General features: G+C 43.4%; 2 protein-coding genes across 2 annotated transcripts in view; both read left to right on the top strand.

Moving 5' to 3' along the window:
• The first annotated feature begins 24511 nt into the window (after nt 1-24511).
• On the top strand, nt 24512-90242 carry sipa1l1 (signal-induced proliferation-associated 1 like 1). The gene is made up of 25 exons (XM_030109590.1): nt 24512-24647; nt 49662-49728; nt 61239-61362; nt 61564-63150; nt 63268-63490; nt 63813-63943; nt 66271-66459; nt 67111-67285; nt 68602-68705; nt 68815-68972; nt 75919-76498; nt 79414-79512; nt 79774-79949; nt 80113-80400; nt 80619-80768; nt 81264-81397; nt 83452-83549; nt 83717-84204; nt 85153-85344; nt 85968-86136; nt 86424-86658; nt 86744-86914; nt 87007-87118; nt 87479-87557; nt 88538-90242. The coding sequence occupies exons 4-25, from the start codon at nt 61699-61701 to the stop codon at nt 88679-88681; spliced, it is 5547 nt and encodes a 1848-aa protein (XP_029965450.1). The 5' UTR covers nt 24512-24647; nt 49662-49728; nt 61239-61362; nt 61564-61698; the 3' UTR covers nt 88682-90242.
• Nucleotides 90243-118619: 28377 nt separating this feature from the next.
• The window catches only part of LOC115401453 (regulator of G-protein signaling 6-like), a 100328-nt gene continuing 74768 nt past the window's right edge, over nt 118620-144179 (top strand). Inside the window, exon 1 of the mRNA XM_030109645.1 lies at nt 118620-118853. Coding sequence (XP_029965505.1) covers nt 118620-118853 — 234 coding nt within the window. The remainder of the gene's footprint in view (nt 118854-144179) is intronic.

The raw sequence follows: 144179 nt of genomic DNA, 5'->3' as shown, positions 1-144179 counted from the left end.
TTCAATTGATTGAGGTGGGTGCATGAGTGGGTCCATTGATTCCTCGGGACCTTGTTGACACTAGTCATCCAGTGCTTGAAGCACCGCCTCTGGCGGTCAGGAGGGATGAAATAGAACGAAAGTTACGTATGTAACTACGGTTCTATGAATCCCGGATGACCGCCAGAGCGTTCAGTCCCTCGGAATCCTCGTGCTGCGCGAGAAGGTTCTTGGGACTGAGTCTCCGGTGTCACGTGACTTTATAGACTCACGTAGGTCACCGGAGGTCACCAGGTGACGTTGTTGTTATTTATTCTCGACATGTGCATACGCAAGAATGATCATTCAGTGCTTGAAGCACCGCCTCTGGCGGTCATCCGGGATTCATAGAACCGTAGTTACATACGTAACTTTCGTTTTTCGACAGTGATGTATGTTGTGATACATCTTGTGTATTTGTTCACTTCTGTGTATATCTGGTGTGTTTCAGTTTACAGTGTCTTCAGGAGAAAGTAATAAAAGCTCAGACCAGCTGAAATCTCCTGCTTTCTTTCTGAAGAACTGTTCTCCACAGGCCAATCTGAACCCAACATTCACGGAGGCTGAATTGTTAATGTTCATGAAGCTGAACAGAACTTGAATTTGATGGTTATAAAGTTATTTACATGATTATCTTTGAGGTTCTTAATTGTAGCTTATTGTTGCTTTTTTTGAGAAAGAGAGTATATTTTTATTTAATACTGCAGTAATATTTCTTTTAATCTTAAATCACGTGAAATATTATCTCTGTTGTGAGTTTTTGAGTTTAAATAATTGTACAAAAATAAGTTCTCTCATGAGTAACCTTATTGTCTTCAACATATTTTTATTTTCACAAAATGATATTTGAAAAATAGGGGTCGTGTTATATTCAGAGTCGTCTTATATTCGGGCCAATACGGTATTGATTTCACGTTTAATGATAGGATGATCAACATTCTGAAACAGGTACCAGCTGAAATGACTGGATCAGACTGTAACTGGGTTTTTATTTCAAGGTAGAAAAAAACACAAATGCAGAGATTTAAATTTAAGACATGAACTCTGGTGGATTAACTTAAACTTTTCTATTTCTCACACATTTTTGTGGTAAAGGTGTGTAAATTTGTGTGGTTTTTGCAATGATTAAAGTTGCTGAACACATTAAATACATTCCCTTTCACATCTATGTCTTCTTCTGCAGAGAAGCGTCCAACAGGATCCTATTCTGTGAACTCCACTGACGCTGTTTTGTAGTTTTATATCACTTTATCTTATAATTCCATGAAACAGCAAATCACATTTCACTGGTCAAGCTGCTACGAATTTCTCCTGTATTTTAAATGTTTTGTATTCAGTCTCTTTGTTACCTAAAAAACATTTTATTGCCTTCCTGATAAACGGTTTACTTCTTCTTGTAGTCCTCCTCCAGTTTCAGCTTCTCTGTGTTGTTGCTGACGAACCGTGTCGTTGCTCGCCTGCACTTTGTGGAAGAACTTGAAGTCGGCCACGTAGCGGCCGCTGGGCGTGCTGAACAGCACCGGCTTGAACTCGTAGCCGCACATGTTGGCCACCCTCAGCATCAGGCACAGCTGGCCCCGGCGCCGGCACACCGCCGCCGACTGGCTGAACTTGATGGTCTCCGCCCGCTTCTTGGGCCGCGCCAGCTTGGCCAGGAAGGCACCGGTGACGAAGACCTCAGCCAGGCCGGTGATGACGAGCTGGGCCACCAGGGTGAAGATGGCCAGCGGGCACTCCTCGGAGATGCAGCGGAAGCCGTAGCCGATGGCGGTCTGAGACTCCAGCGAGAAGAGGAAGGCCCCCGTCAGCGTCTCCGCGTTCATCCATTAAAATGGATCACGATTGGTTCGTGATCCATATGAATTCATTTGGATCAAGTAAAAGCTGAGCGGCTTGCAGCTTTGCAACTAACATGAGGACATTAAACGTGCGGTACACATTTACTGGATGCAGACGAGACCCGAGGGGAGGGGGAGAGAAGCGAGCAAGAGCCTCGATGAAGAGAGGAAAATGACAGGTTAAGGCTCCGATCAGCATGGACTAACACAGGATGGACAATTGAGAATGCATTAATCAATCAATCAATCTCTTTATTTGAGCAACAATAATAGCATCAATTGTCCATTTATAGTAGTAGTAGTTCAGTAATATTTCAACTGTGCTCAAAAAGGAGCAGGGAGAAGTTCGAAGAACTTATTAAATCTACCCCTTCACATTTAAGATTTGCACAAATTGAATCCCACATCCATTAGAAAAAAAAAAGAAAAAAAGACGACAAGGAAAGAAAAAGCAAAAAAAAAAAAAAAACAAAGCAAAAAAAACTTACAAACCTAATGAAGTTCATCAGCCACCTGGGGTTTGGATCACACATATTTCTGAAGTAATTCTGCTTTTGGTTTCTTTTTAAATACATGTAGACTTGTGGATTCTTGGATGGATTTATCAAGCTCATTCCAGATTTCAGGACCCTTACATGTAACACTGAAGCTGGTACACTTCAGCTTTCGCCTTTTCCTTTTTGTCAGTTTTCATCGTATTATTGAAATCAATTAATTTCTGTCTTTTTTTGTGATGTTCTGCTGCATCTGAATGGTGATAATGAGGCTTTTCCTTGATTGATCTCTTGCAGAATCAAGAGTTTCCCAGGCCGCCGGCCCCAAACCAGACCCTTTGGATGAAGACATCCACCTGTGCCCTCAGGGTCTGGAGTTCTGGGCTCAGGGATGTCGTGGATGGTCTGTAGCTGGCGACTCTGGTAAGGTCTCCTCCTGAGCTCAGGAAACTCATCATGGAAGAAAAACCTTTTTTTTTCTCTCAAATTGTGTGCAAAATTTATTTCTTTATGGTTTCTCTCTTTTGTTGAATCAGAACACGTGCAGAGATGAAGGGAGGCCAGAGCGACAGCAGCGACAGAGCGACACAGGGTGGAGCCAGGTGAGCTGACGGTGTTCATACCAAACCTCCATGACGCGTTTTAAATTGATTGTTTCCTCAAAATCAGAGGAGATCCGAGCAGCTTGATTTGCTGATTTTTTATTTCAAACAGTATATAAAAACCCCTCAAACTCACTACTGTTACTCTACGTTTGGGCGGAGATGATAACGGTTAGCCACGTCGTTTTCAGCGTTTCCGTGTCAACATCAAACTTTCCTGAAACAAATAAGCTAAAACTTTGCGTTTTCACCTGAATCGTCGTCGTGTAAACGGGATCTTCCTCTCTTGGTTCTCAGAAATGGACAGTCTGTCAATCAAAAGACGTTTCCTGATTCGTGGCTCCTGGCTGAAGGTGTTTTCGTCTCGTCAGATCAGACTGAACATTTCGGATTCTGGTTCTGTCTCCGTCTCTTCGTGCTGGTTTGTGCTTGAACGGTGACCGAGATGCTGCTCCCAGCGTGTGTGTGTGTGTGTGTGTGTGTGTGTGTGTGTGTGTGTGTGTGTGTGTGTGTGTGTGTGTGTGTGAATTGTCTGGGTGTGTTTGGCCGCCTCCCCCCCTCGCCGTGTCTTTTCAGTGGACTGTACATAATGCTGCAAACTGCCTGGTTCTCCAGAACCCCGGGAGAACCCATGCAACGACCTTTAGGGAGACCGGCGAGCTGGCATGTAGTCCTGAATCTATGGGAGAAAAGTGAGTTTCATTTGTTTACATTACGTTTACAATGACACAGTTTCATTTGTTTTGTGTTCTCACATTTGGAATATAATGTTACGGTCCTCACCTGTATTACTATGTGGATGATTTTTGGTAAAATAGTTGATCATTTTTATGACTACTAAGTGACTGTTTTCTGTGCCTTTTTATGCTTAGAATGCATGGTTAACCACTTATTACGATTTGTTACTGAGATGTGTATTTTTGTATTCTGAATAAATAAATGGGTCAGCTTTTGGAGGTGCCTCAAAAAAAGGCTCCCGATTCATATCTCTCTTCTTCAATAAAACCAAATACAAGCCGAGTGTTTCAGACTCCTTCCGTCCATCTTCAAGGCGTTTAGCAGGAGCAGCAGTCAAATGTTTGAGCAGCAGTGGAAACGATTTAGTAGTTACTGGATGTAACTCCAGTTCTACGAGTAAGTGCGTGCCCGCCTACGGGCTTCGCTAGTGGCACACCTCCAATCTCTGTCCAATCCACTGAGACTATACAAAGCTCGACGCACCAATCCCCCGCACGCGATGGCGCAGCGCCACGCCCCACACCGAGGGTACATAACCTCGGATGGCGCTAAGCAAACCCTTCTTCTGACGTAGCAAAAACAAGGGAAGCAGACAGCTGGGCCAGCAGGTAGGCGGGCACGCACTTACTCGTAGAACTGGAGTTACATCCAGTAACTACTAATTCTACTTCGTAAGTGCTTAGCCCGCCTACGGGCTTCGCTAGTGGTACTCACCAAGGCGAAGGCCGTAGGTCGATGAATGTACTCCCAGCTGGCCTGCTGACGGGATTGGTGCGTAAGACGGAAGTAAACAAACCGTACGTCCAGAACGGCCGTAGAACTCCCGAAGGACGAGGCGGGCACCTAGCGACGTAGTGCGGCCCACGACGTACAAAGCATCGCCACAGCGACACACACACATGCCGGCCGGGAAACCACAGCGGCAGGCGGTGAAGGGGGGGACCCCTGGCCCGCGTTCCACGCACGGGGAGCGGCAGCGAACCCAAAAACGGCAAGCGGCAGAACTCCTGCCCTTGCAACACCGTAAACAACATCCGCAGACCGCGGCAGAGCCGAGCGGCAGGCGGGGAACCCCTGGTCCGCGAGCCCACCTGGGACGCGGCAGCCAGGCCAGAAGGACCGAAACGGTTAGACGACCGAACTCCTGTTCTCGCCGAAAACCGACATGGCCACAGAGTCAGTGCACATATCCAACAGATACGAACGCACGAAGGTGGACGCAGAGGCCCAGGAGGCAGCCTGGCAGATGTCACTCACCGTGACCCCTCTGCACAGGGCCGCAGAGGCAGCCACACGTCGTGTGGAATGAGCACGAATCACTGCTGGTGGCGAGAGATTCTGTGCCTCGTAGGCAGCTGCAATAGCGCCCCCCACCCAGTGGGCGAGACGCTGAGAGGTCAGCGGGGAACCACGCCCCTGGACTCCAAACCTCACAAACAGCTGGTCCGTGGTGCGAAAGCCAGCTGTGCGCTGGACATAAAGACGCAGAACCCTGACCGGGCACAGTGACCGCAGGCGTGGGTCGTCCCCAGACGAACCAGGCATGGAGTCAAGCGTCCTGATCCGGATCACTCGCGACCGGAAGTCCGAAGTGATCACCTTGGGATGAAAGGCCAGGTTAGGCCAGAGGTGCACGAGTCCCCCATCCTGGCTGAACACCATGCAGGATGGGTGGACTGACAATGCGCAGAGATCCCCAACTCTCTTGGCGGATGCTAGCGCCAACAAGATGGCGGCCTTAAAGGAGAGAAAGCGGTCCTCCGCCTGCTCCAAAGGCTCGAAAGGAGGTCCCTTAAGGCCCTCCAACACCACATGGAGGTCCCATGGAGAGACCACATGCCTGGGGGGCGGTCGCAACCGACACGCCCCGCGCAGAAACCGCTTCACAAGCGGGTGGCTGCATGCAGAAAAGTGGCCGAAACCGCCGTGGCCCGCTGTGATGGCTGATGCAAACACTGCCAGGGTGGATGCAGCGCGACCGCTGTCCAGCAGGGCCTGGAGGAACTCCAAAACTCCACCAATGGTGCAGGAGACCGGGTCCAAGCCCCTCTCCGAGCACCACGACGTGAAGAGCTTCCACCGAGACCTGTAGGCCTTGACAGTAGAGGGGGCCCTGGCACTCTGGATGGTGGACACCACCGCTGGGGGGAGGTCTAGTTCCACCAGCCTCACCCGCTCAGCCTCCAAGGCAGGAGCCTCCCGCCCAGGAAGGGGCGGGACCGAAGGGCGCCTCCTGCCTGCTGCAGTACGTCGGGCCCGTCGGGAATCGGCCACGGGTCCCCGACTGCCAACTGAACCAGGTCCAGGAACCACCGCGCACTCGGGGTGTCCGGAGCCACCACGATCACGTGAAGATTGTGCAACCTCACCCTGCGCAGCAGCGGGGTCAAGAGGTGGACTGGAGGGAACGCGTACAGGATGCCCGACGGCCAGCTCCTGTGTGCGAAGGCGTCTACCCCTAGAGGGGGGGCGTCTGACGACCTGAGCGAGAACCAGAGTGGGCACTGTGCGTTCTCTGCACTGGCGAAAAGGTCTGCCACTGGGCATCCGAACCTGCGCCAGAGTCGGGCTGCGACCCACGGGGACAGGCCCCACTCGTCGTGGAGTGGGCCTCCCCGGGACATTTTGTCTGCACCGACGTTGAGGACTCCGGGCACGTGACGCGCTCTGAGATACGCGAGGTGCCGGTCCGCCCACCGGAGGATCTCCGCCGCTATGCGATGAAGAGGGGGAGACCGGGTCCCCCCCTGCCTGTTCAGGTACGCGACCACCGTAGTGTTGTCCGTCCTGATGAGCACATGGCTGTCCTTCAGCCTGGCTTGGAAATGGAGCAGGACCCTCTGCACCACCGTCATTTCCAGCACATTGATGTGAGTGGGAGTCAAATCCCAAGCACCGCCCACCGCGTGGTGGTCTAGGGTGCCTCCCCATCCCGCGAGAGACGCATCGGTGAACACTTTGACGTGATGCGACACGCAGCCCAGGGGAACTCCTTGCATTAGGAGAGCAGGATCCATCCAATAAAGGAGATCCTGGCGTGCTTGGGGCGGGATCGGGAACCGTTTGCATCCGTCCCACTTCCCCACGCAGCGGAGGCGTGCAAACCACCGTTGCAGCCTGCGCATGTGTAGAAGGCCCAGCCGGACCACTGGGTGGGCCGCGGCCATTAAACCCAGGACGGTCCTGATCAGACAAACCCCGACCAGGGGTGTGGTCACTGCAGACCTCAGGGTCGAGAGAAGGGAGGTCCGTCTCTCCTCGGAGAGGCGGGCAGTCATAGAGAGCGAGTCCAGCTCCAACCCCAGATAAGCCATGCTCTGAGCTGGGGTGAGCGCGCTCTTGTGTCGGTTCACCATGAACCCCAGGAGCTCGATGTGGTGCAGGACCTGGGTCATGTGCAGCACAGTATCCTGATGAGAGGACGCCAGTATGAGCCAGTCGTCGATGTAAGTGAGGATCCTCAGACCATGACGACGGAGGGGCTCCAACGCTGCTTCGACACACTTGGTAAAGGTGCGAGGGGCGAGAGAGTAGCCGAAGGGGAGCCGGTTGTATTGAAAATACCTGGTCCCCACGGCAAAGCGGAGGAAGGCTCTGTGCCTTCTGAGAATGGGGATGTGGAAGTAGGCGTCCGTCAGGTCGATCGAAGTCATCCAGTCCCCAGGTCGAATGCTCTCCAGGAGGTGTTTGACCGTCAGCATGCGGAACCTCCTGGTGGCTATGTGAGAGTTGAGGACCATCAGGTCCAGAATGGGTCTTACACCCCCGCTTTTCTCGGGGACCAAGAAGTAGGGGGAATAAAAACCCCGAGTTCGCCTCTGTTGCGCTCAGCTCCGTGACCGCACCCCGGCGGAGGAGTGAGGCTACTTCTGCCTTGAGAGCGGCCGTCCCCGCAGGGCATGCGAGCCGCGTACGAAGGATGCCGTTGAAGAGAGGCGGACGACACTGCAGGGCATAACCGTTTCTCAGTGTCCTGGACAGCCAGGGAGAAAGCGGGTCCCAACATAACACGCCACGTGTGAAACCGGAGCGTGAGTGGCTGTACCATGGCCAGCGGGGACGGCCCACCCGTCCTCCCGTCCTCGGGAGACGGGGGGGCCCCGGCGAAAGGGCTGTGGAGCAGGCGTCCCCTGAATGAGAGCGGGCGGCCGCCAGGGGGCCGCGGACCGGCGCTTTGCTGGGGACAACCCGAGCAGAGGCAGCGCGATCCCGGAGTTTTCCGGGTCGCTGTCCTCGGTGCTGATGTCGGAGCCTTCCGGATCGCTGGCCGTGATGCTGAAGCCGGAGCCGGGACGCTCAATAGCGGGAGCCCGGGACGGCAGAGCTCCGCTGCTCCGAGGCTCCGCCGTGACAACACACGGGGAAGCCGAGGGAGCGCTGCCGGGAGCAACACCAATAAGGCCGGGATCGGGGCGCTTTACGGCGGACACCCGGGCCGGCGTGAGTCCGCCGCTCGGCGGAGAAACTCCGCTGGGAGCGGCATGAGTGGCGCCGGGGCTGGGGCGCTGCATGTCGGCAGCCCGTTGCGTAACGGCACCGCCGCTCTGACGCCTCGTCATGCTAACACGAGCGGAGGTCGGCGGACAAACGCTGCTGAGAGCGCTATGGGTGCGGCCGGGGCCGGGATATCCCACGGCGGGGATCCGGGCCGGGCCGGAGCCGTCGCTCTGACGCTTCGAAATGCTCACTCGAGCCGAAGCCGGTGGAGAGTGCAGCCTGAAGCGTTTGCGGGGCGCTGAAAAGACATCAGCAGCGCACCGCTTGCGTGACGCACACAGCGGGAAAGCTAGCGGCTCCAGCGCGCTGCTATGCCCCGCGTCCGCAGCCGCATTGCGGCCAGAGCGCGAAGAAAGCGCCGGTGAAGAGGCGGTTCCGTGCGCATTCCGCTCACCATCCTCAGCCGCCTTATCGCGGAGCGGGAGGAGGGAGGGAGAAGGGCCCAGCCGGGTTTTGCACTTTTCGATCATGCTAACACGGGGGAGAGGAGGAACTGCTGCTCTTTGGAAGATGTAACGGGCCTGACGGCCTTTATTTGCATGTTTGCTGGCAGGTGCGTGTCGAGCGGACGGGGCGCTCCGTGTCTCGGGAGCGCGGGACCGTCTGGGCTGATCGGCGCCCCGGGAGGATCGGCGGAAAGACGGTCCGGTCTGTCCAGGTGCCGAGGTGCTCCAAGGAGCGGGACGCCGCTGGTCCGCGGAGCGACGGCGCTGCAGCGGCGGCTCACGGCGGGGCTGGAGGTGCGGGGCGAGCTGCTGCGATCCTCGCGCTGCTGCCTCCAGGCGCTCGATGATCACCTGTATATCGGGCCCAAAAAGAGAAGAGGTGGACAGGGGGAGTCCCAGGACGCCCCGCTGGTCCCGCTCAGATAAAAAAGACAGACCAAGCCACAGGTGCCTCATGGCGAGCTGTGCGTTGGCCATGACGCGGCCTCCACTGACAGCGATGGCTCTGCACATGCGCATCAGGACTTCGGCCGTATTTTGGACTTCCACGATGTCTTCGGGGGAAAGCTGGGACTTCTCGTGGCAGATCTTGTCCACAGAGCCCAGAAGGAAGGTCATGTTATTGGCTAGGGCGAACGTCAGGTTGCCGCTAGCGTAGCCACGATCCAGGAAGCTCGCCATGCGCCTGTCCCTTTCCGACGGCAGCACGGGCTTTCCGCCGGGCCAGGCGGAGGATCGGGGGCGGAGGCACAGCCGAACGGAATCCTCAATGGCAGGCACTCCGGAGACCGGCGGTCAGCCCTCCACACAAGAATACTCTCGGTAGCCCTTCACCGTACCCTTGGCGGCAAGTGGCGTACCCCAGTCCCGCTGCACGTGAGCTTGAAAGGACGGCACGGCGGGACATAGGACCGCAGTCCAGGACCAAGCCCGTGACCGGGTTGCCAGCCCGAGTGCAAAATCACGCTGCACCGGCTCCGGAGGCTGCGGCGGCAGCGCGAGGCCGGTGCGCTCGGCGGCTGAAGTGAAGAGCCCCGCTCGGTGCTCCACAGGCTCACGGGGGAGACGGGATGCGGTGGAGGCGGAGTCGAACAGAATCGAACTCCGTGACACAGACACGCTGCTGCTGCTGCTGCTGACGACGCTGCCGCGGATCTCGGCCCAGTCGCAGGCGGCGGCGGCGGTCTCCTCGGCGTCGTCCTCACCGGCAGGAGCCGGGGAGGTTGCGCCCATGAAGGCTGCTCGCCGCTGGCTCTCTTCGAGCGGCAGCGCGAGGCAGGCCGTGCAGGAGGTCCGCTGGCGGTGATGCTGCCAGCCAAGGCAGAGGAAGCAGAGCTCGTGACAGTCCTGCACGATGAGCGGAATGCCGCAAGAGCGGCAGAGGAACGGCCCGACGCCCGATGGCGACTGGTCCCGGGCCAGCGAATCCATCCTAGTTGAATCTTGATCCGTAGAAAGAGGCTTCTAAATCTCATGGAGATGCTGAGAAAGAAGAAGGGTTTGCTTAGCGCCATCCGAGGTTATGTACCCTCGGTGTGGGGCGTGGCGCTGCGCCATCGCGTGCGGGGGATTGGTGCGTCGAGCTTTGTATAGTCTCAGTGGATTGGACAGAGATTGGAGGTGTGCCACTAGCGAAGCCCGTAGGCGGGCTAAGCACTTACGAAGTAGAACTGGCCTGATGAGAAGAGTTCTATTGGCATGAAGTAAATTCCACTCCCTCCTCCACTCGGCCTCATTAGTCTCCTCCATCACTGTCTCTCCCTGATCCTGCTCCACCCGTCCCTCCACCTCACCGTCAGACGTTGGACAGAATGACCCGGACAGCCGGCTGGACCGGGACGAACCTGTCCCCGATGGTGATGCCCGAGTCCACCACAGCGTTGGCCTGCTCCACCCGGTCCAGGAAGATCACCACGGCGCTGTTCATCCCCGCGGCCGACTTCAGATTATCGTCGCCCACCTTCTCCTCCACAGCCACGTCCTCCATGCCGCAGGGGGCGGGGCCACAACCCGGTCACCGTGTCTGTGGGTGAGCTGTCCGAGGTTGGTCATGGCAGCAGCCAGACCCCCAAATGGACCGCAAAACCCACCAAGAAACCCCCAAAACGATATGAAACAAATAAATGTGCTGTATGATCAATAAACTACAGTGACAGTGAACATTAACAACTTAAACAAACAGAAAAAACAAGCAAAAAGCAACGCCACACACACCACGCTCTCTCACACTCCGACTGCCAATCACTCCGAGCATGCACTGTGAGAGAGAGAGAGAGAGAGAGAGAGAGTTTGAAGATACGGAGGAAGAACAGGGAGTTCAGGAAAAATAAGCAGGTTTTTAACCAAAGAGAAAGGTTTTGATGTGATTGATTCCCTGAGAGGGATTCACTCTGCAAGCTAAAAATTTTAATAATCTAGAAATTATATTGATTTAAAAAATTTAAACCAAAATAAAGCAAAAACAATGAATGTTTTTAAGAAGGGGGAATTCATTTAATAAAAATAAATTCCTGATTATATTAACATTTGGTCACAAGACAAACTGTCTTGGCAGAGTTTTTCCATTGTTCATCTGAGAAAAAGCTTTAAACGGAGTATTGTATCAGACAAATCAAATAAGATGGCTGCTCCTGACAACACAGTAAAACATCCATTGGTTAAAGAAATAATACTCTGAGCAGTTTATCTGGAAACATAGTTTGTACTCCGAAGTATTTTTCTGACACCAGTACTTTTACGTGTAATTGAGCATTAATCAGTGTAGCAGTATTTGTACTTCACTACTAAATTTTCAGAACTCTCTCCACCTCTGGAAGTTTGTCAAACTAAATGTCTATTTTTCCATCTTCAGTAGTTGAGCAGTGGGCAGAAGATCCACCTGTCAACTGTTTCCTGGATAATGCTGCAATGATGTGATTCAGGCCTGTGTGAGAAACCCAGACAGAACACACACGTCTCAGTATACGGCGCAGTAGTTCCCCAATAGAGATAAAAGCCTTGTTTCCACTTGTTACTCTTTGAAATTGTACAGCGGCTACTGTCACCATGAGGCCAGCTCAAAAGAAGAATTGGTTGATGACAGGATTGTTTTATAAGGCTATTTGGTGACAGTTGTATAAAGATATAATGGGGCAAGATTACATCAATACTGAATTCTCGAGAAGTAGGGATCCCTACATGTAACTGACACTGCACCACACCTTACCTTTCACTCTTCAGCAGCAGTGTGTTTCCATAATGGACCCCGTTACTGAAACATGTTCCAGACATATGAACTGTCACAGTGCAGAATTATCTGGATTAAAGTTCATGATAATGACCATGTAAAATATTCAAAACACACCACATACTACTTTTGCAAATGAAGTTATTTCATCTCCATTTAGCACCACATAGAAAGAAATGCCAAATGCAAAAGAATTGCTGTGCTTGTGTTGAGCAAGACCCAGTAAATTCAGACACGTGTGTGTGTGTTTGTGTGTGTGTGAAAACTGTTTTTATTGGAAAGAATTAGCCCGTGTTAACTTGTGACCAATAATGACTGAAACATCTAGTCGTTCTGGCGAACGTCGGTTATCGACAGTTACAGTGAGTGTATACGTTTAAAGTCTTTTGTGAGTCTTACTTTAACAACTGCTGTAATCAGCGTGTGTTTACACAGACCTCCGCTGTCATTCGTTAACACGGGTACCAGTTAATCCATAACACCAGCCGGCGATCGCTCGTATTCTGCTATGGAGCTCTTTATACAACTCGCTGTTGCGCGATTTGGTTCCATCTCGCCTCTCCAATGTTTTTTATGTCGGGGTTTTGTATTAGAAAAGTGTTTTTCCACCACCGTGGCGTTCTCTGCTGGTTTTTTGACTGTGCTGCTTCCCGTTTACTGGCACGTCACACGTCACGCCTTATGAGGGAACGCAGGCGGAACAAATACTCTCCCGTTTAATCTGCTCCGCCACACGCTGCAGCTCTCATTCCGCTTGTACTTTCTTCTTTGATTGTTCATGTTTGGACCTGCTTGTTTTACTTCTTCTTCTTCTGTGATAATGGTGGTTGCCGGCAGCTTTTAGGCTCATTACCGCCATCTAAGGTTGGAATTTTTTTTTTTTTTTACTCACTGGTGTATTCGTCGTGTGATTGTGTGTGCCGAACCGTGACCCCCGTACCGTGACGGTACGGGACGAATACAAATACCGTTACACTCCTAGAATGCAGTCTTAAAAATGTCAACAAACAGCCATTTTTGACTGTTTTTTTGGCAGTTTCCTTAATTTGATGCATGAATTCCTCATATTGGTAATCTTTTATTCAAATTATTATAAATAGAGGCATTTATTTGAATGAAATTGACATATAGTAGTGGTAAATAATCCCTCTCATGTGCCAGTGACAACATTGTGTTCAGAGGCAAAGAAATCACAATAATCCTGCTTGTGTCCGTTACATAAGAGAGTGTAACAGTTAGCTGAATAAGCCTGCGATTTACTGTCCAGCAGAATGCCGTCCTAACACCATATTAATCAGATGTCTCACTGCTGAAAATGATCGGTGCCATAAAACCAGCGCCAGTCACAACAAACCACATCAAGCGAGTTCTATTGAGATGACCACATCGTGCATTTAGAGGCACAGCGGGCACAATCGAGCGTTCGCAGCAGCCACGATTACTCATGACAGGATGACTCCATGCAAAGGCGACCAGGGGCCCTCTCAACACACCCACTCCCGATCCTGAAATACCTGCCCACCAGCTTTAATTAACTGCTGTAGCACCCCGCCAGGCCAGACTCAGACCCCCCCTCCCTCCCTCCCTCCCTCCCGTTCGCTCGCTGCTTCCCAGCATCCTCGCCAGGGCCTCCGTTCCAAATAGAGCTGTAAGCTTTATGGTCACAGTGAGCCAGAAAATCAGAGGAGAAAATAGACTCCAAATCACACATCCAAGATGCAGCAGTGTAGGTGGAAGGTTCCTTGTACCCGCCGGAGTTTGCGTCGAATCATTTCATCCTCCATTTTCTCATACCACCTGTGATTGCACGGTGCTCTTTGAGAGCCCCCTCCATTTGCCCTTTTTAAACAATAGTGGGGAAGTCCAGTGTGCTGCAGAGTCCAAGCAAACAACAACAAAGGAGAAAACATGCTTCGATTGTTGAAACATAATCTTTGTGTGAACTTTAAGAACATATTTTGACGTATTTTTAATAAAATAAGAGCATTTCTGATGCGGGAGCTGATAAGAAAAGCAGATATAAATGATGTAGCTGTGTGTACAGGAGGAAATAAAGTGTCTAATAAGTGTTTCATTGTTCTCTTTTCACAGTTTTACACTTGATGCAATGTTTAGCAGCAGTATTTAGTACTGCAACAACCGATGAAAACACTATTTGCATTATTGTAGGTGTCCCTTGTAGTAACAGAAAGGGCCTATCGATATAGTAGACAGACAAAACTATTTACCATTTATTTTTCTCAGGACTCAGTGGAGTGAAAACCTTTACACTTAGGACATCAGACCCCTGACCAGCGATCAATAACAATCGTAAATCAATGTGCGTCTGTCTTTGTAAATGTGCCCCTCTAATTATTGCCCCTGTAATCCAAGAGGAAATAAACAGAGAGAGAACAGTCGGGGCCCCAAAAGTGAACCTTGTGGAACACCGCAAGAGATGGAATCAGGTTGACAGAGTAAAAATTTCCAGTCTTTTTTCATCACAGAGCAGCAAATTTCTTTTTATGACAAATAATTTCAGTCATTCAAATCCCATAGATGTAAAGAAGAAAAGTGACTGAAGTGGGAACAAGCCCTGATGTTTCAGAGCGCAGTGTGACAGCGGACATTCAGCGGAAATGTGAGGACAATGCAGAGGTCTCAAATACACCAATGTAATAAAAAAAATGTGTACTGGATATTTGTTGAGAGAAATATGTCATGGGATTGTAGCAGTGGCCTCAATTTTCTCTGCCTGTGCTTCTGAAACAGTTTGCAGGTTTTGCTTTATTAGATTTAACATGCTTATAACAGACGGAAATTTCAACTGCATTATCTCAACTGTCAAGAGTACTAAGAAATCTAGTTTTGAAAACTATATTGAACTTTAAAATCTCCAGAAAATTGACTACCCTGAGTTGAGATTGTTTATCAAAAAGCCTCATATACTGAATGTATGCATGTTTGAGCCTGTGTGGTTTTTGTAATACCTTTCATAAACGACCCAGAGCTTGATGGACACATGATGAGCTTCATGAATCACTGCTTCAGTGGCTTGTCTCCCAGATCCGTCTCCATTTGGCAGACTCCACAGACAACGCAACAGAGAGGTATGGTGGCTCTGAAGGTCAAACCACGACAACAAACTGCAAAGCACACAGAATAAAAAAACACACACACACACACAAAAGAAAAAGAAAGTGGAACAGAAGGTTTGAACAAGAAAGGTATGGAAGAAGAAGAAAAAGAAGAAGGGTTTCTCTTCAACAATTAATCACACATGCTTTCTTCTTATGCCATCGTGAGAGGAACTGGAGCTTCCACAACAGGGCAAAGTGAACATATGCTTTTCTAAATGCAGATGCACATATACACAACAAACAGAAGAGACCTTGAATTGGTTCCATTTCCTTTCTAATAGAGCTATTTTTCCTCCGTCTTGGCCCCTAAAATCCTCTCAGTGTATCTGTGTCCTGGCCAACCACCAGCTCGCCTCTGCCCACGCCCCCCCCACCACCATGAGAAGATGGAAATCAAAAACAGAACAACTCCAATGTCTCTTCAGGACAAGCGGCTTTATTTCGGGTGAGGAAATGTTCTATGTGTATTTGTATGCACGTGCAGCGTGGGCGGCCGGTGCGAGCGGAGGAGGGCTTTGTGTGCCTCTCTATGTATAGGTGTTTGCGTACGTGCCCTTGTGCGCGCACTTGAAAGGAGTCCAAGTTGGAGGCACTTGTTCTTCTGCAGGGTGTCGTGATGTCATCCTCCCACCGCTCCACTGTGTTTTCACAGCAGCGTGACTCACCCAGCTCCAGCTCCAGCTCCAGCTCTCTCTGCAGGGCACAGAAAACCGCCACACAAATAGGTACGCTCGAAAATCAAGCGACCCCTAGTGGCCATGCACATAACTTCACATAGCCTATGCTTTTATTTATTTATTTATTTTTTTGCTAGTTTTGTTTCACTACAAATACGATTCTCTGCATTGAGTATTTATTTCTTTTGGATTTTCAAAGCATAACTAAGGGCTCTATTTTTGGAGACCAGGCGCGTTTTGTAGTTTTCGTGCACGGCGCAGTCCGGCGTGGCTCATCGTGGGCTTTCAGCGTACCTTCCGCGCAGTGTTCTGGCACAAAAAGTGTCTCTGTGCCAAGCTAAATCTGTTCACGCCCATCTCGGTGCAGCCCGGTCCACCAAATTACCAGTTTGTCTTCACCAGACAAAATTACCAGTGCAGGGGTTGCACCGTGCTCCACCACCCTGCGTTGTGCTGCAAAATTCGAGCTCAAAACTACACATACACACATACATACTGGGATATATGTATGCAGAAAGTGCCAAACAGGAGGAATTTGGGACTGGAATTCTGTGCATGCCTTTAGTTTTTCAAACATATCTTGCAAGCGCCCTCTGTAAGCACCTGCACTCCACAAAGGCAGCCCTGGATCGCATAGATCACAGCGCCGTGCAGCTTTTGACAGGCAACTCGGATGGTAATTCTCTGAGAAACCACCTGCTTCTTCGCCACACGTAGCGATAGAGAACACTATGAGTCTCTTCATAAGTCATAGCGCTCTTAGACTGGTAATGGGGTTTGCACGGTGCACGCTCGATCATGGCCAGAATCCCCATGGAATACTCCTGTGGAGACAGAAACAGATGTGAAGAATCCCAGACCGAGACAAAGATTTCAACACCTTCTAGCTGTACATGAAAGCTTCAGCTCCTAGATAAATAAATAAGTATATTTAAAAGTGTTTTTGGATGCAGTACAGAAGCTGCTCCAGAAAAGCTGATGGCAAAATGATGTGAGATGTATGCTACTCTGAAAAGTTCATCTTTAAAAAAGGTGAGTAGCTGCAAAAAAGAGAAGAAAAATGTATGATCCAATTGAGATGCTCTACTTGAGTGATGATTTGCAGGTAAACAACTTTGTTTGAATAATTAAAGATGTTTATATTGCATTTCTTTGACTCAAATAGCGTATTTTCGTGATCTAAGATACTTGTTGTCAAAAACCTCTGACCAAACCTCCCCATACTATAAGCAGTGTGTTCATCGTGTGTGTGTGTGTGTGTGTGTGTGTGTGTGTGTGTGGGAGTGGGATCAGCCAGGCAGGTGTGGGACAGCTGCAGTGGATTACAATCAAGTTTTATACACTTCGCTCGGACTCACCACATTGTAGAATCATGTTTACAGTCAGTCTGACGTTTTGTATTTTTTAATCTTGAAAACCATTCTCACCATTTCCGCCCCATCTGCTGGCAAACACGGCCCAGCACCTGCCATTTTTTGTACTTTACTTGTCATCACTGAAACCAGGACTTCGACGTGGCCCTGCACCCAACTTTTTCCGAGTAGCATACTTGAAGCTTCCATCAACAGATGCATCAACTGAACAACATGAACAGAATATAATGCAGATAAAAACTTGAAGTTTATGCTTTCTTATGCTTGTATGCAAATCATTTCAGCACCTGTATATCATTTTTCCCCACTCACTTTATAACTCGCAATGTTTTCTTTTAATTTTATTTTTGTGTTGTTCTTACTATTTCATTGTCTTTATGTACTTTTGTCTTTTTATAACCATGACATTCATCTATGAAGCACTTTCGCTGAACAGCATGAAAGATGCTGTCTAATTAAAGGTTGGCTGGGTGATTGATACTTAAGAGTAGAATTTGTGTAAACAGTGTTAATGCAAAATGTGAAATAAGAGCACCTGGAATCACATCTGATGGTATCGTCAAATAATAAATTCAACAATATATTCATAGAATTGTTGATTGAACACAACATCAGTAAATGCTTGTGTCCTCTTGAATTCAGAAAAACATCTGCCACTCAGGGAAATAAGCCCACCAGTTTGTCCTCACAATAATGCTGGGCGAGCGAACACTAATTGCGCGCACACTTTAATCAAGACTCAGCAGTGTCCACTTATAGAAAACAAGCGCATAAAAATCTATCTATTTTCAGAGCCTGGCTGTCCGTACTACGACCCCCAAGTGGCGCAGACAAAAGAGCCAGTGTGTGAAAAGAGCTTGTCGCCTTTCCTCATGTCAATCTCTATTAGTGTAGGAGCCCAGCCTGAGTGGAACTTTGTGAATGGGGCCCATTCTCTTCGTTCCTCTGCTTCCAGGGGTAACAGAGCCTGGAATTCCACCCCTCTCCCTTTCTGGGTGACCACAATCCTGCATGCAAAAAGGTGGTCTCTCTTTCCCCCCGCATCTGACTTTGCTACTTGACATCTTAATATAGCCCAGACATATAACAGCTGGCTGCAGCAGCGACGCATTGAGATGTGATAACATCACTCAGTGTTGTGAAGGACATGCTGTAAAACATGAGGGGGCAAAGACCGAGCACCACCAACACATTCCCCCTTTTTTTTTTCTTTTGCTGACAGTTCCTACAGCCCATTGGTTCAATTAAATAGATTCAGTGGAAGAAATATGGTTATAAAATGTAATTAAACAGCAACAGTCAAATAAAAAGGAGAAATTAAAAAAATAAATTACTTTGTAATACATTCTCTCAACACTTTGCTCATCGTGTAAAAGTGGATTTGTTACATAAAAAATTAAAAGCATAATTTAAAAGGTAAATACTGGAAAATTCCTCATAAAAAAAATACAAATGTACTTAATTTCTATTTATTACACTATCAGGCAATAAAGCAATGCACAAATGAGGTGAGAAATTGACAAAAAGTCTTGCAGACAGAAAGAAAAAACATAGTTTTATAACTGTACATATTCTAGAAATGCATCTAGTAAACAAATATATGTCAGGATTTATACAACAAATTCATTTCATGCTGAAAAAAATCTCTATTTGAATATTTGCTTTCAACAGTTCTGGTTAATTAAGTTGATCATTTCCTGATGCACATTAGTAGGATCTGAAAGTGAGACACAACTGACTGATTCATTGTTTTCCAACACAAAAAGCAAAGAGATTATCTAGAACATATAATTAGTATGGAAATAGGGCATTCCTTTCTTTTTTGTTTTTTTTTTTTGGTCGACAAAAACGGTGTCCCAATTTCCAATTACATGCAAACCAGCGGTATTTTGTTTATGCAGGAGGAAACAATGAAAAAGTCTGTTTTGTTCTCGAATGAAAATTGATGAACAAAACACAGAAAAGTGGAATCAAAACTTTATTATTGTCTTATGGAACAACACAGTCCAGTACATTGTCGTGAAGTGTTCTCATAGGAGATACGGCATTGATTATTGATCTGTAGAGGCGGTCTAGCCTGAAGGGTAAAGCCACACAGCAAAAAGTCGAGTCCTGAATTAATTCCCACGGAGTTGATTTCAACACTTTTTGTGGGTTTATAAAGGTTCAAACTCTTGAGAGTTAAAGGAACACTTACGAAATAGTTCAGTATTCAACACTGTGCCAGAGTTCCAACATTAACTCTATGAAAAGAGTTAAATCAACACAAAAGAAACACTGCAGAGATACTTTTTTTTTCAGCATATATCCAGGTTATTGTTTGCTTTACTCACTCAAGTGTCACGTTATCTACACAAGGACAAAATGATTGACAAAAACCCAAGTTTTTTCATGTTTAGTTCGAGACCAGAGAAGCACATTTGGGATTGGGAATTCACAGGTTCAAATCCCATGGTAGATGAACCACTCACTGTGACCCCTGACCCCCATCAGCTCCCTGCAGTGCTGTGAAGTGGCTGCCTGACTGGGCACATGCAGAAAAAGACATTTCTCCAAGGGCATTAATAAATTATACTCTCCCTCTTTTCCACCTATTTTATTATTACCCACTTATCTACTACATTTTCAATGCTGAAATCTCCCCAGTGGGAGATAAATAAATTCCACCTTATCTTGATGAAACACACATTATTTGGACTTGATTGATTATGTTTCCACTGCCGTCTGCTCTTTCATTGAAATTAAAAAGAAAATAGACAGTGTATCTCTTTGAGGAGGAGGTTTTTTGGTTTACTTGAATGAATCAACCACACAAATCAATACAAGTTTTGTGGTTGAATTCAAACAGGAATTACGAAATAAATCATGTCAAAAACACAACCTCAATGTATTAACCACTGCGTGGGCAAAACTTTGTCTCACTGTTACCTCCTTTAACAAAAAAAAAACAAAAAAACCAGGATGGATCACAGCTGTCTGTTATGAAGGAACATTACCACGACTAGGCCGATACCATTTTTACATAAACAATACCAATTGGCTCCAACAAGTCTAACAGAGATGAATCAAAATTAGAAAATAACATCTTTTGCAAAAACATATATGGAACAGTTATGTGTAACAACTGCAGACTAGATCTGTATTGCTTGTGGGCCCCAAAATCAACCCAAGATCACACTTGATGAGACAAAATATGTGCAATGGCAGATTTAAAGGATGCTACAAATGTGGAACAGGAAGAATGAGGATTTATCTGATGTGTTTTCCTCTCCACTTTCAGCTGCAGATTCTGAGTTTTGACAGTGAGAAAAGCTGCCAGCTGCTAAAGTGCTTGTTGCACCATCGATCCAAGATCGATTGATCCACTCACTCTCCACCAGGTTTCATCATTTTCAGAGGCTGCAGTGACTTACAATTCGATTTGCAGTGTGCAGACACATTTCATTTTAATTTCTAAGATCGCGTTAAATTGTCCTGAAATGTTGGAGGACATTCTTTCTTCTTCAGCTGAATGAATTCCACATTTCCATGTCCAGATAAATCAGTGTTTTCTGCCGCTCACTGTATTCCTGGCGTAACACGGAGTGAAGTTTTACTGTCAGTGGTTATTGGCGATGCGCCTTTGCAATTTTTTAATCCAAACCGAATTGCTTTCTGTGGCAAACCTAATTATAGAGTACTTGAGCTAATCCTGGGGGAGCAGTTCTTCACCGGAGAACAATACAAACCGCCCACACAAATATCTCCCCATGAAAGAGCGGGGTGGGCGGTGTGGAGACCTGTAGAGCTACAGGAATAGAGCGGCTTTAATGACGGCCATCTCCTTCCCTTTGCCTTTATTAGATTGTTATGTAATTCTGGATGACATTTCAGAGTAATGGATGGAAAGTGGTAATGAAAGGAAGGCAGAGGTAACGGTGGAGAAAATGAACGGCGATAAGAAGATGACATCCTGTCACAGGAAGCAAAAGCGTTCATTAAGGACGTGATTGATGGACTTTGAGGACAGACGAGATAGATGCAAAATGACGTTTCAACTTTTCACAGGTGGCCATGTCAAAGAGTTGAATTCCTCGGACTCCCATGCTGTTCACCCACTCCTGTAGAGCTGCTGTAATTAGGGCAGTGTTCTTCTCTTATCTAATTAAAATTTTATGCTGAAATAATATTAGCCAGGAATGCATGAGGGTGCGATTTGCAATGCATGGACTACGTCATTAAAGCAATAATCCATCCCCGTGCATACATTGAAACTGTGTATTTCACTGTTTATTGCTGTGCTTGGAGTCTGTACGGCTTCATGAAAACTTTAATGTCTTGAGGTCCTTTCAGACCTGGCACATAGGAGAGTGTGATTATCTGTTGTATTGTGACACCATGGAAAACCAACTTTTTTCCATGTTGGACCAAATTATGACAGAAGCACATTGTCCAAAATGCTTCAAAAGTACAATCTTTTCAACTATAATAGAGTCAGAAAAGGAAACTTTAATTGATTCACAGGTTTGAATCTGTTCACAGGTCTCTCCGTCTGCTCCCGCTGTCTCAGTGACGGTGAGCAGACATACATAAGCCATTACTTGCACAGCGTAGTGGAGTTACACAATGGATAACGAGGGCTTCATGCTGTGGCACAGAAGAAGAAAACGTGGACTGAAAAAGATGATATATATATCATTCATAGTTGATGTGAAATTGCTTGAATGGTGCAGGCAGAATTTGCATTCCAGGTCCTTCTGGTTTGTGAGGAGATGCTTTTCGACTTCCAATCGGCCATGGGTGACAGCACGAGCGTGTTTTGCTGTCTCTCTGTGCTGGCTCTGTGATGGAATGGCATCCTCCTTCACTCACAGTCAGCTGGGATCAGTTGGATATGAAGCAGCACAGGAGATGGATGGATGACGATCCCCGGGAGATTTCTTTCATGTAGATAAAAATGAGTCAGTAGTTAATCATAAGTGGTACACTTCCCACTAGATGTGCATGCCTTCACCCACACTCGGCAGATGACAGAGAAAAGAGCAGGTCTGTCTTTTGTTGTGCCACTTTATATCAGTCTGTGCTGACACAAAGATGTGTCAATTAAAATACACGGTATTAAACTTTTCTGTTTTTGTTATTGTAGATAATGTTCAGGAAAAGTCGAGTCATCTTCAGGAAAAAAAAGAAAAACAACCTCAAACTCAGTGTTTACAGTGACTCCAAATTGATACGGGATACATTCCTCTCATTAACATCCATCTTCGATACAGTTCGGGATCAAAAGGTAGTGGACGACCATCAGAGAAATCAGGGTAAAGTCCGTGACAGGAAAACACAGGGACAGACAACCACACACACTCACATTCTTTCATAGTCGCTAATTAAAATCACACGCATGTTTAGAGAGGAATCCTTTGCATAAAAAAGGAGGACATGCAACTTTCCACTGAAATCTCTGGCACTTTATTCGAGGCTTTTGGATTATTTTTAGAACGTCACTTTACTTCTGATAATGGCAGCACCTTGGACAAAAATGAGAAGCTCAGAGAGCAGAATAATCATTGACAGTACAGAAGTCACATGCCTCATCTAAGTGCTTTGGAAAAGTATTTCACCTTTTCTTCATTTCCTTTTTTCCCCTTTGCATATTTGTCACACCTGCATGTTTCAGAGCATCAAATAAATTTTAGCTTGAGACTAATGCAGGTATGCATTTTTAAAATGATGATTGCATAGGGGCAAAAGCTATCCAGAGCAGGCCCATTGTGAAAAAGTAATTGCCCCATAACCTCAATAACTGCTTTATGCCACCCCCGATGACAACAACTGCAATCCAGCCTTTCCAATAACTGGTAATTAGTGTTTCCCATCGCTGTAGAAGAATTCTGGCACACTTTTCCTTGCAGAATTTCTTTAATTCAGCCACACTGGAAGCCGTTTGTGCATGCACCGCCTATTTAAGGCCATGCTGCAGCATCTCAAACTGATTTAAATCAGGACTCCAAAACTTTAATATGGGTTTATTGAAGCTACATGATGGGTGGATTTTCTCCTTCTGAATCTTTTTTTTTTTTCCAATGTGAGAATGGGGGCCTTGAGGTCTTTATGGTCAGCAGTGGTTTTTGCTCTGTAACTCTCCCATGGATGCCATTAATGCCCAGTATCTTTCTTACTGATGAATCATGAACACTGATTTAACTGATGCAAGCGAGCCCTGCCGTGCTTTGGATGTTGCTATGAGATTTTTCATGACCTCCTGGATGAGTTGTTGGTGCACTGTTGGAGTAATTTCAGTAGACAGGCCACTCCTGGGATGATTGACCACTGTTCCAAGTTTTCTCCATTTGTGGAAAATTACTCTCACTGTTGTTGGCTTTGTAACCTTCTCCAGACTGCTGCTTGTTCTTGACTTTCTCATTTCTTCTTGATTGTAGTATGAACTGCAGCTTTTTGAGATCTTTTATCTTCTTCCCTTTGTTAGACAGGTTCTATTTAATAGATTTCTTGATTGGACAGGTTTCGCAGTGATCAGGAGATATGGTTAATAACAGTCAATTCACGATTTAACAACAAGGGGCAATTTTGACACGAGGTCAGGATTATTTGGATATCTTTTTTTTCTTGATAAAAGCAATAATCATCATTAACAACTGTTTTGTATTTACTCAGGTTATCTTTGTCTAATGTTGAAAATGGTCAGTTGATCAGAAAAGTGTAAGTGTGGATAAATATGCAAAAACAAAATATCAGAAAAGGGGTAAAATACAATTTCACAACACTGCAGATAATGCATGTGACTCGTGTATTTGTCTACTCTCTGGGCTTCTCAGTATCTAATACAAGCAGCACAGGAAGAAAATGCAAACTTTGCATTAAAAGGATCACAAGGTTGCTGTGAGGCAAAGCCACAGATAATGAAATACAACTGCTGAATTGCTGTCTCAAATAATTTGAAAATAAAAATATAAGCTTACTTGTGCATTTTCATTTATCTGAAAACATGTCAAATAACTTACATGAGGGCACAGAATTAAAACTGTGCAAGATATTCTATTTTTCTTTGGTAGGGTGGTTCGAATCATAATGTTGCCAATGTCTTACTTGGATGCAAAATCATATTTTGTCAACCAGTGTTCATCAATACCCAAACATGTCACGCAAACACCAGTTGCTGGAGGGGGGAAAAAAGTCCTTCCGATTCCGTTGCCAGAGCAACGCTCCCCATCACCCCCCCCCCCCCCCCCCCCCCCCTTCTCTTTTCAAAAGCAATCTCCCCGTCCACTTCTGAAATATCGCGAGACAACGCAGTATTCTAGGCATATTGGAGGAGAGGTTTGGGAAATCTCGCGAGATTCCGCCACACGGGAGTCGGAGGAGGCGGTGACCTCATCGTCGTGGCGAGGCGGAGCGAGCCGCCGCAACTTTGGATGAACTTCTGATTTTGAACAAACCGAGAAGCGGTCGGCACGGTGCGCGGACAGCAACAGATACGAGGGCGAAGACCGTCCGTACAAACTCCTCCCGGGCAGGTGAATGTCTTCACCGCTGATACTGGCAGGTTGCGGCGGCGGCCGGCCGGTGAAAGCGACGGTTATCTTTCCCTCTTTAACACGGAGACAAGGTGGAAATGTGTAAAGGTGAGTGCGCTCTCTACTCCGTCTGTTCCCCGCACACTCTCTCTCACACACACGCACACACACACTCACACACACTCACAGGCGATGTGCACACCGTTAGTTTCGTGTCGGACTGCTGGTTGTTCATTCAACATCTGTTTGTTTGGTCGCGTGATGCAACAATTCAAGGTCTCGCGACCCGACCGCACAGGAAAGTTGAGCTCGTCCTCAGGTAACGTGCCCGTGTGTGAACTGGAGCCTGGCCGTGCACGGAGTTTGATGCAGATAGCAAGTCGCTGGTTGAATGTTGTTGCTTTTTTTTTCTTCGTGCACTCATCGCTGTGGCTCCAGACTCACCGTTGCTCTTCCAGAAACAGGAAATCTCCACCATCAGATACAGATAAACGTTGTTTGGTTCAGTCTCCGCCTGACGGCTGCATAATTGGGGATGACTTGCTGCAGCTGATTGTTTCCCGTCCATCGTCTCGGTATCTTATCAGAGGAATGTCATATTTCTGACGGAGCCCCTTCTTTTCTTTTTTAATCCTGCTGGCTGATTGTGCAAAGTCATGACTGTTGCAATGCACTGAGTTTGAATATACGTTTGCAGTGAAGCCCTGCAAGGTGTTGATCCACACAGTGAGCAGAAAAAAAGTTACTAACTTGTTTGCCTCTGGGGATGATAAATGTCACGAATCACGTCTTGTCTGTTGCCCTGCGGGAGAGATGCACAATGAGGAGCTTGCATGGAAGCAAACATGAAGTTATTTCTTTGCAGAGCTCTGTCAGGAGCAGCTCATTAATCAAAATGGCCGTCTGATGTGAACAGTGATGTAACAGTGCTACATTTAAGTGATGGAGATGCCACACATGCATTGATCAGCCCACCATTTAACCACACACACACACACACACACACACACACACACACACACACACACACTGGCAAGTGATTTCTGCAACTCATACTGATGTTATATTCAGGCAAATCTGAGCACCTGCCAAAGTTTGGCTGTGTGAAAGTTTTTTTTTTTTTTGTCTTTTATTTGTGGTTTTTTTCTCTTGTCTTAATGACTCTCAGGGAGGGATTTTTCTTCTTAGAGGACCCCTGTGGGTTCTCTGTTCTCTGTTATTGCTGCCATCTCCACCTGTGGAGTCTGCCCTCGGGCTACCAGCTTCGGCCCTCCAGGGGGCTGACACACACACACATACACACACACAAACTCTGCTTCATCCTTTGAAGCATCTTGAACGGACAGCCTGAGAGCCCTCCTCTTTGTTCATCCAGTCGACTCTTTCAGGTCTCGGAACACCAAAGCACCGTTGAAGACGCCGTATTTTTAAGACTGCATCGGAACTGCTCTGTACACTGCAGCTGATGCAGTTCCCCATACAAAAAAAAAAAAACTCATGTTTTAGCACTTGAGCATCTCATGCCATCAGCCCTCCCTCACCGGTGCCTGTGAATGCCAAGGCTGCACAGATCTGGAGGCTGTGTATTAAGTAGGCTATTGAAATTGAGTGTGTAGGCGGAAGCGCACATGTTTTGTCACACATGTAGCTGCCGATTTAAAGGGGAGGTGAAGGGAAGAAAAAAAAAAAAGGGAAAGGGAAGATAAACGTCAGGGCTGATGATGAGCTTTTGAGAAATCTGGCAGGGTGTTGGGATGCAGAGCTGCTAAAACATTCCTAGATGTTCCTGGATTAAGCAGTTTGATATGTCTGAACCTCGTCTTCAAACAAGCCGTCTGCTCTCTTCGCTGTGCCGCTCAGTAGGTGATTTCTTTTGGTGTTTTAAATCACTTCCCAGGAAGTTCAGTGCTTTTCGCCGAAGAACTCTTCGAAGTTGAATTTATTTTTAAATGCTCTGCAACCGGGATGTGGTCGCTCTCTCTCTCTCTCTCAAAAAAAAAAAAAAAAAGCCTTCAGTGTGTAGCCTGGACCAAAATGGGACAGGCAGGCTTTTTGGCAGTGCACAAGGAGAGAAATTTGGCAAGGGCAAACTCAGGAAAGAGAGGATATTTCAGTCTTATCACTGGCCAGTTTACTTTTCATTATCTACACGCAGTACGTGACTGACCAAAGCAGGTATTATTAATGACCTTCAGTTTGCCCCCCTGATCTCCCCTACTGGCTTTTTTCCCCCATTCAATCCCTACCAATGGTTCTACTCTCCTGAGTCCTTTTTTCATTTTTTTTTTTTTTACTTTTTCCAGTGGTAAAAGGTATGCCAGGACTCTGACATTCTCATTATTTCAATCCACATCCGTCACCTTATCTCTCCATCTCGTTATTTCCTCCCTTTTGTCAGATTTGCATATCGTCCTTTTGGAAGGCCAACGTGAATCTTTCCTGCATCGAATCCAATTTAGAATATTTGCTGCTTCTTTTACTCCAATTCTTCCCTTCTGTTGAAAATTTTTTCTCTCCCTTTCTGTCTTATCTCCTCGCTTGCTGGAGATTGGAATGCGAGTTCCCTCTGTTTAAGGTCTTTGGATAGATTGGCTCTTGAGAAATAATGAAGGAAAAAAAAAACCCTTTACTGTTGAATAGATGACACCACGGGGCAGAATAATTTAATAGAAGTGCTTGACCGTTGCAAATCAGTGTTTTTATCCGTATAGGTAATTTAGAAGTGTCTTTGTGCTTCAAAATGCTTGTGCAGATTTTTGCCATTGCCTGAATTTGAGACTAATTTTTTTTTTTGTAGGCAGAGACAAAACATTTCAGAATGATGTTCGACCTCTTTGGTTGACTCTAAATAGGGATTCATTTTTGAACAGAATGCCAGACCTTCCTTTTTTTTTTCTTTTTTTTTTTAGGTTTGACAGTTGACAGAACAAAGAAGAGTTCTAATGATGGAGAGGAACACCAGAATACAATAGATGTTTATGACCACAGTTACAGGGCAGGAAAGGTACATTGGATTTTTTTTGTCAGGACTGAAGTTGAATACCTGCGTAAACCTGAATGGTGACTATTTGTTGTGTGTCTCCGGTCAAACCCAGGTGTTAATGATGTCTTCATTCTGACCATTCATTATTTCACATCATGTGCAGTTTTAAACTCACCACATTTCAAATTAAATGTGAACTTATTAGATTTACATGGAGAAAAGGGATTCTTATTGAGTCAAACAGTATTTTTTTTTTTTTTTAAGAGAAGCTTAATTTCAGAAAAAAAAGTAGCAGGGAGTCATGAATTGAGTCATTTAGTGATTTTCAGATGTTCTCATTTTGAGAGCTGACCCTGGAATTATGGTTTCTTCAGATTACCATAAAATTAACACTATTTGTTTCCTTCCTGCTAAGCAGGCACATTTTACATGAGATTTATTAGAACCGCTCCATAAGAAGTTTTAGGAAATGCCTTATCTGCTGTTTTTCAATGAAATTTTAAATATCTCCGTGAACGGAATTTCGATTTGTGAATTTGAGTAATGACTTGGTTAGTGACTGCGAAGCAAATATCCGCTTGTGAACACTGAGATCACACAATCATCCAACATTAATTATCACTCCTACCTTAAGTGCCAATTGTCATCCAATTTATTCTCATTATCAGATATGGGTCCCTGAACGCAACCCATAACAACTCTGAGTGCTTATTTCGCGACAGGAACTGCACCTGATGAGAAAATGCAAAGATCACACAATTAGTCGTGGAACCCTCGTGAGGAAGCGGCCAAAAGCACACGTCTGCTCATTTTTATTATGATGTGTCCATGTTGGGGGAAACTGCTCAGACAGAAATAATCTTTCAGATGCTTCAGATCATTGAACATTGTTGACAAATTAGCTCTTGCCATCATTGTTTCAATACATGATACACCTCCATTCTCTTCATCCTCCCAGCAGTGAATAAACTACATTAAATTCTTGAAGCTTTTTTTTTAGTTCAGGAACATTTCACTCTGAAAATGATAAAGAAATATAAAGAGTGCTTTGCAGAGTTTTTACAGCAGAGCTTACTTATTATGAAAACAGTGTAGAGGATATCATGGACTTTTTCTTATTTCGTAGTACATACTTTTAACAACATAATTATATAAGCAGATAACAGAATAGAAAGTATTAAACCCAGCTGAGATTCACTGTCCTGTTGACAAATGATTTCAACAGTTGACGAGTACATGAGCAAACATCTTTTGCTCATTGTTGTGCAGCATTTTAAACGGTGAACATAATACCCCTGAAGACCTCCGTGTTTCTGTGAGGCTTTAAGAATGTGTGGTTTTGACGCATTTGAAGGGCAAGCCAGCATTTTGTTTTCGCTCAACAAACAGCCCTCGCCGTGTTTTCTCTGATATGTGAAATACCATATCTCCTTTGATCCGTGGTCTTTTGCACCGGATCAATCTGAAAACCTTGTTGAGGCTTTGTCAGGCCCTTTCAGAACAGCTGAAGAATGGAGAAAAAAAAAAGAGGTCATGGGAGGAAGCGGTTAGCTTTAGATATTTCTACCTGAGGTGAGCATGCTTAAAAGCTCTCCTCTTCTTGTAACGGATCAGTTTCTCTTTCAGCATTTCCTCCTCTGCTTAGTTAAGTAACTTCTTAATTAGGACTGTGAGTGCATTACAGCTCATGAAAGCAGTGTGGATTATTTTTTTTAAAAAAAAAAGAACGCTTTAGATTTCATTTGTGACAGATGAACAAAAGAAAGTGGATGAAAATCTCACGAAACAATGACAAGGCAGACTAATCCATGCAGAAGTAAACAGAAGGAATATACTGTACAGATGGAGAGCCCTGAGCAAGCCAGTGAGTTATTATGGCAATAATGCTCAAATACAAAATACACAATTGCTATAGCAAGGCACGGTGGATCGTTAAAGACTACAGCCGATGACTTTATAAATATAGAGCCGTTTTCTTGTGGATCTTTTGTACAAACAGGCCTGTGAGGAATCAGGCCAACGTCAGTAGGGACTTTTCTCTGCTTCCTGATGCCAAGTCTGTTTTGAAACAGCTGGGTTAGCTACACTTCAATCATCTCGGAATCACACACTGATAACTTTTACATTGTGTTTATGGGGCCGCTCCTTGGTGTAGTGGTTGGCACTGTTGCCTCAAAGTGAGATTGTTGGGTTTGTTCCACTGTCCAAAAGCATGTGATTGATAATAATGTGTGTCTGGCTCTCTGTTTGCCCTGAACTTGCGGCTTGTCCAGGTTGTGTACCTTGGTTTTGCTCACACTGAGCTGGGATTGGTTGTGCTGCCCGGCGGCCATCTGTTGGATAAAAGCGACAGGGGATGGATGGAAGATGTGGGATCCATCCTCTTGTTTTGAAAGTGACTTACCAAACTTGAACTGTACATTTACACCGATACAAACAATAAACTTGGAATAATCTGCTAAAGCCTTTTAGGATTAAGATCTCCCTGCTTGGGTCGGGTGGGGCATCATATTCTGACTCAGTGTCTCAAAGCTTCTTTTCAGTGAACAATAATCAGTGTTGAACTATTCACACCACTTTCAGACTTTCTGTCTGGCTTGATTAAACATGATCCTGGCTAGTGTTCAGTGTTGAAGTGGTAAAATTAAGGTTTGAGTAAAGAAAAATCTCCTAATCACCACATAAATGCTTCAGTTCGGTTGGTAGAGTGGTCATTCTTCATTTGGAATGTTGTAGGTTCGATTCCCAAATGTCCTTGAGCAACACACTGAGTCTCACACTGCTCTCAGTGGATGGCTAGAGCTAAATTTTTTTTTGGATTCAGGAACTTCCCCTGGGATTGATAAAGTATTTTTATTCCCAAAGTAAGTGAGAGTTGCAGAAATTTCTGCCAACTTCTCTGCTGTGTGTTTCCATGCAAACAGAAGCACCAAATGTCTGTCATTGGATGACAAAAAGGATGTTGCTGCTATTAGTGATTCATGATAGAAATGCTTTTCTGACCCAGTTGGAGTTGCTAATCCCTGCTGTAATTCTTCGGATATTTTTAGAAAATTGTTTTTCACTTGCAAACACCTGCAACTTGACGATCATGAAAGTTAAATGACAAGACTATTTCATTACTTACAATATGATTTAATGCATGTCTGTCATAGGTTGATTTAGTAAAGCTTATTAACATTTGTAGGATAGTTTTCAATTTTGTTTCTGCACTTATCAGTGTGACCATACTTTGCTGTTTAAAGAGGCGTTGTTGTCAAGTCTACTGATTTGGAAGACAGAGTTTGTGCTGCAGTGCTTTAGTGTGATCTTATTGATTTGTCAGCTATGCATCAATTAGATCAATCCTGTTAATTGAAACACCAAAGCTAATTGATCGTCACAGAAATGGGAGTCATGTTATGCCATCATGTGTGTCATCCTAACGATGGCATAATTGAAGATAAATGTCATGTTGAATTGTTGTAATTTGCTGAGACAGTGATATAAGTTGACGTACATAAGGTGCGTAACAGGCAGAGCATCAAGAACAATAAACTAATATAGACTGCAAGAGTGAAAGAAAATGTTAGTGTGAACAATAATAGCAGAGAGATGGAAGCGTTCCCTTTTGGAGTCATATATTCATGCATTTTTTTTTTCTTTTAAAGATGAATCTAGTCCAAGTAAACTAATAGGAGAGACAAATGGAGGATATAAAATACTTTGCCCAGTGATAAAGCTGGCAGCAGCACTCCAGACAGCTGTAGTTGAAACCTTGGGTGTAAACAGACGTTTAAAGTGAGTCTCAGGTCAAAGAGAGAGAGACAGTAAAAGCTGAACACAATGCGTTACTATTTACTCAAAACAATCAGTGAAAATATCTCTCTCTGGGTTTTTATAATTAAGGAAACGTGGCTGTGCTTTTCAACCTTCTCTTGTATAGCCAGAAGTTGCCTAGCAACACAGCAAAATGACAAAATGATTATAATATGATTAATCAGGAGGGGGAAAAAAAGATAGTTGGAGTTTGGCTGGATGTGGCATTTCAGAAGCAAGACACCGGTAATAAGTAGGTTTGATACCTGTTGCTGTTCCTGCATCACAAACCTGTTTTGTGCCTTATCATTGCTCTTTCTTTTCCAAGAAATCTGCCCAATATACCAATAATAACTTTAACGGGTGAAGCAGAGACAGTAGTTTGTGAAAAATGAAGACATGAGTCTGACGGATCACATATGCCTTGGATTTGGTTGATTGCATGCACCAATCTGAAAGATATGAATTAATTTGACGATGACCAAAATACTTTCTGGAACATTTTGTGTACCTGAGCGGGTATTCAACATTTTGTCAGATCCATTCTTGATCCAGATCAAGAAGAATCTATCATGGAGGTTTCTTTTTCCTATCTGGTAACTATTAGTCTGGCTCATCGTCACCATTCATGCCGAAGTTGTTGGAGTCGTCATACTTTTCATTTGCAGCATTGCGGAGAAGCCGCCACACAAGCATGGGAAACAGAGGAGTGGGAATGAAAGAGGACGTGTCCCGATCATTGTTCAGCGCAGCAGGATCAAGTTATTTCTTGTATCAAAAGGAACTGTTTTTCAGTCAAACCACCTGTTAGCAGGAGGTTTTTCTTTGTGTTCATCTGTGGTCTGCACTGCATGCAGAGCGTACTGAGCATGCTTGAAACCAGCTGATGGTTTCTATGTGATGAAGACAAAATTATTATTTTTTTTTTTTTTTTGACCGGTCGAGCCGCACGCTGCAGATCTGCCACAGCGTGAGGATGTGGCTCAGAGAGGGGAAAAAAAAGAAGCCTGGCTTTAAAGTCAACAAGCCTTTTGAGTCGTTTCCCAGCCTTGAAATTGATTCATTAACTGTGCCGTAATCGACCTTGGTTGTAATGCACCACTGAGTCTGGAGTAACCAAACAGATTGTCATGTGGCCACGGTGGTCGCTTAAGTTTGGTTATGTTCAGATTGTGGATGTCTTTTTTTTATCCTCCTCCCAGAAATGTAGTTTAATTCAGGAGAAACTGCACCTTGGACCTGAGACAAGAGGTTCTGAAGGCCTCGGCCTCTAAAGGAATGCTCTTAATATGCGAAAACATGTGGAAGTGTTGTATTTTTATCACTTGTAATTGAATAGTAAAATCAAGAAATGGCAAAATGAGCTTAGTTCTTTATGACATTTAATATTTGCAGCTACTTGAAAAGAAATTTATGATGCATCTGGGGTTAAAAAGCTCATTTGCTGAGGGCATTGCAGAGGAAATAGCTTCTGTAACCTTCACTGGTGTATTGAATAGTTTGGCAATTCTTGTTTTGGACGTATACTTGGTCCCTATTTGTGCATGCTGATCGATGAATTATCAGCTGGTATCTGGTACACACAGGCTCAATGTGTTGAAAGAACATCTTGTCCTTGATGTGCCCAGCCAAGCTCTGAGAGAACAACTGCGAGACCGCCGGTGGGATTGATGCAGGCCGTTAACTTCACTGCCATCAGATGCACGCTGTCTCATCTGACAACAGTCATTACGGCTTGTATGAAAGTGTCACAAAGACACAGTAAGAGTTGAATTATAGACCTGAAAATGTTCCAAGACAAGCAGCAGGCTTGCGTGGATTGCAAAGACATAATGAAACATACATGTATGTTGTGAAACACATTTGTCTCTGTAAGAACCGTTGAATGAGGCACCGGCGCTCAGTGGGCCATGTGAGAAAGATCCTCCGAATGAAAGACATCTTGTTTTGGTTTGCGCTCTCCAAAGAGGTCCTAGATTGTGCTCGCCGTGGTAAATACACAAATCCATCTTGATTTAGTGAAAGCGGCAGCAGAAGCAGCTTTTGGCTGAACCCTCCACAGTGTCTCTGCTTTGCAGATCCATGTACAAAGCCAGGGATAAAGCTGAGACGGGTGAATTCCTCACTGTCACTTGTCGGGAAACGAACGTTGTTGTCTCTCTGTTAGTTGTATTTCTGGATGAAATTTAAAATTTTATTTCACTACCTGTCATGAAGTAGGTCATGAGGACTGGGGCGAGTGGTCCTGTTGATATTTCGCCTCTAATGTGGAGAAATGGGGTGCAGTGCCCAGGCCTCCAACATGTGGCCTGCAGGTGCAGGAAGCAGAAACCAAAACAGGAAAGTAGCTTGTCATGATCTGCGGCGTTCAGTCCAACCACCGTGCTCATCCAGGAAGGGGGACTGTTTTGGTTTGTTAAGTGTTGGCCTTGCAAGCAGAGTAAGTTCTTTTGGGCTTTAATGGATTTCAGATTTGTTGCGTTGTATAGAAATAAAGCCCTCTGTGCGTTGCCTTTGTGTGCTTGTGGAGGGTTTGCAATGGTGTGTGTGCGTGCATGGTGCATGTGTGTGTGCGCGTGTGCACAATAGGGATGACATCACCGTCCTCAACTTCATCAAAGCTCAACATCAATAATGAAATCTGTGCACCCTACTATCCTGTTTTTTTTTGTTTTTTTGTTTTTTTTTCTAAACACTATGTATGTGCTCTTATCTTTTCACTGCGCCGGGTGTTTACCTCCCAGTTTACAAAGGTTCTGAAAATATTTACTGAGGGCTGAACCGGTTAATGATTATTTGACAAGCAGGATTGGAAGTGTTGGGCTGCACACAAAGGGGTGCGTTACTGCAGAGAAACCAACTGCAATGGGCTTTGTGCCTGCTGTCAGCCACTGAATACTGTTCTGACCCCGCCGACCCTTTACAAGTTGTGAGTGAAAGTTCAACGGCGCTGGTGAGTCTGTGGAACTCGGAGCAGACGTTGAATAATTCTTGTATCTGAAAGACTGGAATACAGCCCGAGTTAAAAGGCACCATGGTTAAGAGATGTCAAAAAATGGAAAAAAAAAGAATACATAAAATATATAAATACCCAGCAATTTACTGTCACTTGTACCAAAATGTGTTAGAAAAACATTTGAATAAATGAAAATATGCAGCTATTTCCATATTTATGCATATTAAATGTTTTTGCTGCTGGTGAAACAATTGGCCCAGACCATTTATGTTACAGTAAAGTATTCCTTCGTTGTAATAATGCTTATTATTAATAAATTCTTGCGCAGTTGAAAAGCTTGATTATATTTGTATACAACATGCATTTGAAGAATGATGGCTCTCGCAGCTGGGATCGTGCAAGCTTCATCTCCTGTGGATACAGTCGTGGTGTGTCAGGAAGCACGAATGCCAGCAATCAACAGGTTATTCCCTGCACCCCATGTTGAAATTATAAAATTAATTGCCGCATGCAAGCTCAGAATAATTAACCCTGATCTGAAAATGTGTTGATTTCGTGCATAATGTTTAGCATTTTGTATTTAAGCTAAAAGCAGTTTGAACAAATGTTACAGACTTGTGATTGTGGTCGGTGTCCGAAGACGTTGTGGTTGACCGAAAAAGGAACTTTGCCTTGACCTTGTGCTCTAATGTGCTTTAACTGCAGATCAAAAACATCTGAAAGCCCGCTTTTGCTTTTCAAGCCAACCTTTTATTGCCTTTGTGGAACACTTGTCAAATTTGTTCTGCCTTTATTGAGAATACTTGGGCCACAGCAACCTCCTCTAGTCTCTACTAAGATCTGCTCCCCTCCCATCGCCGCCCAATCTCTCCCTGTCACCACAAATGAACGGCGTCTTGTTACCCAGTTGCTCATACTGAAAGCTCCGCTCCATGTTGTTAAAGTGCTTTAAACGGTCACTAGGGGCGATTTGCCACTGCACAATTTATTTAATTCCATTTCCATTCTCACAACTTTCTAAACTAATGCCTCTGCTGGGTCTCACTAGCTTTTAGGCTCAACTTCTCATCGGTGGTTTGCGGACGTTGAAGCCAGTGTTTTTCATTATCTGCCGGGTGGCGGGGAGTGTTGACTGCCTTACTGGGACTTTCAGCTAACACTGGGCAAGTTTAGCAGTCAAGCCATTCATTTGAAGGCTGAGTTCTTCTTTTTATATTGAAAGACCCAATGAAATGTCTGATCACTAGTTCAAAGTAATGTTTTGCAGATTTATTGACCGTTTTGTAGCCATTTTTTGTCCTCTCTGAAATCAGCACTGCTATTGATAAAGAGGAGTGAAATTTGCATTTGTGTCATTCTAATTAGTAAACTCACCGAAGTGCAAAATGAGTTTAAACTGTTTAGTTACATAAAAGGAGGAAATTGGGTGTGGAAAAACACGATTTGACAATTATTTGTAACAAGTTCAAGAGATAACGGCACAAATAATCCACAGACGAGAAAAAATGTTAAATATTTATGTCATGCGGTCTTGATTATCTCTAAAACTTGGCAAGAAAGGAAGTTTGAGTTCTCTCCAGGCTGCCATCCTTATTTTCTAGATCAAATAATCATCACTGACATGTTGACTGGAAGGAAGTGTTTCCTCTGACATGACAGTTTGTGTGGTTTTTGAGTAGATCTTCACAAAATGACAAATGGACTGTGATAGCTGACCTGTCGGGAGATCTTGTCGCATCAAAGCTTCATTTTCAAAGCTCCGTGTCGGACTCATGTCGGCGATTGTGTGAAGTCGTAATCTAATTCACTATCAAATGCTTTAAATAGCATGATTGTAGTTGGACATCACAGCCTGTCCCCGAGATGTGGAAAAAAAAAACTGTATCTAGAGGGTTGTTGCTCAAAGCACCAGTGGTTCTCTTTTCTTCCTGATATGAGATTCAATAAGCTAATGTTGCCAGGCAACGGGTGCATTTCCACTTTTGGCAAGTATTGCTTAGTAACGAAATGTTGTTTCCAAGAAGTAAAGGCAGGATCAGTGATGGATAAAGCACCAGAATCCAATCAAATATTTATACAATTTAAAGCAGGACATGCACTGTCCGATCATCACATTATGACCCACTGGCGATGAAGCGAATACTAGTGATTATCAGTGGGACATTTCAGAGAATTTAAATTAGTTTGACATCATTCAAAGCAAGTGAGGAAAATGTGATGAATAGCTTTTTCTTTCATACCACCTGGATGGATCTGTTGTTGACCTTGAGTTGGGATTTCTCTGCTGACCGATTTTCCCAGTCGACCTAACAGCAGTTCAGACTAGATTAATGGTGCGAAAACCTTCCACATTTCCCACGGTCAAATACTTCTAACCATAGCACATCTTCAGAGCTGTAGTGGAAGCCATCCTTCTCATGGTCAGGGCTGTTTTCTGTGCAAAATTTACATGGCATTTAGTATTCATAATGTTGTGCCTGATAAGTCTATTATTGCCAAATAGTGACAATCTGCAAGCAGCCAAGCATTTTATTCAGCTGAGTGAAGTAGAAAAGCAGAAATAGTAGGGAAAATAAGTGAACAGAGCTCGCTGCTCGTGTCATGTTGTTCCTGGACCGTGTTCTGTCCCATGCAGGTACTTTATCTCCAATTCAGTACGACGAATCCTCCATGAATACCTGCACAAGCTGTGTCAGTGCTGGAACACTCTTTTAGCCCACGGTGCCCCGGAGAGAGAGAGAGAGAGAGAGAGGTGTGTATGATCTGTGTGTGTGTGTGTGTGTGTGTGTGTGCGCGTGCACATGCCGGGTGAGGGGAAGAGGGGGTGTTGGTGGTGTGAACAAGGCCTGCGGGGGTTGGTGCTGGGTTACATAACTTCGGATGAACCCAGCTGTGCTGCATTGTTTAGCCCATGGGTGAAGTAGCGCCGGCCGGGCCGACTGATGCGTCCACCTGCGCTCGGCGGAGCTGCTTCGGGATTAGGGCGCAGGTCAGCGGGCAGATTGACACCGAGCACACGGATCACGTGTAGTGAGAGGCGAGCAGAAATTGTCAAATCACGAAACTGCAGAAGCAACATCCCGCTCTGGGCAGCGCTGCGTTGCCATGGCAGCACAGTTGTTGTGTTGTCAGAAACCTTGGAGGATAATGATGATGCAGGGTTCCAACATCTGTAATTAGAAGGCAATTTCCCGTTTTTCTTTTTTCCTTTTTATGTAGTTATTTAATCAATAAAGCTTCAGCCTCTGTTCAAGAGAGAAATCATTCTTAACAGTGAGGATTGTTTTCAGTACTTGGAAACAATGCATTCCATGTTTCATTTAGTGATAATGCTCCAGATCTTTTGTAACGATTCAGTTACACTTTGTTTCCCCAGCCGACTGGTCTGTTTTCTATCAACAGACTGTGAAAGTAGCATAACGGCTGCATAATATGCCGCAGGTGTCTTCCAGTAAAGCGTATATGTGATTCCTGCATTAAAGCTCATCCTGTTTAAATCCAATATCCTTGCATTTACAGCGAGAGACTTTTGTGATCCTCTTGAACTTGGTCTTGGATAAAACACTCTGTATATCAGCAAACTGCTTGTTTTTTTCTTGCAGGTTGAATCAGTTAAAAGTATTACTTGGAGGAACCACGGTAAAATCCCACACATAAGTCTCACTTCTGACCGACTGTGAGCAACGCTGCCCCTGAAGCCAGTGTGGATCCGGTTTTAATGTGGCACGTTATGACTGGAGTCCGTGAAGACGGTGAATGTAAGAACGTATGAATGTAGCATCACATTAGAGAGTGGTAGACTGCACAAGCAATGATTGACAGCATCCTCTGCTCCACTTTCACCCTGCTGCAGCGCACTTTTCTCCGTCTCCCGTCAGTGATGGTGTCCTTTCACTTTTTCTCAGCTGCAGTAATGTCTGCAAAATAACTTGTTTAAATTTCCCTCAATCCGTCAAAAAGATGTTTGAAGTACAGAAGGCAAATGCTCAACAATGTAATCATCAGAGTAAATACCCAGTGCAATTGCGTCACTTTGCAATTATACCGCCCACCTGCGTTATGGCGCTTCGTTTACGGAGCGATCTGTGAGAATGTGGCGTAGGGCACCGCCACGGGGAACTCACCCAGGCTACAGCGGGATTCAGCTGTGTGAAGTCATATCGAATCTTCCAATTTAAGGAGCGTGGATTTTGTGTTATTTTGTCTTGTTCTGTTTCAAAAATGCAAACACAGTATTATAGTTTCTTCAAACTGGCTGTGGAGGAAATCACAAAGATGAGTTGACATCCTAAAGGGAGTGCCAGCTTTGTAGAACAGACGGTGTTTTGTTACATGTCGTGTCTGTGATGCCTGAAAGCTGGAATGCTATTTAACATCATACATTGAAGTGGAAATATGGCTGCTTTGTTTGGTTTGAAAGCAAGACAGCAAAGCCGGCGTAATAAAGAGTCGCCGTTGCTGCAGTGCTGCGTGATTTCTGTGCAGAAGAGGTAACTGAGAGAAATGCTAGCAGCTCCACTGAATGTGCTTCATGCAGTACAATATGTAGTGTGTTGCTTCGGAAGCTGTCAGAGTAAGTAGATTTGGGCTTCAGCTTTTGATGTTTTGATGTAGAAGTGTGGATCTTTTCATCCTGTTCCTGATGTGATAGGCCCATTTTGGGGGAAAGAAATTGATGTTTGATAATTGTATTACTCTTGGCACATTGACCTACTCCATTTTTCAGACTATAAATCAGACCTTGGTGTAAGTTTTCCAACTAGGAAGGGATCCAGAGGTCCGGGGGAAAACCCACACAGGCACAGGGAGAACATGCAGACAGCCCTGACACAGTGCAGGGCAGGCTAAAGACCTTCCTGTTCAGTGAGAGTATTACCCATTGTTCTACTGTACTGACCATTATTTCTTTAAAAGTAACTTTTTTTTTCATTGAGTAAAGGGATAATGTTTTGAGTCGTGAACACTGTCACATTATTTTCTCTTGTTAGATGCTCTTTACCCCTTTTTCTTAAGGTCCTCACTCCATTTTTCTCTCTCTCTCTCCTGCCTTTCTCTCATTGCGTTGCTGCTTCTTTTCTGCTTTTCTCCGCTTTTTTCATTTTGGTTTTCTCTTGTCAGTCGTGGAAGCGAGCTTATCCAGTTGAGAAGAACCTGAATGTCCTGGTTTGTCTTGTTCTTATCTTCCATACAGAACTCCTCTGCCTCTTTGAATGGTTCCAGCAGCTCCTCTTTGTGCTGAAAAGTCTCTTCTTCGGTACTGATCTCACTCTCCAGCTGGTTCTCCGGAGCGCTACATTCCTTTTGCAATCAGCCTCATTTTCATGCATTTGTGTCTCCATTCTTGTTCTCATAAAGTGACAGTTGTTTTCAGTGGCCGGCTCATCTCTTCCCTTTTTGTGGACGCTGAGCTTTGTTTGGTAGTTCTCATGCAGAGCTCTGATTTCTGCAGCCACCTTCTCTTTTTCGGCATCCATCTCATTGCGCCAGTCGTTGAAGGTGGACTGAGCAGGTTTTGCTTTTTAGCATTTGACGTTCTGCTTGCGTATTTTGTTTGATGTCCTGTTCGATGGCTGCGGCCTCCCTCTGTTTTTCCAGTCTCTCTCAACTTCATGATTTTGAACGTGAGCTGCTGGTTCACACTTCGCTGACGGCTTTCAATCTGAATGTCTCTCTCTGCTCTTCCATTGTTTCATCCAGTGTTTGTTACTGTCAGCAATGGTTTTCTTGTGGCTGATGTTAGTGTCTTTATCAGCGACTTGTGTCTCGAGGTCTGTGACCTCATTGTTTCTGGCCAGTAGGGTCTGTTTTCAGTCTGTTTTGGTGTCACCATCAACCAAGTGCTCCTTGCCATCTTCTCTTACCTGTTGGTCCACCAATTTTGTTTTGGACTCTAGAGCGCTGACCTGGCTTTGCAAAGCCTTATTTTCTTCCAGCAGGTTGTTATAGTTGTCTTGCAAACTGTTTAAGTGTTGAGATAACCGTTTTGATCCACCACCTCTTTTCTGAAGTTGCTACAGTTGTTAGAAGCCTCTTTCAGGGTCTCAGCTTCGGAGGAAGTACTGCTTGTTTGTTGCTGCGTCCTCTACATCTCAAAAGCAAAATACTGCACTCCACACAACAGTGTTTAAACTGTGGAAGTACTCTTGCAGTGTGTTGTCTGTTGTACTTGAGATTGTTGGTCTTGTGATTGCTGGCCTGAGGTGTGGGCTGTGTGACAGTCTGGAAAGATTTCAACTGATGGAGTTTGTTGGTTCATGTTGGAGTTAATGGCAAATGGCACCAACTTGGAGTATTGTATGCTCAATTATGAAAAAAAGATTACATAGTAGAACTTGAAGATTTTCCCCTTCTGTCTGGAACATGGGGCTTCCAGTGTAACATAGCTCCTCTAACATCTTCCTGTCAATATTTTGTACCATTAAAACTTTTGGTATCACACATGTCAGGACATGTCGGCTCCTGCCGTTCACCAGCACGTTGTAATCAATAGCTGTCAGTATTCACGGTGTGGAAGTCTTGACTGTTTTCAGTGGGTACGGACTGGACAGCAGCTTTCGATCTCTCTCGCTGACAGGAACAGGGAACAGCATTGTTTGACCGCACTGCCATCAGTTGGTACATTCAAGTGGTTTCCAGTATTCTTGTGAAGTTCCCAGGCAAACATTTCAGTGTTTTCTGTCGGATTTTTTTTTGTTTTGTTTTTCAGCAGCGTGGGCAGCCTCTCTGGTTAACAGTGGCGACATAAAGCAATGACACTTGGATGCAGAATATAGTTTTAAAACATACTGCTCATGTGGCCAGTTGAAAAAGGCTTTTTAAAGGCTGATTGTTATGTTATAAATATTTAGTTTTTGTCTTACACTATTAGGCCAAGCATAATTGTTAGATAGTTTACACTCATACCACATCTTCACACAAGTTTTACCAAACATCATTTATGAATCAGTATAAGGCTAATGATCACTGATAAGTGTCTTCATCAGTGTCTTTCTCTTCTAAGAGAAATATGTGAGCAAGCTCATCTGAAAATACAGCCAGCAGTTCCATCATGTTGTGTAGATATTGGGTTAATCGCACTAGGCCACAAAGAGAGAATAAAAAGCTTTATTTTGAAAATGTGCATTTAAATTTTCATTAGTCTGCGTTGAGTTTTATTTTGAAAGATGCCCCACTTCATCAGCACTTATTTTTTCCCTGCACCTAATGTGGGAGATATGGACAATTATGAACATTTTCCAAGTTATATCTGTTGCCAATTGTATAGACAGAAAAAAGAACATGGTTCAAATAAGTTACATATTACACAAGGTTCAGAGACTACCCACTTGTATTTTTCGGTGTCCCATTTTATCATTTCTTGAGTTGTTTCGGTAAACATTGTGAGTTACCAACTGCTTTTAAATGCCCCATATTGTAATGTACAAGCTGCCTAGAACGTGACTGTAGTGAACGGCACACTACTTATAGAAGTTTTGCATCCCTCATACACAGAGACACTGCATGAGTTTGCTTTAACCAGGTGCTTCTGAATTCAAAGCAGGTGCTCAGTGTTAAGGAATTACAAAAGATAAAATGTGGTCGTTTCTGTGCTTCATTCACACACACACACACAGGCTTTTTTGCTGTTGTCATTAGTTATTTCGCATTTTAAGTAATTGTACTTCACCTGGATGGAGCTGCAACACGCACCAGCTGAAACACTGGTTCCTGACCTGGGGTGTGGGATCCCTGAGAGAAACACTGAACTTCACAGTTAAGGTTGGTCGTCAAAGTGAGATTTATGAATGTCAATGAAGAAACCAGCAGAGAGAACTAACAGTCTGCCAATAAAAATGTTAATTTCAAGAAGAACTAAATATATTCATTTAACTGAGTATTTTCTGTAGTCATAGCCCTGCAAACTGCCAATGAAGAATGTTTGAGAGCATATTGGTGAAGACTATATGAGTTAAGCAATAGAGTTTGTGGAAAAATGTGTGGGAGAGGTGAATCTCCTGAAGATCCAGCCCCCACATTTAATTGTATTGTCTTGCCAGGAAAAGCCCCAGATGCCTGTAGTCAGGCAACCGCCTGACCCTTTCTTTGGTTTGGAGCTGCGGCACAGAGGGCACCGCAGCGAGAGCTTAGCAGTAGGCCTCTTATTCAAAGGTCTTTTCTCTGTTGTGCTGCTTTGGGAGGTGCACAGCCTCACATCTGTCAAAGTGTCACGGGGCTCGCCGTCTTGAGCCCTAACCTCCTTCCCTCCCTTCCCCTGATTACGATTACCCAGTAACCACTGCACGCTGTTTCTCACGACCATCAAACACGCACATGTCAATCTGCTTTAGTGTCTCGTGACCAGTGGCCTTGTAGCCATTTGGCTCTCAGCTGGAGAGGCATGATCAATATAAGGCTGGCTTTTGTGTGTGATTGAAAGCGGCGGCTTGCCATACATAAATACATTGTTCCTACGATTGAAATCTGACAACTGGCAGTGACAACGTGATATGTCTCAGATCTGACATGTTTTATGTGCACTTGGGAAATAAAGAGTGAAAAACCCTGGTTCGCTGTGATGGACAGGAGACCTGTCCAGAGTGTCCCAGGTCTTCACCAATATTGATCTCGCTCGTGTTGACTGTGGAAACCTTTACAGTTCATCAAGAACTCTCTGCCTTCATTCCAAAAGTTGCTCTGAATTGACTTTCAACCGCTGCTTGTTTTGTCTTTTCTTCCTCTCATATTGTGACGGTCACTTCTGGTTTTGTTTCATTCATACATACAATGTAAAGGGACAAAATAGACACAATGATTTCAGGGGAGAGTTGTTAGTGTACCAAATCCAATTTCTTACAATTGAATACCTGCCGTTGTATGATAAGCCATGTCACATTGTTCTGCTTACATGATCACTTAATATGATGACTAAAAATTGGATAATGACTGATCTTTAACATTCATAAAGTCAGCAATAGGAATAGTTAATTTGTCCAACTCTTCATTTTCTACTCTATACCTGAATTACACTAGTTAGCAGTGACCTGGAATTGATCTCAGTCAACATAACATGAATGCATGAATAGTTTTCATGTGAACATATTAAAATCTGATCATCCATTTGTCAAACAATAGAGGAATTCTTTAGGTGTTTATTCTTTAATTTTTTTTGACACCATTGTCAGTCAGGCATTGCAGTGTTTTCAGATATGCTGATATTTTCTATAAACAATACATTGGAGTAAATAAAGATATACAAGATGTCTCATTCACGAGGAAAACAATGGACCTTCTGGATGTTTTTAAATCTAAATAATTGACTTATTTTTAACAATGTTTTGATTTTAACTACTGAAATGTTAATGCATTGCTGCACACCCAATCAAAAAGCAGTCTTTTTGTTTGTCAACACTGAGATTTGTTTATGCGTTTATTTACCACAGAGTGTTCTCCCCAGTTAAATTTATCAGCAAGTTAAGTTGTCCTCCCACAGAACTTGTCAGACATGTTTTTTCTTTTTTTTTTTTGCATTGCGTGTAATGATGCTACCTGGTTCTTTCAGATTGTTTAGAATGTCAGTGCAACAAAGAGAAACCAGAGCACAAAACTGTGGGCTAATTGCTGTAAGTACTGGGATTTTGCTTTCAGATGTCAAGTGTGAAAGTATTACTTAGCATACACTTTTCCTCTTTCTCTTTTATTTGCGTGGACGTGAGAGCGCAGGCTGTCTTCTCTTAGCTTTGTTTATGTTCTGGCTTGTCTATATTTGGGAGATTAGCACTGCTTTGACTGACAGACTCACGTTTTCAGCGGGTACGTCTTGTGAAATCGCACATCGACTCGGGACAGAGGACACCATCGTCTTCCTGCTCTAGCCTGTCTGCCCACCTAAACCAGGACATTAACACTTTGATTTACTTATTCAATTTTGAATTTCCCCCATTGGATTATTAAAATCTAAGCTAAATCTAGTTATTTACGAAAGATAAGTTGTTCAGGACTGCCAGTTGTACACACATTCATTTGTTACAAAGCACTTTAAAGTGGGTAGTGTTAATAAACAAAGTACGCTACAATCTGTATGTGTTGTTTCACTTTGCGCTTTGAGTGTTGATGTCTACATTATTGAGAAAGATGTGCAATAAAAAAAAAAAAAGAGAAGAAGCTCACTAAAGGTTTTCTCAAGAGGGAAAAGTATAAAATATTGCAGCTCAAAAGAAGGAGTAACGCTCAATATCACCTTGGAGAAGGTGTGAGGAGAAGACCTGAGGGACGAGTCTTTACCGCGACTTGGCTGTTGTTTATCGTGTGAACACAAGTAAATAAATAAAAAGACAGACGGAAATATTGGGGATGAAAAAAAAGAAAGAAAGCGGCTTGTTTTTGGTTGTCAGGACGTTGTGGGCTGGAGTTTTATGAGCTCTGAGGCTTGGGATGTGGTAGCGGTGATTTATAGCTTTCATTATCAAGGTTTTAGCACACGCTTTGTTCCCAGTAGGCCCCGCTGAGACATCCACACACACACACGTGGTAACTGTGCACCTGATTGTAGTTAGAAAACTTCAGTCCTGTGTCCGCGGTGTAGCATTGACCACAAGTATTAAATGTTGATACTTCCCAAGGCCGACCGCAGATGAGTTTTTAGGCTCTGCACACAAACAGTGACAGGCTTTCTTTCCTGGCTACCTGAATCTTTGATATTTGTGCTTTTCCTGTGCTTTCGCCAGAGTGCAGACAGTAACAGACAGTCGACAGGGGAGCAGAGGAGGGAAGGAAAAGGTTTTTCCAGTTGAACTTCTGAACTTAAAGTGAGAACTTAAGACCGTCCTGAACATTTCCTCATCTGTCTCATGTGACCTCTTTATATTCATATCTTTAACACTGCCTTTGGACTTCTCTTTGATTTTGCGTGTTCCTCATAATGCTTTCTTTCTCCTTCTCTTCACTTCACTTCGGGCTTCCTCTGTCTTTGCTTGTGGGCTGCAGCTCTGGTGTGATTTACAGCCCGAGTAGAGGATCTGCTACTTTGGTCATGCTTTTCCCCCTTTGCCACATTTTCTCAATTCTCATCTCTGCAGACGATTCCCAGGCACAATAGCGCAAGCAGACATTTCTGAGTATGATTATTTTGATGAGTCAGATGAGGCTTTCGTGGCTGCTGGGTGACCTCGTCCCAGCTACTACGGTCCTTCACATATATGGTGGGACATCTGTGCAAGCAAATGCTTTAGCCAGGTTTGTTGAATGTTGCCTGCAACAGCGGCTAAAAAGCGAGCTTAATCCGAGCCCTGCTCTGAAGAAGATTTAACCAACCAGTAGATTTGATACACTGACTCAGTCGGCCCGCATCCCTGTTTTCTAAAGGGCTTCATGTTGTTGGAAGAGGACAAACTGTGGCTTATGTCCCCATGACTGAGGAATGTGAAGAGTGGGCAGATGCCACACCAGTGAAGACAGGTTTAGAATGGGCAGAAAGGAAAGCTAGGTGGAAAAAGAACAAAGCTGCGTCTGCTGCCTTGCGGAGGCTTTGAAATGGTTTGGGAGGCAAATCCACTGAGAATTAGATTAACTGTGAGGTTCCACAAGCACTCGGCCCTCCCCAATACACCTTCATGGGGCTTCATGTAATACGCTTCCGCTTTCACTCAGTGTTCCACAGCCTACCCTGAACTTTACTGACTCAGACGCATGATGTGGGGCATTCTACTGGTGTCTTTGGTATTTTTATGGCCGATCATAAAAGGTGTTGATTTTACACAGTGTGGTTTTTCACTTCATCATTGGTATTTGTAACATGTTTCCAGCTGAGGATTAGAGCCCCAGCAAAGGTAGAATGGTTACATAATAGGTATTTAAAAGGTGCTAATTACTCTTCTCGGGGTAAACGCTTCTCCTCAAGTAGAAGGGAAGCGAGAACCTAATGACACATGTGACATCGCTTGAATTTGTAGCTTAATAGGCACAAGTAATGGGCTGCAGAGGGTTACAATGAGGTAACATCCCACATCTTCACTGCAGCAGTTACAGAGTTTAACCAAGGTTCATGACTAAATCAGATAAGAAAATAAATGTGTCATGACATAGATTATTCCCACTCTTTGTCCAAGTCTAGCTGAGAGCTGACCTTGAGTGCATTGCAATTGTGCAATACCAAAGCACAGAATTTTAAGGAAGTGAAAGCCCATACTATCCAATCTCATAACATAGTAAATATTAAGTTATTAAGGGGAGGAAAAAAGTAATAATCCCTCAAATATTTTCAGTGATAGACAGAATAAGAAAGAAGGTTGCATAAATAATGGGCTAATTCAAACCATGAATAGGCCCAAACAGCAGTGCACTTATTGGCATTTCTTATTCTTCTCAAAATGTATTTATTTTTTCCTGAACTAAGAGGACTCATGACAATCAATTGCATGCTCTAAAGAGAACTATTTAAAATCTGCTCTGCATTCTTGCACATTCTGCCAGACATCTGGACGTTGTCTGTTTTTATGACCTGCAACTGGAGCCCGAGCTCTGCCTGAATCCAGGATCCCACACTATGATTTGTTCTGAGAAGCTGTCTCCTCCAGACTCCTAGCCAACATACACATTCTTCTTAATCAGGGACACTTTTTTCTTTTTCTGTCATACTGGGTATTGATTTATGGTAAGAGCTAATTGATGGTCTGCAGCAGGAATGCTGGTTTTGTAAACTTGAATCACCACAAGGCCACATATAATTGCTTTCATTGTTTTACACTTCATTTTTGCTTCATTTAATTAGGCCGACATAATCTCTAAATCCAAGGTTATGTCATAATCAGGCACCCGGATACATTTGATATTATTTTGTAAACCAAAGTTGTGTTTAATTTCAGGGAGATGGGAAGTTTATTCTGCCCACCAACATCTGGAGAAGCTCCTATCTTTGGCTTAAGACTAGGGCTGTCAGAGTTAATCGCATTAATCATGATTGATTAATGTAGGGATGACAAAAGATTAATTTTTTTAAGCACAATTAATCACATGATAAGGCTTAGGGCTTTTTTTTAGTTTGAAAACTGTATTTTTAACAACTGTACTTGCAATGCAACTCTAATAGGTGGTGTTGAACCCACAGGGTTCAGCCACACTTTTAACCAAGTGTGTTAACAGCGCCTTTAAACATTAACCAGTTATATTAACAGAGCAAGGACAGGTTATCTATCGAAGTAGAAAGAATGGAGGAAGTGACTTGTTTGACAAAGTGTTTGTATGCATTGTATATCCCTTTCAAGATTGTCTGCTCTTTACACCTGCATGTCCTATAGTTATCTCAGAAATGTGATAAAGGAGTTAGTCAACCAAACTGATAAATACTGTAAAAAGGCCAGCTTGTATTGACATGCATAGATCCATGACTAAAGTGTGTGTGGTTGTGTGTGAGAGGAAAGGCTGGGTGTGTAGTCGGCCCATATTTGGGATCTGCCTTTCCTTTTGAGGGACCAAACAGGTGTGGAGACTGGTGAAAAGAGTGAGTTTGAGCTGAGCAATGTGCAAACAAGAGCAGGAGGCTTCCCTCAGACGGACATGAGCACCATTAGTGAGCCTCATTACGCTGGACGCCTGCCTGCAGGAACACGCTATGGAGAGGTCCAGGGGTCCAGTTCAGCAGTCTGGACGAATAGTCTGGCGTATGGCGAGATGACAGTGCGGATGACTAGTTTAGGCTATGAATGGGTTTAGAAACGAAATGTATCTAATGTTTGCCGATTGCTTCAGTTCATTTTTGCCCATTATAAATAGATGGTTATTTCTTCACTAAATATTAGAAATGTACTCCGCCATCAACAGATGACTGTCCCTGCCTCCATCAAACCCCATCACAAAAACTCCAGATTCCAGTGTAAAATACAGGTATTATGAAAAGTGTCCTTTAATTCTAACCGAGAAACCTTGATATTATGAAATTGATATTGTCATGATATTATCTTTTAAAAAGAAATATGTTAGACCTGCTAGTTGTGGAAATGAACGAGTCACTTCAGGAGTGTCTTGAAAATACGTCACAGTTGTTTCAACTTGTTGTCCATCTCCTGGATGGATATATTTGCTGACTCTTAATACTCCACCCTTAATCCTGAACTTCTGGAATGGCCTTTTTGTGAGAACCTTTTCAATGCCCTGATCATGTGTGAGTACCTTTTGCCTTCAGTCAACTTCCCATGATGCTATGAGTCACTCTGAACAGCTAGGTCTTATGGTAATCCTCTTCTGTGACTTACAACTCTTTAAGAGGAATATCTCTGAATGTATTCTGGAATTCCATGAATTTTGCAGTCATTCCAGTGATTTATGTAATTTATTAACTTAAAAGATTTGTATAATTTAAACTGGAGAAAGAGTGAGATCTTATATTTTAGAAATCAGTATTTCAGATGGATACAGGAATTTACATTTACCTCCTGAATGACAGTAAAGACAAATCCCTGCATGCTCACAATATTCAAGTTGTCCTTCCCATTGATCGAGTCTTTGGGTGGTCTATGGATAACTTGCATTTTGCTGTCACTGATCTGGGTCGTTTTCCTTAACTAGCGTTTGAGTTTGGAGCAGTGTCTGTTCGATAAGTCCTAAATGCACGTGACATCATGGCCACGGTTTTCATATCAGTCTTGAGTCGGGCCTGATGAGACGAGATGAGTCGCATTCGGTGGCGCATTGTGTGATCAAGTCAGATGAGTTCACTCGACCTCACAGGTGGAACTTATAAAAAGCCTTTCGACAGTGTGTGCAGTGGGTTTCTGCCACTCCCTTGTCTCTCCAGGCGTCACGGCCAGGAAATGAAGTGAATGTGCACGTGTGTGTGTGTGTGTGTGTGTGTGAGAGTGGACATAATGTCCTTGCAATGAACAGCAGACACTTGTCAGCCATTTTCAGATGATTCCTTATTTGTTTGAAGGATTCTGCTCTTTGCTGCCTGTCGATAAGACCTCGCTCTGAGCATTATTACACATGTAGATTGCCTCTGTAATGACTGTAATGGTGTCATTTGTTAGACTGTCTCAATTAAAGCTTGCGCTTCATTACAGGCTCCATGATTTTTAGAGCCTTGTTAGTCTCTCTGATTGTCCTCAAACTTCGATTACAGACAATGATTTTGACCTACTCCATTAAAATGAGCTCTTATTTTGTATAGCTGAAGCTCTTACAGATGATTGTAAGAGACATTTTTATGAATCTAATTTGAAATGTGATGCTATAGTGTCAATGAGGATAATGTTAAGTCTAGAAAATGAAGTTCAGAATTGACAAACGATGAATATGAAAGGATGAACGCTGGGGAAAATTGAACTTTTATTAATCAACTTTTATGAACTAACTGTACTTTATACTCTATTTTATTCACCATGGATTAAAATCTTTTCCTGTTTTTTCTTTCCAGGTTCACCATAAAGCTTTCAGACCGTCTCTGCTGCAGCTCACTGGCCTTGATGGGATACTCGTATCATGTAAGTTTTCCACTAACAGAACCTGGTTCCGTTCATGCCAACTGCTGGTGTGTGTGGCACTGGTTGTAGCACATTGCAAATCTGAGATAATCACTGGAATATTCCACCCATTATCTTTTGAGTTCTTCCAAATGTAAATGACTGGGGAAAAAAAATCATTTGTTTTGCACACTGTCAGCGTAGTGGGACCGTCCCTGCACGAAGAAGTAAAAGCCACCTACTTGAAATCTGGAGTTACTGTGCAGACACTGGACAGATGGCAGGTCTAGCAACTATCATGTAGCTCAGTTGGGCGGTAAAAATGCCAAAGAAAAATGTTCGTGTCGTCCCGGAGTATCAGCGGTAACAGAATTGTATGTAAAACTGAAGCGATAATATAGATTGTAGAAAATGAAATGTAATCTTCCTTGCAATGAGAACTGGCGAGTGGGCGGCCCTTATCTATGGGACTGAAACAGCATGTTTTGTTCCAGTAAATGCTTTTGCTGCTCCGTCTCCCTCTCTGTGTTTCTTTCCTCTCTCTTGCTTCTTTTTCTCTCTCACCTCCTCCCCCAGCCAGCAAAGCAGCTCTCTTCCCCTCCCACACACGCACATACACACAGAGTACATACTGGCACTACTATACTCACACAAGTATGAGGAGGAGAGAGGCAGAAAAGAATGACAAATTGTAGAGAGGTTTAAAGGGAAACACACCAGAATGCAGATAATACAGATTAAACCGGAAGCTTGCGGAGAATGTTATGAGAAACTGTTTCGATTTTCAAAATCACCATTGGTCAGTAAAGCAATCAGGTGGGGATTCGGCCCTGAGGTATTTCATGAACGGCGACATTATCCAAACTGGGGGCCGTTGGGTCCTTTAGCCGATCGAAGCTTCGGGTACAGGCCGGGTACAACCCGGAAACACATTGACACCTACGGGCAATTTAAAGTTATCTTTGTTTTTGTTTGGTTTCAGATAGATCAGATTAGATGTGTTGATGTGGTCAAGGACCATGAAGTCAACGGATTCCACAATCAATTTTAAGCTCATTAGAGCATTTTTCCTTTTTTAAATCCTGTATGTTATATATCTGTAAAAAGAAAAAGCATTTCTCAGGGTCATGCGTCCTCTCAGTCACATTTAAATAAAAATTTTGTTTGTGGTAGCCAAGGGTAGAGGAATGTTTTCGCTGTACAGCTTTGTATCTCCTGGTTACTCTTGGACAAAAGGAAACCTGAAGGTGAGGCAAAACAGTTCTGTTGATATTTCTCACAGGAAGGAAAAGATGAAGGGAAATTTCAAAACCTACTTTTAAACCTGAATAGATAATTGTTGCACTTCAACAGTTCTGTGGGATCATCTGAACAACCTCTTTCACGAAAATTCATAATAGATAAAGTGCACACTAAGTGCATACTGTATTTGTCCATTCTGGTACAATAAACAGCTCTGTCCACATTGACCCATTAAATCTTGCATGAATGGAAACGGGTCCACTTTGATCGGGGCCCTCCCTTCCCGTCATATGTTTGCCTTGGTTTTTCCAGGTTTTGTTCTGCCCCCTAACAAATGCCACACAGCCTTGACAGAGTGACAGTGCTTGTTTTACAGGCTCGGATGTGTTTGCATGCAGTGGGACTGCCCTGAAACCTTATATCTTTGCGGATGGTTCCCCCAGCGCTGCCTCCGCCAGCTGTTGGTCTATGAGTGAGATGGGAGGATGGATGGGTTGAAAGAGAGAGTGAGAGGATAGTTGACTTGATGGACTGACTACTCGCTTACTTTTTTTTTTTTTTGCATCCCTCTCTTTTCCCACTTTGAGTCTCAGCATCTCATCTCCTCCCACATACTCTCACATTAAGTGAGGAATCAATCCTTCTCACTTCCATTATCTCTCTCTATCTATCGCCGTCGCTCTGTCTCCCTCTGCCACTTCATTCTGGCCATTCTGTACCAATCGAATCCGCCTGCTGTGGGCACAAATGAGTCCTGTAGCAATCATATCACATCCTCATTAGGCCAATTGGAGTAGCCCGCCTTATTCTGTGTTATCTCTGTCCCTGTAATTGGGGTAAAACCCTCTACCTATCCGTCAACAGCAGCCCCGGTACGAATGCTGTAATTTGTTAGTGCTATGGGGCGTATCATCGCTGTGTAGGCTGTGACAGTGGTGTCTGAGTAAGTGCGGGTCGTGCCTGGTGTCAGTACTGAGAGAACAGGTGTATCCTGGCAAATCGGGCCTTCCTCAAACATGCACGACTTCTGTCGGCACTACAGTTATCTACAAGGTAGCAGAGGCCAGCTGTGGAAAGTGAACCCCAAGATATATATTGCATAAGAAAAAAAAAGGTAAACATAATTCTTAAACCAAAAAGACAAAACAAAACAACCAATTCCTTAAACCAAACCACTTTGTGTTTCTTATGTATTTCTTGGACAATCGCTCTCACTCAGGCTTAAGTCTTGAAAGTACCTTGCCCGCCTGCTCCCTATCCAGTCCCTCGCTTCCTCAGGGGAAGCAGGAAGTGATGTGTTTCCTGCAGGAACGAGAGACGGCTTCCTTTTGGGGGGGGGAATCTGGCACTAAACCTGATCTGAAAGCAGAAGGAAGAAACAGGATTTCCTCACTGTGTTAGTCACTGTGCAGTATAGCCACCTGTCTACACATTTTACTTGATTCATACAAGCTACTACCTACATCTAGGCTCCGTTACAAATCGTGATGTTTTTACTTTGTTCATTCTTCCAGTAAAAATAGAGCCATTTACTTTCATGCCGTGTTCTGTATTTTGCCGGAATGCATTTCGTCAACTCATTATGTTTAGTTGAGCGAGATCATTCATCCCACATATTGTCTTTGTCTAAATAATAGATATTAAAGTAAACACTGCACTACACAAAATCCATCATATTTCTTAATACTTAAATGAAAAGAATGATTCCAGATGTTCCAGTCTGCAAATCTCCATTTTGTATTTACAGTAATGCAGAGACAACATATCAGATGTTGGAAATAAAGAATTCAGATCCCCATTTATGGGCATTTTCAAGTGAAAATGATGATTTGCACCACTGAAATGCTCCGTCTCCATGTAGACAGAGGAAAACAACTTCTCTGAAACGTTGCTACTGCCCATGCACACCATAGTGAATAGTTCCTTTTGCAAATGCGAGTAAATGAACAACTATCGTGTTTTGGATTTAAACTATCGAGAATCTTGCATTCTAGCCGATATTCTCCTGGAACTTAATTTTAGAGTTGAGCAATTCAGCGTTTGTTCTTCTCTGCACATGGTTTGATGATTAAAAAAAAGAAGAAAAAGCCCCTATTAATGGACCCACATGGAAATTACACATTTTTCATAGTCTACCGTTTCTGTTTAAACTGATATAATTTTCAAAATGATGGGTTTTCACTTGAAACATTGTCATGGGGACCGTTCCATGCTTACCCTCTGCAGCAGTTTGTAAAGGTCTGCAAAGTGAGAAGCCACATGCTAGCATTTTGGGTGGTGGGGGAAAAAAAAAGTTTGTTTTTTTGATGTTGAACTTTCAGTTTGTGTTCCATATTGTGCTTAGTGAACATCTGGTCTGCCACTGGATCACCTCAGCACTTAAACTCTCACTGTGAAGTCGTGTCGTTGTGAAAATTGTCCTATAGAGTCTAACATTGCCTTGCTTAAACAGCCTGAATGAATATATCAGATGTTAAAGCTTTAATGGTTTGCTCATGTGCAGATGCACACAGCGAAGACGACAGTGAAAACGGGCTCGAACCATCAACACTGACATTGGAAGATAACACTTCAGTGTGTTTTCGTCTGCATCTGTTGCATCTCTCACATGCCACACGTCGACCCCGTGTTTCTGTCTGTCCACAGCCCTTTTTTCCTCTCGATGCAGACACTACACATACCCAGTGCTGAGGAGTGAGCTGCTTTCGTTATCAGTCCTGCTCACTCCTCTCCTACCGCACTGCTGCTTCACTCACCCACGCAGAGCTACGCCATTTTGGAAGTCTGGAGCTGTTTTTTCTCATGGCTATAAACCACGGCTTTCTCTTTGTGGCTAAAGAAGTCACCTGTGTCGAGACGGTTCTGTTCGCAGGAAATCGAGATTAGAAGCTCGTATGGAGCAGCTTTAAAGTGTGTCTTTTCTTTAGAAATGCATTGAATCGAGCAAGGTCATGTTGAGATGTTCTCACTGGTAGGAAATGTATAATTACAGTCTCCACCTCTGCTTCCGTCTGTGTTTTCTCCTCTTTTGAACTGTTGTGCATCAGTGTTTTGTGATGCTTCAGTGGATTTTCTTGCTAAACAGCAGCTGAGATTTTGTTTTGAGATACATATTTTTAGCTTTGTTCACATTTGTGTTGATTAGCACATACTTGAGTGGAACAATGTTCCTGTCAGTAACTATGATTGAATTTTCCTTCAAGTTTTAATCGCAGGTTTGCAGTTCATTTTACTGTAACTTTGTTCGACTCTGCCTTGTTTCAATATTTTTTTCCTGTTTTTTTTCTTTTCAAAAACTTCCTTCCTGGAATTCACCACTTGTCAACTCATTCAGTTTTTTTTTTTTTTTTCTCCCTGCACATCTCGTCGTCATCCTCTTTCTCAATGCCTTCACTTCACTCCCCTTCTTTATCTCTCCACAGTACATCAGCCCCCAGCTACCATGTTAATTACACCACAGTCCTTTTTCTCCATTATTCACTACTCTGCTATTTCTGTCATCCTCACTGCTGTGCCTGCTTTTGCGGTGTTGCCAACGTTTTTTGCGAGGGTCTGCAGTGCCTGTTGAAATGAGCGTGTGGGGCGTGCAATGGTGCCCGATTCAACAACAAATGGTTGTTTAGCATCATCTGATTGGCACAGATTAGAGGGCTCTTTGGTGGTGGTGGTGGTGCAGAGGTGGCATTTGCCGAACGCTCCTCTCTCTCTCCCGAGCACTGCAGACTGAACCATTCACCAAGCGTCTCCTTGTATTTTAATGCCCTTGCACACTATTATACATATAATCAAGGGAACAAAGACTTTTAAATGGGTAAGAGCGCTCACATGAGGAAGTTTTGTCTGATTAACGGTTGTATTTTTAACAACTCTGCCTCACTGCTGAGGTCAGACCAACCTACAAACAGACTTGACAGCCAAGACGAGTAGGGGTGCAAAAATGAGCCTAAATGTAATTCTTCACTGAGATGTTCGGCATCGAACGTCATCATTTTGTCAAGTTATTTCAAAGCTTGCATATGTTGGCAGCTACACATTTTGTGAGGAAATTTAAAACGGCATATTCAATAACATCTCTGAAGATTAAGTCAGCACATGCTGGCTGTCATCCATACATTGAAATACATGTCTAGTTTGCTACTCCTATATCCGCCTCTATATGAGATACCTCAGCAGTATCATGGAAACATGATGTGTGCAGCTCGGTTCGTCTCAGCTGTGTATTTTTAGCCTCTCAAGGTTATGGTAAATGGATTGGAACCCCTCGGATGAGGCCTTCATTCAGTCTAAGTTTGCCTGAGTGCATCCATCTATTCTCCTCTGTTTACTTATTTATTGTCTTATGTCGACACCCAAGAGAGAACAAGGTGTGACAGCATGCATTTTGCAGTGAATGTCAGCGCCAAGGAGTTTCCCGAGGAAAAACACCTGCCTGTCAGGCAGTGAAATGAATCTCTGCAGATTATCATATGTTCTCCCATTGGAAAAATTTGCCCTAATTGCGTTTCCTAGTTGAATTTCCTCTTGGTTTCACATATGATCAATGATGGTTGGCCCTATGATCTCGATCATCAAGATGAAAGACGGGAAATGTTTATGATGCAAGGGCAGTGGCGAGTTACTCTGACACTGGGGAAAATTAACTGATGTGATGGTTGCAGATGATCAACTGTCAATTTCATATGTAAGAAAAAATGAGAACTTGGAAAGTTGAATGTTTGTCAGTTGTTTCAGAAGAGGAAAAAAATGTGTATTCCTTGCTCATCAAAGTGTTATAGACAATTTAATTTCCTTGTATTGTTTATTTCAAGTTCAGCTTTTAGACAAAAGCCTGCTTTCACCACCTCTGCTCAGCTGGCATGCCACTGAAGGCCGTCACAGATGATTCATGGAAAGTTGACTGGACAGATTTCAACAGCAGAAGGTTCGGAAGAAGCGGGCAAGATTACAACCAGACGATTGCCAAGGAAAAGCCAGTTCAGTTCCGTTCAGTTTATGACCTGATTCAAGCCTTAATCTACTCTTTATGAAGTACCTTCATGTCCGCGAAGTGTTGAATTCCTAGTGTCAGTCTTGAACCAGTTGCACAGCTTGAGATATCCCACCAGGAGAAGGAGAAAACTGGACCAGGGCTCGATGGCCCAAAGTCCTCATCTAATGATAAACATTGCAGTTCATTTAGAAATCAGTTTCCCAGAGTGTGGAGGAGGAGTAGGATCCAAATCTGAGCTCCTTCAAGCCAAGAAGGAAATGTTCAGTCAATGATTTTGGGTGCCATGTCATCTGCTGCTGTTTGTCCACTGTCAACATGGAAGTCAGCACAGCCGTCTACAAAGAGACCAGCAGAGCGATTCATGCTTGTTTACTGACAAGTAAAGATGCTGTTTTTTCTTCTCAGCAGGACTTTCAGCCTTAATTTGAGCATTTGACGTCAAACCCTTGTGTGGAAAGTGGCTTAAGACAGTCGCAGATTAATATATAGAATGCATGAAGAAGATGAGGCTGCGGTGGATGGATTGATAAGCTTAATTCTTTAATGAAGTACCGCATCTGTTTTGAATACCTGTAAAAATTAAAATAGTCTCATCTCCTCTCACTGCATCTATGGCCATTCTGTAGCAGCTGGAAATGGGGGAAGTTCCACAATTTCAACAGTTTCACACTCGAGAGAGCTACAACGGCAGACTTCAGAGCACTCAAGCATCCCCTTTTACATTTCAGTGAGCCGGAGAGGACACCCCACCCCACGACCAAATGCTGTCGAGAGAGAGGGGGGGGGAGAAAAAAAAACCCCACCACAAACTGTGTTTATCTTTCCACACAATTGCAATTTCACTTTGAACGGCTCTGAGCTGAAACTCCAACACTTTGGACTGCCTGCTGTCTGGCAGCCTTCAAAGAGAATAATGTCTGATTTATTTATTTTTTTCCCCCTTATCTTCCCTCGGTGTCTTGGCCTGCCATTTCCTCATCTATGCTCAGACAAGCTGATATGAAAAGCTGTTTGTATTTTAAATGGCTGTGTAGCATTAAGAACACTCAGTCACAACTGCTGCGTTCTGACACACTGGGTGTTCGATGCACTATACTTTTCAATTTCATAATCTTGTTCGTGTTCTTGTTCGTTCGCAAATTGTTCGTGCAGAACACTTAATTCAAAGCGTCAACTGCGAATCAGAAATACATCAGCACTTCATGCAATGCATGTACTTGATATTTTGAGAAGTTGATAAATGACTGGAGTTTGATGTGATCCCGTCTACACAACGCAAAAAAAAGAAACCAACTGAAAGCCACTAATGTCACCGAGCTTGGGAAAATACTGACACAATGTTTCTCTTTATCTTAATTCTTTGCTCACTAATTCTCATGAGTCATAATCTGGATTTTCAAAATTTTTTCCCCCACCTTGTTTATTGTCAGAGCTCTTTGTACAACCTGTCGTGGTTTCATGCTCCTTTGGAAACATTGGACACTCCTCCACGCTGCTCGGGTTTAGTAACAGGTGTCCAATAAGTCAGACTCTGAGTCAGCTCCTCTCTATCTTGTCATTTACAGCTGGCATTATTTCAAATTAGACTTTTATTTACAATTAACAAGCTTCTTCCAGTTGTCTGTGAAGGCCTCTTGTCTGGTCTTGGTAAACCGCTTGCAGCATGGGCGGGACCTGAAACAGTTTTTGTAGTAAGCTTGTGAAATTCATTGAGACATGGAGACGTAACATAGTAGCTGAGGTGTTGTCAGGATTTTCAGAAACAAGCTGTGACTTGACTCACCAGTCGGGGTTGCACTGATGTCTATCTGGCGAAACAGGTGCACGGTTGTCTAAGATTCAATGTAACACTGTTATCCAACAGGACTGCATTTTGTCTTTCTTGTGTAATTTCTTGAATTTTTTTTTTTTTTAAATCTCCTCCATCCTGGTCTGTCATCTGTGGGATGTGATGAAGACTACCCCAAACTTTTCCTTCACTTCAACACAATACTGCCTGATTAATGAATCCAAACCACTCATTTGTTTTGCAAATACCTAAAGATCCGAGTCTCATGATGATATTCATGCATCGCGACAGAGTATAGAAGAAATGGGGAGGTATATAGTGTTACGTTATTGTAAACACGCAGCACACAGGCACGTGCACTCCTCCTTTGTGCAGCACAAACCTCTGCTCATCTGCTCTGTAATTTTTCAGGTGTGCGTGACTCACTGCACTGGAGCAGAGTCATCGTCGCACAGCGATGGTAACAAGCACACCTCTGTTGCTTAACAACAACCTGAGACACCAGCAGCCAGAAGCATTTGGAAAAATGTTAAGCAGGGCGATAGTTTACATGGCTGTGAATCACCGTACTGACAATAACAACACACTAATGGCGTGGAACTCATTTGTCATTTACACGCTAGATGTTTTTATTCAGTCTAGGTTCTTAGTCATGCTGAGATCTTTCTTTTGTAGAATATAGATTAACTAGTCAAGCTTCCTGTCATAATAAGGTGAAAAAAAATTGCAGGATTCCCTGAAAAGTAGCAGCCTTTTATCATTTATAACTTATTTTAATTCTAATTGGTCAGATATCAGTTCATAGCAATAATCAGTGAGTCATTTGTTTGGTGGATGGCATGTCATCCACATTAGATTGTGGAGTGGTTAGACTTTGAAAGCTTGCAAGACCTGTACAATCTTGGTTATTAAAGGGAAGTCGACCTCTGTATAATTGGGCGTTTAATTGGCAATGACTTTGCACAGTACATTGAAACATCATTCGCTACAGTGCGGTCCTGTGCGACACATGCATCACACGTGATTATCGTGATAAATTGCGCCGCCCTCGGTCACATTGAGATATCTTACCCAGGTTCAGAGAAAGTGTTTTGTGTCATACTCCTGATTAAGACTTTTTGCTGCAAGTTTCCTTGTGGGTATTGATATAAAAAAAGTGGTCTGCATCGGCGTGGGGCGACTGTGGTGACTATGATTCATCCCACTGCTAGAGTTGACACTGCTGATTGCTGATGCGGCTCGCGACTGTCATCCATAAGAAGCAAATGAGTCCCTCTGTTGACCGTTTCCAGTCAGCGGGGCCAGCTGACAACCTCGGCAGCAATTACCTGCATCGAACAGCCATGCTACATATTTACCTCAGGAATCGACCTCATTTAGACACTGCTAAAGGTTGCTGAGTATCTGTCAGTTTAATTGGTCCTCGGCGGCCGCAGAGAGGCATGCAACGCCGCGCTCATCCCTTTCAATTCCCAGTCTCCCTGCCCAGTGTGCGGTTTAGTCCTCCCTCCATTCATTCTGCTTTTCATTTCTTCTTCTCGCTTTCACCCCGTTCCTCTCATTCTCACCAGCCCTCATTAAGAGTACTACTCACTCAGTACTTGCTGGAGGAGGAGAAGGGCACTCTGCAGGTAGTTAGAGGGATTCGCCGAGCCTGATTTCAGAGGCAACTCTGGCTCATCTTACATTGGAGCAGCATGCCGCCTACCATGTGTCGCCACTTCTACATTTATATTTTACTTGGGATGTGCGTTGGATGGAGAGGCCCAAGTTGTGTCAGTTTGTTTTAATTAGTATTAAATTGAGTTAAATATTGATGATTATTGAACATTCTTTGTTGCAGGAGTATGACTGATAGAATAGGAATAGGTTAGAAACGTGTACTGAAAATTACGGCTTTATTGTTGATACATTTATTTCCAGGTAAAGATTTTCTTTATGTTGAATTTAAATGGATATTTCTGACTTTCTACTTTCATCTTAGGTATTTATAAGTGAACAAATTCACTGATGGTCAACTGCAGTGATGCAGGCAACATTACAGGCACTTACATATATGCACATTTTTATGTGAAGTGAATGAGCTGTTCGCAGTTGAACAGATAACAGAAGAAAAACTGACTTTCCTCTTAATTCTGCGACTAATGGGTTCTTATTGTATCTTAAGGAGAACCATAGAGACATCTTTTGTTCGCAGTGGCAGGACCAATAGTTGTCTGGGTGTCTGTCAAAGATGGTAATAATTCAAAGAAGAAGGAAAAAAAATCTTTCCAATTGAAATCAGAGCTTCAATTAAAGCTCTGCATTAAAGAAACTGTGCATTCACATGTTCATGAGCAGCAGCACTGGTGAACGGAGAAAAGCTGCAGATACTGTAGTGTCATGAGGCTGCAGAGCAACAAAACCACTGGAAATATGTTTCACATCAAGTATTTTCGAGCACATATCTAAAACACACCAGTGCCTGACAGTTCGTGTCACTCCTAGTGTTAGAGGTTTCATTTTAAAAAGGCAAAAACAATGTCTGTGCCAAGAACAGTTTCCCAGTTTTTCTGGTTGATCCACAAACTGGGTGGTGGTTCTTCCATTCAGCCAGCTAACAGTCGGCTAACAGCAGGAAGGGAATTGAATCAGCAGTCGTTCTCACTCTCGTTCTCACTCACGCACAGAGGAACATGGACTGTACGAGGCACCACATCACCATGGTGATACAAAGTGTGGTCTGGTAGGGGGAGGCTGTGTATGATCATGAGCAAACACAATGGAGGAGCACATACTCAAACAAAATGAAGTAATGCTCTGCCTTTTTATCAGTGATTATATAACACTATCACTGACACCTTTTTGTTGACTTTGACCTGCTCACATGTAAAAATAGGGATTTCTGCTCGAATCCTATTTCATCAATCTACAAAGAGCTTAAGGGTGAATTCAGATTGTGTGTGGGTTGTGTCAGCTGCTATAAACACTTTGCCGAGGTTGGAATAAGGGAATTACAGCACCTTCAACCTCGACAACATTATTCTACAAAGAAAACAGGACACATTCGGTGATTATGGAAAAATCTAATCTTAGGGCTACGGCAATTCCACTTTCAACTCGAGGTGTCGAGGTGATTCTCAACAAAGAACAAAACTGCAGTAATACTTTCTACCAAAGAGCCCCTCAGAGTCTTGAATTAAGAGCTGTATAAACCTTGAATAGTAATCTGGTCTAGATATGGCTGTGTCATGCGTTTAAAACTGGATGCTTTTGTCAAACCTACAAAACACAAATATTGACAAATTTTCCTTGTTTCTCCTCGTTTCTGTTTTGAGTATCAAATTACAAACCTCATAGTTTTGAAAATCTTCAGAAGTACTGTGAAAGTAGTCCAATTTCCACTCTTGGAGTTGCTAAAACTGTGATTTACTCCTGCAGGTCATGAGTGGTTGTAGTGGATGTAAGCTAATTTCTCTGGTCTCTCCTCTGTTTCTCTGCCTCTCCCCCTCTCTCTGCTCTTGTTTTCAGTTGCAGCGCTTCAAATTGAACAAGCAGAGTTCCCTTCTAGCAATGCAGCCTGCTTTTTAAGGTCCACAGCTGTGAAATTCCGCCATCAACACATTTCTCCTCTACAAGCTTCAGCTCTGTAAAGGTGCAGCATCCTCATTTTTCCTCTCCAAAGCACAACAAGCGCTGTATGATTAGATTCTGGACGCCAGTGGCATTTCTTATATTAATGTACGCTGTATTTCATCTGTTAGAGTTTAATCTATTTTATAAGTTTGAAGCCTTTGCAACTGTTTATAAGTGTCATGTTTGACTGCCGTTCTCTTTCCCTTTTCCTTCCCTTCAGCTCCCAATGTGTCCGTGAGTTCCTCTCATCACTTTACTCAGTGGGCATTATGTTGACCCAAATCTAAGCTCATTAGTGCCCCGTCCTTACCTTTCCCTTCCATCTCCCCTCCCCTCACCCTTTCCCATTTCCATCATGACCAGTCTGAAGCGATCTCAGACAGAGCGCTCTGTCGGGGGCTCGGTGCCTGCTAGCGATGAGTTCTACACCCGGCGCCTCCGACTGCCCAATGGAGGGGCGCCGCCTCCCCGCAGCGAGAGCGCCCACATCTCCTCTTCGTCAACTACTGGCACCAACCCCGGTGTTCCCAAGATGGGGGTCCGGGCTCGCGTGGCTGACTGGCCTCCGAGAAAAGACGGAGGAGGAGGGGGTGTTTGGCATATCACAGTGGAAACAGACTCACCCAGTTCCACAAACACCACCAGCTCCTCAGGTTCAGGAAGTGGAGATAGAGAGCGGCTTGTAGGAGGGGGAGGCGGAGGGGGTGGAGGAGGAGGGGGAGGAATGGGCGGCAGCAGTGGCAGTGGAGAAAGGGGAGGAGGAGGAGGAGGTGGAGGAGGAGGAGGGGGGTCTGCCGTTACAGCCCACAGCAATCTTTCAGCCAAGCTAGGACACCTGATAAGCCCGCAGGACTCATCCATGCTGCGCAACATTCACAACACACTGAAGAACAAGATGCAAAGCAAAGGAAAGGACAACCGCTTCCTCTCGCCAGACGGCTATCTGGGCTCACCTCGCAAAGGCATGAGGCGCATCCGTCAGCGCAGCAACAGTGACATAACCATCAGTGAGCTGGACGTGGACGGAAACGAGGGCTGGTCATTCTCCGGGTGGACACCCATGCACCGAGAGTATGGCAGCACTTCTTCAATAGACAAGCACGGCGTGTCCGGGGAGAGCTTCTTTGACATGCTGAAGGGATACCAGTCCTCCGAGGCCCCCGACCAGCGTAGCCCGGCCCCAGAGAGGCTGACAGAACTGCTCACTGTGGCTCCTATTAAACAAGCCGCACTGGACCTGCCCGATGGGCCCTTCGGCCCGGCCAGAGGAAGCCCCGCGAGTCGACTCAAGGAGCGGGAGAAGCAGCTGAAAAGAAGGTCAAAGTCAGAAACGGGCGGCGAGTCAATATTCCGAAAGCTGCGCAGTGTGAAGGTGGAGGGCGACACGTCGAGGGCCGGTTCGGACGTGGAAGATGGAGGGAAAGGAGACGAGACTGGCCCGCCCCCCAAACCCTGGATGTGCCAAAAAGGCTTCGCCCACTTCGACGTGCAGTCTCTTCTCTTTGACCTCAATGAGGCCGTCCACATCCGGCAGTCCGGATCCAAACGCAAGAACACGACGACGGGGGCCTCGGCAGCCGCCGCGGCCTCCGCCTCCGCCACGTCGTCCCTCTCCTCCAATCAGAGCGGGGTGTACGGGTCACCGTGTGGCTCCCAAGAGGAGCTCAGCAAAGAGGGGTCCGGACACGGCACCAACCCTGCCTTGGATCCTGGAGACGACAAGAGCAACGACTTGGTTCTCAGCTGCCCTTGTTTCAGGAATGAGATCGGAGGAGAGGGTGAGCGGCACATCTCTCCCGCCAAACAGGTAGGCCATAAGCAGGAAGAGTAAGAAAATTATTAGCCTGGCAGAGTGAAGATAGACTCAGTGATGTGGTTGACAGCTTGCTGACTTTCCTTTTCTTTGTTTTTCTTCCCCTTCCAGCAGGGAAGCATAGGCAGTGGCGGGAGCTCCAGCAGTTCGTCGGGCAGCACAGAGGAAGGACCTCTGGACGCCACTCTCACTACTCATTTCACCAATGCTGGTGTGGCTGTGCTGGAAGCTGCCAAGGATGGGCCAAGTCAGCATGCCGACCGGTCCAAACGATACATCATGGAACATGTGGATCTTGGCGCCTATTACTACAGAAAATACTTCTATCTCAGAGGTAATCAAACCAAAAAAAAAACCTTTTTGACACAGCATTTTTTGACCTTCAAGAGTTTTTCTGTCTCTGCAGTTAAGAGTGCTGTCGATTTCAATAAATTAAAGGCTGTATTAATAGTTTGCAGTAGTTATTGAAATGCTTTTTTATGTGTTTAATTCAGAATAGAAAAATCCAGCAAGCACCACATTAAGATATCAGTTTCATTTGTGATTGTATTTTTTGTCAAGTCATGATTTCTGGAGTTGCAGTTGTTTTTTTTTCCCCCTGAGTATTGACCTTGGGGTCATCTTGGCCTTAAAATTACATTCCTTCTCGCTTGTAGAACACTGGAACTATCTGGGGGTCGATGAGAACTTGGGTCCGGTGGCAGTGAGTCTGAGGAGGGAGAAGCTGGACGAACACAAAGAGCACGGCCAGCAGTACAACTACAGAGTCATTTTCAGAACGAGTGAGGTAAACAAGCATTGGCGCTACTTTCTTTTTTTTTCCTCTCTCTCCATGTACTGTCTAGTTTTAGCCTGATTCGTCATCTGTTCGCTCCGATTTGTTATAAAATGAGTTGTTCTATAATCGGCATGAAATGCATTTGTAGCTGTTCCCTCCCTGTGAATTTTCGCGTTCACGAACGTGTCAATATTTTGCACACTCTGTACTGAGTGATCTCACTGTGAAGCTATTATGAGATCAACTTGTGTAGGAGTTAACATATAGGATCTGCCTTGCTCATTGAAGGAGTCACTTGTGGGGAGGGGGGAATTATAAGAGCTTCAGCTCAAGATGCTGCCGCCTCCGTCCATTAACGCCACCTTGAAGTATTACGTTTTTGTTTTAATTTTTTTTTTTAATGCATTTTCCTAAATGTTGATCCACAATGCTTGATATTCAATCTGTGATTTGTAGCGAGCGGACGGCTTTTGTAAATCTCCTTAGCCTTTGCTGCAGCGTACTCCAATAGACATGCTTTTTGCCAGAGATCCATGTCCTCATTCCCTGAGCTGCACGCCCACCCACCATCTTTGTCAGCTTTCATCTGTGAAGGACTGAGCTGTGCCATTTTGCAGCTAAACGAGACTAAAATAGCACCGAAGGTATTTGAGTGAGGAAGGTAGAGCGTTGCTCTTGTATTAAAGCACACCGTGAGTAATAGCCCCTCCAATCTCATGGGATGACGCACGACCCACAGCGCTGTTTCCCTCTATTTTCTTTACCTCTCCTGCCTCACCGTCTCCCTTCTAATTGCTATTTTCAGACTGGGGAGCTTTGCAGCTATAGATAAACACAAAAAGTGGGATGCACAGATATTGTACACAAAAGTTCAGCGTCCACTGACCGCTGCTGTCCTTTACTATTGTCCTCACTTGAGTTAAGAGTGAATCTCTCCAGTTTGTTTAACACCAAGTGCACTGAAACCACCGTGGGACCAGCAGAACTCTGTGTGAGGACCCCAACATAAAACACGGACACTTAAAAGCACCCTGGGACCACTGCAGACGTCCAGCTGCGCTTATTTGTTCTCGATAGATATTCTGGTCCCCGGACTTTTCTGCATGCCTCCTGATTTATTCATGGCTGTCCTCCTTGGGCTTGTTTCACCCAAACGTCTAAAGTTTCCACGGTGGAAGCTTCGGCAGTAAAACCCACACGCAGAGACGCATTGTTGTTTTGCTCGCTCAGCCAGATGGTTTTCCACACTTTGAGCAGACGAGCACAATTCTGCAGTATGCATTTTGTTTTGTAATGGCTTTACTTGGAAAATCTGTGATTTTATGAATAAATTTCAGTCCTTGATGTAACCGAGACCATAATTATGTTTGCAGGAAAAAATGCTCTTGTTGTCCAAATTGGATTCCTCAGGTTTTTACACCTCATCACAGGGCTCTTTGCATTTGTTTTGTCCCAAAAATAGACTCGCCAGTTTTTTTTTGTTTTTTTTTTTTACTGCTACAATTGTTGCTGTTGTCAAATCATTCAGAGTCACGAGTAGAATTATGCAAGCAGACCTCGGCGAGACTAACCCCGGTTCTGTCATCCAGATCATGGTTCCATAGTACTGCAGTGTATCATGAAGAGCACTGACCCTCATGACTCCGACAAATCAACATGTACTAAGATTGAATACTCGTTTCTCTGACAATACAATAGTTGTAGCCCTTGGGGAAAAAAAAAAAAAAAAAAAGTTTGTTAGCAGATACACCGTTTCTGCTTCTGAGTCCATCATCGACATTTGTACCGGGCCGCAGTTCAAAATAAATATTGACTCGTTTTTAGCTTATCAAAGTAGAGCGATTTGAAGCTCTTGCTGTATTATTTCTGTTTTTGGTGCACAGAGCTTGTATTGTGTAACAATCTGAACCGAAGTCTCGCATGGCTGTAATTTGTGCTCATTCAAGTGCTTCAATAGTTTTCTAGCGATGGATGCTCCTTAATACAGCTCAATTGGTATTTTTCCTCCCGAGTATTTCTCTATTGTCTCTTACTGATCAGAGGAGAATGGATAGTTAGAATAAACTGGTATTACAATACTCAAGACCCTTCCATCAATTTCCATTACCCATTCGATCCAGCCTGGGTTTGTATCGACTCGTGTCAGTCTGAGCTGAAACGGGGCAAAAGGCAGTGCACACACTCGCACACACTCTCGGGTACAGCTAAATTATAGTCAGCAGTTACCTAACAAGCATGGTTTTAGATTTGGTTTGATAATGTCTTGTCGATGTGTAATTACAGTCCAACATCAAGATATTTTCACTTAAATTTGATTTGAACTGTCTCCTCTATAGCTGAATACTCTCAGGGGCTCTATCCTGGAAGACGCGGTACCGTCCACGTCGAAGCACGGCCTGGGTCGAGGTCTGCCCCTCAAAGAAGTGCTGGAGTACCTGGTGCCGGAGCTCAATGTCCACTGCCTGCGCCTGGCGCTGAACACGCCCAAAGTCACGGACCAGCTGATGAAGCTGGACGAGCAGGGGGTAAGGGGATGTCAACATTAAGTAAATGAATTTACCTTTTCTAAAAAAAAAACTTCTCAGACACAATTTTTGCCTCTCGATTTTCTTTGTATTGAGCACATTACTACATTTCTCTTCTTACTGCTTTCCATTTCATGAGAAGACTTGTATTCCCACCTGATTTCTTCATCATAATTCCTCGAATAATGATCCATTCAGCTTCGATTTGATCTCGCTTTGAGTCAGACACACCAGTTCCGCGACTATTAACCTGTACTATGGACTAGGGAGAACAACCAATTAACATTTAGTGTTTCATGAATCATTATGTGTGTGGGTGTTTTTCCCATAAAACGGTGTCTCACTGTGGATTGCTAAAGCATTGCCTTTTCTGCTCACTCCCACAGACTTTCATGTGGATATAATACAGGAAAATTGTGCACATACATAATGTGTCAAAAACAAACACTCATAATTTGACCGAAAAAGACAAATGTCAGTCTGCTTTCTTGAAAAAGTCACTACGATCACAGCAGAACGTATCAAAGTTGTTGTGAAAATAGCGATGCAGTTCTGCTACAATACCAATATAGTTACTCTGACATGACTTCCGTGAGGTGAGACGCTCGTGTTTCCCCTTTTACACTGGTTCAAATGCTGTTCTCTCCACAGCTGAGCTTCCAGCGGAAGGTGGGGGTGATGTACTGCATGGCGGGCCAGAGCAGCGAGGAGGAGATGTACAATAACGAGGCTGCCGGCCCCGCGCTGGAGGAGTTCCTTCATCTGCTGGGGGAGAGGGTCCGACTCAAAGGCTTCACCAAGTATCGAGCTCAGCTGGACACCAAGAGTGCGTACATGTGCAGAGGTTACAAGACGATTGCACCAGTGTAATGAATGGAACACGCACAGCAGGGATCATGCAGATTGAGCCGCTTGGTGGTAGTTCACATTGATGGAATGGAGTTTTGAATTCAGTCTCTTTGCATTTAATGGATTGGACCCAGTGTTCAATATCTGAACACATAATGAGAAATGTCAAATATTCATCATTGTGAATTGATATTTATTGTTACACCCAAAAAATACATTAAGGCAGAAAAAGCCATCATTTCTTGACTGAAAGCTGTTAAATCAAACTAAAAATCTGAATAAGTTACCAGATTACTTCTTCCCCATCTTGAGGATTGGCATTAAATGCAAATATATATACAAAAGTTAGAAATGTGTCCTTGCCTCGATGAAGACAGTGCTGCAGGGAACAGAGTGGCAGCTAAACCACAGTTCTTCATGTAAGGAAGTCATCCCTTCCTCACAAATTAAAATCCCTCTTGACGCAGGTTTTTCAAACGGATAAATCTCCTTTGTTTCATCACATGGTTGCTCGGCACTGCAGGCTTCAAATCTTTAAAGATTGGGAGGATGGAGTCAGATTTCTGAAGTCAGATTGCATGCTAATAACACCACTGACAAACCCCTGCTTTAATCCGCCCCTCTATTAACCTCGCTTCGTGTCCATAAGAATGTCTCTGGGGAACGTGGCAAATTCTATTTGTATGCTTCTCTCAAGGACTCTGATATTGTTTCTCTCCATGCTTGTCCCTGCCAGACCTCCTGTCTTTGTGCCAAATAAGTTGTGTTCTGATATCCCACTCTCCATATTACCCGCGTATCACGATTTCACAAAATGACTTGAGACGAAAACTGTTCTTTTCACTTTTTGCTCGACAAGCAAAGTCTGTAATTAAACAGGAGTGCTCCCTGGCGAAGGGGCATAATTAATTGAGCTAATCTCGCGTGGTCAAGAATGGCCTTTTAAAGGCCTTGTGATTGTTTTGTTCTCCAGTTAGAGCATATCAGTTCACAGTGGAGGTGGTTTTTAATGCGCAGAGCCTGTGAAAGGTTCGGGAAGGACTCGGCCATCTGATCAAGCAGAGCAGCGTAGGTTACTGTTAAGATGTTTAGTTAACGTTTTTCATCAGTAGTTGAATCAATTAGGCATGGGAATGTTTAGGAGCGAATGAGTGTCTACTATAAATTCGGTTTTAGACCAGTATTAAAAGCAGAATACGATACCTTGAACTCAAAACCACCTGAACTTTTTAATGCAAACTTTAACTTTTTATATTTAAAATCTGAGAAATTAAAACGTATTGTCTTCTTCAGCTGACTCGACGGGTACCCATTCCTTGTACACCACCTACAAGGACTATGAGATCATGTTCCACGTGTCCACCATGTTGCCGTACACGCCCAACAACAAACAACAGGTATGATGAATTACAGGTGGATTTTTAAGCATGCTGTGATAGTAACATAAATGTCTAGTGGCTCATCTAATTGGCGTTCCGTTGTGCTTTCTTCCTGCTGTCGCTGCAGTTGCTGCGTAAGCGTCACATCGGGAACGATATCGTCACCATTGTGTTCCAGGAGCCCGGGGCACTCCCCTTCACCCCCAAAAACATCCGCTCCCACTTCCAGCACGTCTTCGTGGTCGTGCAAGCACACAATCCGTGTTCCGAGCACAGCTCCTACAGGTGAGACTCAACCGTGCCACACAGTATTGTATAGAAATCTCAGAATTTCATTTCACGGGACTGTCATATTATCCTGAAGCTGTATGTTTTCCAAAGTTGGGGAACTCGAAAGGAACATGTTTTCCCTGTTTCCCTGTTGCCCGGTTATGAGACAAGAAGTCGGTTGCTTTACTGTTGCTCTTTTGTTCAGCTCATCCTGGTTCAGGTCTGGAGACTGTGCTGGCCACTCGGTGTTTTCAACTTTACCATCTCGTTCTTTTATCCTCATGTAGTTCTGGCATAGCCTGAACTGGTGTTTTGGGTCATTGTCTTGCTGTAGAATGAATGAACCCCTGACCAACTCGGCACATACCAGAGGATATTAAAAGCTGTTATAGCTGTTTGGGTTCAGAGTGCCTCTCACTCTGTACAAGAGCCTGGATCCAGCGACACACTCGTCCTCCTGTTTGACAGTTGATGTCACACACTGTGGGACCAATTTTCCTCCTACTCGACAGCGATCACAGAGATCCTGCATGATGAACTAAAGACTTCAACTTTCTTTACAGTTTTTCAGCAGAACAGACCCATTTTTATAGCAACTCACTTTGTTCTGCACTGTTCAGCTGATTCTCACAGGGGTCTGGGACCACAGAGTGTTTTACGCAGACGGAGGGCTCGAAGTAATTCAGATAAGTTGGAAAACATGTAGGAGTTCGTAGCATCGACAGCTTCCAAGGCTTGATCAGCCTCCATTGCTGCAGGACAGCTTTAAGTTGTTAACTCATCCCCCGTTCCCTGAAAAGTCAAATTCTGAAATGTTAATTATTTTTAAGTCTTTAATCACCTCACTTTTTTTTCAACCTCTGGCAGTTCATCATTTAACAGTTAACAAGCTATTCATTGGACAAATTTGATTGCAGTAAATAACCAGGGATAAAATGGAGTGTTCTAAACCTTCGGGCTGATAGCGTGTGTGAAAATACTTCTGAAAAAAAATAGATAAATATTCTACACATTTCAAGATGAAATAAAGATCATCCCATATAACCAAAATGAAGTGTTTGCAAAGCGATGCATCTCCTGGAGTTTTTGACAGCATCCAGCCCGCTGCCGGGTCACCCCGGCTCCACACAGGTAATCTACAAAGGGCTTCACAGCCTGATAAATATAACTCGTCCAGAAATATACTTTTGGTGTTTTTGCTTCAGGGCAGTGCATTTAAGAGGTGACCTTTTTTATTTTGTGTTTGCTTTTCATAAACAACTCGAGGCCATCTTACACCATGGTAACCAAGAAAAATGTGTCGGATGCGTTTTGCAAAGGTCTCGATAAATTTTCCTTCACTGACTTTTGCCCGGTGCCGTGGACATGACTCCTTTTTTTATGAATAACTTTTCATCGATGTTGGTTCCCACTTTTGCGGAAATGTGTCATTATAAAATCCGTCATGTGAGCTTGAGGTGACATTCAGTCTTTTGCTGTTTTCTGTGGAAGCCGCTCTTCTCTGAAGGCCATTTCCTTCACTTTAATTCTGTTTTCTAGTTTTCTGTCACTCTCCCTCATCTCGCTCCGGATGACTCTTCCTCCTTCTCCCACTAATAGCTGTTTTAATTGCTGCCTGAGCACATTGTGTGAGGTCTTAATTGTCCCCCGTGGGGCAACTGAACAACAACTGGGGGGAGGGGGGGCTTCGACTCACGCCTCACGTGAACGAACCCCCCCCCACGTTATGTAACAAATATGATTCACACGCGCCGTCTCCGATTCACAAATGTGAGTGAAGTTTTCTGAAGAGAAAAAGAATTTTTTACACACACTCTTGAGGTGAAACATCAGGCTTTGGAAATAAGTCATGATTCATACTCACCACAGGAAATTTGACTGAGTCATGATGTTATTAAGTAAAGATGACCTAAATGCTTTGAAGCCGAGTTTGATAAGAAAGGCACGTACCAACATGGCAGGGGGGGAAAGCACACACACTTCATTTGTTCTTCAGAGGACAGCTCTGTTCACTGCACAGCTGTGGAGTGCTGATGTTAAGATGTGCCTGTCGTTTTTAAGGTGAGGTACAGTCATTCAACAGCCGCTTCAGCTTTTCCTTGCTTTGAAGCTTCAGGAGATCAAATGTTAAACCGCACTGCTCACTTGACTGGCTGTTAGAACGTCCTCCTCTGATTGGGAATAGATCAAGGATCTTTTTTGGATCGTGTCCCTTCACCACTCATTCTGTCATCTCTCCCACTGAGTCCATACGGATTCATGGGAGCAGTGTGCGTGACGGCCGGACATCCTCGTCTCCCCAGAAACCCCAAATCACTCCCGGACCGATATAAATCTGTTCAGCGGGTCCCAGGCTGACCTCAGGCCCTGCTCCCAGAGGGATTGTGCAGGATCAGATGCACCAGGCACTTCAGCTCGTTCCCCTCGGTTTGGGCCAGTAGTGTTTTGACTGTGCTCTTCCCCTGGATGAAGAGTGAGGGAAGACATCCTACCAACAGCACTAAGCTGCCTGTGATCTCATTCTGTCTGTTGTAACCATTAATATCCTTCACTGCTTTACTGCATTTTCCAAAATAGCTGTAATGAATGCATTTCTTTAGTTTAAAATACAGAGTATTATAGTATAAAATCTGTTCTTTACAGTTATTTAACTAGGAATTACTGCAAAACAACATTTAAGCAATATTTTTCTGTGAACCAAACTTCAAGTTGAATTCAATTAACCTTTTTTTCTCATGTTTCTAGTGACACAAGTGCCTCTCCAGAGAGGAGCTTTTATTCTCCCTCGAAGTCACTCAAACTGTGAATTAGTTTCCTCTAATAATCAACTGGTTTACAGCGTTCACAGCATACATTACTGAAAGCAGATCATAGCATAACTCCCCACTGTGATACTATCACAGAAAACAACATGCATGTAAAAGACAATTCCTTCAATTGATTTATCAAAGCCTGCATGAATCCATCAATGGTGTCAATTAACTAATCAGTCGTACAACTAAAATAAACGTATCTGCCACATAATGAGGTTAAGGTGACTCACATACATTGCTCAGCCTCTGAATTCTTTGGAAAATGTGTTTTCTTTTCCTTCTTCACGCGATGTTTCCAGTCTGAAAATTCATTTTGCAATATGACAATTTAATGTCTTTGGGGTCCACATCAGTCTTCTCTGTGCTGTCTGAACAGAGTTATGATGATGATAAAGGGCCACATTACAGAGATGAAGTCATTTCTGGCTTCTGTTGAGAATAACTTCACAGCTTTTTTTTTTTTTTTTAACCCTTAAAGCTCCAAAAATGTTTCATCCTGGCCCTGAGGGGATAAAACGGAATAATGAAATGAAGGATGTGATAAATAGGATGTTTCCTGGTGACTCATTTTCCTGTCGGCTGAACAAAGATTTTGATTACGACTAGATGACTAATCTGAAAAAAATAAAGCACTAAATCAAAATTCAGTGCAATTTGTTGTCAAGTATTATAATCAGTTTTCCCCAAAAATACTGCGCGTTTGAAGCCTCTGTTTACAATCTTTAACAGTATTTGAATTTTAAATGCTGATAAAATGCAAGGCGTTTTGCGAAGTGCAGTAATCGGGAGGCTAAATTCCTGATATCGGTACCTTTAGCAACAGTTACATGAAGGGAGATCTTTTAAAGCAAATATCAGGATGGGCTGTATTATCTTCGCCCTCTGTTTGGGACCTGAGTGTCTCCATTTAAACAATGTCATACTGGCATTAAAAGAGGAACATTCTGACTGTTGGTTGTATGACTTGCATGCAAGCTGAACTGTTTACAATTTGTTGCACCATCACATGCATATTTACATTTATTTGATTGCCAATCTCCTTTAATTTCTTAACAGTCTCTGCCAGTCTAACTAAATGGTGTTCAATAGTCCATGGGAAATGGCGCACACTCTGAGCAGCAGTTGTCACAAGTAGACAAAAGCATGTGTTCCTTCTGTTGCGCGCTCACACGCCCGCACGCACACACCTACCTCTCTGAGCCTCCCACTCCAGCAGGTATTGACATGTTCTTTTTCTTGGCCTGGCTCAGTGGGCAGCAGGTCGTGGATACTGGAAAAGCGGAACTGCCCACACGTTGGATATTTATAAGCCCACAAATCACTGAAACCGCAGGAATGCACTCTTTCATTTCTGCTGCCAAGCCTCCTGCCTCAAGGATCACACAGCAGCCACACAGCCCAGCATCCCCCACCGCCTCTCCTCTCTTTGCCCGTCTCTCCCGCTTCCCTCATTCGTTTTCCCTTTTTTCATTCACTTTTTTTTTTTTTTTTTTTTTTTTTTGGAACACTGTCCATCTTGTTCTCTTGCTTCCATTGCTCAGTCTCTCCATCACTTTTGTCCTGCGTGAGTCACAGGTCTTTTGACTGACTCACAACAAGTGCTTTTAGAGCTCCAATGTAAAGCACTGAGCGATGTCAGCAGTGATGGAAGAGAGTAAGAATAAAAGGTCACATTTTATTAAAATCATTTGTTCTGCGTACCTGCGCGCACTTTAGCCGCTCCTCTCCGAAATACCCCGCATGATTCATTTGTCTTTTAGAGAAGTGCTCGCAGATAAAGCCGGGCTATTGTGTCCTCCGCTTGCAGCTGAGCTGTGAGTCAAGACTGAGATTTTCTGGGGGCATCGATGATATGCTGGTAACAGTAAAAAATGATAGTGTTACAAGGTGAACCGCTTCTTTTTTTTTTTTAGTATTTCAAGAAACACTATTTTTAGGGAAAGCTGTTATGGAAAAGAAATACAACTCTGCAGTACTCTCGCTTGCATTTGTGCAGGCTGACAGAAGACTAACCTTCATGTCTAATCACAAAAGTAACATGCCAGTTATTACTGCATGTGGAAGCATGCTTGGTTTAATTTAGATTAACTTGAGTGCAAATGCTCTCGTCCCTTTACTGGGAACGTGCCAATGTTTGTCAACTGCCTTTCTTCTTTTTCCCTTGAAGCTGATAATTATGTAATTATGATGGACGTATAATGCATAGCAATGTTACGCTATAAACATCGAGATGTTGCCGGTGTGTATATGTGCAGCAAAAAAACAAACAAACAAAAAAAAACATATATAATAAAATACACATGCTCCAAGCTTTCAAAAATACTGTATACCTGTACCCATTCGGGTATTCAGCCTAACACATGATACTGTCGTGGTAGTTTTAAAATTAGTGTCATTAAAATATCTACTACACTGCAAAAACTGCAAAAATTCTAAACGTTACCAAGCTCATTAGTCTGGGTTTCAGTCAAAATGTCTCATCTCAAGATATATTTAAGATAGAGAGACTTATTTCTTGATTTAAAATTCTTATATCAAAATTAAGTAAAATTTACTTGCTGCATGGACTGATAGATCATTTCACTAGTTTTAAGTATTTATCTTGTATTTGGGCTGCCCTTTTTTTGCAGTGTATGCATCTTTTGGTGGACTATTAAAAATGCAATTGTATATATGTGGTTTTTTTTATGCATACATTTATTTACTCTCTACTTATGCCTTGTATAAGACATTTATTATCATGTGTAGAACTTGTACTGAATTTTGGATTCGGAAACATTAATCACAGTTGACAACAATGGTGGTCGTATCGCCGCAGCCAAAGTGACCTCCGTGACGTGTGCCACAGCCGTTTCTACCTCCAAGAACTTCACACATAATACATGTGGATATTATGAGCAGTATTGTTACATACTTAGACTTCCGTGGATATTTCCAGCCTCGGTTTCTCACTACTCGCAGGCTATTTCAACCAGAAAAACAGATATTTCCTTTCTTACCTCAGACTGTTGCGAACAGGAATAGGTGGGAATAGAGGTGTCAGTAATTTGACAGTATAACTGTGCACCGCAGGTTTTCCGGTGTGGACGGGGTGTCTCTGGGGTATGTTTAGAAACACGTGGGTGACATCGGTATTGCTTATTAGACAATGCGATTAATCCCGGTGTCAACATGCATGCTGATGCGTGTCAGCAGGGGAGCGTGTGGGATGATGGCGCAAACTTCCTGTGCTGCTCTTGTCACCTGGCAATTACCGCCGGTGAGAATATCTGCGATTTAACTCATGACGTCATGAGGACAGATGATCCAAGTCCGGGAGTGGATCTCTTCGGGCCGTATATAGTAATAGTCCATTTCAGAGCACTGTTGCTTAGTTTTTCTCACTGATGTGAGTCTGTTTGTCTCAAATTTCATGAAAACATCACCCCCCCCCCCCCCCCCCACCCCCCCGCAAGACATCAGCCCCCTTATCTTTCCAGACTCTCCTACACAGTCTGTTTTCTCAGCCATATTTTGTTTTTCTCTCTCTCTCTCTGGGTTTTTCCGGGGCCTTTTTTCCTCCGGGAGGTTTTCATATAGCCGTCTCCACTCATCCTCCCCTTCTCGTGTTGCTCTCCACGGCTGCTCAGCTGAGTTCCTGACATACCAGACGGGGCAAGCGGCTTCAGATGGCCATTCCGGGGATTTAATAGAAGGAAGACGGGATAAAGATAGTGGAGGAGTGGAAGAGACAAAAGGCAGCAAAAGCACATAGCTGCTCTGCAACTCTGAATTTAATAACTGTTAGTCTAATAAAGTCAGCGGCAGCTCGTTAATCTGAGAGAGGTGATGAAAATGCAGACGTGTTTTGCCTTAGAAGGAAACTTTGCCTTTTTAGCCACTTTTATCACCTTAAAGATCCATTCAACCACTACAGGCTAGTTTTTATTTGAGGTTTTACATTAAACATGGTCTCTATCTAAACATTTCTTTTCGTTTGTGAATATAAAAGTAGATCATTGTAGTAATGATGATGTTGTCAATGTAAGCAATATTACGCTTAACATTTCTAGAAGATTACACACAACTGAACTAATTTAGCCTCTAAATGATTGTTCTCGTATTTGATCTCCTACCTCATTTAATTTCCATATCTGCTTTCTCTGCAGTGTGGCAGTCACCCGCTCCAAAGACGTGCCCTCTTTCGGCCCTCCTATCCCCGAGGGCGTGACCTTCCCCAAGTCCTCCGTCTTCCGGGACTTCCTGCTGGCCAAGGTCATCAACGCGGAAAACGCCGCCCACAAGTCACACAAGTTCCAGGCCATGGCGACCCGGACGCGCCAGGAGTACCTGCGCGATCTGGCCGAGCGCCACACCACCAGCACGCCCATCGACCCCTCCGGGAAGTTCCCCTTCATCTCGCTGGCCCACAAGAAGAAAGAGAAGACCCGGCCGTACGGAGGGGCGGAGCTGCGCAGCCTGGGGGCCATCGCCTGGCCGGTCTATGCCGAGGACCACGGCACCGGAGGGGAGCTGGAGGCCCTTCTGGCCATTTCCAATGACTTCCTCATCCTGTTGGACCAGGAGGCCAAGGCTGTGGTGTTCAACTGCGCCACCAAGGACGTGATCGGCTGGACACTCAGCAGCCCGGCGTCTTTGAGGATTTTCTATGAGCGAGGGGAGAGCGTGTCTCTGAGGAGTATCAGTAACAATACGGAGGATTTCAAGGAGGTGGTCAAACGACTGGAGGTGAGGAAACGTGCGCACACGCCTGATGTTTTCACGTATTTTGCTGAATTGAATTTTCTTGCAAAATCACACTAAAACGATGAGCTCTGCTTGCTGAAGTCAAACCCTGAAATATTTAATCACCTAAAAAATGTATGTTTGTCCTTATGGGGAACTTAATGTTTTTCCATACAGTGACATCAATCCCTGTGGGTCAGTGTGCAATCAGGTTGATGTCCCCACAAGTATAGAGAGAGACGTGCGCTCACACACGCACTTACCTAATGCTGAGGATTCATTTCCACATAGTGCTCTTGGAGCACAGCATCTTTTTTTAGTTGTTCTCAATGAAGACTGAGTGCATGTAGAGGAAAAAAAAAAAGTGCACCATCCCGCACCTTTCCTCTGAATGCTGTCTGGCTCTCAGGGGTACGTAATTGTAGAAGGCTATTTCTTCGCCGGATACCAATTATACTTGACAGAATAATACTTGTCAGTCTCATAACTCAGAAAATGGAGGATAAGCTTGGTCTCAACAGTGTCTCTCCGCACGGCGTTTCATCTATGTTGAAAAGGCAGTGATCACAACTGAGACACGAACAGCTTATTTGTGGGTACAGTTCTGCGAGACACTGGAGGTGGCTATTGTTTAGTATTTTGCTCGTGAGACCCGAGGTTATGTTAGTATGTCATTAGTTGTGTAAGCAACCCTTTGTTACTTTAGCTCTGTGTTTATTCTGATCAGGAGTCTGAAGAAGGCAACCATGATGACAGTTGTGCTTTTTGTAAATCAGCTTTCAGAGCCCTGCTCGCGCTGATCCTTCCCTGAAGTAGATTTGAATTTGGAGCCTAACCCTTCTGTTCTTTGCGTTGTCTGCAAAAATATGTTTTGGCTCCAGTTACACTGCTAAACCAAACTCCACGCGGCCATTGGAAGACTCGGTATGACTTGTAAATGGCTCAGAGATGACATGTCTTCATTCATGTAAACACCACAATCGTACGGCGGGATCAATGGAGAATGCCGCCGGCTGCCATTGATCAGTCACCTGGCCCACTCAGTCTCTCCCACCATTCAGCGCCGGCTGTCAGTCTGCCAGAATGACAGCATTTTTGTGTCTGTATGCCAGAGCTGCTGCCTCATTACTGGTCTCAGCTTATTGAGGGAGTTTCAGAAACACCTCTGGACAATACTCATAATGGCTCACACACCTACACACATACAGTGAAATGACGCCGCTCCGTCCTGAGCTGTTTCCATGGAAACTGGTCGGGAGGGGGAAAAAAGGTGTTGTTATGTAATCATCAGTGCTTTAGAACACATTCATTTCCCCAGCCTCTTCTCACCTTTAGACAGTGTGTGTATGTGTGTGTGTGTTCATGCAACTTTCATATGTTTATGTAACCTAGATGGAGCATCAGCTTGTTTGATCTGCACACACACACATGCAAACACACACTGGTGTTTGGCTCAGGGCTCAGGACTAACTACATGTTGCCTTCAGTGCTTTTGGCAGTGAAGTTCAATCATCTGAATGACCTCAGTGCCGAGTGAGGAAGAGAAATGGCCTTGGGTCGCCCGGTTTGTGGAACTGGCGTCGTTTATGTTCCGTTTGTAACCCCCCCCCCCCCCCCCCCCCCCCCCCCCCCCCCCTCTCTTTCTTCAGAGTCGCTTCTCTCCATTTGTTCGTTCACTTTTTTTCTTGCACTCTCTTCTCCACCCACGCACGCTTTCAGAAACATCAGAGTACAATAACGGTCTCCGTCAGGTGCCAGTCACCAGCAGGAGTTATTCATGCTTTCCTGTAAATTTTCCATTCTATAGAACTGTTGCTGACGCTGATCAGACAGAAAGATACCAGGCGCATTGTGATTGCAAATAAAAATGTAGTCATAATTACCAGGGGAGCACACTGTTGCAGAGCAATATCACCGCCATTCTATAAGAATTATGGACACTAATGACCTCAACTTTATTCTTGGAGCACTTTTAAATAACTAGTTTTGGCATAAAGCGATATACTGAAACAATATTAAAACCAAAATGGCAAACCATGAAAGAAAAATAAAAAAACTGTCTCAAACTTGGTGGAAAACCAAGCAATTAAATTGTGATTTAAGAGGACTTTTTTTTTAATGTGCATCAAAAGAATTCGTCTTCTGTGCAAAGATAAAATCCTTCCATACTTAATGACTCGGGGTAAAACGTACACAGTTGCCTGCTAATTGGAGACCTTTCAATTCATATCCGGCTCAAATATGGTTAAAATTACTTTTGATAAATCTGTAATTTATTGGTAAATTGAATCCTGCAAGTGGAACTTTAGAAACTAGAACCACATTCTCCCAGTTGGCCACGTCCATCCGAGATTCTTAACAGGACACTGTTTGTTTTAAAGGTTTGCTACTTAGTTGCACTCCACCCTACCTGAAAGCAAAGACTTGCACTCTGCAATAATATCAACAAAAAGTTTTAAAATATTCTCTTTAAAACACCAAACTGATGAAGTGTCACAACAAGAGGGAAAACTTGTGTTTATCTCAGTCATTAGTGAAACTATACATATCTATTGAGAAGTACATGATTTATGATGTAGTGACTCATTTTTGTCATTTATCTACATGAAATCTTTCAAGGGTGGTCATTCGTTTTCTCTACCTCCTTATCTAACCAGTCTTAATGACTGTAGGTGGACTGATCACCAGTGTGTCACGGGACATAGACAATCATCCTCCTGTGGGAAATCGCAAATACAAATTAGCCTCAAATTCAAGGTTTTGAACTCTGTGAGGAAACTGAGGTACCTGGGGGAAACCCACACAAGCATGTAGACAACATTAGGCTGTCATGTAGTCACACGTAGCATGTGCACATGTGAAACTGATTCGTCACGTTTGTGCTTTATTCTACATCGTGTCTCTCTGCTCGTGTCCAGTTTCTCACCAAGGGCTGCGAGACGTCAGAGATGACCCTCCGTCGAAACGGCCTGGGGCAGCTCGGCTTCCACGTGAACTACGAAGGCATCGTGGCGGAGGTATGCGTCGTTACATAAGGTCCTCTGAAAGGCTGTAATTCACCACTGCTGTTTTCACAGCACATCTGGATGTGATTGGCTCCTATTCTGTAGCGTTCAGATGTCCATTCAGAATAACCAGTGCAACAGTATGCCTCAAAATACGATGTCATGCTGTTTCTGTCACTGACGTTCCTTCATGTTTAGCGCCATGTGGTTAGTTTAGGTGTGTTGTGGCACATTCAGTGGATGAATGGTGTACTGATCCCCTGTCGATCCCAGGTGGAGCCGTACGGCTATGCCTGGCAGGCGGGACTCCGGCAGGGAAGCCGTCTGGTAGAAATCTGCAAAGTTGCCGTCGCAACACTGACCCACGAGCAGATGATTGACCTCCTCCGGACTTCGGTGACGGTGCGCGTTGTTATCATCCCGCCACACGACGACGCCACTCCACGCAGGTCAGTGAAAGAGGAAGGGGAAGTGTGTGTCCCACGCAGGCTTCGCTTTCTGGAAAGTGTTTCAGGGCTGCACAAAAAAAATCATTAGTGTTCTCCGGAACCTCTCTACGACACCAACGGATTTCTCTCAAACTTCTTCCAACTTGTGTGCTCGTGTGTGCAGGGGTTGCTCGGAGCTCTATCGAACGCCCGTCTCAGAATACAAGGGCAGCAGCAGCGACAGCGGCTCCTTCGAGTACAAGTTCCCCTTCCGCAGCAACAACAACAAGTGGCAGAGGACGTCCAGCAGCCCCCAGCAGTCGCTGACCGCCTCGCCGCAGCCGCACACACCCAACCGAGCCATCAGCCTGGGCAGCTCCGTGGGGAAGACCCTGTCGGCCGAGAGGCTGGAGCGCGGCGCTGTCATCCCGCGCAGCGTGAGCAGCGATGGCCGACCTCTGGACACCAAGAGGTCAGAGCCCGCCGGCATGTCCAATCTGAATACCGCGTTCATTTCCAGGGTGGAGGCTGGGAAAAGTGCAAGCTGAAAAACAAACACTTAGAGCACCGCAACTCGCACCAGCAGCTGAAGCCGATCAATAAATTATAATTAGTTATGGCAGTTTTGTTTTAGTTTTTCTGCGCCGTTTTAAACAGAAGCCTCACGCGGCTCCATTGTTTGTTTACCAGGATGTCTCCAGGCAGTGAGAGCTACAGCCTGGCTTCTTCCCTGGCGTTGGGGCGATCCCCTCACAACCGCAGCTCTCCAAGCAACCTGTCTTGTTCCAGCGAAGCTTCTGGAAGCTCGGCCCACTGGAGACAGAAGTCCATGCCTGAGCAGTAAGCAAAACGCTGTTTTTCCTCTGATCTGAAAGTTAACCACCACTCTTTTTATTTTATGTCTAATTTATGTTCTTGAATTTGGGAAATCCATTTTGAATGTATGATGGATGTACTATTTATGTGAGTATATTTCTCTTCCCATCCTCAGAGAGCATTAAAATGTGTGCTAAAGAAGCTCAGTCAGGTGGATTACCTAATTTTATATGTTTCTGGCAATGGAACAAATGTTGGCTTGAAATTATCCCTTTGACAGTTGTAACAGTGTATGGTATTAGTGTAGGAGCGAGAGGTGCTAGCGTTTGTGTCTTTGTCTCTGGAAAAAAATGTTCTTTTTTTAAATTTTTTATTCCACCCACTGGTGCCTGTGGGAAAGGAACGTATTATGTTTTAATCTCCTTTTCTCTGTCATCTCCAGCTCTGCATTTTAAAATCGGCAATAACCCACATTTAAGCGGTTTCAGAAGTATCCCCCCGTGTGTCTTCACTTATCAGGTTTGCAAGCAACCGCCATTCTCCGATGTCCACGGAGAGAAGAGAGATCGTTGGAGAGGGCGGCTCCAGCGGGAAGTCGACTCCCAACTGGTCGAGAATGGAGGAAGGGGGCGGAGGCGACCGGGGGTCATCAGGTATCTGCTGGTTCTTAACTCCCATCGTTAAGACCGACACAAATTTTCTGGTATTGACAACTTGCCTAATGAGCTGAAATGGCATGGAAAGAAATGTTTTTACTGGAGCGTCCGTTAATGCAGTGCAAGTGGCCAGGTTCTTTCAGTGGAGATGCATTTGCCTGTATATTAACAAAGCTGCGCATTGAAATGGACATGCATTTGCACATGCAAGAAAAAGAGGTCAGCTGACATCTAAACAGCAAGAAACGGGAATGGAATCATCCATATTCATCAGCTTCTAAATCCCTTAAAATGACAGGTATTTGGAAGAGTGTGGTGTTTAATGTGCGCGCCGCCTCGTCTGCCAGTGACATTTTTTTTTTTTTTTTTTTTTTTTTCCTGCAGCAGCTTTTTCCCTCAGTGCTGAGATACTAACTCTGACAGGAGCTTCAGTGCCTCTAACAGCACTTTCCTTCCACTTCTCCCCCCTCCTCCTCCTCCTCCTCCTCCTCCTCCCACCTCCTCTTCCTCCGTCTCTGCAAGCTGTGAATTATATTGCCTTCACAGGGAAGGTCTTAATGTCTCTGCAAACAAAATGGTGGCGACCTAATGAGACAAACAGAAAAAAGCAGGCAGAATTGTTTAGTTGGGGGAAGAACTCGGTGTTGGTTTAATGGCTCTGCCTGCGCGACGTTCCTTTCTGTTCTGCAAAGTTTAATGAAGGTGAAAAATTCCTTTATTTCCTGTCAAAGTCAGCCAGCCTCCTCATTGTGTGACTTCCTTTCCTCCCACCCTTAAGTCTGGCCCTCTTTCACCACTGCTGCCTCTATTCCTCTGTCATTCATCTTTTTACTCTCCTGCACATTCCCTTTCATTTAGTCGCATTCTTTCATGCAGTATATATATTTTTTTCCCCTCTCTCTCTCTCTCTCTCTCTCTTGGCTGTATTCCCCTCCGCTGCTGCTTGTATTCCCAGCAGGGATGTTGCTTTGGTTGATCGTTGACCAGCCTAGTTTCGGGCATGTCGTCAACCTGTTCCTGACGGCCACGATCACAGTTAAAGGCCCCGGCCTCTCATTCTGCGGCGGTTTAGGGCACTTCTGTCATTATCGGTCAGAGTGGAACAATGCAAGCCGGGCCAGCGAGGTGAAGTCGGCCAAGTGTCCGGTCCGGGCTGCCGTCTCTGTGCTTTTAGGACTCCGCTCTTTCTTCCCTCTGCCAGATTTACCCTTTGACCCACTGGTCTTCACAAAAATGTGGTTAGGCTGTGTTTAGAAACAGCACGAGTCACGCAGAGGACAAAATATCCACTTCTTGCCCGTCAGTCTTTGCCGCATGCAATTACATGAGTATTCCATGCAGAAAATTACCATTTGTCCCGACTTTTATGCACTTGTTCCGTCTTTGCCGCCACAAAATTGTACATATCAAGACCTTTGTTTTCTCTTTCAGATCTCCAACAACTCTTAAGACTCTAAACAATAAAAACAATCCTGCATGCATATCCGCAAAACCTCAAACAGGCCGGCATGCACACGTGCAGCTTTGTCTAATTAGTGCAGAGAGCCCCGTGGGCTGCAGCACAACTATGGAGAGTAATGAATATTCCAAGTAAGAATCTGGATTTCTAGTTTCTTCCCAGCAGATGTTATGATACCTCCCTCAGCTATCTCTCTCATGGTGCGGTGGTCATTAGCTGCCTACTCCGTGTGTCTTGCATAACATCTAGACAATTACACAATAGTCCCATTTATAAACTCGGAGTTTGGCTCCGGGACACATACGCACACTCTCTCATGCAGCACAGCTTGCCCAGAACAAACAAAGCCGGCAGGGAACGTCTGCGGACAAATTTCTGTTTGATGTGCGCAGCGTTTGCGGACGCGGCAGATGCAGAATGACAACGATGCCGGCGCTGCGAGCCCCGCGGCATCGCGGTCGCCGTACTAACTATATACACAGAGACGAGCGGAGAATGGATTAATCTCTCTGGCATCCGTTTGTGCCGCAAGGTCTGCACACGAGTGTGTCGCCGGCACCGGCTGTGTGTAATGGTCCGTTTCTGATTGCAGAAGCCCCGGTGTCCAAGTCCGGCCAGAGCTACTCGGGAGCGCCCCGCATCCAGAGGCAGGAGCAAGTCATCCACATTTCCCCAAAGAAGGGCAGCCAGGTCAGGCTCCCTGAACTGTTTGATCTCATTAATTTCAGTCCAGTTTAACTGCTCTGCCCTGCGGTGTAATCACAGTGAATTATTACAGGTGGAGGTGTTTTTTATGACGGCTTCCTGGTCATCTTATGTCCAAACTTTCTTGCTCGTCTGTTTTGCGTTTCTGGCAGTCGGACGGCCCTTACTCAGGTCACTCCAGCAGCAACACTCTGTCCAGCACGGCCTCCAGCGGCGGCCACAGCGACAGCGACAAATGGTACGAGATGGGGGCGGGCGGCGGCTCCAGCGGCGACCAGGGCGACACGGAGCCCAACGGCCTGGGGGGCGGCGGATACCTGCAGGGCGTCTCGGCCGACAGCGGCATCGACACCAGCTCCTACGGGGCGCCGCACCACTCCCACCCCCACTCCCACCACGGCAGCACCACCTCGCTGCTGGCGCCCAGCGGCAGCCGGGAGAGCAGGGAGAGGTCGGCCTCGCCGTGGCACAGCCCCACCGAGGGAGGCCGCAGGATGTTGGAGAGGTCGCCGGCGGCCGCCGAGTCTCCCGGACCCCCAGGGGAACGGAGCATGGAGGGAACGGGCCGGAGCCCCCCGACTCACCTCCTGGTCCGGGACAGCAGCACCTACAGCCTGAGCGACGCCGCGTCGCACTCCAGGTTCGTCTTTTTGTGACACACACGGTGCAACCAGTAAAAACTGATGTGAGCTAAATTCAGACTTTCTTCCCAAAATGGTACGAAGTGACCTTGAGGGCTGCGAAACGTAAATCTGGTCAAGTTCTTGCTGAAAACAGTTTTTTACTCATCTTAGAGGGACTGTTTACCCTGAAAGAAACACGATCTCGGTGGAGGCTGAGGTAACCATCATCTGAAGCAGATGGCAAAAACAATCAGTCTGCTGAGTTTGAAAATAAATAAATAAATCTGTGCCGTCTCCTCGGGTTTTGCTCTTTCTACAGTTTGTTATTGTTGGACTTCACTGCTGTCTCTGGTTGAATGGATAGAACAGTATTTTAAGGTGTTTATTCTGTTCTGCAGTAGAAAAGTTGATTGTTCTCTTTAATATATATCTACACATTTACAAATAGCAAAACAGAAACTAAATTTCTGAGTTTTGCATTGAGGAAGTCAGAGGTTTGAGTCCTTCTTATACAACTTATTAGATGTGATTTTTAACTGTATATTTGACCACCAATAATTAGTCATCCCAGTGTTTGACTGACCACTGCAGCTTATTTCCACTCACTACTCCAGGCTTTCCTGGAACAGCGAGCATAATGAGGAATTCTGACCCCCTCTTATCTTTCCACATTAGACCTCAGGACATGTGGAACACGACCAGTCCCGGGTTTTAGTAGCTGCACTGGTTTCTCCAGCAGAGACGAGGCCGGTGGAGCGGCTCTTCTGGTTTCACGGTTTCGTTCAGTGGTTGCAGTGATATTCCATGAGGGTCAAAACTGATTTCTCAAGCTTTCTAAATAATTCCACTATTAGAGTAGTAAAATGTGTCCTGCTACTATCAGATGGTTTTGAACCCGGCATTATGATGCATCATTTATGTCCCTTTCATTTATATCTCCTCCCTGTGTCTCTCCTGTCCCTCAGTGCCAGGCACTCGGGCCACAGCTCTCCCAGAGAGGAGTCGTCCTCCTCCGCCACCTCCCCTTCGTCCCAGTCCTCGGTGTCCCCCGGGCCCAAGAGCTTCTACCCCCGCCAGGGAGCGCAGTCCAAGTACCTGATTGGCTGGAGGAAGCCTGGCTCCACCATCAACTCCGTCGACTTCGGAGACACGCGCAAGTAAGGGCAGATGAGGAGAAGGAACAGTGCAGCCTGTCAATAACAGTGAGGAAGGATCTTATTTTTAAATGCTTTGGAGCATATATAGCTGCAGCAGTCTGCGTTTGATGTCTCCGTCTTAGCTTTGTTTCACTGGGAGGATCTTTCAGAATGCTATTATAGTTTTTTTTGACACAAGCTGCAGATCTACTGGAAGGAGGAACATCTAGATACTGCAGGGAGTATAATACTGATTTTGAGATAATTAAAATGCAGTGTAATGCAGGCTTTTTCTTTCCACAATAGCAAGCAGGCAGTAGCACACCTGTGTATTTTCCTCTGCATTCCTGTTTACTAAAATAACCAAAATGAATTTAATGCCTATTTATTGCAGATCTCCCATATTAGATCACATTTTATCTTGTTGCTTTGCACCCATACAGTCTTCCTAGGGGCGTCTTTAGCAGTAATAATCACAGCACTACTTGGTTACCCCCTTGTGGCCTGATGAGAGTACAGCACTCAGGCTCCTGTTACTGAATGACTGTGTCCGTTTACATTTCTCAGAGCAATTGTGTGACATTTGTGCCTCGTCCTGCACTTCTTTGACCGTTGCAGTGAATTGGGTCGATTGTGCGTTTCAGGAAATCTCCAGGAGAAAGTGGAGTCGACGTGATCCCGACCCCAGCAGCCAGGCCGTCTCTTCGAGACATGCACTCCCCCCAGCCGCACGCAAAGTCCACCATGGAGGAGGACGTGAAGCGGCACAGCGTTCCCGACAGTCCCCCCCATCCTCGCAAACACAAGGAGAAGGTACTGCCGCCCTGTTTTTCATAGTCTTCCCAGGAACAGGTAGAGAAAAAAACAGAGTTGGATTTAATGCTAAAAATAGCTGCTGCCCAGAACATTCTGGGATTTTTTTCCTGAAATGATTTTTGATGGCCCAAAACGTTCTTTCAAATATTGTACACTACAAAACTTTAAACAGTTGTTGCCAGTCGAAAAACGAAAATTTCACTAGCCAGAACATTAAATATGTAAAACAATAATAGCAATGAAAATATGTGATTAAGACAATGACGGTGAAATTGCCTTCACAGCACGGTCAGAAATCCCCGCCGGGCCAGCCTCTGAGCCGCCGCCGCTCGCTGCACCGCACCCTGTCAGACGAGAGCATCTACCGCGGCCAGCGCCTCCCCTCCCTCAGCGACTCGGTGACCGAACCCACGCTCGGCGCCGACGTCCTCTTCAGCTGCTCCACCCTCCCGCGCTCGCCCACCACGCGCGGCGTGCCCCTCCGCCGGCCCTCCTACAAGCTGGGCGTCAAGCTTCACGGTCAGGACGAAGGGCGAGGCGCTCCTCTGATGCCGGGGCTTGTACTTGAGCTGATCCGTTTCTTTCTCAACTGTGAATTGAGCAGGTGACCTTTCGGCGTCCGACACGTCGCTGGTGGATTTGGTGGAGCGTCACCGTGGGCCCCTCCCCCAGGAGCTGATGCCTCTTCCATCCTCCGACCGGGACAGCCCCCTGGAGTGGACTCACCTGGTGGACGTGGCCAACACCTTTGAGAATGAAAGAAACACACATTATGGTAGATGACACATGTCGATACTCCTCGAGTGATACATGAAAATGCCGTGCACATCTTAATCTGTCTCATGCACTGCTCCCCACCCCCTCCAGTCCAGAGAAGTTATGTGTTTGGGGACGCAAACCACCGGAGCAGCGGCGCCTCCAGCCCCCAGCAGCCGCACATCGAGCTGCAGCCCGCCCCAATGTCACGGCCCTCTTCGAGGTGACGCAACAAAGACTCTCTGTTCATTTCCATTCACCCCAGACTCCATTAAAACCTGAAAGGGAACATGATTACAGGTATTGTGGCGTTACAGCTGCGTCCAGAATGCTCCTGGATAAGAAATATGCCGTAAACACAGGTGGCCTCCGGCCTGCAGCTCTTCTATTTCAGCATCCACACAAGAGAGAGAACAAAGTCTTTTATTCCTGACAGATTTTATTCTGTGGGCATGTCTGCCGGGTCAGAATAATAGATTTGGTCAGGATAGATTGTAACAGAAAGTATTGGTAAAAACAAACTGAAGGTTGGAAGATGAAATAAAAATTGAAAGCTGTTTTTTTTTTTTTTTCCCTTCCACAGTGAAGGCCACATAGGGCTGGAGAGGAAGGTCACCAAACTCGAGGCCATGGTGAAGATGCTGCAGGAGGACCTGAAAAAGGTGCAGCAAAGCGTGCAATCCTAACACTCCTGCACACACGCACACGCACACACACACACACACACACACACCAATCCAGTTAAAACAGGATTTTTATGGTGCAGTAGTTTCTGACCAACAAAAATCTAACAACAAGAAAAAATGTATAAATGCAACTTTTTTGCAAACCTGATGGGATCCACGGCTGCATCATACTGTAATCATAAAATCAGCTCCAGGGTCTATTTTTGTCTTCCTGAAATCCTCTGATTTGGTGCTGAGACACATTAAATCCGTCACCTTGCTCTAAGCTGTGGAAGTCTAACAGGTCCCCTGCTGCTGGAGCTCGTTTTTTTTCCTTTTGAAGCTTTAAGTTGCTTTGAGGTTCTGCTTGCTGACATTGTGGCCTGCTTAATTAGTGTGACCGCTTAATAGCAAAAAAAAGAGGGAGAAAGAGAAGTTTCCACGTCCGGATTTGCTGTAGTTTGATGTGATTTATGTCTCAGGCAATTTTGAGGAAGCCTTCAGCTGTCTGTGCCCTGTCGGAAATTGTTACGCTGCACTTCATCCAGCTTCAGTTTCATCTGTTACAGAGATATCAGTCCTATTTTTTTATTATTGAAGCAACCCTTTATAGATATATAAAGTGGCTTCTTGTTTCTTTAAAACTGTTACAAGTTATTAACTATTATTGAGCACATCGCTTTGGGGGAAAAAAAGTAGTGCAGGGGAGTCAAATATACGGCACGTGGACCAAGAATGGCTCGCTGGCAGTGAGATTTCATGCCGTTGTGCCACTACACTGCACAGTTTCACTGCTGCGAGTTCAAATCATGGCGGAGAGCAGCATCAAACTTACAGCCTCGCCCAGTTTAATAAAATCACTTGCAGTGTAGCAGGTAAACAACTTGTAAGAATTAAAGCTGCTCTGCTCCAGCTTGGAGTTGCTCTGATGTGTTGCGTCGTTTCCTCGCCTCCTTCATGTCTTCCGTCTGCCGCAGGAGCGGGAGGAGAAGATGCGGCTGCAGACTCAGATCAAGCGGCTGTGGGAGGACAACCAGAGACTGCAGGAGGAGTCCCAGACCTCCGCCGCCAAGCTCAAGAAGTTCACCGAGTGGGTCTTCAACACCATCGACATGAACTGACCCCACCCCCACCCACCACCAGCACACCCCAGCTCTCACACACACGCATCCACACACAGCACATCAGCACACACGGCCTGGCGGAGACGCAGGGGAGAGGATCGATGGAAATAATTACAAACAAGAGGAGCGGAGACTTGTTGAACTCAGCTGAGGCGCTCGGCCCTCTTCCACTCGCTTCAAACATGAGTAGGTATTATGGTCAAGTGGATTCGGTTTCTTTAAGTTTACCAGATCTGATCTCCTGTGGCACGATGACAGTTATTGAACTCACATTCATATATACTCATACTTTGGTGCGTCTCCTCCTTCCTTTTCCTGAAGAAGTTGATTTTACATCCCGACACTTTTCCCACGGTTGACTGTAAGGACTCACACCTTTCTGACAGTTTAACGCAGATGTGAGTCACGCTTTGGGAGATTTGCCATTTTCGCATTTCTGCATTGTTCAGTTCCTTTTTTCAAATGACGACCAGCCGCTCTGGACGACGCTTTTTAGTCTCTTGTGCCAAATGAAGTCAAACAAAGCCAGAGGAGGCGCCGCCAAACCGTCCAGGTGACTTCGAGAACCAGTCCGACAGGTACACCAGAAAAAAAGGTCAGAGGACAGAGACGGAATTTAGTGTTTACTCTCCTCAAACGCCGAAGCCACTGAACAATCCAACGGTTTGTTCGTCACTCATCCATCGTTACACAGGAGAGAAACCTGGATTTGTACAGTTTTTTTGTTTTTCTTTTTTCCTCTTTTGAATCGCATCTGGATTACAGCATCCTTTCAGCCCCGACAGAACAAGCTCACATCTGACGGAGGACAGTATCTAAAAGCCATCGGCAAGTGGTGCCAAAAAACAAACACAGGGCAGATCCTGAGCAGTTCGGTCCACCCCAAGTTTATGTGTCTTAAAAGCAATAGGAAGAAGTCAGGACTTTTTTGTTTTTCCCTCCAAAAGGGAGAGATTTTTTTTTTTTTTTTCCCCTCTGGGTAGACGCTTGAAGTGGGAACCGGATGATCCTGAGGGTACTTGTACAATCTTGATTTACAGTCTCTGCTGCACAAGAGCCGTCGACCTCCACCGACCACTTCATGTCACAGAGTGAGGACTCTGCTCGTCTCCCCGCGGTCTGGACTTCAGAGAACTAGCTGATAACGAATGAAAGACATTTTTCGGGATGGCATATTTGGGGTCTTAATTTTTATTTTATTTTTTTTTCCCCCCCCCGGTTAATTTATTTCCTTGTATAATATTTCTAATAAATAAGTTGTTCTATTCGTACAGTACAACGGACATCAGTGTTTAGTTCCTCAAGACAAACGGTCACTAGCTATATTATTTAATGGCTTTCTTTCTTAATTCTGGTTGAAGCCTGACTATAAGCTTTTTATTCTGTATTATGTTGTATTTTGTGGTGCCCAAGCCTGCTTTCGTGTTGCTTACAGTGCCCTCTAGTGGTGACCAGTGGAAATGTCATGATGTGTAAACGTGCTGCCAGTCACTCTGTATTTTTCCTCTTCAGCAGTGAGCCAGACATCAAACCCAGGAGGCCACACACACACACACACGGGACAGGAGGACCAATCAGAAACCAGCTTTTCCAGACAATCAGAGGTTGATTTTTGATTAATACAGGAGCAGATCTAAGGCGTACTAGTATGTATGTGCAAGTGGATGTTTGTGCTTCAGTCGTTACATCTATAGTTTTCCTCAGGTTCTGTTGTTGTTGGAGATATTTTGAGACAACAAAAAATTACACATATGGTTGGATTTACCGAACTTGATAGAAAGAGGGAGCCACAGTACCTGCTGCACCAGTGGCAGTGTATGCATGCGTGTGTATGTGTGTGTGTGTGTGTGTTGTGTGAATGTACATCAGTCTATCCAGCTGTGCCTACGGTCACTTATTTTGGTCATTTACTCCCAGGCAGAGCAGGGACGTGCCTTTGAAACAGCACCTGGGGAGCGGATAAAAGGGAAAGGCTCGTTTTGTTTTGTTTTTTAATCCTGAAAGATAAACACACACCTGGTACAGTGACACTCACACCAACACATTTGTCACTTCTAATCAAGTTGGAGGCTTCAAGCCTTTCCCTCTTTCACATGCGCACACCAACACAATCAGGCAGGCCAGGCTGCCCACGCAGGGACGAGTGTGTGTGAAGTGTATGGAAATCTGCCACATTGCGTGTGTGCCTTTGTATTCAATTACATACTTATAGATCAGGTGGCTCAGCCGGCGTCGCGCGAGCAACAGCCACACAGTCACAGTCAGCCCGGTGGATACAGGACGCTTTAATATGTTCCAGGAAAAAAGTCTTTCGTTGCAGTCAGGGTTTAAGCCTTAATTCCCTGTCTTTCGTCATCAGACGACGCAGAAGCAAACTCCCAGTTTTTCAATCTTTTATTGTGAATTTGCATCTTAGAGTGATGCTGCATTCAAGCACAAATACAACACCCGGTCTGAATGTAAAAGATATAAACAAGCCTGAAGAAGAGTGATGTTTATTATAGCTGACGAATCCATTCAGTTGAACCAGATGAGTGGACTCCAGGTTCGGTTCTGTTTTAAGAATCTTCCTGGATGGAAGGCGGTTACACCCGTAGAGAAGAAATGCTTTATTTGGTTGTTTTAGCAGTTTTACAAGCTGGTCTGGTTTAAAAGATCAGTGATGAGACATTTTTCAAAAACTTGCCCTTAAAGTTTCTTAAAGTGAATTGTCAATTGGTTCTCTGATGACTACGTTAAACTAAAGGCAGTGTTTGGTATTTTATTGTACGTGGAAAGTGCTCTAGTTCTTTGTATTTCGAATGAAGTATGGCCAAATTCCAGAATGTGCAGTGCAGATGTTTTACTGACATCTTTAAAAGTGTGCATCAAGTTGGATGTTGAATTCAGACAATATCAGTCCAGGTTGTTTTTTTTGTTTTGTTTTGTTTTCTGTTGTGAATAACATTAATTTTACCGTGCATCTATTTTTTTTTTTTAAGTATATATTTTCCCTCGGCTTTGTTTACGTTGCTCGACAGAAGGATATCGGAAATGTGAATGTTCAGATGTTCAAATGTTCCTTCTTTTTATTATTATTTTTTTTTTTAGATATTGTTTTTAAAAACCCTTTGCACAATGTTTTATATAAAAAAAGATTGCGTGTTTACAGGTTTTTGGATGGAAGAAGGGTCTATCGGTCCATTCCTGTGCGATCTTTTGTTTCGATGTTGCTCCGTGGTTTTTCCCTGCCAGTGCAGCTCCTGACGGACAGAGGAAGGTGCTCAACTTTACTCACTTAACAAAACAAAGTGAAAGCCTACTTTTCCTGCAGCGGGAAGCTGTTTGTACTGCTGGTTCTTTTGAGTCACGCACAACTTACCAGGTCAGTGATTGCGGCGAGGTGGGAGGGCTTCACAGGAAGCTCGCAGAGCCAGTTCTGAACTGAACCGAGAGGGACCGTACGCTTTACGGAATTGGAAAATACTGTTTACATCCCGGATCCATTGTCTTTGTAAAGTGTAAAGGTATGAAAAAGACATTTGCAGTGATCACAGTATTACAAGTTTCTGAAATAAATAAATGCCATATCTATTTGTGGTGACTTTCGTCTTTCTCCTTGATTCACTCATTCGGAGGGGATTTGTCTGTCTCCTGCAAAAAAAACACCGTGGTCTGATTGTATCTTGCGGTGAGTAAGCAGCGGGAGAGCAGAGGGTGAGAGGTCTGGGATCTGACCTGTGGCCGCCTCGGGCTCTTGTTGTTCCCCGTCACACTGATTCACCTGATTGCATTTTAAGTGTTCTCTGAGCCGGAGCCGGAGCCAGAAACCTGCTCGCCTGGCCTGGTCCTTCCCTTCACTGGGTGCTCAGAGAAAAGATGGCAGCATAAAAAAACAAACAAAAAAAAAAGACAGGTGAAAGAAACAACGCTCTCTTTGTAACAGGCGAAGAGCACCAGTGCTGTGTGTATGGCAAAATATTTGGGGGTAAAGAAAAGTTGATATTTGGTTGAACACCTGATGGAAATCCTGATACCGCGTCAGCGCTTTGCTGAAAAACACCAATTTCTGTAGCAATAAGTTTAAGAAGACAATTTCAGGCTTCAGTATTTTTATATTGTTTTTGAAAACAATTTAATCACCGCTGTCTAAGCAAACACCCCTCCACCCCCAAACGGACCGAAAATATTGCTTTATTCTCACTAAACAAGTCTTTTTTTTTCAGTCACTATAAGAAATCATGTCACACATTAATATTTTGGAACTTTTGATATATTAAAAAATCATTACATCCAACAAAGTTATCCAAAAGGTGACAGGTTTAAAAATAAATTTCCCCCTGCCAGCAGCAATGTCGTCTGTAGTCTCGCTGTGTCAGATGAATTGTACTTTGTTCTTTTTTTCAGCAACTTAAACTTGCAACGACAAAATGAAGATGGTAAAACATTGATGTAATAAAGAATTCTCAATCGATGCATCAGGCAAACTCCACACAGAAAGCTCCCCCCAGGCCAGACCTGAACCGGGAGCGAGAGACCAGAGTGAACCACTACATTTCTGTGCAGCCAAACAGAAAAACTCATCAGTCAACATGTTATTGTAATAAAACAAATCATTAAAAGGAGTGTCAGGTTTGCATCGTCCAAGAAAGACTTCACCGTAACACGTTCATCAAAATATCTATTTTAATTTAGCTTCAATTGAAATATCTGGATTTCGTGAAGCATCCCTCTGTTCCCCCCACCGACTCATTTCCATCTGGAACATAAAACCCATGTGAACGACCAGCAGACACGTGTCGGCGCTTCACTTGTGGACTGTCTCTTTCTGTCTGATCACCTGTAGTGATGCTGCAGGCTGCTTGAAGCCGGAGCCGCAGCCACTGCAGTGAGGAGGAGGAGGAGGAGGAGGAGGAGGAGGAGGTGTACTGCGGAGGCGGCCACTGATTAGTCATCTTCAGTCCAGGTGGGATGTGTGGGGGCTGAGTCATCGGGGGTTCCTTTCAAGGATCTGTGTGGAAGACCTGAAGTAGGCGTGCTGCGTTTCAGACGCCTGCAGGAAGTCGGTCTTTAAGAAGTCAAGTATTGTGTGAGCTGAAGGAGTTCCTGCAAGGCAACAGGGCAAACCGCTGCACCCTTCTGCTTTCCCAATATTTATTATTTTATCGTTTTTATATCTATCTGTGAGCCATGCTTTCCATCGACGATTGACAGAACCATCTCGGTTCCTGTAACAGTCAATAAAGCTGTTTTTGTGTTTACATTTGATACAAGCTAAGCTGATTTATATACTTTTCAGACTTTTCGCAGTGCTTTACAAGGGAAAAAATTAATGCGAAGTGAAAAAGGCATAAGAAAGGCATCTGAAGAAAAATTATTACAGTCTATTATTTCCTAGAAAGCCTGAACAAATCTTGACAAAGTGAGTGTGTTGGACTTGGAAGTCCTCAGGTGTTCAGGAAGTTCGTACTTCAGGTTAGGAGAGTAGAGTAGAACAGCTGCTTCATGTTGTTAGTTTCTGACTCCAGGAACACTGAAACCTCTTCCTGAGGACCTCAGTTTCATATCGTACAAGTTAACCTGAAATGTTTTTAGGCCCAAGACCATTTAGTTGGTCCTGGTCAAGCTCCAGCTGTGTTACTACTCTTCTCTCTCTGCATACTGAGGGCAGAGTGGGCGAATAATGAACCCTGCAGAGAATGGTTTGAACAGAGAGACCATGATACTCCCTAAAACATTCATGCTTTGGAAAACAAGGCCATCCATATCATGAACGACAAAACGCTTCCAGCTTCCCCCAGAGGCAACAGAAACAACCCCATCCAATACGCGCCGTGCAGAGACGTCTCTCGAGAGTCACATATTGGACTTTTGTTTGGGCCGCTTTGCTTTTGTGCTCAGTTGTGCTGTACGTTACAGTCTGACCTTTAGAAAAAGGCAGGAAGTGACAGAAGCAGGATTAACTTGGGTCTGTCCTCGACTGAGTGTTTTCCGAACAGCAAAGCTTCATTACCTTGGATTTTTTTCTCACTTTCCACAGAAGAAAAAGTTTTGCACCATTTTTGCAGAAAATCAAGACCTGAAAGAACGTGAACGATTTAAGACAGAAAGCACAAACTGTGGTAAATATGCACTCACTATTGTCTGCATTGTGCAAAAAAGCTTTAATGAATATTTTCTAGCAAATGAAATTATTAGTTTCACTTTAATATGAAGATTTGAAGACAGTTGTTTCGCTTCTTGTGACATAATGTTGGCTTAAAAAACATGAAATTATGAAATTATTTACTTATTATAGGGTCATTCCATCTCAAGTCAACAAATGGCTCCAGCAGCACCATGTCTGATTTGCATTATATTCCGTTTCAGTGTGCCAGTAGGTCCCAAAAGAAGGTAGCAAACAGGTTTTTGGTCATATGTGTACCCGTTTTGCTTTTACACCCAATTATAAGGGGGTAGGTTTCAGCCTAAATCTGATAGATGTCATTCAGGTCCATAATTCTTGAAATGTGCAAGCGAGAAGCATGACATTCGCAGGAACATTTCATTTTTCACTGCTAGTTGCAAAACAATCATGTTATCAGCCCTAGTCTGAGTGTAAAAAAATTATGGAGGGTGGAATTCCTGAAAAAAAAAACCCAAAAACGTAATTTCGCCCATGTTTGAAAGGCCTCTGTATGCCATTTTAATCTAAAAAAATATTAAAACAGCATTTCTTTCTTTAGTATGGGTCTTTACTGACATGTTAAAAACCACTGTTGAAGTACTCAACTACCGTATTGGCCCGAATATAAGACGATGTTTTTTTCCAGAAATTGCATCCTCAAAAGTGGGGTCGTGTTATAATCGCAGACTTACGGGTAGATGGTCAATACGCATCCGCGCCGCTAGATGGAGCCAAAGTATCACTGAGCAGAGAGCGAGTGGAGCGATGAAATGAGATCAGATGATCTGATGAAAAATGGCGGATCATCTGGAACAAAGGGGCTGAACGCTGGACAACTGAGCAAACAACAGAGGAGAAGTTATGATACCAACTTTAAACTGATGGTGATCAACGCAGCAGAGTCATCAAACTACTGCCAAGCCGCCAGGAGATCTGGTGTAGCAGAGCCTCGTTCTTATTGGAGAGCACAGAAAAAACACTACAGATGCTAACGCTATGAGAAAAGCTTTCCGTGGTCCTGAGAGCGACGCTTCAGAGAGACTGATAGAAGGGAGAGTGAATACGTCTCTGAAAGACGGACAGACGGAATGTCCACCACCAGGGCCAGATTCAGCTGAAGGACCTGGAAAGTTATTTACATCATTTATGCAGTTTTGACCCCTTGAGGTTCTTATTTGTTGCTTATTGTTTCTTATTTTGAGAAAGAGAATATATTTTTATTCAGTACTGTAGTAATATTTTTTCATTTTATATCTCGTGAAATGTTATCTCAGTTGTGAGTTTTTGAGTTTATAATAATTATATAATAAAAAGTTGTTTAATGAGTGACCTTACTGTCTTCAGCATTTTTTTTTCACAAAATGATCTTTGGAAAATAGGGGTCGTGTTATAATCGGAGTCGTCTTATATTCGGGCCAATACGGTATTTAGTGTGACTGCAGGACCTACTTTAATTCGGGGCGAATAAGAAATTTAATGAAATACAACCACATTTTTCACCATGTGTGATAAATAGCACCACTCTGAAACTTTTTGCCAAGAGTCTTTGTGTACTAGTTATCAAAACTTCAAAATATTGAATTGATGTTCTGTCACCTTCGTATTGAAAATCTATGCCAAAAGGAGGACTAAAATGCCCTCGGGCATCATTTTCCCAGATTTAGGGCAAAGAAAGCGTCATCGGCTCTTGGAGGGTACAGGTCTCTTCGTTGTTTATATATGAAAAGATGGTTGCAACCAGAGGCGGAGCATCTCAGTACAGAGGGGGCGGAGCATTCTCGAGGGCCCTTATGATAGTGATTTTACTATTCAAACAATCCCTCATCCCACCATCAAAAAACACACTAATGCTCACTTTAATTGAGCCAAGCAAACCTATATGACTCAGAAAGCAGAATAAAGTCACAAACCAGTTCATAAACTTGTTCTGAAGAACAAATACACATACGCACGCACACACACACAAATGCAGCCTGACAGGTGTCAATCTCAGAGCGTCCGCTGTCCATGGTGCTGAAAGCTCAGATAAAAAGTCACGGGCTAAATCTGTCCCATCGTTGATACAGCTTAAAAATAAAATGAACTCAGCTGGTCTAAAATTACACAATCTATTCGGATAGATATAGACACGGCTATCTATATCTTTTGGAATTCACGTATAATAAAACAAAAAAACGATAGACTCGGTGGTCTCTTATAGTTGAGAGCAACACAAGGCACATTCAAATCGGCAGGTGTTCAAGACCACAGCATTCTGATAAAGATAATATTTTTGAAGGTTTCACCGACTCAACACTCTCGCTGTGTTGGTGCCTGCAGTTCAGTTGATTCCTCCATGATCCTTGAACATCCTCGAACAAGACAATCCAGGTAACGTGGAAAACAACGTTCAGAACGTTGTACATGCTGTGGTCGTCTTTTATAATTTTTTATGCTGTTAGCATAGCCTTGTCTTCAGTTGTTGGGCTCTCGCGGCCATGGTGCGGTGTTGATGAAAAGTAAGACATTAGTTGATGACAAGGAGCAACCAACTTCTCTTTTCTCTCTTTTGCTTTTCTCTTGAATGTACCAGATTGGTATTTTTTCTTCTCCATTTTTGCTGTTTAACTTCCCCCAAAAGAGTTCAGATCAAGTGCAAAGAAAAAAACTCATTAATGCTGCCCAGCCAATCAGCGCTGGCTTACAGCTCTGATGCATTCATGGACAGGCGTAATGTAAGAATTGGCAAATTGGAGCCCACAATCATATGCGTATACCTTCTCGCACACACTGCACATTTTATTATGATTATTTATTTATGATTAAATGTGAACACATCACAAAACGGGGCCCTATGACCTTGTGGGCCCCACTCTGGCTCCGCTACAGGTTGCAACACTCCATCTTAGCCTATTTGGAGATAGTTTGAAATACTGCACCCACTGACTGTAGCCTGTTAGTTTTGAAAACATTCCCATGAAGCCCTGGAGCCACGACAAGGCCGGCTAGTTTTTCCAGGGTTTTTGTTGTTGTTGTTTTTAAAAAAAAAAAACATTTTGGAGAAAAACATACCTAAAGAAAAGTAGATGAAGTCTAAAGATAAAAGATAAAGCTTCAAAATTCCTTTGTGAAAACAGACATCTATAGCTTGTCATATGCGGAGTCGCTGACCAGTGCCAGCAAAAAAGAAGAGAAGTTTTCATTGATGAAAAAATTTGCATCATATTAGATTCTTTTTGTCTAATGTTAGCCAAAGGACAAATATTTAAAACTGTTTTATCAATTCAGCCTGGCATATACATGTATGCATGATAAGAGCAGTGAGTTGACTTGAATGAATGTGGAATATTAGCTTTTTTTAGTGTCAGACTACACGCACTGTAAAATTGTTGTTTTTAAGGTCAGAAGAGGCTCCATTTTGCTAATTTCAGAACATTTCTCAAAAAGGTGAGAAGAGTGAAAGAAAAAGTTGAAAACAAACAGTAAAATATGCTATTTTAGCGACATCTTGAAAAAAAGAGGAACTCTTTAAAATAAAGAGTAAAGTGGAAAGCCAGCAAGTTTTTGCTGGTCAAGCATGAAAAAAAACAACTCCTTTAAAAAGCCAGGTCAGGAAAAACTTATTACTATTTGAACTATATGTTATATGGCAAAAATGCTGCTCGAGGGCACTTTCAGGCCCCTCTTTGACATAGATTTTCTATATGAAGGAGACAGAACACCGATTCAATATTTTGAAATTTTCATTACTGGAATATGAAGATTCACTGCAAAAAGTTTCAGAGTGGTGCTATTTATCACTCGAGATGAAAAATATGATTGAGTTTCACAAAATCCCAGATTCGTCCCTAATTAAAGTAGGTCTTGCAGACAAACTAAATAGCTGAGTACTTCAACAGTGGTTCTAAAATGTCAGTCGAGGCCCATACTCAATGATTGAATACTATGAGTCATAATTTATTGATTTAAATGGCATACAGAGAGCTATAAAGACATGGGTGAAACGAAGATATTCAGTTTTTTTCAAGAAATCAACCCTCCCAAAAAAATTTCACACTCAGGCTAGGGCTAAAAGTGGGATTGTTTTGTAATCAGTGAAAAATGAGATGATCCTGGGAATTTCATGCCTTTAGCTGTTATATTTCAAGAATTATGGTAATGTGAAGTACCTACCAGAATGACGGCCATCAATTGTAGGCTTAAACCTAGCCCCATATAATGGGGTGCAAAAGCAAAATGCATACACATATTACAGAAAACCTGTTTCCTACCTTCCTTTGGGACCTAATGGCGCACACAGACTGAATATGGTGGAAATCAAAGATGGTGATGCTGGAACTTTTTGGGATATTGGTTGATTTGACATGGAATGACCCTATACAGTAAAATAGTTAAACATGAAGTCTTGAATATTTCATTTAAGCTGTTAGCCCCTGAACAACTGAATACTGACAAAAATAGCCCTTGGCTCCCAAACGTTGGTGACCCCTGCTCGAATTGTTCAGTCAAGCTTAATTTAATTGTGGGGCATTTCTTAACTCCTGCTGCAACAATGTCATCTGATATACCACTAAATTCACTGTTGAGCTATTCTGCAATCTTCAAAAATGATTGGTTTTGATCTCCAGCTGCTTATAGACACCTAAATGAAGTGCAAACATCTGATTTCTTTCTATTTCTATATGACTGCAGTCAATATTTTCCCTTTTTTTTCCATGTACATTGACTCTGTATTCTCTATTTTTATACTTCTGTTGCTGTCACAGACAATGAAAACTGAGGCTGGAAGACCTTTATCCAAGAGGATCGTCTTGTTGAATAACGGTGAACTCGGCAAGTGCAACAACGCTTGGAAGCCCAGCATGAAGAGAAGGAGCCCTGCGACGGACCCTGAAATGCTGAAAACAGAGGCACGGACAAAAGTTCACTCTCAAAACAAACTACCTACACCTCACTATGGATTTCAGTGTGCCTGTGAACGGGCTAATGACCTGAAACAAATGAAGTATTTTCATAGAAATTGACAGTGATCATTATAGATGAATATTCTCTATTGAGATACACGTGTTTAACCAGGCTGAAATCTTCTTTTCGTCGATAAGCTGTTTTTGAATCAGTGAAACAGAATACAGTTCAGAATATTATTTTGTTATTTAAACTGAAACTGCAGAACATGACACAACTCTATCTACTTGATTGGCAAAAATAAAGTCCATTTATTCTTCCCAGAACAACTGGGTTCCTCGGAAGGCTGACGAGGGCCCAAAGACCATCCTCCAAGTCCGCAAGGAGGCGGGGATGAAGAAAGAGAAGGAGCAGCAAAATGAGCAGCTACTCTCTAATGGTGGCAGGAGACAAGCAGGTCAGTCTGTCAGTGGAAATCCTCTATCAGACTGAGAATCACACAACCACAGGGACTCCAGAAGCCTGCATACAGGGTGTCTTTCTGTCCCTACTTGTTGCATACATCTGTTAGCTGACTTATGGTTTTCCTTCATGCACGGCAGAAACAGTGAAACCTAAATATGTCCTTCAGTCACCACCATGACTGAACAGCCAGTGTTTTTGAACTGTGTGTTTCTCTATGGGTGTGTTCTCGGGAACTTTTGTCGCTCCTCGATATCAGAGGGAAGAAACGAGGAGAACCTCTCCAGTGAATCAAACCACCAGGACCTTCGTCTCTCATGAGAAGACCAGGATTTCAAAGGTGAGACACACTGCAAGGAGGGTGAGCTCCACCTGCAGCAACATGAGCACGCTTACATTGTTTTAAGAAAAGTCTGTTACAATATACTTCTTTTTCTGTGAGTATGACATTTCTTCAAGACTGCAGAATCCTTAAATATCTCTCTATTTTCCTTCTGCAGCCACAGTTTGGTGAAAGGTTCCAGATTTGCCCACCAGGTCAGAGGTCATGGGCACAGAGATGGACTGTATACACTCGAGCCAACAAGTCAGGTAAGATCTCCTCCTGAGCTGAGGAAACTCTCAACATGCAAGAAAACACTTTTTTTCTCCTCTCAAATTTTCCTTAAAATCAAATCTTCCCTTGATTTCACTTTTTGTTGTTTCAGAAATATCCCAGAAATCTGGCATTCACCAAGACCCTGTGGTGAGATCCACATCTGGGGAACGAGAGGCAGCCGAGCCCAGGAGATCGAGTGTTATGATAGGATTCCCAGCTTTGGAGCCAGGTGAGGGGACGGTGATCTATACCAAACCTGCATGACACAAGCACATGTTTTAATATGATTGTTTCCTCAAAAACATGATTACTTTAATCAGATCAGAGCAGCTTGAGGTGGTGGTTGTTGTTTTAAATGGTGTGTAAATTTCCCACACAAATACAAATGTGACTCTCCATTATTTTTCAACAGTGAAAGCAGTGAAGCCACCAGGAGCCTCGGCGCCTGACACACCTGCTGTGTTTCAGGTGGAGGCCAAAACAGAGCCCAAGTCCAGGACATGGGCCGAAGTCTGCAGGGGAGCCAGTCAGGTAAGATCCCCTCCTGAGCTGCAGCTTCAATACATGGGAATGCCTTTTGCCAAGCTGAGTTCACAGAACTATGGAAATGAAGCAAACTTCTCCCACAATTGATTTTATATTTTCTGATGTGCTGCTGCCTTTGAGTGGTGATAATGAGACTTTTTCTTGAATGATCTCTTTTCTACAATCAGGGGTTTCCCAAACCGCTGGCCCCAAGCGAGACTCTGTGCTGCCGTCGATGCCTTTGTCTCGGCCCTCCACTCCCCCGCAGGACCCAGATACGAGAGCTCTGGAAAGCTGAAGACCTGATCCTGCTTCTGTTGGTCTCCCGATGGTATTGCCTCTGAAGCCTTTGTGCTTCTTGTGCTGTGTCGTCCTGATTGACTTATCAATTTGTTTTCTTTCTCTCTTCTCAGTAGTCAAACCAGAGTAGACAACAAGCCTGGCGAGACACTGCTGCCGCCGCCTGCACCATTGTCTTCACAGCCTGACCTGTTGATTCAGGGAGGACGTTGTGAAGAAGTGCATAATGGTCAAAGCTCTGAGGAACTGCAAACTGTGGCGGAGCCGGTGGCGGAGTTGGTGGCCTCGACCCCTGACAGACCTGCTCTGTGTGCACAGAAAGCTGAGAGGAAGTCCAGGTCCATCATAGACGAGTTCCTTCACATCAAAGATTTCAAGGTGAGATGTTTCACTGAAGTTTCACACTCATCAATAATAGCTGTTCTCCTCAGCGTCCAGCTCTGCCAGTTTATCATCGCACCCTTCGTTCCATTTCTTGGTTTCTTCCTCCCCTGCAGGAAGCCGTGGAGTGTGTGGAGGAGCTCCACCTGGTCAACCAGCTCCACATCTTTGTGCATGTCGGTGTGGAGTCCACCCTGGATCGTAATCAAAGCTCCCAGGACCTGATGGGCCAGCTCCTCCTCCAGCTGGTACAGCGAGGGACCCTCCCCAAGATCCACTTCTACAAGGGGTCAGTCCACCTGCTCTGTCTTAAAAATGACTCTGCTGATCATCTTATCTGAAATGCAAGAGGATTTTCTTGTGTTGTTTTCATTGTTTTTGGCGAGGCTCAGTTTGTGAACAGCTGTCTTCTTCTGTCTTTTCAGGTTCACAGACACACTGGAGCAGGCAGGAGACTTGGTCATTGATATTCCACATTTCTGGCTGTACCTGGCCCAGCTGCTCAGCCCAGTGCTGAACGAGGGAGGCTTCTCTATGGCCGAGCTCTTCAGGTAATGTTGTGTCTACATACTGAAAATCAAATGATAGCTGTTGCATTTCATTGGGAGAAATCCCACCTGCAACCTCGGTGTCTGAATCTTTCCCCACTCAGCAACCCAGCAACCAGCAAATCTTTGACTCTGTTGAGGTGTGAAAATTAACCTTTCAAATACCTTCCAGAGAGGCTGCGGAGAAGTTATTTCAATCTGAAGCTGTTATGGCGTCATTTATAGTTTGTAGACAGCAGGACTCTACTTTGAGCAGCTCCATCTCGACAGCAGGTTGTTTGATCATCTGAAGGTGTGTTTATCTGCTTTTCAGGCCAACGTGGAAGAACCTCAGCTGAACTCGTCCCCCTTCATGAGAGCTCTGGTGAAGGCAGTGTGCCAAGCCGCAGTGAACGGTAAGCAATGCAACACCTGGAGGAGACGCTCCACTGGTGTTTTGCTCAGATGGCAGCGCAGCGGCTTCTCGCCGTGCACTCACCCTCACTCTTCTTCCTGCTTTGCTGCACAGATAATGAAGACAGCTGTCGGATGGACACGGTCGTCCCAAAGAAGAGATTGCCGATCTTACTAAAATACCTGGGCTTGGACGATGAACGACAGCCGCAGGTGCTTTACGACAGCCGCCACGTAACTGCTGCATTCTAACTAACTAACTTCTTCAGGAACTTTTACAAACTTATTTCCTTGTCTATTCAATGGCTGCTCGATCCCCTTGACTGTACTGAAGGTACACCTTCAGTACCTTAAGTACCAGAGATGTGTAGACATCTCTGTTTAGACTGCTGTCCCCACAACCCTGTTCCGTGTAAGTGGTTGACGATGGATGGATGGATGGATGGATGGATGGATGGATGGATCATTAATTATGGGGAGGGAACTTGGAATCAGGAAAAAAGGAACCCAGAACAAGGGATGGGAAACTTGAGACTAGGGACAGTGAACTAGGGGTGGGGATCCAGAGAAGGGGAATTCAGAACTGGAGACAAGAAATTTGAAAATATTGATGGGAGCTAGAACCTAGAAATTGGGAACTAGGGACAGAGAACTCCTAACAAGGGATGGAAAATGGTTTAAAAAAAAAAAAAAAAAAGCGAAAAGAACTAATTTCCAGGAACAAAGTGATAAGAAAGTGGAAAAAAGTCATTTCCAGGAACAAAAAGGTAAGTAAGTCAAAAGAATTAATTTCCAGCAACAAGCAGGTATGAAAGAAAGTAACAATAACTTGTTTCCAGGAACAAAGAGAAACATCAGCAGCAGAAACATGAAGACGCCACAAGCATGGACGTGATCCTGACATCGATGAAGCGGATGTTTCCTACTTCTGTGCTTTTGTAAGACATACTGCGATTTAAATTTAATAATAACAATGATAGAAATAATAGATTTTATTTAAAATATTGTTGTGATTACTTATTTGAATAAGTGATGTGGGTGGAGCGGAACTTTTTTCTTCTCTGGTTTAATGTGTGATTTTTGCATTTCGTTGGAATGCAGCCAGCCTTGATGAAGTTCTACAGTTTGTCGCTTGCTTTAAATTCCAGTATACTCTATCCAGAAGACACAAATGAGTTTTGTTAATTACATACTTTTTCATTTTGGATAAAATCAAATTGCATCTTCTTTTCTACAGCCATAGCAAATGCATAAAAGTCCCAGTGGCTGTGCTACGTATCACTGTCCAGTGCCAAACTGTTCACTGTGAAATACAGTCACTACATGCCCATACATGATTTAGACTTAAATCTCAATGATTTAAACTTGAGGCGTCTGTGTTCATGTGCACTGAATCTTTGGACAATAATCTTCTCATTAAGGACGGGAGTTGTAAATTAGCTTTGGCTATAAACTCTTATGCACCACATCAGCTGCAAACATTGTTTTGCAACTATGTCTGTCTGCAATTGTCCCTATCAAATAAATAAATAAATAAAATAAAAATAAATAACAAAGTGGCAGAGACCAGCTCAGGTGCTTATTAATATTTAAGGATTGGCCATGTTTCCTTGAAAACAGATGATAGTATTATGAGAAAGCACATTCTCTTATTTTATTTTCTAAATCTAATATTTTATGTGTTTATTTAATTTTTAAGGTTTGGACATCTGTTAACATATATTTGAAATACAGATTCTGAAATTATTAAGAGAGATGTGTAGCATAATATTTTGATGTGCTTGTGTTGAAATAAATTTGCATTATAAAGCAGCCCTCACTTGCAATGAATTTGAAATATTTTGGAAAAGACTTTACAGAACATTGGTGTTGCAGATTACTTATGTAAGATTATAAATCATGATTTCAGTAGGTGGGGATCTAAAGTGGGCCGGTCTGAGGTCTGAAACTCCAGGGCTGAAAATGAGACCCACTCCGGCCCAGTTATCTTGGATTTTACTCTGTTTTGTGAAACCAGAAAAACAAAGGAATGAAAATTCGCTGTGTGCCAGCAGCAACATGTGGCCACCTCCTGACTCCGTCCCCCCCTCCCATTGTGTCGTGCACGGCCCCTCCATGCTTTTATCCCACACACTCCAGCGGCCCACACAGCTCCTTCATGTCTGCACGGCTCTCGGCTCTCATCGAGCACTCAAGGAGAAACGCGCGGAGAGAAAGTCTAGGCGTTTTGTTTTTCGGAGACAGAGCTTTGTTGTTTGCTGTCATTCCAGATGCGAATGGTCCCTCTGAGTTTTTAAAGCAGTGTGTCGGTTTACACAATACCTGTCAGTCTGCCTCACCGGCTGACGGCTCTGCACATCCAGCCGACTGCGTCTGTCTCACACACACACTTTCTCCATTATTTATATTTTCTGTATAAGACATGATTCTCTAATTAGTTCATTAATGTTTGCTCTGGTATTCTCAGGAAAAAAAACCCCTGAAATTATAAGGATTGATTAAACGTGGGAACTTTGAGATGATGAGAGTTATTCGGTTGGGAAAACGTGTGCTGCATCTCTGCAGCTCTTCGGTATTTCTAAGGAGTGACTTTTTGGTTTCTCCCAGAAGCTTGAGGAGGTTTTCCAGGCACATCCCAGATGGATGAACACCCCGAGGCAGACCCCGAATCCGCCGAGTCTTCAGATTTCCCACGTGGCCTTGAACTACATCAGGATCTCCCAGGAGGAGCTCCAGGAAACACCCCGGGAGGAAGGTATCTGCACCCAGATCGGCTGGAGATTTTGGGGAAGACGATGCACTTCAACAAATTGGCTCATGTATTTAGACGATACATACATTTCTTCCACTGATTTCATTCATAGACAGCCACGCATCTAAAGCCAGAAATCCTCTCCCTGTTCAGTCTCCAGGGAATCTGGAAGCCATCTGTTACAGTATGGAAGTTCAGTGGGGAAATATTAATAATACATTTCTCTTCACTGCAGGTTAACGTCAAAAGATCAAGTCAAGCAAAGAATGTGACAGATGTAAAGGAAGTGTAGCACATTTAGATGGGTATACCAGCTCTTTAGAGAGCATCCATTATTCATCTTTACCAGGTTTTGCGAAGCATGAAGCCGCAGTGGGTTAACCAAGCTCCGAACAACTAAACCTTGAAAAAAAAAGAACAGCCGCTTCCATATGTCACTTTGATAAGAACAGCGTTTTCTTATTCAGCCTCACTTTCCAAATGTAATCCCAAAACAGAAAGTCATGAACAGCATCTCATTGTGCGTCACAGTCCAGTATGAGGACGGTGTTTTCTCTCTGCTCTGAATGATTTGTCATCTTTCATTTGGTTTCAGTGGTTTGGGATTCACCTGTTTGACGATGAAAAAAGCTTATAGTTACTCACAGAATTACTGTTTTTGTTTATCCTACTGAAGGATCAGTGAATACCAAATTCAATTACTTTGGACTATCTTCGGTTTTAACTGTCGGTGTAAACTAAGATGTCATACTTGAAAAAATATTTTGTTTACAAGTTTAGCATAACTCTGAAACCTCCTCTTCATATCATAATATTGGATGATGATTTATTTCAAATCAAAAAAGTTTGCAGAGAAGTAGTAAACTAATTAGATCTTTTTATTATTATTTTTATTATTTCAATACTTTTGTGTTAAGCCTTCAACACAGATACAGACCTTTCCCTCCCTGCCATAATGTCCCCCCTGCTCCCACATTTTCAATGACTCTCAAAAGAAATAAGTTTGGAAATAAGTGTCAGGACTGGAATTGGGTTTTTACTCATTTTGGGCCCAAATTACAGCAGCGCTGAGATATGTGAGCGGTGATAAAAGAGCTCTGAATGTGGGGCATCCCTGAGCCAACCAGCTTCCACACACACCGATCCAGAGATCTGCTCCAGTGGGATCTCCTCTTCCTGTTTACAGTCGCTCAATAATTCAGAGTGAGGCTTCAGTTTCCCTCCATGAGAAGGTGTGTGTGCGTGCGTATGCGTGCGTATGCGTGTGCATGTGCGTGTGTGTGTGTGTGTGTGTGTGTGTGTGTGTGTGTGTGAACAGAGTAGTCCATTAGTATCAATGCCGCTTTTGACGACAGTTAGCTTGTAAGTGCATGTATTGATTTGTGAGCCGACTGGCATCCATTTTTCCATTTGCACAGTAAACAGTGGATGAAAGTGAGAAAGCCGAAACACAGAGTCAACTTGCTTTTGAAGCCTGCCATCCTCCCTCTCTCCCTCTCTCTCTCTCTCTCTCTGTCCCAGTAATTGCTTATTGAATTAGGACAGCAAATATTTTTAGCCTCTACCACCTACAGTGAAAGACGCTGCCTGAATCACTGTAAACATGCTGTCTGTTGACATGCATAATGTGCCACTGAGTTGCACACACACACACCCTTCTGACTATAGTAAGCGCCCGGTTTCCTTCCCGAGCCCGTGGTTGCATCATGTGCTTTGATGTGCCTCAGCGCTCGGCCAGAAGTCCCCATCAGCGCGGAGTTTATCTGCCAGGCTCGCGGCTCCGCGCTCTGCAGCAGGTTCAGAGCCCCGTGTGTGTTCAAGACGAGAAATCAGGAGAGATTACGGTGGAAGAGGGGTGGTGGGGGGGGTGAGTTAAGAGAAGCATCCAGAAAATCAGCCATTTAGAGAGTATTACAAACTGCAGTGTCAATGTGTCTTCACTGAGAAACCAAATGGCGAAAGGACTGAAGCTAAGAGGAGCTGTGTCGATATTGAACGACAAAAAGAAATTCCAGTGTGACATGAGAAGACTTCTTTTATTTTCGTATAATGAATTTATATTAAGATGATTGATGTTTTACATTTCATCAAGTTAATGTCTACTTGCTCTCGCGTTAACCACCTCATGCCAACTCTCTAAAACCACGCCAATGTCAATACTGAAAAACACACTCAGTCAGTCTTCTCTTGTTTCAGCACCAGAATTCTTGGTTACATTGAGGAAAAGTTGCTGGTTTGCCTCCAGACAAAAACAAATGCTACTTTTGAGACCTAATCAAAAATCTATGCTCTTTTTTTTTTATATATATATTCGTGACTCTTTAGTTTCAAAACATGACGACAGATAAATGTCATATCCATCCATCCATCCATCAAAGAAGTATCACCAGGAAATGGATTTATACACACAATGAGGGCCTGTTTGTGTAGAAATTCTGAAATGTACACATACTGTGAGATCTACATTAACCAATCACAGATGAGCTGGTAGACACAGGGAGGCTTCCTATATGAGGGAATTTAATTTTTAAGTAAATTTATTTCTGAATGTCAAGTGACAAACTTTATAATCAAGTAAAATGCACTTAACCACTTAATGTGACAACTGGGGAAAGTAATGAGCAAGTTTTACCTCATTTTACTGCCGTTCTGATTTTATTTATTCATATTATGTAAAATAAAAACATTTTGACTCATACGAGTAAAATCTTAAATGGGAAATGTTCATTACATAAAGTTAATTTTGATACGTCATAGAAATAAGTATGTATCTGAAAATGTACTTGATAAATTGCTTTTCTGACATAAACTTGATCATTTTATATAAAACAAAATACTATAGTTGAATCATTATGTTTTACTACATGCTAAAGTTGAATTTTTTTTTCTTTTTATGTAGAAATGAATAATGATAGAAACCGTTGGAGTTTGCTCCATCAGTGTGAGAGGTTATAAAGGACAGGGCATCGCTGAGATCTGGAGGGACTGGAGCGCTGACGCTGGTGGCAGGAGGCTGATGGAAAAACACAAACAGCAGGAAGAGGGACAGAAAGAAGTCAGGTGGAAAGTTCTTCAACGACAGTAACCACTGGGTGAAAGTCTGCAACATGTGAGTGAATCTGTGGGGAATAACTGAGAGGTGAAGTCCTGCAGTGGTGATGAAATAGAAGGGAAACTGCTCTCCTGCCTAAACTCATGCAAAACGCTTCATATCTGGTAGAAGCTGTCACACCAGAATAATGCTTGTTCTGGCAAGACTGAATTCTGTCCTCACCTGAGATGAAGAGTGAAGACTGGACTCTTTTTCATTCCCTTGTAGAGACGTCAGCAGCTCCATCCATGAAGAACTGAGGAATTAAACTAATGAGGAATCAACAAGCTCAAGGTGACTCCACAGCCAAACATCTACAGACAACGTGAACGAATACCTCCACGACACTGAGGGTTATTCATTTTCTGTCATTATGGATTCAGAAAATAAACTTCTGCCTTCTTTTTCCACATTTTAAAACGTTTGGTTTCTATGTGTTGTAGCTGAGCGCGTGGAGACGTTGTCAGGTCAGACAGAGTGGAAAATGTGTGGTGTCGGTGACGCCGACCAAGAGCTGCTCCCCAATCAAAACAGCTGCGATACCTGCAGAATGCACCTCAAAGCAACAACCTTACACACAACAAACTTAGAAAAGAAATGCTTTTTCTGAGTAATACCTTTTAGTTTCAGCCTCGACGTTTCCTGAAGTCAGGACTAACACAGTGCAAAATCATGTTTTGCCAAAACATTTCTTGTTTTGAACTATAAGATATATTTTGTTAAAAATATAGTGGGACACATTAAAGGTATAGTTAAAGTTAAACTGCATATAAGATGAACCGGTGACTTATTTTGCCTTTTTAATGAATGGATGTTCTATATAGTTCATGGTGTTCACAGAAATGTGATATAATGGTCAGATGTAAGAAGTGAAACACACTCGGTCCCTAGATTGTTGGAGAAGCAGCCTCCAGAGTTGGAAGTTTGTCAGATCGATCTGGTAAGCAGGTCAGACTCCAGTTCTGGCCTGCTCGCAGGCTCAATATAGCAAAGATTACAACACACTTGCCAGCATTGAATAAATTAGGATATTTTTCCCCTTTGAAAACCAACGTTACTGTCAAGACATACACGCACACACACTGACAAATACAGTATTAACATGTCTGACAAGGAACATTATCTTGAATTACATTAATTTTCTGTAGATTACTCTCGATTCGACCTTAGCTGTAACTCTGTTCCTCTAACCTCGATCTAAAGATTATGTTGGTTCAACTTTTTAACTAAACTTCACTCAACACATCTTAATAATAACATTAATAATAACATGTGTGGCATTATATGCATAGAGAAGTAATTCAGCTGAGGGCTTTATTTGTATTAGAAAGCAACCTGCTGGAAACATAACATGGAGATGAACATGTTGGTATAGGGAAAAAACCTTAAAAGAAAATACAACTTTAAGCAACGTTAAGCAAATATTTGCAGCAGGGTTGTGATTTTTGTGATTTCAGAATTCTGAGTTTCACTCACAGCTTTGAATTGACTTTATATCTTTTTTTTTTTATTATTATTATAGCCTATACTGATTTTGGTAAAGTTTGGTTTTATCATAGTTGTCTTTTCATTTTATGTTTCCGTCCTTCTGCTAGTGAACCAACTTCAATCTCTATTAATTTTTTTTTTTAATCGAAATTTTAGCCCTTCTTGCTTTAAAGTAACCAAACACAAGAGGGGGAGACACCAGGGGAAAGATAGCACCCTGATGGCGTGTCTCCAATATCGGTCATTTCCTGATACAAGTTATGCGCATTGCTATACTTGCACATTCCACAGATATTGCACATTTTATGACGTCTTTCATACCTGAAGCCACCTCCTCTCCCTCTCTCTCTCTCTCTCTCTCTCTCTCTCTCTCTCTCTCTCTCTCTCTCTCTCTCGCTCTCTCTCTCTCTCTCGCTCTCTCTCTCTCGTGCGGTGCCGGTGAAGCGGCGACTTGGCTCCGAAGCTCCAAACGGGAGGTACCGGCGGGAGGAAGCGGCGCATAAGGTAAGGAGAGGAGACAGACCAGAAAACGAAGGCAATTACATCGTAAAGAGGGGAAACCAGGCTTGAAATGCGGGAAAAGAGAGAGACAGAAAGCGATGGCATGTAGAAAATGGTTAGAAAAGAGTGTGTTCTTGTTGCGCCGTGCGCTCCAGAGCTCTAATGCAACACTGTCAGAGTGATGAGGATCTTCATACATGTTTTTTTTTTTTTTGGTTTGCGCCCACAACGGGACAATTATTCAATCCTGCCTGAGACTAAAGACTACAGCTGATCAGTTAAGTGACTCTCAGTGTCAGGATGGTGCATAAATAGTATGTATGGGTGAGACAGATGGGAGTTGTACTGTATGTCCGTGCATTTGTGCCTTTGGGTGTAAAAATGCTTATTGGTGTGTGTTTGTTTCAACACACACACCCAGAGACAGTGTATGGCAGATGAAGAGTATAAATTAGGCTGCAGGCTGTTGGCTCAGTGTGTGTTTGGGAGAGAATGGAGACACCACAGAGAGAGAGAGAGAGAGACAGCTCTGTGACAGTGCTCTCATGTTAAAATGTAACATCACACAACATGAACTACCCAAACTTGTATGATGTTACATATTTGAGTAAATTTATTCCTTATTTTCCATCCTTGCTGATACAGGAGGGGCTTCCTGTAGGCTTTAATATATAGTGTGAAATAAATGGCAATTTTCACTTATCTAGCACCTTTCCCCTGCTTCAGCTGGCCCCACGGTGCTTTACATTGTTAATCACATTCACACACTCATACACCGTACCCCATCCATCCACTGGGAGCAATTTGGAGTTCAGTGTCTTGCTCAAGGACACTTTGACGTATCGGTAGTTGGAGATAGTGGAATGAACCTGCAGCCTTGAAAGATGACCCACTCTACCTACTGAGCCATAGCCTTTTGATTAAGGTTTTCTAATTCATAATTGGACCCTCAGTTCCTCTTAACAGCCATCCACTTTCCTGCTTCTTCGATAAAAAGCGTCTCCATATTTGTGAGGACCGGTTGTCACAGCACCGCAGTCCACCAAGTAAACCTCTGAAGAGATGGCTAATGATCATCCCTTTTGCTCGTAAAGCTGTGTGGCCATTTAAAAGTAAGCTTATAAGCTACCCTTACATTTGAATAGTCTGTAGTGGTTGTTATTTGTCATTTCCTTTGGTTGGTTAGTTCTCTTCCACTGTATTTTTTAATGTGGTTTGTGCAAGCATAATGAATTCCATCAAGAGTTGGACAGTCCTCTATCACCTCAGACAAAGTAAGTACAAGTATCTACAAATTATTTGCAGTTTTCAGAGTTTTTGGTGAAAAAAATAATTGACAAAAGTTATTTTTCCCATTAATTTAGATCGATGTTCAAAAATGTACATTTGTAGATTCCGGTAATTGATCATTCAGTGAATGGCCACTGAAATACACAAAAATCCACAGGACTACATGATTTATTTTCATTCATAAAGTGACGCGCTATTTATATTGAAAAAAACTTATCATAATGACCAAACAACATGAGAGTCAAGGCCTGATTTTCAATTCAGGTCACTTCAGTTTAAATTATACAGAACACAAGATAACATCGTTATCACACTGCACTCCATTCAAATAAAATATAGAGCAATAACCAAACACATGAGCAAGCACAGCATAGTGGAAATTAAAAAGTCACATTCACCAAGATTACAGCTTCCTGCAGATCCAAACTCACCGATAGTGGAACAGAAACTGATTGGATATAGAAACAAGGAAGTGAGCATCAGACTGCAGGCTGACCAAGACGCTACAGGTGGAGATTACAGCTCAAGAACTTTCAGCTCTTCTTCCCAAGATCGGGAAGGAACAGAGTTAGAGAGACAGAAAGCTGTCGTAACTGTCACAACGGAATGTCAACGGCGGGCAGCTCAGTGGATCAAGAATCTCAGCAGTTTGAACTCTTCACTAAAAAATGGCTCTGCATGACCTGAACCAGCCCGAACTCCATCTAATAGGGAGTCATAAAGCCTCATCTTAAAAGTGTAGACTGTGTTAGAGTTCAGAATTATTTGGAACTAAAATTTTTTTTGGCTGGCTTAAGTTTCTCCTTACACCTTTTCCTCATCGAAATTCAAAATCTCTTGCTTTTAGCCAACTTACAGGATATTTAATGTTTCTCTTTGTACAGTAGAACAACCTCTTGAAGGTACAGTATATATGAGCTCCTCCTGCAGCTGACATGATTCTTATGGCCTCAACTTTTCTCTTAATTTGTCTTTAGTTTGCGAAACATAAAAGAACATTTCACTTGTTAAATCATACAATGTGCTCCTTTTTTTGCTGCAGCTGAGCCTTTTTGCCCGGTGCCTCTCTGGGTCTGGAGACGAGCAGCTTCTGAATTGCTGCTGCTCTTGATTTGTAGACGTCCCTCGGTGTAAAAACAGCCAGACATCCTCCGTGCCAGTCTCGCCTGGAGCGCGCTGGTGACGGGTGGTAAAGAGAGGGGCGCCGCTTGTTTTGCGGCGCCGCGGAGGGTCCGGAGGGAAAAGGATACCGCAGACTTCAGAAGCGGCGAGAAATCTCAGTCTGCAGCCACTTCCTGTCATCACAGCGTGTGCTGAGAGGAGAGAGAAGGCGATCAAAGAAGCGATCACCTCTGAATGTAAATGGATTAATTTCAGAGGAAGGATGCCGGAGTGATGGTGGGTCACGCAGACAAGCTCTCACTCTGTTCACCTGAAGCAGCCATATTAGTAAAATGTCGCCGCAATTTGACACAAACAGGTTTCAATGAGGAGTAAATCGTCGATGGCATTTGCTGCGAATTCATTCTTTTATCGTGCAGAATAGTAAGAGGCATGAATGTTTTGTCTAATCGGCCCTCCGCGTTCTGTTTCTCTAGAACTACTTCATTTGTTGTAATTATGTACTCCCAAATTAAAAAGCTACACAGTGTGGCAGTCAGCAAAGGAATCAATTAAAATGTTTGTCTCTCAGTTTTTTATGAATAAAAAAAAAAAGAGAAAAAATCCAATTTTAAATTTTTGTCTTTTCCTGACATTTCTCTTCTTCGCCCCCATTGATATTGTGAACATTTTAATATTATTTTTGAAAACATAGTGTTATGTACTCATTTTAATATTCCAGTTTTATTCAAGTAATTCTGACTTCTGTCTCTTGTTTTTGGCATTTTATGATTTTCATGTACTTTTTCATAATTATTCTCACCGTTTGCCTTAATTTTCACGAAGGTTTATGCTTCTGAATTTAACTTTCTTCCAATAACATCACTTATTTCAATTTTTTTTCATTTTTATTTGGCACATTAATACCAAGTTCCCAACACTTTGTCTTAGTTGGTAACTTTGACCACTTCTTGCGTTTTTTCTCTTCTTGATTTGACCCTATATGACACCATTCGGTGGTGGAAAACGAAATGTTTTCAGCTGCAAATATAGTGAACAGATTGTGAACCGGGGGCTCAGATGCTGCTCTGCAGCAGAGTCTACATCTTCTCAGTGTCTTCCTGCTCCAGCAGACTTAATGAACGTGCCGTTCTGAATCTCCACATAAAGCTTCATGACGTTAACTCGTGACTTGGTGTGTTCGGGGACGGGCTCCCTGAGATCGTGCAGGACCGAAGGCCTGCAGGACCAGCAGTGCACAACCCTGCTTTTACAGACAGGGGCTGTAATTACTTTAATTTCATGGTCACGGTTAAAACTTTGCAAGAGCTACTTTTCACTCTTGCAAATGAGTCATCGGTGGCCTCCATTCCACCTTTTTCCTGTGCCGCATTGTCTTCCTCCTCACGTTTGTCTCTCGGTCTGATAGATAGGTAGATCGGGTATTTCATCAAACGCGTGTTGCTTTTGGCGTTCAAGGTGACCACACCTGACGCCAGAAAATCTTTAAAGCAATTAGGCCAACTAAAGCACCTCAGTCGCAGAGGGTGAGACGCCTCCCTGAATCTCTAAATCGCTCTGTGATTCGGGCTGATCAGGCCGGAGTATTCAACCCCAACATTTCATTTATATGCAAAATCACGAGTCGGAACGCGTGTCGGAGGAATCGATCCTGGCCCACGGCGCCGCACGTGATTCCGGCAGCGGGAGTGTGAACTTGAGCGTTACGAGGAAGCATATTATCCAGCGTGAGCTGCTGGTTTGAGCATATCACTTCAGCAGATGGTGCATGTGTAATGAAGGCAGCAGGTTGGGAGCCTCTGATTCACAAACGTGTTTAATTCATGTCTGATTTGGAGTAAACAAATGCCGCATGTTTCTTCTTCTGAGTCAAATAATCCCTTTTGTAGCCCCCCAACATTAACCTTACCGACACAACAGAGTGGCAAACCCCAGCCGGCCCTGGCTGCGAGGCAGATCTGACCCAACCAGTGTCGGAGGCACACAAGCAGCTGGCTGATGAGAGTATTGATCTACCGAGCCAGGCGAACTGAAGCTGTTGATGCACAGTGCCAATCGCACACACTGACTCACACACACTTGTGTTGCTACTTCACTTCAAAGGGCATTACATCGACTTACATTACTTCGCCAGAGCCTCGTGCTAATCGCAATGCACAGCGAAGGAGGTTTATTTGTCTGCTTCATTTCATTCGAGCATATCAAAGAGCTTTATAATCTCTGCTGATCTGAACTAACCTAAAACTCTGTTTGCTTTCAAATCTCATGATTTACTGTCAGTAGTGCTTTATTTTAGCATCAATTGCAACTTGAGTCTCTAGAATAAATAAAATTTTTAAAAAAAGCAGCTGTGATGGTGGAAGAAGCCACAAAACCCCTGAATCCCACTTCAACCAGATAGATTTTAGCATTTGGTCCTCTTGATTGGGGTTTTTCTGTCTCTCGGCTAAATGACGGTGTTACAGTGGGATTGGTTGGGATCAGGGGCGAGGAGTTGATGGCATTCCTCTTGCTCTCTCAAGTGCTGCTGCCAGACTCTTCAGGACCTGCTTCTGCCTCCAGGCGTGACGGCCTTGAGTGAGGCTGGTCTTACAACCAGTCAAGATGTGTTTGAGTATAATATAGTGAAGACAGCAGCTGTGTGTATTGCTGAGGCTACTGATCAGCTCAACAGGACGCAGAGAGACAGCGGCTCTGCAGCTTTAAAGCTGTTCTCATGTGTAATAATTTTTTTACGGACTCACTGGAACTTGACTGTAAATGTGTTTCAGATTTAGTTCCAGTCATAAGTTCGTGATTTGTTTTGGCCAAAAACATATCCTTTTTGAAAACTGATTTTTGTTATTGTATAGTTTCTACCTTGTTGCTCTAAATTAATATAACTTTCAATAGTTTGTAGAAAGACACAAGAGTAATACTGACGTTCTCAACAAACGTCTGACAGAATCTAAAACTTTTTTTGTGAGCATTTACTTTGAAACAAAGCATCAGTAACCACACAAAAATCTGAATGTATTTTTGCTAGAATTCTTCCAATGAGTCCCTGCAGCCTTTTTTATTATCTTACTTCCTTTGTTCACATTTTGCTATCGACCACTGGAGGAGCAGCAGGAGAGTAATTGGTTTGCGGCATTATGATCCATTTTAACTTTGTTGTGGATTATGGGAACAGACTCGAACTGCAGCGACCGTGATGTTACTGGTATCCATTTAAATTGTTTGGTATCAAGAGTACTTTGTTGTTTCAGAAGACGTTGTGCACATGGAGCAGGCTGAATATTTACAAGTGACTCTGTGTTTGATCAATTTGCAGCAGAGAAAATCTGCCGGTCTCCTCAGTTCAAGCAGAGCAAGTGAGGCGGAAACCAAACAGCTCATTTTTCCCCTACAGCGTCTTCCAGCAGGTTAATCTGACCGTGGTGACGACGATGAACAAATCCTGAACACATCTTTACCAAACAGACTGCCTTCCTGAGGCTTTTTTTTTTAACTGCATTTGTGTAATTTAGTATTCATTTTCGAGGGTCTGAATCATTTTGGTTGCGTTTGTGTGTTTTCTCGTGATATGTAGGCTTGTTTCAGAGGAGTTTCTTATACATTTAGCCTGCGGGCACTGAAGGTGTGAACTACTTTCCCCAGTGTGCCGCGGTATTGCACGGCGCAGATTTCCTCTATTGGATGTTGCTGAAAGCTTTGAGAACCTTTAGTCATACATACGCTCATGTGAAGCTCAGAGAAGACCTATTTCAGTGAAACCACAGTGTCTCAATATTGCAGTTATATTTTTGCCATTTTTTTTTTTGGTAGTCTGCACTTTTGGCCTCGCAGTAGGTGTGGTGGTTATTACTGTGGGTGAGATTATTCCCTGTTTGATTCTGGACTTGGGTTATTTCTGTGTGACGGTTGCATGATCTGATCTTTGTGTTTCATGTCTTCTTATTAGATACTTCAGTTTCCTCCGACAATCCAAAGACATGCAGAGTAGTTTTGTGAGATCTCCAGCCCCAGTCCCGGAGAGCTCCTGCTCTGTTCTGTTCTGTTCTGTTCTGATCATTAACACAACACAGAGACTGCAGAAGAGATTAAAGCTTTCTATATCAGGAAAGTACATTTAACAAAATGTACATGAAGGATTTTAAGCGAGTGAATCTCTTGTCATTTTTCAGCCTTTTGCACACTTCATCTTCAAGTATTCAGCTATTTTTACTGAAGAGAAAATCTTTGTATCCTTACTTTCACTCATCTGCCGGATTGCATTAGCATTTCTATTGTGTAATTTGTCATCAAAGTTCGAACCGAGGAAGTCTTTAGATATTTGATCGCTGTGAGAAACATTACTTTCCACATTCATGGTGTTATATTCATCCAGTAAAGAGACCAGCTGTCAGGGGATGAATTAAAAAAAAAAAAAAAAGTCAAAGGCAATTCTTCTTCTGTCTAAAACTCTAAATGGAGAGAGACTCGGTCTCAGTTATGTGTGAGATGGAGCACGGCGGGACAGCGATGCAGCTCCACCCTGGCGAGAAGAGGATGAGCATAAAGAGACGAATGACGTGGAGTTCTCTCACAGTTTTCTCCTCACTTCCTCCTTAAAGCTCCTCTTCTTTCACCTGATCTCAGCTCATCTGTCCTCAGACAACAGTGTTTTGACAGCTGTCTCAGTGTAATAAGCAGACCAGGCTGAGTAATGGGATCCTCCGAGAGTGAGCTTATGCCTGTCCGAGTCCGTGTTGAATCAAGTCATATATTGTGTGTGCAGTGAAGCTGAGATACATTTCAGTTTTACAGCTGCAATTAAACCTCTCAAAGTTTTTGTTCATGTACTTAGAGTAGCTATTTTATGATTGAGCATTAAACTGACCTGTTAAATTTTCAAAAAATCTCAATAAAGGTTGAAAAGTGAGTAAAGTGAACACATTCTGGTTTTCCCTGACTCGTGTTTCCAATATATAACTCCTCACTGATAACGGCGTGTGAGCTGCAAAGCTCTCACTGTGTCTTGTTTGTGTGGAAACAACACCCATCTGAGATGACTTACAAGAAACAGAAGTTTCTGGGACAAGAAAGAAAAGAAATGTGGAACTTATATTCTCTTGTAACTTCGGTCTCACGTGGCAGCAGAGCAGGACGGATAGCAGGAAGCAGATAACGGAGAAAACTGGGGGAATTCATGATGCCTTCATTTCATCCATCCTCTGCTTGCTGACAGAAGATGAGAAAAAAAAAAACCAGAGCGATGGGAGACTGGAGCCCAGCAGTGAGTTGTATGGTCTAATTTATCCCTCCCTCCCTCTCTCCCCTTCTCCACAGCAGTTTCCAGACATTGGAGAGAGAGACACAGAGAGCGAGCGAGAGAGAGCCCAGGAGCACATAAAGGAGTAAGACGAAGCCTGGCTGATAAAGAAGACAGAATAAGTTAACAGAGGGGAAGACGACTGAAAGAGAGACTGTAGTGATGGCTGAGGCGCCTCAGCAGCAGCAGCAGCAGCAGGAGGAGGAAGAGGAGCAGCAGCAGCAGCTGGAGGAGGAAGAAGATGGCACGGGGGAGACTACAGAGACCGAGGAAGCTGCTGAGGAGCAAAAGGAGAGCATCCAGACCCCTCCTCCGGCCCGACCCCTGCTGTCCATGAGGTCCATGAGCAGCGTGGACCCAGACGACGACTCCCCCAACATGATCGTTTACAGAAAGGTGAGGATGCGTCTCTCTTTTTGTCATCTTGGCTTGAAAGCGCTGAAAGCCCGATGCTCTTTCTCAGCCTCAGGTTGGAGTCACTTCAGCCAGAAATAAGAGCTGAGAGGAGACAATTATTTGAGATAGAAAGGTTTCTTGCCTGGCTGGATTTGGTGGTGATTCAGACTCCAGAGAGGAGCTTTGATTTCCTACTTTGTTTTAGCTCACAGCACTCTGAAAGAAGGTGCTTTTCTACCTTGCAGCACTCTGAAGGATGGTGCTTTCAGAGCGCTGCAAGGTAGAAAACCTGCCACGTTGAATCAGACTGTGAATTAGGATGAATGCATCCCTCTCAGGATATGAGTGCTTCAGCATGCTGGATGTGTTTTCAGGCTCTGCCTTCAGTCTCCCTTGGCAGCTTTCGTATAGGAGAAAAAAATATAAGCTCTGTATTTATTTTGCGAATCTATTGAGCTTCCTTTGGGGTTCAGGTTTTAAAATACTGATTATTGGTATGCTACTGTATGTGCAACAACCTGACAGGTGATGGCTTTGGCTTTGCCCACCCAGCCTTACATCTCACATCTCACATCACCAATCGAGGATTCATTCATTCATTCATTCATTGTAACTTTTACAACGCTGAAGGTGACGTCCACATTCCGAACATGCATAATGAGCTGAAGCAATGCCGAGCAGATGGCGAAACAAGTTAGAGATATACTTTATTTCAAAACAAAAGCTTCAGAGATTTTTTTTTTTTTCTGGGTCAGTGAAGATAAACTCATTAAATCTGTGCAGAGGGAACAAATGAAATATGGCTGTGATAAATGATACTTGTGATGCCACGCGAGAGATAAAATCTGAGAGACTGTACAGAGTCGACATGAAGCTGAGCTCTGTTTGGGTCTCAGGTAGGCTTCATTATCCGGCAGAGGAATGAAATCCTGCTGGAGACCGACCCTGAATGGCGAGGTCTCTGACAGGTGTCCTTTTCACATCACATTCAACGTGACCAAGATAAATGCAGGTTAAGAATGCAACAATGAGAATGGAATACCTGACATTCATCGGTGCTTTTAGTTCTTTTGCTTGATCTTGATCATGTTTGCGGCTGACTTTTGCATTTGAAAAATAAAATATCCTTCCTCCTCTATCTGCTTAGAGTGCCAAGATACAGTGTGTCGTTCATAGCTGAATAAATGTCTGGTGGGAAAGAAATCGATAGAAAAGACTTATTTTGTTGTCCAAATGAACAAGGACCGTGTCAGTAATGCTTCCCAGCAGGCCACCAAGCGCACATGTTTACTTATTTATCGTGACTGCTCGAGCACCTTCTGCTGAGAAGAAGAGATTAAAAAGATGAGAAGAGAGAAGGACGGAAACATTTGGAAGACTCTGAAGCGTGTTTCCTGGAGTCACAGGTTAAGTGTGTCTGTAATGGAAGAGCTAAGAGCAAAATCTGGCTGAAAAAACTTTTGTTTTTCTCTGACGGTGAAGTCTGTTGTTAGAGCTGTGAGCTTAAGATCACCTAAGATCAAAAAATGCTGAGTGGGCATTATCAATTCGTAGATTTGAATTAGCATGTTAATGAGTCTTTTGAACTTGCTGCGGAGGACGAGCAGCATCGCGCTAATTGAGAAGATAAAGACTGATCAGCTGTGAGAAGCAGTGACTGCTGGGATTGTGTGTTAGAAACTGTTGATTTATTTTGGAGTGACTGCTGAATTCTAACTCGCAGTGTCGGTCAGATTTTTGTTTTTGTCCATTCAGAATTCCTCTACATCCCCTCAATCATGCTGGAATTAGCATGAAAGTGAAACTGCTACCTGAAAGATCATACTGAAAAGTGTTTCACCTCATTTTTATGCTAATTGTTCATTTATCTCCTGAGTTGTGCTAAATCATTTCAACTTGAAATTCCCCTACGCTTCTCTCTTTGTAAAACATTTCACAGAGTTAAAGTAATTGAGGAATGCGAATCCTTTCTTTGAATATCCAAAAACAATGGAAATGATTGATGACTTTTGGTGTAAAAATTGAACATGCAACTCTTATTATTTCAGATCGGAACTCTGCGGGGACCATGATAATAGAAAATGTTTGCACAGAGTATTTGACTGCTTAAGCACGTGCCAGCAAATTAATCTGGTATGAATCGTTAGAGGAGAAGCAGCAGAAAGAATAATGCAGACTGAATCATCCCCTGTGGTTCTGGGAACAAGCAAAAGAAACATTGATTATAACACTGGTATAACCAGGAATGGTTGCCTCTGCATCCTGATTGGGTTGCATGTCACGATCAAACAGAAAGCCATTCTGAATTAACCATTTAATAGTAAGTGAACACATATTAGCTTGTTTGCCACACGTTTCTCTGCCTCCTGCCCCTTAATAGCAAAATCCCCGGCTGTCACCCGCAGTTATTAACTTTCTCATGGTTTTGACCTCACGGTGGTGGATTCAGCTGATTATTAAGTGTGGAGCTTGTCTTGTACCTTTGGAGACCCTGCAGACTGACTGTTGACCTAAAAATATTCCTCACTCTTGAGGCCAAGCTGCTGTAGCCCTGCGCCGACGTGGCGTTATTCACTCTGGGTGTACACACACAGGCACACACACACACACACACACACACACACACACACACACACACACGCTTTATATTTTCACAGTGCTAGATTTGCTATTAAGGATACTTTTAAGTGTTTAAATGTTGAGACTCCATTGAAGCTCAAACACTCGGACTATAAAAACTCTCTAAAACTCACAGCACATACTCTGCTGAGACGTTTTTAGAGGCTAGTTTCATTGATTTCGCCTCAATTTTGAAGAACTTCTATCATAACTTAGACAAAGGGAATATATATATGTATATATATATATATATATATATATATATATATATATATATATATATATATATATATATATATTTCTCTTTTTTGTTTGTTTGTTTTTGCTGAGTTGCTACAGAATAATAAAAAGAAAAACAAACAAACAAACAAACAAACATGTTTTTAATCTTTTATAGGCATGTCTACGAGTCCAACAGGATGATTTGAAATTTTTGACAACAGCAACAAAATACAATAAATGGAGCCGGGGAACAATATCTGTAGTCTATCTGGCTTTGAAAATCTATATTTGCTGCAAGAAGCAGGAGCACAAATTACAAGACACCAACAGTCTGTGTCAGCTTTGATAAATGAGTTCCTGACGCAGGTTGGAAGTGGGGGTGAGGAATAAAAACTAAAGAGAGACGGAGCGAGAGAGCGAGCGAGGGGAATATAGAAAAGACAAAAGGTGAGGCGGTGTAGGAAAGCGCAGCGAAATCGAAAGGCGCGCAGTATCAGGAGATGTAAACAAAGGAGGAAGAAGTCTGACTGTGGGTTTAACCATTCCTCCATCTTCTGCTGCATGAAATCCTGCATTTTCCAAGTGTCCTTGAGCAAAACAGTAAATGTTACATTTCTCAGCGTGATGATTTGAACAACTTTCACGGCAGCAGTAGCCCCCGTTGTACAGGTTTGTGCGTTAAAGGGTTAATTCGAAGGCCGTGATGCACTCAGCACCACCCCTCTGTATGTCTCACACAGATACAACACAAATAAACACAAACACCTACTGGAGGTTGCTTGAGGAGAAAACAACAGCCGAGATCTGATGCATCACTTCACTGTTTGTTAAAAAAAAAAAAAAAGAACAGTCACTAAGATATACAGTTTGTTGAGAATAACTGATTTACTTCATGTTTTTGCATCAATAAGGAAAAAAAATATTCCTGGAAAAGAAATAGATATAGCTTTATTCTTCCAAACATTCACAGCCTGTAAATTGTACCTGAAACTGGTCCGAGGAAGATGAAAAATAATGCGATCACACAGCTACAATATATCCTCTGATCGTGGAACCCAAGAGGTTTTGTTCATGTAAGTTATGCTGTGTGCTGCACTTCTGATTTACAGTATATGCTGTGACAAGAATGATGGCTTTGTTACAGAACGATGTATATGTATATATACAAGGCCGTATTACCTTTTTTTTCTTTCCCGAATTAGTCATCACTCAACTACAAGCTCATGTGGAGAGAGAAACGCAAACTGTGCTCCTGATTCATTGTTTACGCAGCTCAATGCACCGAACCACTTGAAATTAATGGAGTTTTGACAAGGTTGTATTTCTCATCTGGTTTTCCTGTCTGATTCTCTACCCGAGAAGAGGGTCGGTTTCAGTGGCTGGAGAGTTAAATGAAAGCAGAGCTTGAGAGCCGATACCGGTCAGGGCTTGAAGGGTATAATTGAGATGAGAGGAGGCCGCTGCTCTTTTTTTTTTGTTGTTGGCTATATATTCTGTCCTCCATCCATCGCTTAGTTGCATTTTTTTGCTCTTGAAACTATAATAATCCTTTCAATCAAATTCCATTTGACTGTAATTCATTTCTGTTCAATTCAAGTGTTTATTTTGTGTGACTGATTAAGGGAAACAGCTTTTTTTTTTGTACTTTGCAGTATGAAATTGACGAATCAAGTGACGATGTGTGCACTCTATTAAAGGTGCTGTAGGCAGGATTCGGCAACTCCGCCATCTTGCTTAGGTTTACCTAAGCAAGATGGCGATTTGAAACCCAGCACAGCCAATCCTGTCCTGTTTTCTCTGACATCACGCCCTTACGCAAGTTTAGCCCCTCCCACAAGAACGTGTGAGGAACGCCCCTCGACCAATCACGGTTAGAGCCTCAGGGGCTCTTCTGATTGGTCAAAGATACCTGGAGCTGTCGAGATTCCTTTTCAGCTCAGAACAGAGACAGATGGAAACGCTGTGCCCTCGCGGTAGTGCAATTATGCTACACTCCTAAAGGATTATCAATGGATACTCTAACATTTAATCCAAAGAAAACACATAAAAATTAGCATTGACTAGCAAAATCCTGCCTACAGCACCTTTAACATGCAGCAGTTTTTATACATGGACATTTCTTCATTAGATGACATGAATAATAATAATATAAGCTTCAATTGTATTGTTTAAGCCGTATGATGGATTTTCGAGTTCAGATGTAGGCATGGACACACACACACACACACACACACACACACACACGGGCACTGGGAGGTATGATTAAGGTGAGGAGACTCAGTACTGTTGACAACAGTGGAGGATGTTGACTCACCTTTTCACCAGCCTGAATTCAAACCTGTCAGCCAGCATCTGCTCACAAACACCATTTGGGTCGGTGTGCATGCGTGTGTGATAAGGGAGGAAAGTGGAAAATAGGATGCAGTGCTTTTTTGTTTGCTGCACTTTAAGTGTGTGTGTGTGTGTGTGTGTGTGTGTGTGTGTGTGTGTGTGTGTGTGTGTGTGTGTGTGTGTTTGAGCAGCCGGAGGTGTCTCTCTCTCACTCTCTCTCTCTTTTTAAAGCATCTCTTCAGTTCCCGGTCTGACAAAAGGGACTGTTGAACTGAATGTCTGTTCAGTTTCTCCATACATCTCCGAGCTGCAGGAGATGAGTCTTTGAAGAAAGCTCGAAGATTTAAAGTGACAGAAAGTTAGTTGTTGGATGCCAACTTTACAGCAGATGTTCAAAAGTTGACAGACCCGCTTGTCTTCAGCCGTAATCAAGGGATGCTGTATATTTTGATTTCATTTTGATACAAATGACACCAAGTATTGCTTTGAAAACCATGACTTAAAAACAAGTGTAAGAGTGTCCAGTATAATGCTAATGTATCTTCATAGGGAGGAATTTTTTCAATATACATATAGGAGAGGCAGACACCAATCAATCACTTGTATTTTCAATTTATTCAGTTATCCTCATGACAAGGTCACAGGAAAGGTCATTAACTGTATATTCCGAAACCGAAGCAAGATCACAGGTCCAGAGACAGCTAATGTATTTTGATTAAATGCAAACATTATCACATATTTGCATATTATTTAGGTGACTTTGTGGACCTCAGACTGAACTCTCGCTCTCGTGGCTTTGCTCTTCCGTGCCCCTTGACTGAGTTCACTCTCCTCATGTGGAACGGAGCCAGAGGCCACAACATCTCCAGTGATTGCACTGATGTGGCCATTGGTTTGGGAGATTGCACCACCTGCCTGTTCCGGAGGCCTTTCTTCCAGGGACGGACATTTCACTGACCTCAGACGGCCTTTTCCTGAGCACCGCCATCCCCGCAGCCCTGACAGTGCCGCGGTCTCACAAGCGACGATGAGCCCGAAGAAAAGAAGACTTGAGTCATGCGGGGAATTACGTACATCTTAGTGAATGTTTAAGGTCACAAGCCAGAAAATAAAAATACAATTTTAAATGCCAATGTGAGAACATGTGGTGCACCATGCTCATTCATAACATCACTGTGTGTGTCTGAAATAACAAATACCAGAAAATTAGAACTACATTTTATTCTTCCCCTCAAAAATCATCATCTTTGTTTTCATTTGATGTTGTTTTCAACCAAAGTGGGTTGACGAAATGATGCTTCAAGGATTGTGCCGTTTGTCGATCGGTGCTGTATTTTTTGTTTGGAGCCTGTAAACATGTCTTAAATAGCCAGGCAGCCGAGACTTTCCTATTTAATTTGATATTGGAACATCACTTCATCTTTACGTAATTAGTGCAGTGTTTTATGCTGCTTGCGGCAGACCTTTCTATCTGCCTTTCAATCGGAAGTGTGTGTGGGGGGGGGGGGGTCATTTTTTAAAGACTTAGATGACTTTCTCTCTCCTCTGTGAACAACCGTCATAGTTTAGGAGGACCTTTTGTTAGCGTGGTTTATTATGCATCTCTGAAAACAACTCAGTGTGATTTAATACCACTGTTAGGAATTTATTTAATGTCCATGTACTTTACTGTTAATATGAAACACAGGCTGCACAAGGTGATGACTTATTTTATGCCTTTGAGCTTTGGAGCCCCTTTAGGAATCGTAAAATGCTGGTCATGCCCACAGACTGCAATCCGCTGCATATTTATTAGGCAATTTCACGTGGCAGAAAATATTCATTGCAGAGCAAGAACATGAATTACCTCTCACTGAACATCTGCATATCTATCTGCTGAACATCTGATATCCCGGCAGATACCCTTTATCAAGATATTTACATTGCTCACATAGAAACACTTTATTATGTATAAAATGACAGTTCTGAACACTGATTTACTAGAGATCTTGTTTTATTGCCTGCAGCACGTAAACGTGCTTTCCCCATGATGCTGGGCAAAGCGTTCCCACGGAGGGTTGAGTGCAAACAGTCTAAATGAAAATAAATAAAAGTCCTTTTTTGCAAAACAAACATGAATAAGACGGTATCATGTTAAACGTGCTAATCTTGAATAGCATATTAAATAGTATCCCGGGCTGATTGGGAGATCATGTGACGGCTGCATGGAGAGACTTCTAGATTTGTGTATGTTGTTTTCAGTCCCTTTGCAGGAGTGCATGATAATTTGTGTGTGTGTGTGTGTGTGTGTGTGTGAGACAGTTCACGAATGCCTGGATCCAGGATTGTGTGCAACGTGTCACTTAGCAAATGACTAAGTGTATCTAATCACAGTGCAGCCGCCTGCAGGTAGCTGAGGAGCATTCATCAAAACAGAGCAGGCAGAGAACAGCAGGCTAATCAAATGAAGGTGATCAGGACACGCTAATTGGGGCAGTTTAAATTGCAGATTTTAAGATGACAAAATGATTACTTATCACTTTTTTTTTTTTTTTTTTTTTTTGTTCATAAGCTTTTGTGTGACTCCTCGCTGCGGTTTTATACAGGATCTCTACCAAATGAACAAAGATGTACTTTATACTTTTGGCATGTTGGACCTCATTTTGATCTGAGAAATGGAAGAAATATTGTAGACTTTTGATATCTTACGAATTATTTGAAAAGCTTCCTATCAGATCCATTATTAGAATATTATAAGATCATTTTTTGCGATATTTATTCATGGATGTTACACTCACAATTGAGGCCTCTCTCTGTTCCTCTTGGTTTTACCAGGAATATGAAATAATATCATCTTATTGATGTTTTTGGGTCTGCCTCTCATCTGTGGAGCCAAAGAGAGAAATCTACTGCTCTGGGTCAGAGGTCACTGACCCTGACGCTGGATGAGTTTGCTTTCAGTCCTCTCACAGAGTGGAACAGAGAATAATGCAATAGAGAATAGGAAGGTTTCTAGCAGATGTTAGTCATTTTTCAAAGATTCCACTTGATAATAACTTTATTTGTCAGCTGCACAGCTCATTTCTAAAATTAATCTCATCTTCTTCCATATCCCAAAGGTGCTGTGCTGGTGACTTTAGAGGCTGTGTTGAACAGATTTTCATGAAGGCAGCTTCAGATGGTTCAGGCTTTAAGACAAGCCACATTATCCAGGAGAAAGCAGCCATCAACACATTACTGTAGTCCAAAACGGAAAAACATGGTCAACAACAATATCTCGGGAGGATGTGATGTTGGTATTCAAACTGTGCAAAGAAAATAGCCTTCGTATCATTATGGCATCTGCAGTCTGATGGGACACGACTGCAGGTTGTTTACATCAGAGTCAGATTCTCAGGACCTAATGAGGCTTATCAGACCAGTGATGTTCGTTCCACTGTTCCACTGTCGAACCTCGTGAGCTTGTGAAAATTGCATTCTCGGTTTTGAATTTTCAGCTGATAACCGGCGTGGCCATTTCTCCATTTACTTCAAGGTTTGATCTTTGTCACTTTCGTAGATGTTGTCTTGTGGAACTTAAGTTACACAGATTTTTCAGCAGAGAAGAGCGCTTGCTTTAAATTACTCAGACCCACAATATCCTCATGTTCACAGTCACTGAAAGTCCAAGGTTCGGTCTGAACTTAACCATGTTGTCTTGATCATATCCAAATATCTTTGAAACAACTGGATGGTGCCTCCGGATGGGAATCGAAAACCGGTTTCCAGTGTTTCCAATGTGCTTTTTGTTTAATTATTTTAGAAGAAAGTTCCTCGTTCTCTCTCAAACCACCTTGTTGCTAACTTTGTCTAGTCTGATAGCATGTGCAGATTTTCAACCATGACCGGAGGACGGCTGATGAGACTGAAAGAAAACTGCACACCGGTGGCCTATAAAACCGAAGCGAAGGGAGGAAGGATGCTGAAATGTTGCCTCTGAGCAGACAAGAAGTTTAATGGTCCGGTAATAATCCCTCTATCAGTCGGTCATTATGAGTGACACAACTCACATTACACAAAGTCATCCGATCCATTGATGCAGTGTGGCTTAATTTCTCTTCAAAAATGAAAATAAAAGGCTAACCTAATCTTGGGGGAAATTGAACCGCTCTTGTCAAACCACAAAGGAAACAATCTGTCTTGATTATGCAGTAAAAAGAATCCAAAGTATTCTTAAGCGGCACAGTCTTCCTGTCTTGCTGGTGGGATCAGAAATGTTCAAATCAACCCTGCAGCCAGCTTGCTAGCAATGTTCCTTTTCGTTTTGATGTCACCCGTGAAAGAAATTTGAAAACAATCGAATAATCAACCCTTGACACTGTTGTTGTTGGTCACTCACTGTGGTTTAGGCCCGTTTGCTTTAAAACCTGGATCTGGCATCTTCCCTGGAGGCGGCGGTCCCCGGGCCTGCAGAAATAATGACATCCTGAGTCCCCGCTGAGTTCCTGTGTCACTCGCTTCTAATCCGAACTAATCCTCCTCCGTGCACACTCACTGTCGCACTAATTCGGTTCTCTGCAAATTCTAGCATCGGGAGTTAATATTTGAGAATGGAATGAATTGAACTTTTTTTTTATTTAACTCATATGGATGAGTGAGTGTGTTTGTCATTGGTTTAGAAGATTAAGGAGCAAACAAACAAAAACTAAAAAGGCATGTTTTAATTTGATGTTGGCTTCAGTGATAAATAATAAAAAAAGGAGCCGCAGAAAACTGCGATATGTCAGTTAATATTCAAACATCAAAGCACCAGAGCCAGGAAAGTAAACGCAGACAAGTTTACAAGCAGATGCACTTGAGCGAGTCTGATCTGAACCCGTTTCTGGATTCCTTGTAAACCCACTCACTTGTTTACTCTCGTCTGACAGCGGAGAGCCAGTTGGGTTTGCGAGTCTATCGAGGCATCAGTGTATTTGTCATGCTCTGGTTGTGTCGGACGGCAGGTGTCAGAGGGACCCACTTGGCTTCACTTCTCTGCTTGTACTTTAAATTTATACTGGTTCTTACCAATGTGAAGTGGCTGCAATTGTTTGTTTTTTTTGTGTGTCTTTTAGAGGTACATAACGAAGAAGCATCTTATTATTCCACTGGAGTGATACATAACCCATTTCCATGTAAGCGTTTGGCAGCGTTTTAGTCAAAACCAGCGAACCCAAGACCAAGATTTTGAGGGGCAGAGACCGAGTCCAAGACCATTTTTACAAGATCTGCTTGTAAAATGCCTTAAAGTTCAAAACATAAACATTTTCCTGTCAGCCAAACACAACCACTTGGAGATGATGTGCCACGCATGCAGTTTGAGCATGGACGGCCAAAGTGGCATCAAACCAGTAGACCAGTGGTGTCCAAACTGTGGCCTGCGGGCCAACTGTGTTCCATTTTATTTGGTTATAAAAGATAATGTTCCAGGAAATACAGCATGCATACATCTAATTTCCAAAACTCCTAGATGAGAGGATGTATGCAGGAAATGCTCGATTGAATATTACTTGCAGTGTTGTGAATTATTTTCTTATGACGTTGTCGGACAGCTAAGTCTTTGATATCGCTCCGTGCCTTCCAATAGCCTGAATAGTAAAACAGCTCTCAAACGAATATCAATGAAACATTGCATTTTTTTTTTCCATCTCTATGAATAATTTCACAGCTCAGATTTATCTGGTGACCTTTCAGAGCGGCTGTGAACTCCGGAGTACACACGGTATATAAAATATGTGAAAGCTTTTACACCTCAGCTGGCTGCAACATTAATTTACCGCTGTCTGTTGCATAACAAGCTCACAATGCCGTGCAAATCATAGTTGCTTCTGTAAAAAGCAGCAAATTTTCTGCACGCATGCGACTTCAGTCATGTGTTCGCGGGTGTTTTGCATAAACGATCCGCGCATTCCTCACTGTAATGCTGAAAAATGTATTTCCAAGTCTTATGTGTGTAAAGCCTTCGGCACAATGTTTTTACAGTACACACTTGCATCAAAGCGGCTTGAACCACTTTTGAAGTGACATCAAAGAACATTTCACTGAAAAATGTCATCTCAACTCTTATGCCGATGCTCTATTTAGACTTTCACAGCTTATTAATGTTGTAAAAGCGTTTTGATTTGCAGCTAAAGATTAAAAACACAAATCTCACAAATGCACTTGATTATAGCAAGTGGTGAAAAGCAGCATATTAGTAATTTAAAACTGTTAAAATAAAACGTATATGGCAAGAATTAGAGATATTTTCAATGATAACGTGTTCGTGAGATGAAACTGAGTGTGTGTGTCTGCGCGCTTTGTGTGTAAATGATTTTTATGATGCAGATGGTTTCCCACAGTAAATAACGCACCCAGTAGGTGAGCAGCTTCTTGTTTGCCTGGGATTTGTAGCCTCATAATTCTTTTGTTGCTCACACAGTGGCCGTTTCCTGAGAGCAAATTGTTTAATCCCTAATCAATCTCACACATATTCATAGAGTAATAGGGATTAACATATTGTTTTGTCTGGGTGACAATGATGCGCACGTTTTCCGGGCTGCAGGGAGTCGCAGTGTGACCTCTCCTCATCAGATTTTGGCAGAAATCACAAAGGACGCACATCAAAGCTCCACAACTACACAAAAAAAAAACATTTGAGCCCGAACCTGTGCGCACATCCTCCCCACATTCAGGCTCAATAATGGGAGAGAGGGAGTGTGAGAAAGAGAAACAGCAGAGTTGTACAAAGTGGAGGTGAAACATATTCAGAAATGTGTTAATATTTTGGATGAAGGGTGAATTAATACACCTGCTGCCATTATTGTGTTAATGCACCGCAGCGCCGCTTCAACTCAGTGTGGCGACACCTGTTTTTGTTGATTCGTTGCAGCCAACCAAGCAGACAGAGGCAAAATAATGAAGCGGCCTAATCTATTCACAGCAGTTTCTCTTATCGTCCTCCAGCTGCGGCGGGATGGTCCCGGCTACAGAGGTACCAAAATATTAAATGTGTTTCAGATAAATAATAAAGGCGTCACATGCAGGTCCATCAATAAAATATCTGCACAGTCATTTGTTCTTAAGCATTATTACGAAGACCCAAAGTTTGCACATTGACTGTGGAAGAAAGTAAACCTTTTTAGGAACCTCCTGGAGCACATTCGTTGTTCTGTTTTTTGTGGATATTTTTTTAAAGAATTAAATTCTATTACTGTGCTGTCCTCACAATTTCAATGGTTGCAGACATCAGACAAACCGATGTATTTAAATGATGGTTTTGTTCAGTTTACACACGATTAAACTGCTATAAACAGGATCCGTCCTGTGTTTTTTTAAGTCCAACATTTAGATATATTAGATGATTAATTGATCAAAATCACAAAATAAAATGTGATTCGATTAAGTTGGACATGTTGGTGGAAAGGTGGGAGATGATTAACTGTGAAGTCAACGATTTGGAAGAAAGAACAAGTAAACAGGTTCAGAAAACATAACAAGATCGGAGAAGGTGTAAAACGCAGAATATAACCTATGATAAAGATCCAAAGAAAAGTCATGGGGAGCCAGCTGAAGAAATGCTTCTGACCATAAAGAAAGGCTGAGACATTTTGCAAATCTTATTGAAAACAGCTGTTTTAAATCAGATTGTGCAATTTCTGTGAATCTAGTAGCCTGAAATCCCCCCAGTGTTTGGAACGAGATCATGCTCGATATCCCATATTCATGATTGTGAATGTGCTAAAATTAAATTTTTTATATATCTCATTAGATCAGATGTCTTTTCTCAAGTTTGTTCCAAGTTTAATGTGTGCAAACCTTTAGTCGATCAGGTCTTAAAACTTCAAGTCCACGGATATCATTATTTATGTAAATTAATTTTTACATTTAGGAGTTGAACAGTGTGTTACAGGTTTGAAACCACTTCCGGACCAACAATTTTGTTTCTGTGATGCACTTGATGTAAGTTACAACTAGCAATTCTCGTAAAGGGATCTGAATTTAAAAAAGTCTTTAAACTATTTAAAAACACCCAACAATGAATTCAAGCGAAGGAGTAATGCTGTTGCTGATCTGAGGTTTCTCAAGTGTTTTTTCTGTTTTCACAGTTTTTTTTTTTTTTTTTTTTTTTTTTTTTTTAAATTATCGCAGTTCTTATATACCTGTTTTTTTGGGTTCTACGTTGTCGTATAGTGTTTTTTTTCTGGTTTTTACCTTGGACACTCCCATCAGGGAAGCTATGACTCGATGTGTGGCGTGGGCTGTCTTCAGTTCCAAGGCTGGTGTTTTCATTTCCTGTGTCGTGCTATCCGTGTGTTGAACTGTCCTTCAACACGCAGCATGACAGCCGTCACCAACACAACACAACGGAACTGCTCAAGTGGGAAATACATTTTAAATGAGGTCCTTTTTGTCGCGCACATCTGAAGCAATTTTCACATGTGCTCTGTGTTTCTGATTCCACAACCAGACTTTTAAATGAGAATTTTTCTCAGTGTAATAGCATTTTTGCCTTGTGAGGAGAATGCAGAAGGATCACTGTACCGATTCCATAGTTGTGGTGATGGGTAAATTTTGCTGCATTGCACAAAGTATGGTAAGTGAGTGAAGCCAGTTGCGTTGCGAACACAGTGTAATGCATCTTTCTCAAAGATTTATCACTGTTGAAATTCATTGCGATTAGGGGAAAATGTGGATTTATGCCATATCCCTATGCTAAATGCAAACGTGTCCCAGATCTTCCAGTGGTAAGCAGTTATTTGGGAAATAGAAAATCATGCAGCATTTATTCATTTATTAAGTTCAATTCCAAACTGTCTCAACCTGACATTTTGAATATGGTAAATGGACTTTGCCTAAATAATGCATCCCAGCTCTCCAGCAGTCGGAAAGTGCTTTACAGTGTTTACAGTCGCATTTCACGGACGGAGTCACACACCGATGGCGATGGCGACCACGAGATTCACCTGACCTCCATACAGAGTGACTTGGGCTTCAGGTTCAGTTTCACAGAGCTGAACTGGTTGACGCTTTATTCCAAACATGTGAACAAATCAAACAAGCAACTTTGAGCTGTCAGCCCACCCATCTGACCGAAGGGTTTCTGTGGTCCTTCATGGTGATAAAGCGAATACTCTGGGGTTTAATTTGCTGACTTGGCATTTATTGGTAACAGTTGTTGACATTTTAAGGGCAAAACTACAACATATCCAGAATATAATTGGCAGATTAATCATAATGAAATGATTTTTTTGTAGCAGCAATGATCCAGACGCAGTAGGCTGTACACTACTACACAGTACAATTACTGCCTCATTTGCAGGAACACAAATTGCCTCTTCTACCGCTCTGTTTGGGGACCAATTATAGAAATTACAATTCAACATAGTATTATTCACAGTTATTTCTGGAATATAGATCAAAAGCTTCTTTTTATTATCCAGTCTGCATCTTGTGAATATACAAGGTCACTGAGGAATATTTGGCATCAATATTTACTGTAAGTAAACTGTAACAATAAAACATGATACCACTGACAAATACAGCTTGAAGCTGATGCCATATGGGCTGCTATTGTGTGTGATATATATGTATGATGGTGATTTACTGGAGTGTGTGAAGGAGCCGGGAGAAGGCAGGAGTAGAGGTAGTAGAGGTTGCGCTGCCAAGTGGCAGGTTATGATTAATGAATGTGAACTTTTGTCAGGCACGCTCCCCGTGTAGCCCCAAGTCCATTAGAGGACTTGGGTGGACACACACTCTCACACACACACACACACATACGCACACCAAAGACAAAAGACAACCCACACTTAACTGATGGATGATACGGAAGTAAGACCACACATCGTTTTTCCATTAGCGTCTCCTCTCATTCTGCTCCGTCTCTCATTCTGCCGCCTCCAATCAATGCTCAGCTGCTCGGCTCCTCTCTCCATACTTCCAGACTGGACGAGGTCGTGTTTGCATTCCGTCTTTGATGCTCTTTCCCGCTTTATTTCTACCCACTTTTCTGAAAGACTGCCTGTTCTGCACAGTTTGTTGATGTGCAGGCAAAAACATACATTTTCACCACTTCATTTTCATTGATACTGTATTGATATATGAATATAAAAAAATAAAACATATTGATTGTGAGACTCAAGTGACTGATATAAGGAAGCCAGCCAAAGCAGCCGTGCTCAGTGTGTGACTGGAAGCAAAAGGATGCGTTGGAGATTTTGAGAAACATTGGTAACGGGAGAAAAAACACTCAGCGCGACACAGAGGTCCTATTTGTTTACTGAAATGACAGAAGTACAGTTCTCGCAGCGGGAAGAGTCATTTTGGGAAGCAGTGCTGCTTGGATTGTCTCTGGCCGCCTTCTCTATCTGCTTCTCTTTTTCAACTCAAGTAAAAGCAGATGAAGAGATCAAACGTGGTCATATTCGGATTCATGTTGAATATCGTATCGGGAAATTTTTACTGCCGATGAACTGATCTTACCAGCTCACATGGACTTGCTATTTTTAGACTTTGTATTTTGGGCGTTCGTATTCTTTGATGCGATTTGATTCCTTTCTTTCTACTGTATCCTTGAAATAGATATTGTAGAGGCAGCAGATGAAATGCACCGATAATGAGCCTTTTTAAGATATTTTTAGCACAACAATTTTGGGACGGCTAATACCATGCTCCTCATAATAATTGGTTGTTTTACATTTAGAGGTGGTTTTAAAATGCAGCAGATTTTTATTTTATTTATTTCTCAAATACCTTTATGTACGCTTGCCCTTTTATTTTATAAGTCCAAAGAGCTCCTTTTTTAAGGAATGCAGAGATTGTATCATACTGTACACACAGTCAATATCCCCCTACCCCTGAAGCATCACTGCAGTAGTTTATTCTACACTTTTCAATAAAGGTTGTCAAACATGCGGCATGTGGGCCAAACAAACACTGACAATCCTGTCCAGCCGGCTGAATAACCTTACACTGTGTGAAAGTTAAAAAGGAGCCTTTGAGTCCAATTTTCACCCGACTGATAACCTGCCCTCTCCCTGCTGTCCTGTCCCGTTGTAATCAAACAAACATGCATTTGGCCTCTGAAAACATCGAGTTAGAATCCCTCGATGAATGAGCGCTCTCTGCTCACTGAAAGTTAAAACACAATATTTTTCTTTTGATTATGCTTTTCCAAAGCCCCAAATCCTCAGACCAGTCATAGGTGGTGCCAATAGACCACACTGTTGAATTATTTCCCACGTTTTTGTTTTCTTCATCTCATTTCGTGTCGATTAACTCTTGTTTCCCGTTTTATTTTGAGCAGCGGCGTCCTGCCATGTTCCTGTGAACTTGACTTCTCCTGGTCTCAGAACATTTCCGTTCAGTATTTGTCTGATCTCCTCATGTCGCACCTGGGTCTCCTCATCCCCTTCCTGTGTGTGTGTGTGTGTGTGTGTGTGTGTGTGTGGATTGTTTTGTGTCCTCCTTTCTTTTGATTAACCCCACCTCTCATGTCACACCTGTGTCTCGTTTACCTTTCTACATATAAAAGTCTGAGTCCGTCCTTGTTTATCTGTTAAACTCTGGACACACTTCAGAGGACGGAGACATTTGTTCTCTCTAATTCAACACTGAGAAAAAAATGTTTCTCTGTGGCCTGTTTTCTGCTCTGTGATTTTTTTCACATGTTTTTGGTCTGAAGTCTGAAGTGAGGGTGGTGAATGCAGAGATGTGAGCAGGCCAAGTTTGTTGTCATTGATTATTTTAATCTCCTGCCAGGAGTTCTGTACTTGAGTTGACAGATCAAGTGTCTCTGTTTTTGCAGTGTATTTATCCACCTCTGCTCTGTCTGTGTTAGCTGTCACAGTATCTGTGGTAGTTTTTCTGTCCTTGTACCGGTTCGCCTGTGCCAGTATCTGTTGTGTGAGTCTACGTGCTTTTCAAGTTCCACGTTTTTTGGTCGTTACTTTGTTCTATTTTTTCATATTTTTTCTTAATTCTCCCCCTTGGACTTTTTGTTGTCTTGTTTCTGGTTTTGTTTGTGGAGAATGAGCTTCATGTCTCTTACCTGCATGCTGACACCTAAATGTTATTGAATATGCGCAAGATGACAGTCTAATGTCAGGAACGCAATACTGCAGAAAGTCTTCCTCATGTTCAGTCTATATAAATCTCTCTTGTGCACAGACCAGAGAAGCAGGTGTGATGCTTTATTCCACGTCGGCAGTCCACACACGCAGTGCAGACAATAATAAATCTAAGCTCCAGTCCACCCCTTGTCATTTTTAAATGTAGCCACTCTAGCTATAATTTGCATTTAACTCAATTCTACAGACATATTTATGTCAATCTGCCTGTTTCAAATTGGAAAAAATGATAAAACATGGCATGTTGCTTTCATAATATAGTTATATGTACATTCTGCGAGTCAGGACGGTCATTAATGTCACCTGGTTGGCAGAGACATACGAGGACTGATTTATTATGATCCTGTATGAAACATGCTAAACTGCATGCTCATGTAATTACATTGTTGTTTCAGTTTGAATGGCGATCAGAATACCCCGAGTGACATGAAAATGGGAGTATTCGGATGATTTTGCTTGCATTGTTGCTTCATCCCCAACAAGCACATATTGAAATGTGAGACTATACATTGTACATAATGTTGCATATTGTGAATTAATCTAGCAGCATAAACTGATGTTATAGCAATTAACTCTCCCATATTTAACTCAAACTCATTTTATATATCCCACCGTGTTTTATGGCCACTGGCCTGCGCTCTCTCACTTTCAGCAAAGTCACAAATGGGCCAAACTGTGTTTCAACTCCACTTGGAGCAGAGCCAAGCAGAACTCAAGCCGCTCACCTCATGGTGACTTATTGAGGTTTAAACTCTACAAACTCATTTCAAGCTTGACCAGTCTGGAGGACAGACGGCTGATATCCATGTGTGTTTAAACAGTTTGTCAATAGCTTACAGACCGATGAGTTCTGAACTTGTGGATGGATGGTTGGGGCTGATGGATCGGTAAATTTAACCCCCACCCTCCCTCTAGTTCTAATTCTGCCAAATACTCTCCTGGTGACACCCGCTGGGCTGGCATTGTAGACAGATGATGCTGCCTCTAATGGAAACTGTACATATGCATAATACTTAATAAAATCAAATCAAGTAAAAATACAGCCAACATCCAGGTAAGTCAAGGTTGAGGAGGTTCTCACTAAAGGCATTGAGTACGATACAAAAGACCAAAACTGATGGAAATGGCACATTCATACCTGGAATAAAGAAAGTATATAGAAAGTCTAACTTAAAGTAACTTAAATTCCTCAATGTCTCCTAATATTTATTTTTACCAGAGTTCAAGTCCAACCTGACCTGAAAACTAATAAAGTTCAACCTTGAGATGAAAAGAAAAACAGATGAGAGGATTTTCGTGACATGGACTGAATAAAAGGGACATAGCTTGTGGTGAATCAGGAAACACTGGAGTGTGACATTACAGTCTTCTGCTCTCCACCGACTCCTGAGAACTAAAGAGTCAAGATGTACCAAAAGCAATGAGGATGTCTTGTTTTTGTCTTATAAAGCTTCAGAAAAGTTGACAGTTTCAGTTTTTACCTGTCACCAGTCCTCCCTGTTTTTACCTGTTATGTGAAATTATGATTGACGTAGAGCAGTAAGCATCTTTTGGATATGTATGTTATAAAGTAAAGAAATTAGAAAAAATCTTTAAACATCCAGTTTAATAGTAATGTTTTCAGTCTTCTTCCAGTTTACATTTTCATTAGCTGGATTCACACATGACAATAGACACATAAAGAAGCACATTCAAATCAAATGTTCTTCTCCTCGGCACGCCGTCTGCTGGCTCTACATCCATGATTATCTCAGCTGTCCATTTGTTATAAAAAAAAACCCCTTCCCATTTCAGCTGTCACATGCCTCCAGAGTTAAATGTAATTAATGTCTTCTGCCAGTGTAAGAGATGTAACAGTGCAGAAAAAACAACAAAGACACTTTAATCGAACTATTTTTAAAATAACAAAGACGACCTTTGAGACGTGAGGATACAACAGCATCTGCAAACAAACACACGTTTCCTTTTACCAAACTATCAAAGTAAAAGTGATCTTATCAAAATCCACACAAATGACCATGAGTGAGGGACAAAAATACTACCATTAAAAAGATTTGCTATAATCACATGAATCGTTGCTGGAGTATAATACACCAATTTTTAGCAAATGGGTAAATTTATTCCACATGTTATTCCACATGTTGCACCGGTGGATGAGCTTGTTTGTTTTATCGGGTATTTCTCTCTTGCTCACTCATACTAAACACCATAATGACATTTTACAAGTTTGTGATGCATATTTTAATGTGACTTTAGTTGTTCACTGAAATGAGTTAAATTAAGGAATGCAGTGATTAGCATGATGTTATTTAATTACAGTAAGGTTGGGGTTTGATTCTGTGTTTTGGCAATGTTGAGTGGAGTTTGCATGTTCTTCCTTTGATTTCGAACGTCTGATTGTTCGGCTGACTCTCATCTGTGTTTGTGTGATTGTCTCTCGGTGTTACCGTCATGGTGCACTGTCCAGAATGTAAACATACCTTTCACAACAACTCAAGCCTTCCCTCAACTTCAATGAAACAACTGATAAATGGATGAACTAATAAGCAATTCAGTGTGATATTAACCCAAATAAAACCAATTTTTGTTCAATGAAAATAATTTGTTTTACCTATAAAATGCTACCTCTTGAATGCCTCGAACACATTTTAAATATAGAACTTGGTTCCCTCTTAAAAACAAAAGCTGAAATACAAAGCAGGCTTTCAATCTGTAAGAAAAAAAAGAGTCATATCCTTTTAATATCCAGTGAGACCCAAAAGGGAAGAGAGCCACAGATTTGTAAAAGCGTGTGAGAGAGGGTAAAGACTCATAGCTCTGCACACGTCTCATTCTGTGTGAATATGAAAAGCCTGAACACGAACACAGTTCAAGTCACTCCATTTTCTTGCCGCTGCTTCCTGAGACAGCCGCTCCCCGCACGTCCTCCGCTCTCCTCTCGCTTCACTATCTCTAAAAGCCACCAGACATCAGCTTCCTGCTCCTCTCTGCAGTGTGACCTTCAGAGAGAAAGCGCAGAAAATTTTACTGAGGCGATAAAAGGAAAAAAAAAAAAAATGTTGACGTTTCGGCAGTCAATATCATTTGGAGCGGCATCGTCGCACAATGCCTGAGGTGAGGTGAGGGCTGGAGATTCACAGAAAGACACCCCAGAGTTTTGATCCTGATGGGGAAGCAGCAGAGCGGCACTCAGCTGATGGAAATGTTGGAGACAGTTTCTGAGTCCAGTCAGAGTTCAGTCACTGTCAGAACGGCAAAATGACTGAATTATGATACGATCATTGAATGCATGGGAATAAACAAACTTCCTTTTTGATTCAGCACATACGCTTCATTTCACTTATGGATAAATACAATTTCAACTGGACATTTGGTGAGAAAAAAAAAGGTGTCTTTCGAGATTTAATTCAATTAATACTCCTGTAATGTCCTTGTTCAACAGAGAGGAAGCCATTACCAGGGTGCATTTGTGGTGATGGAGAGAGATGGCTGTAATGTGCTTCAACAGTAATGGTAATACGATCAGCCAAGTGGCAACGCGATCGCTGAGTCAGCTGATCTGAGCCGCTAATGTGCATCAGCTATTGACAAACTACTTCAACTGCAATTAGAAAGTGACTTTAGCTAAATATTGGACGTTGCTGCAAAGTCAAACATTCAAAATAATGTCTGCAAGCTTGTGGTATATTTGCAGTTACTTTTCTGAAATGATATAAACCAGCCTAGAGCAGAAAAATCATGGCATTATTGTGCCTTTATGGTTGTATGGGAATGCTTTTATGGGGATACCAAATTGGACTAAGGTAATAATTTTAATATGGTAATTAAAGGCAAATTCAAACTCACATGGGTGTGGTCTGCACCGTTTTTCTACATGCAAACCTGCAGCAGATCCAAGCCCTCATTGTTTTTTCCAGCAGCATCATATCACGTAGCAAGGATATGAAGAAGCCTCAGAGAATAGTTCATCTAGGACAAAAGACTCGGCAAAGAAAAGTACATAAAAGACCGGGACCCAGATAAATCTGTCAGGATAGACAGACAGGAATTATTTTCCTGATATGGCATCCGCCTCGTCACAAAACCAGAAGATGGACGAGGTGTTTACACAGTGCAGATAAGTATAGATTTTATAGATCCATGCCTCACTGCCTCTCCTATCAATACCCCATTAAGATGCAGACATCAAACCATCCATCAGTGAAGAGGTTTCCTGCTCTATCAGCCTGATGTATTAGGCCAAGACGCTCTCTCACTCAAATGAACCCGGCCTCCATTCGTATATCTCTGTTTTTTTGTATTTCAATCTCCTTTCTTCTTGTTTTTTCCACTTAGGGAGCTCCGTCACTCGCTGTCTTTCCTCAACAAAGCGTACGCACTCAAACACGCACTCACACACAGAGGAGCCCACAATTTCCTTAATTTACCTCCTGTGTAATCCTTTATCTTTTCTCCTCTGAAAGCCTTCAAGCGAACTCCTGCCCGTGGTCAATCTGCTAATTTGCTGCTTCCGCCCCAAAAACAAATTGCTCATGCTTTCGTTCTTTTCCAAATTCATTGTTTCAGGACAAAAATTTGTCAATCATAAAGGTGAAAGTGCAAATGTTCTCTCTCGCTCTCTCTCTCTCCTCAGGCAGATGTATCAGTGCTGTTCGTCCGACAGCGTTGAGCCGTTTTCTTCTTTATTTGTCAGCGATTTGGTTTATTAAACACGCCGCTTGTATTCTTCTCTCTGAAGTGACTCATGAAGGGATAATTCAGCATACAGCGGTGCAACAATGCCTCTTTTCAAAGAAATAACACCTTTTAGACTTTAAAAGGAAAATTTAAGGGAAGTTGAAAACTAAGATGTCTTCCCTTTAGAGTTTTCACCCCTTCATTCGCAGAGGATAATTGATCCATGAGATTGGCCTTTGCTAGTTGGTGTTAATATTTAATAGGTTTGAGGTGGTGCAGTGATTCAGATGGTTAGAGTGACACACGAAGCTCACTGAAAGCAGCTGATCAATACCCATCAGGGCCGTTTGGGTCTGGCAGCAAAGTAAAGAAAGCTGACAGACGTGAAGAGCAGCTGATGATCAGCAGGACCTGGGGGGGGGGGTTCTCGGAACAGGACCAGGAGTATTGAGTTTCAGACAAAGCGTTGCCTGGGTTTGCATCACAAAAGCGTTTGAAAAAGAAACCCTTCAATCAAATGTCCATCTCTTCACATACCTGGGAGCTTTGTTTTCCGCACTTCGGTGGGTTTTTCATCTCTTCGGCCTCCGAAAAAAGAGAAAATTAACATTTTATTTCCAGCAAGGGATTTTCTATTTCTTTAAATTACTTTCTAGACACCTGTCATCTCAAAATATCTGCAGCAACAGATGAAGCAGAAAGTTAACAAGAGCGCTTGTTTTCCTGGTGCATGGTTGGGTTTTGTCTGTATTCAAACTGATTTGTGTTCTGGCGTGAGTAAGTCTGAGAATCTGGCTCTATGTTCGGTCTTTAATGAACACTTTTCCAGGGTAAGGGTAATAACTAAATATATGAACCTTTTTGAGATAGGAGGTATTTCATGCTTTCATTAGCTTTGTGTCTTCTTCATTTAAATTGGCCGGTCTTTGTTCGGACTACTGCAGGTTTAATTATGAGGAGATGAGAGCCGGCTGCCTCACCTTAAAGTCACAAGACATTTAGCAGCACATTCTGTCAATTGCAGCAGCTGCACGCACATGAGGTGCAGGATAATTAGATACCCATGGATTTTATCTTGGAAAAATCTTGAGTAAATCGTCAGCATTCTGCACGACACAAAATGAATCTGCAATGTTTGTCTGACAGTTAACTGTGGTTATAGTCTACTGTAAATGATAACCAACAGGATATTCCTCTTACCATAGTGCTGCAGTTACGTTACTTAGATGCAAACTTCACGTGAATGTGACAAAGCTATGTGTTTCACGACATTCGGATTGAAGCAAACAGGTCTGAAAGCAGCTGAAAGGGAACAGTTGACGTCTTTTTCACAGGTTTGTTAGCAGAGACCCCCACCCGGTGGAGGCGCGCTGTTTGAGATGTTCCTCCAGCTGAGTGGAATTTGTGAATGTTGTTGGAGTCGCCCATTATTCCTCTCAGAGGTGCGCGTGAGGCTGACTCAGCCAAGCACGCTGAGCGTCTGGGTTCACTGGGAGTATTAAAGTGTTCCTTCAGCTGTAGTTTGGCTTGTTAGTGCTCAGGCTTATACCACTAGTTGCCATTATGCCGGCGCCAAAACACGAAAACAACAAGTCTTCCTGTTAAATAATGAATTATTCATGATGACGAGGTTCTCGGAGCTGGTCCTCGTCCATGAAATACAGAGTTGATCAGCAGGAGAGGGGCTGTCTGTGGGTCCGTCAGCCTTTGTTGTGGAAATTTTGGTCTGTAACATCAGAGCACTGCAGCTTTTATTTTTCAGTTTTAACTTAATAGTAAATGGGTTCAACCATGTTTGTGTCATGTAGAGGGATTCTGTAGTCACTGCAGGCTACAACTAATAAAGCAGTTAGTTTCTTTTAGGTTGAATAAACAGAAAAATGGAGATACATACAAAAAAAAAACATTTATAAATCAATGATCGGAGAGTGAAACAATGATCTATTGCCACATACTCCTCCCAGGATTTTAAATAATCTGGGAAACATGCCCAATATTTCATATGAATGAAGACAGAGCCGCTGAATTGATTGTGTTATTGTGCATGTCTGTCAGATGTGGTCCTCAGTGCACCTTTCAACAGATGAACATCCTTAAATCTCTCATGTAATATACATCAAGTACATCAAGTACATCAAGCCAGGAGTGCTATTTTCATTAGTGTAATGTTTTCTTTTTTTTTGTTTCTCAGTTTGTTTTCCTCAGTTTTTAAAGTTTTTACTTCAATGCACTGGCCTGAAGGAAGAGATCTGTTACGGAAACGAAGGGAAGCGTTTGAAAGATTTTTATTATTTCCAAGCAGGCAGCACCTGTTTCAATGTTTCATTTCATCTCATAGTTATTAACTTACTCTCACTGGTTTGGAAGAAATGTAAAAGAGAAAAGGTTATGAGATATGGCCACTAGACGATAAAGTGTCACTTTTTACTTGAGTCAGCAACATTTTAGTCCTAAATGTAATTGCATTGCAATATCTTTCTCACTATTGAGACTAATTTCATATACTATTCTAGGAAAACCCTGTGCTATGTTTGGATTGTTCCAAGAATTTGATGGGGGGGGGAAAAAAATAACACACAGCAAACATCTTGTAGTACTGTTTCTTCCCACAACGTTATCAACAGACAGTGCCTCGTTATGTCTTTGCTCCTCATCTTGCCCTTTGTGACAAATTCATCATCTTTCTATTCCTTCAACCATTAGCTGAGAGAAAAATTCCTTCAAATCCCTGTAACATGACAGATTTTGTGGAAGGCAGACGGCTGCAGGCGTTCGTCTGGGGGATCGGCCCGTGGAAAATCGATACTGAATAAGGACTGAATCCATCCAGCTCTTCACATCAATGGACGATTCGCTTGATAAATGAAGTAATGCAATTAGACTCTCACACCTTATATTTCCTGCTTGTAGGAGGGGGAAAAAAAACACCTTGGTATAGCTGTTTATGCTGAGGTGTGCTCGTGCATAGCTTCAAGGCTCCTCACCTCCTCGGCGCTGACAGTAATTAGACCTGCCATTTCCTTTTAAGCAAAGCCTGAATGTTGGGATGTAATGAGACTGTCAATTTCCCTCCTGCCCACCGGAGCCGTGCCCTTACATCCCGCTTTGAGCACCACAGGTCACTGCTTGAGAAACATTGTATAGACGTCCTAATGAGATCTGTGTCAGTGCCACTGATGCCACGGAGGGAATCGGGAGCCGCAGCCCAGCCCGCCGCCTCGTTTCAAAGCCACTTCCCCAGTCACAGTCATGTCTCCGCCTCGGAGAGGGGCTGCTTTCATGTTGAGAAGAAATGTTGTACCAGAGGGAGCCGAATACAAAAATGGTGGTGTGAGTAAGCTACAATCAGAAGATGAGACGTTTAACTAGA

This window comes from Salarias fasciatus, chromosome 15, assembly GCF_902148845.1.
Source record: "Salarias fasciatus chromosome 15, fSalaFa1.1, whole genome shotgun sequence".
NCBI lineage: Eukaryota > Metazoa > Chordata > Actinopteri > Blenniiformes > Blenniidae > Salarias > Salarias fasciatus.
The sequence above is the reverse complement of the archived record's forward strand: the minus strand, read 5'-3'. Positions and strand labels throughout refer to the sequence as shown.

Coding starts and splice junctions, on each gene's coding strand:
- sipa1l1 (XM_030109590.1), top strand. CDS start 61,699: ATGACCAGTCTGAAGCGATCTCAGACAGAGCGCTCTGTCGGGGGCTCG. Junction 79,950..80,112: donor GACGACGCCACTCCACGCAG/GTCAGTGAAAGA, acceptor TCGTGTGTGCAG/GGGTTGCTCGGAGCTCTATC. Junction 85,345..85,967: donor GACTTCGGAGACACGCGCAA/GTAAGGGCAGAT, acceptor TGTGCGTTTCAG/GAAATCTCCAGGAGAAAGTG.